Source organism: Xyrauchen texanus, chromosome 27 (genome assembly GCF_025860055.1).
Source record: "Xyrauchen texanus isolate HMW12.3.18 chromosome 27, RBS_HiC_50CHRs, whole genome shotgun sequence".
Classification (NCBI taxonomy): domain Eukaryota; kingdom Metazoa; phylum Chordata; class Actinopteri; order Cypriniformes; family Catostomidae; genus Xyrauchen; species Xyrauchen texanus.
The window spans coordinates 15,891,493-16,025,948 of record NC_068302.1 but is presented as its reverse complement, the minus strand read 5'-3'; the positions used below and the strand labels follow the sequence as shown (position 1 = coordinate 16,025,948).

The following is a 134,456-nucleotide window of genomic DNA, read 5'->3' as shown; positions in this document are numbered from 1 at the left end:
TTAGTGTCTCACACAATCAGCAAAGTGGGCAAATGATTACTGATAAGCTCTGGCTCAGTTGTGTCACCAACTATGATCCAGTGTTGGACGGAAAGTGCATATTAAGTTGCGTATGTGTGCGATTGCTGAACGTGCGTAATTAAACTTTTTCCACTCTTAGATGCAGCCTATAATATCATAATAATATGATAGCTCATTATCAAAAACATCAAAAAAAGCCACATGATAACTTACATTGCATGATGTCACAGCAAAAACATGAGTGGGGAGTATTTTGCCACATTGAATTCATGACCAAATGACCAGTGGCTGAGATCCAGCTCGGGTGAGTGACATGGGAAACCACGCTACATGACGAGCTCATGTAGTAGCCTATGTTGTTGAGCAGTTATCACCTCTAAAGAGATTGACCAGTGAATTTTAACGGATGTATTTTCACATACTGTATACCCTATTACATGTTTGAAACACAAAAAACATAAACACTTTTGCCCTGTGGAAAAGTACTGGGGACGAACTTTGGTTTTATTGAAAGTGAGGAGGACACATACCCTGCATAAACTATGCCCTTGCTAGTCTGGTTTGTGCTGGTTAATGCTAGTTTTTAACTGGTGTAGCTGGTAGACCGGCATAGCCATGCTGTTCACAGGCAAAAATGCTGCACAACCAGCATGGTCTTTCTGGTGATGTTGGTTGACCAAGAGTCTTGCTTCTGAAGCTGGTTAAGCAGACTGGTGACCAACATAATAGCATTACTACTAAATCTAACATATTTGAGTCTCATTTATAGAATGTACATATTTCTTTTGCTTGTCATATTATCCCCGTCCCTAAGAAACCTAAAATCACAGGACTTAATGACTACAGACCTGTAGCCCTGACATCTGTGGTCATGAAGTCATTTGAGAGACTGGTGTTGGCCCACCTGAAGGACATCACTGGACTCTTTCTGGACCCCCTTCAATTTGCTTATCGAGCAAACAGGTCTGTGGATGATGCAGTCAACATGGGTTTGCATCACGTCCTGCAACATCTGGACAGACTGGGAACATACGTAAGGATCCTTTTTGTGGACTTCAGCTCGGATTTCAACACAATCATACCAGATATATTCCGGACTAAGTTAAACCAACTCCCTGTTCCCACCTCTACCTGTCAGTGGATTACCAGCTTTCTGACGGACAGGCAGCAGCTTGTGAGGCAGGGAAAATTAACTTCCACCACCTGTACCATCAGCACTGGTGCCCCCCCCAGGGATGTGTGCTCTCCCCACTACTCTTCTCCCTGTACACCAATGACTGCACCACCAAGGACCCCTCTGTCAAGCTCCTGAAGTTTGCAGACGACACCACTGTCATCGGCCTTATCCGAGATGATGATGAGTCTGCATATAGAAAGGAGGTTGAACGGCTGGCTTTCTGGTGCAGTCAAAACAACCTGGAGCTGAACACGCTCAAAACAGTGGAGATGACTGTGGACTTTAGGAGGAACACCCCAACATTGTCCCCCTCACCATTCTAAACAGCACTGTGGCAGCAGTGGAGTCATTCAGGTTCCTGGGCACTACCATCTCACAGGACCTGAAGTGGGAGATACACATCGACTCCATTGTGAAAAAGGCTCAGCAGAGGTTGTACTTCCTTCGCCAGCTGAGGAAGTTCAACCTGCCACCAGTGCTGCTGAAACAGTTCTACTCAGCAGTCATTGAGTCTGTCCTCTGCACTTCAATAACTGTCTGGTTTGGTGCAGCTATGAAATCAGACATCAGAAGACTACAAAGGACAGTTCGGTCTGCTGAGAGGATTATTGGTTGCCCCCTGCCCCCCCTTCAAGAACTATATATACACTTCCAGAGTGAGGAAAAAGGCTGGTAAAATCACTCTGGACACCACTCACCCTGCCCACTACCTTTTTGAACTGTTGCCTTCTGGCCGGTGCTTCAGAGCTCTGAACACCAGAACCGTCAGACACAGGAACAGTTTTTTCCCTCAGGCCATCCATCTAATGAACAATTAAATTGCACCATTGAGCAATAATGATGTGCAATACACAGTTTAATTTTAATTTTAATTTATATTATCCAACATATCCACTTCTGCCATTACTTACATTGCTCTGTACATAATATACTGTTTTTTGTTCTTTATATAACAGATTGTTTTAGATTTGCACTACGTGTGTGTATGTGGGTATGTATGAAGGTGAGTGTATGCACGTATATGTATAATTATTTATTTTGTGTTCTTTTTTGTTTTTAATTACCTATGTCTTGCTGCTGTTTTTGGTATTGTTTGTATTGTTGTAGACTGGAAGCTCCTGTCACCAAGACAAATTCCTTGTATGTGAAAGCATACTTGGCAATAAAGCTGATTCTGATTCTGATAAAGACAATTTACTGTACATAAGTAATCATAACATAACCTTTGAGATGTTTGACCAATCTAAAAACATGCACTTGTTTTTGCAAATCCCATTGACAGGCAAGTATATATATATATATATATATATATATAGCCATGCAGCCACTATACAGTGTTAACAAAGTGTTAGTCTGCGCAGCTGTGTCTTGTCCTTCACAATGCTGTTTCACTGCCCTTTACACTATTTAATGAGTCCACTTGAACGACTCAATGAGCATTAGCTCTGTCTCTCTCTCTCTCTTCTTCACCCATGCTTTTTTCTACTGACTTAATGTACATTGCCAATTAAACTTCTCCTCTAGGCAACCTCACTACCTCTGGGGCTGTGAACACCTATGAGTAGTGAAACCTCGGTAACAAAATCAAATAAAAATCCCACTAATCCTAATCTATACCAACCCGGGGCCCCATTTTGACATTTTCCCTTAAAACATTATATACAATTGATTTTAAATCATAATTTTGTATTCATCCTATAAGCCGAACATTCAAAATGTTTTAATGAAAGAAAAATTAAGTTTAAGATAATTAATGCATGTGTTCCAGTTTTTCCACAATACAGTGATAAAAAAGCAATATTTACCTACATATATTTTTACAAAACATTATTAATTTATTTTTAATGAACAGGGTGTGCAAAACCTACTACTTCACTCAATAAAATTATTATTATTTTAACCAAACAATTATTTATTGTTGTCCAGTTTGTCATTATAATATGATACATTATTTTTATTATTACTTTGAGGATTTGTTGTATACAATAGCAATTCATTTCTGTCTTATTTACTTTACTTTCACCTGGAGCTTATTTTCTGATGCTGCAGTGTACCGTTCAACATGATGCAAAAGGCTGTATTTTCTGTAGGCTAAGCATCGTAGGCAACTGTAACAGTTACCTTGTCTCGTTTTGCCCTTACCTCTTCTTTGCCCATTTTGTCCCTTTTCGTCTTCCGTACGTTTTACTTTTGTCCCTTGTTTAGCTCCACAGTCCCCTTGTTAGCGTTCATGTTCTCTGTTATTAGTTTCACCTGCACCCGCCCCCTCTGGCTCTCGCGCTCGCTCACAATCACCAGAGTATTAGTTTCACCCGCACTCCTTCCAATCACTAGATTATTAGTCTCACCTGCACTGTTCGTTTTCCCCTATATATACACTGCCTTTTCGCTTCACTCTTGTTGGTTATTGTTTAGTTACCCCTTCGCTTTACCAGCTCTAGTTTTTCGCTAGCCCCCCCCCCTATTTCTTCTACTCGCTTGTTTCGTCATTGTGTATTTCTGATTCCCCGGCTTCGACCTTACGCTTCCTTTTATTACGCTCCTTTGGATTTGCCCCTTTGTTATATTCTGATCTCCTGGCTTCGACCACACGCTCCCCTTGACTACTCTTCTCTGGATTTGCCCCTTTGTACTGTTGCCTGCTTTTGAATAAAGCTGTTTTACCCCGACATTGTGACTGTCTCAACTTGTGTTCGTTACAACAACATTCGTAACAGTATTGTAATGGTAAACATACAAGGCACGGTGGCCCCTCAGCACACTACAGCATAAGAAAAAAACATTGTAGTTTATTTAAGCATTGAAAATTAGCTTGTTGCAGAACAATCTGGAATAATGTTAAACATTGTAACAGTCACCACTTTGCAACCTGAACTTGCCAATGACAATGTCGTTACCCTATAACTGTTAGGGCAATGTACTGTATGTAATCTAACAGATCTTATTTTCAGCAGAAATTGCAATTTATGTTTCAATGCATAAGGTGTCATTTGTATTTGGGGAGTGCTGTGTGTCTAATTTTAGATGCATTCAAAATAGCTGACTTTTCACTGCCTCGATTTGCATTTTTTACACTTGATGGCTCATTTGCTTTCTCTCTGTAGACATAATCCAAAGAAAATGGATCTCTGAAAAGTATGCATTACAGATTATCTAGCCAACTCTACCAACAAGTGTAACATTTTACCCTGAGTTATGACACATTTAGAGGGTTTACGAGGTGGTCACACCTTTGATGGCTAAACTAACGCCATATACTAGTGCAACAGAATGAAAGGCAAAGTAAAAAAAGACGAGGAAGACAGGGCTGATTGTGTTGTCGTGGAGACTGTTGCTAAGTAGCAATATCAGAGAAGCACAGTAATGAAGTGAGACTTTTTGAGGAAACTTAAGACTGTGACTACAGTGCAAGAACTGATTAGATGCATTAGAATGGGGGAATGCATGACAGAACTGATTCCAGACATTTGTGGAGTAGCCTGTGTGTGCTCATGTTGCTCATCTAGACTTGATTGACCAAATTTATTTTTAGCTCACCTCAAGCAGTGAGAGACCCCTGGAGAATGGGAGCATTCAGACAATTAATTATGGCAAAGCGAGGGGGTGGGGGTGGGGGTGGGGGCTTATTAAATAATAAACATAAAATTATCTCAGAGGTCATTTAAAACTATGAATTAATTTGAAATCAGAGATGCTACATTTGCTTTATTTGATCCAGTGATGGATTTGAGCATTTGAAATTTGTAGTAGAATACATAATACATTGTGTTCAGCTGTTATTCAACAAATAGCCATAGTCCTGGCTTATAAGTCATTTATGGTTTGCTTGGGGATTTATGATAAAAAAATATACATAAACGATTCAAATATGTACAGAAGTGTCATGTAGTATATCACAATGCATTAAGATTAACATCAATTATTTAAAGATAGCTAGTGGGTAAGAAAGGGCATTAGGGCAGTGACCACCTTTTAAGCAGGCATGTAATAGTAAAAAAAAATTTAAACAGAGAGACCCTCTTTAGACCCTCATGACTGTGTGTGAATTTATAAAAAAATACAAATAATATATTTTGACTTTTTTATGAAAAGGGCACATTTTGTTCAGGTCAAATAAACAAACCCAAAGAAAACATCTTGATATTTGTGACTCAAATTCATGATATTTGGATTTACTTTTTTCTTGTTACCTTGAAAAATATATGTTTTATTATGAATTATTATCATTATTAATGGAAATTCTGTCATCATTCACCATCATCATTCACCAAGTCTTACAGGTGTTGTTCCAAACCTGTAAGACTTTCTTTCTTACATGCAACACACTAAGGAGATATTAGACAGAATGTTTACCTGAGTCACTATTTACTTTCAGTGAATGTTTTTTTTTTTAAATATATTTATATATATATATTATTGAAAGTGAATGGTGACCGAGACTGTCAGTCCATAACATTCAAAAAGCACATAAAGGCAGTATAAAAGTAATCCATAAGAGTCCAGTGGTTTAATCCATGTCTTCAAGAGTGATATGATAGATGTGGGTGAGAAACAGATCAATGTTTGTAATTTTTTGCTAGACAGCGGGCGTGATATGCAGAGAAGAATGTGAATCACCAAAAACACAAGACGAATGGAAAGTGATCTGTGATCACATCTGAAGATACTGATTTAACCATATGGATTATTTTTATGCTGACTTATGTTTATTTGATTAGCTTTAAAGTGTTGCCATCCATTCACTTGCATTGTATTGACCTACAGAGCTGAGAAAGTCTTCTAAAAATCTTAATTTAAGTTCAGCAGAAGAAAGAAAGTCATACACATCTGGGGTTGCATGAAGGTGAGTAAATAATGAGAATTGTCATTTTTGGGGTGAACTATCCCTTTAAGAGCTCTTGTCAGATCTGGATGAATTTGTCAATAAGAAGAGAGGTTTGGAAACATTCCTAGTAAGTACAGTGAAAATGTGTAAATGTCCCACAAGGACATTATATATAATGCTGAAATATAATGCCTTCTTTTGCTATTTCATAGCTTTTAAAGTCCTGTGTGGATTCTTATTTCAGTGTAGTTACAGTTTTCAGTGTCTTAAGTATTTAGATATATAGTTCTGTACAGCAGTACCGCCACTCTCTAAATGCGGAGTACACAACCTACGTAGGGCACCAACCCTGATCGTGGAACACTCGCTGTGTCTGAAACCGCCCCCTATCCACTATATAGTGCATTATTTAGAGTTTTCGCTTTTTTGTAGGAGTGTCTGAATTCTGAGTGAGCCACACGTTCCCTACTTTTGTTCACTCATTATTACCCACAATGCACTCTAAGTTCAAGTGTACATTTCAAGTACACTCGATGATGGTTAATTTCCAACAATCCACCTCGGGGAAGATGTATAAGCTGGGAGCTTACAGCTTCTTTCACTCCTGAAATGTTTTAGTTCATGCTGAATGTAGTAAATTACTTTTTGACAAATCATTACTGGATTAAAATAACATAATAACATATAGAGAGACAAAACATACAGATACATTTTAAAATGTACTCTTTATTTGATCAAATGTTTACTCTTTATATTAACACACGGTATATATTAAAAATGACAAACAGAATGAATATTATATTAATATATTATTTAATAAGAATAACCAATAAGGCCCAAGTATTTTAAAATGTCATATGTGACGTTTCTGCACCAGCCCCAGAGCTCTGACACTCTCGTCCGAATTCACTCATTTCGCTCACTTACTGCTGAGATGTTGTGCTCTAACTGCTATTCACTATATAGGAGTGAACGATTGCGGACACAGCCACTCTCGTCACGACGAATGCCTTGTGCACATCACACGCGCCCCACGCACCTCGCTGTGCACGTGCAGAAATGCTGTTTGTTCATGCTCCAGTCACGCAAATGGCAGTCATTTACTTTTAACTTGGAACTTTACATGGATTTATACAGTTAATCCGCCTGAAGTAGCTGCTATAGTGTCCAGTACCCCCCGCGAGGGCGTGGAGTAAATGCATAAATACTGCTTATGACATGCGGGACAAAGCACACTGATATATTGCTGCACAGATTTAAAAATGTACACATAAAAACTGATGTCATAAGAGCCCAGTTACAGAATCACCCTGAAAAATCACACAGAAAAGCCTGCGTTAGAATTAGAGCCAAAACTTACCTCAGCGTGCTCCCTGAAGTTAGAGCTGTGACTTTAATCTTGAAATATCAGCTTGTCTTTGTGTTAAAAGAAGGAATCGCATGACAAAACTATAATTTTTTTCACTGTGTGGAGTGATGAAAGTGCTTCATTTTGAAGAGTTTGATGCTGCTGCACTGATGACTTGAGTGACAGTCTCATCATTCAAGTGGAAGCGTTTCATCGCGTTTCAATAATCTCTTAATAAATTACACATTAATTCAAATTAAACCCAGTAATGTAACGACAGTTTGTACACATTGTAAAGAAGTAAAAGTAAAAATTAAAATAATTAGAAATTTACTTGATTGATAGAAAAACAGTCAGTATTTGGTGCGGCCACCAGCTGCATTAAGTACTGCAGTGCATCTCCTCCTCATGGACTGCACCAGATTTGCCAGTTCTTGCTGTGAGACGTTACCCCACTATTCCACCAAGGCACTTGCAAGTTTCTGGAGGGAATGGCCTTAACCCTCACCCTCCGATCCAACAGGTCCCAGACGTACTCAATGGGATTGAGATCCGGGCTCTTCTCTGGCCATGGCAGAACACTGACATTCCTGTCTTGCAGGAAACCATGCACAGAACGAGAAGTATGGCTGGTGGCATTGTCATGCTAGAGGGTCATGTCAGTATGAGCCTGCAGGAAGGGTACCACATGAGGGAGGAGGATGTCCTCCCTGTAACGCACAGTGTTGAGATTGCCTGCAATGGCAAAAAGCTTAGTCCGATGATGCTGTGACACACCACCCCAGACCATGATAGACCCTCCACCTCCAAATCGATCCCACTCCAGAATACAGGCCTCGGAGTAATGCTCATTCCTATAACGATAAACGTGAGTCCAACCATCACCCCTGGTGAGACAAATCCACGACTGTCAGTGAAGAGCACTTTTTGCCGAGGATGATCAGCAGTCCATCCAGTTTTCCTGTAGCGCTGTCTTGGGCATCTCACAGTATGGATATAGCAATTTATTGCCCTGGCAACATCTGCAGTCCTCATGCCTCCATGCAGTATGCCTAAGCGTGCTCCCTGAAGTTAGAGCTGTGACTTTAATCTTGAAATATCAGCTTGCCTTTGTGTTAAAAGAAGGCATTGCAGTTCACCTAAATTAATTTTAACTGTAATCTGATCGATTTGACGTCACTTTATTATTTACAGCAAACGTCCTCGTGTAACTTTCTATCCTCTGACATATTGTTTTGTGTCAAAAACGTTCACAATTTTGACATGGATTTCGGATTGTTAAAGAATGTTTGTGATATGCAATGAAGGACTTCTGATTTTGTTGCAATAGGTTAAATCACTACTCACATACATTTGTTCCAGATAATGAATAAAACAATCAGTGTAGCACACATATTTCCATTTACATATTTTCTAAATCCTCTGCAGAGACATGACAATTCTGTCCTATCAGGCACACCATGAAGATATTGAGACATTGGAGATATTGGAAATGTCTCCTTCAAAGTGAGGTCAGCTCGAAGGCCTTTCACATATGGTGGTACCGCTTTGCACAAACTGCATGCCATCTGGCCCAGTGCTGTCTGTCTTCTGTGGCCTTGCGTAGACAGCATCTAAAAAAAACAAATGCTTGAGACCTGTACCAGCAAAATAAATGAGCCTTTGGTATGAAGTACTCATTTTGTAGTCTGCTGTGCTGTGTTCCCTGCTGTGCAAATGTCTGGATGAATGTGTGAAAGTCTTTATATTACTGAAGGTGATTGGGATGATTAAATAATTGTGCAATTGTGATGTCATTCCAATCTAATGACTGAACATTCTACATTAGTTACTGTTGTACTACTGTAAAAGTCTGTAAATATCTCCAAATTAAATTTACAGAATTCAGGAAAACAACTTATAAAAATGCAAATAGAAATGTTGTCACACTGAAGAGACAACCACTACCACTATGTTTGTATTTAAACAGTATATACAGACATACAATCAGTCAAATGTAATGAAATAAATTAAATCAAAATGGTCTTGTTGATTTAAAGTAAAACTGCCCCCTCTGTTGGTTACAGTGAATACCTCTTAATGACTAATGAAGTTGACATCAACTTCATTAGCTTCTCCAGATCATTATTCTATTATTAAAATGACTTCATTACATTACACCCTTAAAAAAGTAGGTAGAAATAGGTAACTTTCTCAATCAGTGTACAATTTAGATGACATAATTCCATTTAAAGCTTGAAAGTACAAATTGTAGGATAAAGATTTAGCTGAAAACACAACCTTATGGACTCTGAGATAGTCAAAAGTTGACAAAAAGTTAATTTAAGGAATTTTCATACAGTTTGAAACATCAAACATTTCTAGGTTCCAGCTCACCAAAACATGATTCTGTGATGTTGTTGACATGTAAAGTGTGATCTTAAACTACATGAATTATTGAATCAGTAATTCATTATTGGCTTGCTGGTAAATGAGTATGGATAGTGATCACCAAAATAGTTTTTCAAAGATTTAAAATACATAGAAAAAGAAGTAAATCTATCTTTTTTTTTAAAAAAAAAAAATTTACATCAAGAACTGTATACAATGGTTTATATGATATACAGTATGATTGTTATATGATTGCTTTTTGTAATCTTTGCATTCTCATTACAGCAATGAAATAACAAATATTTATTTAATTATTTATGTGTAGCAGGATAGGCTGTCATCATCCTGTAGTATTGAATTGTGACTCCTCTTTTGCTGCATTATGCATTGGTTGACCAATCCATGCCTGCACTTAGTATATTTTAAGCTAACACATGCTATTGGTGTGTGAGTCAATGAGTGGCCCATTTCTAGGGCTGGACCTTACCACCTGAAAGGGATGTGCCATTAGCTAGCTTGCAGATTGGCTAGTGTGCAACCTTTTGTTTATACCTTTAGGTTGCTTGCTAATTTTAGTATGTATGTTTACAGTGGAGTATCTTTCTAGAGTTTTTAATTGTTCGGCTGCTGATCCACAATTACATTGTGCCATCTGTACACCTACCAACAGTGGTTTATGGAGGGGGGAGGGTTTTTTTGGTTGTCCTACATTCTAAGAAAGACATTAAATCCCTATAACAACAATAATCTGAAAAGCACTTTTACCGAACATTTTCCTTCTAGAAAAAAATTAATGCCATCATATTTTCCAATGTCATGCGCACCATATCCAAAGCTTGAATATTCAGGATATAAAATCAGAGAATCAAGTGATATTCTGTTTCCTGATTTGGCATCGTTTCTGTCTCTGTTTTGCCTTTCATTTTCTCCATTATATCTGCACTATCTGGAAAAGAAGGAGAGAAACAGAACTGATGAAAAACTATAGATCACACTTCACTATTGTTAATGTTGTGAACATGTACAGTTTTATTTTATGACTCACAGTGTGCTGTAAAATCCTTGCTCTGGCTTAAAGGCTGATGTGAGTGAAATATGGAAAGAAGGGGAAAGCGCACCAGTGAACAGTTATCCCAGGGAATGAGCGATACACCGATGGGCCTGTACTCTGGAGCGGGATCAATTTGGAAGTGGAGGGTCAGTCATGTCTGGGGCGGTGTGTCACAGCATCATCGGACTGAGCTTTTTATCATAGCAGGCAATCTCAACGCTGTGCGTTACAGAGAAGACAACCTCCTCCCTCATGTGGTACTCTTCCTGCAGGCTCATACTGACGTGACCCTCCAGCATGACAATGCCACCAGCCATACATTTCATTCTGGGTGTTTTTTACTGCAAGACAGGAATGTCAGTGTTCTGCCATGGCCAGAGAAGAGCCCGGATTTCAATACCATTGTGCACATCTGGGACCTGTTGGATCGGAGGGTGAGGGCCAGGGCTATTCCCCCCAGAAACTTGCATGTGTCTTTGTGGAAGAGTGAGGAAATGTCTCACAGCAAGAACTGGCAAATCTGGTGCAGTCCATGAGGAGGAGATGCACTGCAGTACTTAATGCAGCTGGTGGCTACACCAGATACTGACTGTTACTTTTGACCCCCCCATTTCTGTTAGTCACATATCTGTGAAACTTGTCCAGTTTATGTCTTTTTGTTGTTGAATCGTTTTATGTTCATACAAATATTTACACATGTTAAGTTTGCTCAAAATAAAACTTTTCAGAATAAATTTATGTCTTTTTTTGCTGAGTTTAGTTGGGAAAGTGTTGACTATCTTTCTATTCCGTGCTATTTGAAGATAATCATGGACTATTTAGAAATTAATTGACTCATATTATGAAACATTAGCATTTGGAGTTAATATACATATTGTTCATGTGTTCATTGTTCGTGTAACAGTGAATTGTGAACACAAGTTGTTTCAGGTTATTAATTCAATGTGCAATGGTACAATATTATCCTTAAAAATGGAAATAAGTGAATGTGGAGACAGTTGTGTATAAGAACATTTTATTTACATTGTATTTTGTTTATATTTAAGTGAATGTTAATAGTAATGTTAGTGTTTACTTTGTTTCTTTAAGGTTATCAACCTAACAAAATAACAAGTAAGAAAGATTCATCAAAGTCGCTAAGAAAGCAACTTAACAAGCACATTCATGAAGGAAGCTAAATGAACAAACTGATGTGATTATCTGGATTTGTGTACCACTGAATTGAAATGAAACTGAGTATTATTGGACAATCTGAATCTTGGATCTGACTATTGTTAAATCTGTTGTTGAATCTATTGATAGATAAATCAATAAATACAAGTTCTTTAGTCCATTTGGAGTTGTTCCCTGTGTCTTTGTGAATGACTGATGCTCATTTTCGAGTTACAGGCAGATGCTGATGTGTTAAATTCAAAGGATAACTATATCCTTTGCACATAATAATACGAACCAAGGGTATGTCATCTTTTGAACAGGATTATTTGTTTCAATTCAGTTATTATTTTGTCTTGTCTATGTAAATATATATTATGTCCAATAGCTTCATCAGGGCATTATTTAAAGGTAAAATATGTAACAATTTTCATGTAATATTCACCTTTTTTTGTTGCATGTGATTTGGACAAGAGTGACCAGAGTATTTCATTCGGACATTTATTTAAATGTTGTCTTAAGCATATGGCTGAACCCCAAATGATGTATCAGCAAGTCCCCTTTCTGCTGGTCAGCGTGGATTCTGAGGGGGTTACTACACTCGGTGACCTGTATGAGAGTGGAGTGTTGAGATCTTTTGAGAATTTGGGTCATCAATTTGGGATTCCCAGATGTATAGGTATTTAAAGCTGCACCACATGCTCTGTACTGTTTTGGAAGTAAACTTTCAGCACTTCTTAAGAGTTCTCATCATAAAATTATCCACGTGCAGCAATGACAGCTTTGTAGATCCTTGAAAGCTGTCAGTTTGTCCAGATACTCGACATTCAAGCTGTCAGTTTGTCCAGATACTCAGGTGACATTTCACCCCACACTTCCTGTAGCACTTGCCATAAATGTGGCTGTCTTGTCGGGCACTTCTCACACACCTTACAGTCTAGCTGATCCCACAAAAGCTCAACTGGGTTAAGATCCATAACGCTCTTTTCCAATGATATGTTGTCCAATGTCTGTTTTTTTTGCCCACTTTTTGTTTTTCTGTTTCAAAAGTGGCTTTTTCTTTGCAGTTCTTCCCATAAAATCTGCACCCCTGAGTCTTCTCTATACTGTTGTACATGAAACGGGTGTTGAGCGGGTAGAATTCAATGAAGCTGTCAGCTGCTGAGCACATGTGAGGCATCTATTTCTCAAACTAGAGACTCTGATGTACTTATCCTCTTGTTTAGTTGTACATCTGTCCACATCTCTTTCTGTCCTTGTTAGAGCCAGCTGTTCTTAGTCTTTGAAGACTGTAGTGTACACCTTTGTATGAAATCTTTATCTAGCAATTTCAAGCATTGTATAGCCTTCATTCCTCAAAACAATGATTGACTGATGAGTTTCTAGAGAAAGCGGTTTAATTTTTGCCAATTTTGACCTAATATTGACTGTAAGACATGACAGGGCCGGCCCAGGCTCTGTTGGTGCCCTAGGTGAGATTTTCAATTGGCACCCCCCCCAGATCAAAATCACCGAGGGTGTTTCTGAAAATTGTGGTGGTGCTCTGTATAAAGTGGAGATGTGTCATAATTAAAAAAAATGTAACAGATTAAATCATGTTTAAATGCTACTAAAAAACGTAAAGAACAGTTTTTCATGTACAAACCTTTATTGCTTCGTTTATTTTTATTTTTCACGTGATCGGACACTGCTCCTGCAGATTAGGACATACATTGGTGCAGCATTTTGTGTGTTCACAAAATGCAATGATTTTTGTGTTTGCCGGGATTCAAGGAAATCTGCTTGCCAAATTACAGTATTTGTCTTACACATTCAATTGAGCAGGTGTGTGCGAATATTTTGGTACAGGGGCCACATCAGCCATTAAGTAGAACATGGAAGAGAGAAGATAAACATTTCTGCATAGTTTTATATTTTAAACCCAATAGTATGAATGAAGCACAATTTTCAGAAGTGTTTAAAGACTGATTGCTTGAAGTTTTGCTGCCACTTTTCTATCATGTGTTAGTAAAACTGAATAAAGGCTGAATTCAATTATTAATTGTTTATTTTACCATACTTCAATGCAGTAGTAATTTAGTATTCAATTGAACACTATACATCTGGTTTAATTGTAAAATAAAATATTCTGAAATTATAAATTTGGGAAAAAAAGTGGATAAAGTCTATTTATTCTGAAAACATTATCAACCTGTTTACACGCTTATGGGTCATAAATGGTTTGTTTGGCATTCCATTTAGCACACAACTGAATAAAACAGGCTGCATGACACTGATAAATGATTACTGCCAGTGTAACATTCACATAAATTAGTATGACATAAGGCAAACTATTTCCCATTTGTGCAATTATAAATCTCTGATTGGGGTGATGCATCTATTATCTGACACCCTGAGCATTGTAAAAGCTTGTGGATGCATGATAGGTCCCAAAGCCAGATAAATGAAAGAGCTAATAAAAAACATTCACGATAAATCAACCCACAGGCAGTAGTTTGCCCTGACCAGCAATTGAGGGTGTTTACCATGAATGCTTTAGACTACAGTCCTAATCATGGTCTCTTTTAAAAGAAGACACTTAGGAGTTTTTTGATGAAGTTAAAGCAAGCAGCAATATAAAAATATATTCAAAGTAGTAAATAAACATCAGTGGCTGACATGAACAGTAGTTAACTTGTGATTCTTACCTTTATATTGCTGTTTTTTTCTGCTCATTTTCAATTGTGCAGCTTCCTGCCTTGTGCACCTGATAATTTGGTTATTTTTCAATCGTTTTGTCCACATATGATAAGGATCCTATTATAATATAATCGCATAGCGCTAGTGCTCAATATGTGGGTAGAGGGGCGCACAGTCGCCACGAGAGGGCACACTTCCGACAAAAAAAAATACTTCTTGTGCAGCACCTGTCTGTCATTTTGCGCCCTAGGCAACCCTTGCCATGGGGTAAACTCAGTAACAAACACAAAGACAATGTTAAGCTTCATTTAACGCACCTCAAATAGATTTCAGCTGTGTTTGATATAATGGCAAGTGAGATTATAGTACCAAATTAGCAATTTAGCATGATTACTCAAGTATAAGGTGTTGGAGTGATGGCTTCTGGAAATGGGGCCTGTCTAGATTTGATCAAAAATAACTTTTTCAAATAGTGATGGTACATCAGTAATGTCCTGACTATACTTTGTGATAATTATTTCAAACTTTTGGCCACCAGTGTGTGTGTGTATATATATATATATATATATAAATATATAATACAGGGGAGTAGCGGAATACATGTAACAGGATTACATATTCAAAATAAAAAATATTATTAACTGTATTCAACTACAGTTACAATTAAAATCACTGGTAATCAGAATACAGTTCCATTCAAAAAGTATTTTGATTACTGAAGAGATTACTCATTTGTTTCATTTAATGTTTAGACTATTCAGTTGGAAAACATTTTAACATATAAATGATGCAATCAGAGGAGCTTTCAAACAGAAGTGAAACACTTTCTTAAGATGTGTTGCATTCATGCAAGTACATACTGTTGTGAGTGAAACGGTGGATATAATGCCATTGAAGAATTTTCCCTTGGGAGCTTAATAGAGGAGCTACATTACGTTTCTACGGCTTAACAAGAAAACAGTTAGAAACGCTTTGACAGATGAAACATAAATCCACTGAAAACACAGTTACATGCCTTCTCAGTTTTTTATGAGGTTAGGGTATTTTTACAAGAAATGCTAACCAATTTAGCCTTTAGCATCGTATAGAAAGCTACAAACAATATGACAAAAATGCACATTGGAGCATAACTTTTTTTCTCTAGTAAGACCTTTGACATTAAAGCAAAGGTGTACTGCAAAAATCTTATTCTTAATAATTTAAATATTAATTTTCTGTAAAAATATTACAAAAAAAAAAATCCTTAAAGCAAGATAAATGTAAGTGAATTTTCTTACTTTATTTACTTGTTAATAGTGAAAATTTTCCAGTACTAAAGAAATAACCCAAAGTATTTAGATTACGTTACTGACTTTGAGTAATCTAATAGAATATGTTACAAATTAAATTTTATAGCATGTATTTTGTAATCTGTAGCGGAATACTTTTTCAAAGGAACCTTCCCAACCCTGTTGTCAATAAATTGACAATACATGTCAATGAAATAGCAAAGGGATTAAAGCACCACACATTTGCTGGGAGGAGACTAGAAATGGCAGAAGAGAAATACTGGAGATCAGTCTGTGCAGGTTTTCTCAACCAGTTTATGACGCACCACCAAGTTTCTTATGCAATTCTTTTTCCTTCAAGGTATAACATAAGATATTTAAATAACAACCACAAACTGTTAACGCCACCACACAATTACAGTTTTTGCCCGTTGCTTGAACACGTTTTGCAAAACTTGGCTCATTGTTCCAAAACTCTACACACAAGCAAATAAGACACAACACTGGGAAATAAACCATTCACATCTATGTCAAATTGAAATTCTGCTATCAAAACCTAACAATCCTTTGTCAAAATGTCACTCTGATGACAAATGATACCCACTTGCGTCATATGAATACACTTTCAGATCAGCAGCAACACACTAGTCTACTTTATATAAAACACTGCAGTCTTTTGTTTTCACTGTTTTTAATCAGTTCCACAGAGGGCATGTTTTCACAACACCCAAAAAATGAAATACTGAATTCAAAATCATTACAGTAGTATATTTTACAGTACAGTAAATTCAGTTAAATCAAAAATAAAACAAACAATACACTACTGTAAACACAGAAAAACACAATTGTGCGCAAGTGGGCTTATGGATTCTGCCGTCTGTTGGGGTCTGGCCACAAGATCTCATCAACATCGCAAGCAATGTCTTCTCTTGCTAAGCATCGGGGAAAATATCCCCTTGTGTGCCGAATCCATCCCTGTTCCATTGCCTGCACAAGAGGCATACGGGCATGTGGTTTAAGGTCATATACGCGCCATCTCCAAGCGGAAAAAATTCCTCTATAGGATTTAGAAATGGCGAGTAAGTGGGCAAGTACACAACTTCAAATTGATCATGGTTGGTGAACCAGTTCTAGACCAGAGCAGCCCGATGGAAACTAACATTATACCAGACAACAAAAAACCTGGGCTGCTCTGGTCAGTCCTGTACAACTGCATCATGAAGTGCATCTAGAAATGTGATTATGTGTTGTGCATTGTAGGGACCCAGTTTGGCATGATGGTGCAGTAGCCCTCGAAGACTTATGGCAGCACACAATGTGATATTTCCCCCGCGCTGCCCCGGGATGTGCACAATTGCCCTTTGGCCAATTATATTACGTCCCCGTCGTCTGTTTTTGCTGAGGTTGAATCCAGCCTCGTCAATGGAAATACATTCATGTGGCTGGGCAGCTCCATCATATACATATCGTGGATGGCTTTACTCAAATCACACACCTACACTACTACACATACAGAACCGACCCACCCCACCACACAGGTACCTGTGTAGCTTTCGGAATGTATCTATGTGGTACTAATCCAGTGTTACATATTCATCTGTTACTGGACTGCACCCATTTGTATTGTAAATGTAAAGGACTGAAACACTTACCTGTACATATTCATGTCGAAGTTCTTTGACCCTGACACTGTTCCTCTCAAATGGGACCCTGTACAATTGCTTCATGGTCATGTTGTGCTTTACCAAGATGCGTTTGATAGTGGTAATGCTTACTCGATTTATGTTGTTGAATACTTGCCTATCTGCAAGTATTTTTTGCTGTAGCTGGTGGAGACGGATTGCAATGTTTGCTCTGACTAGGTTCACTATGGCAAGTTCCTGCTGTTGGGTGAACAGGTTGGTGTCCACCCCCAGTAGGTCTTCTAGCCATTCTGTAGAAAAATGCTACCACAAATTGTTCTCGTTTGCTTCTTTTTTTTACAGTACTGTGTATACTCTAGATACAGTCTGAGTAGAGTAGAGAGTTGATTCCAGTCGGAATGTCCTTATTATGGATGAAACTGTGAAACGGCTTAGATTAGGGTGGACTCTCTGCCCAGCTTCCCTCATAGTCAGGCCATGGTTTATGACATGGTCCACCAAAGTTGCTCTTATGTCATCCGAAATAATGGTCCTTGCGTGGCCTCTTCGACCACGTCCTCCTCTCTCTCTCTGTCTGTCTTCCTCTTCCTCTGCCTCTAGCTCTCCCTGCCTCCATGCTTGCTAAGTTCTCAAAATGGCTTAACTGAGGCCTTTTTGTAGCTGGCTGATTGGTGTTCAGTTTTGTAAGTAAGTATTTTCAGGAGTGTGTCTTCGTCTTTTCAATTAACCAATGTGTGTTGTATTTTGAATAGATGTGTTTTCCCAATGGTACCCTGAGATTTCATTTTTGAACTAAGTGTCTTATGTATGAAATAGTGTGTAGCGTCTAGGAGCAAGTGTGTTGCAGAAAGGAGCCAGTGTGTTACAGAATTACAACTAAAGTGCAAAGCAGTGCTTTTGTTTAAGGTATGGTTACACTTTGTTTAAGGTATAGTAACAACAACTTCAAGTTATGTTACTTTGGTTTAAGCATGTGTCTATAGTGTCATGTGTCTACAGCGGGCAAAAACTGTAATTTGTCTTGCAATTCCACTCCATTTGTATCAGTTGACTAAGATGTAAAACTAGCTGTTGTCATTACCATGTAAACAGGTACTCATCGATTAATTGATTAATACCAATACTCCGATTTAGTATATATAATATACTGAGGTATATTTCACATGAAAACAGCTTTTGTTTTTCTATGCAAGATACACAAATTTATCTTACCTGAGACTATATGGAGCCAGTCACATATCACTCTTCTGAGAAAAGAGGGACTACAAGTTTGCTGAAATTGAAAATGAAAAACAAGCTTGTGTCTCCTTTCATGACAATACTGGTTCAACAGGATGTATGAAAAGTAAAAAAATAAAAATAAAATTATAATAAAAAAAATAAAACTATCAAAAAAAAGAATCTAGCTTAGTATACATTGTAAAAAAGGTTTTGTAAAAAAAAAAAAAAAAACATTGCTTCATGAAAATTAAATGGTTTTAGTAAAAAAAAAAAATTAATCAATGTGACCATTAAATTACACACACAAGAGGAAAGCACACAGGTGCTGCGCAAGGTCAGGGAGGACAAAGAACTGGTCCCTTACTGGCCCACTCGGACTTCTCGGACCTTATGCTCCTCGCAACAGCGCCACCCTGGCACATTCCTCTGAGGAAGGACCTCCTTTCTCGGGGACGGGGCACCCTCTGGCATCCACGCCCAGACCTCTGGACTCTCCACGTCTGGCCCTTGGATGGGTCCCGGAAGATCTAAAGTGTCCTACCACCTGCTGTCGTAGGCATGATCAAACAAGCCAGAGCTCCCTCTACCAGGCAGCTACACACCCTAAATTGGCGTCTGTTCGCACCTGGCGCTCTTCCCGATCAGAAGACCCGCAAAAATACGCAGTCAGGTCAGTGCACTCATTTCTGCACAGGAGGTTGGAGGGGCTGCTGTCCCCCTCCACCTTGAAGGTGTTGTAGCCTCTATACTGGCCCACCGCGATGCAGTGGTCGTTAAGCCCCTGTGGGAGCAAGACCTGGTCATCAGGTCCCTTAAGAGGCACCCAGAGGCTGAATCCTCCTAGGCCATGCCTCCTATGTTCTCCTCAGGAGAACCCCCTTTGAGCCACTTGACTCTGTCGAGCTGTGTGCCCTCCTCTGAAGATGGCATTCCTGATTCCGTTCGCTTCGATCAAGAGGGTCAGGGACCAGCAAGCACCCTCTGCCAGCAACACTTGCCTGGAGCCCGGTCTGGCAGACGCTCACGACACCCTAAGGCCCCGACTGGGATGTGTGCCCAAGGTTCCTATGGCCCCCGCCCTTCAGGGCCAGACAGTAAACCTGCAAGCGACTGCCCCAGGAGGAGACAGACCCAGCCTTATCTTTGCCATATCCGGTGCGTACTTTGCACACCTATTTTGGACTGCACACAGAGCTCTAGATGATTCCAAGCAGCTCTTTGTCTGCTGTGGTGGACAGCGAAGAGGGACGCTGTCACCAACAGAGGTTTGTTTACGAGGTCATCAACGCCCTTGCACTGGCCTTCTAGACCCAGGCCGTGCCTGCCCCCTTGCAGTTCGAGCACGCTCTATGAGGAGCGTGGCATTGTTGTGGGCACCGGTCACCGGCGCCTCTATAGCAGACAGGGGCAGAGCAGCGGGCTGGACAACACCCAATACCTTTTTGAGATCAATAACCTCCGACGGTTGACTCAACCCTGTTCTGTGTTTCTTCAGGTCTGAGCACGTAGAACTCTGTAACACGGGACAGCTGACTGGGTGTACTGCTTGCACACAGTGCCTTTTCCCCTCTTCTGAGGTGAACCCATGTGCTTTAACCCCCAGGTGAGCCCACAAAAGCTTGTGCTCCCTGGATGTTTTTCCTCCATAGCCCTCTGAATACTAACTACTCTGTACTGGAATAGGTGCTCGACAAGTATCGGTCATCAAGATTACCCCCTGTGTTGTATCTTCCGTGGTACGGTCACCCTGTCGGCGGACCCGCGTTTCCCTTTGGCAGCTCCCTCTGCCCTGGGTCGCTGTGTTTGTAGAGCTCCTCCCTCACCAGGTAGGATCTACCACCGTGCCACTTCCATGTGTGGTTATTAAGCCCATATGACGTATTTTCCACATGTGACATCTTCCCAATGCATGTTATAGCATTAGATGGCCCAAGCCGCTTCTAACAGCCCTATGGTGAACATAGAGAGAGAAAAGTCTACGGCTGGCATGGCCTGCTCCCATGCTTGGCACGTCGCATTGTTTCCCCCCCCAAGAAAAGAGGGAGACCAGGAACCTAAAAAGCATATGACGTTTTTATAGGGCATTGGGGAAGGTTACGTGCAGCCTGGCGCAGTGTCTTGCCGTTATTGGATAGGGAACCCTAGTGTCACTTCACCGACACAAAGTCGAGTGAGTGACAGAAGGGGAATGTCTAGGTTACTGTCATACCCCCGTTTCCTGATGAAGGGAATGAGACGTTGTGTCCCTTTTGCCACAACACCGTACCAACCACTGTAACGGCCGAATCTTATTCTCGGCTCCTCAGCGCAAAACCTGACTAAACAGATAGATCAACCACAATTAACCTTGGTATATTAAAACAAACATTAAAAAGATATTTACTTTGTCTCAAAGAACTTGCAAGAAACTGGGTAGTCATAATTTATTTTAATGATTGGAATATGTACATGTTGAGCAGTTGTTTTTTTGTTAGTTTTTGCAGATAGAGTTAATTAGACACATTTTTACAGGTATAAATCTTATATGTATACATGCCATAAAATCAGTGGACAAGCTGTAATTAAAAGTTTACTTTTTTGAATAATAGTATTAAACGGGCAGATTGTATTCATATCAAGCTTTATTTGCACGATAAATTTACATGTACATTGCCAATTCATAATTTGACACTATATATAAAACAAATTGAATGCTGCAGTTCAAAATCTCAAAATGCTGCCTCCATATCTCTCCCACACCTGGCTCACCACTTGCTGGTGAAATCTCCATTCTCCAAGTCCATACAGTGAATCTGCTCACCTGTTTTTTATGCTTGGGACATGCGATTTGTGTAATGAATAAGCATGCACTGCTCCACACAATCAGTTTCTGTACTAGGATGTGCAGTCAAGTCGATCATGTAACTTCTGCAAATGTATATTATAAGGTGGCTGGTGAATGAGAATGGATACTGGTTGCCAACAAAGTTGTGTTACAGAACTTTTTGATATCAAATACATGAGCAAACACATATGAGAAAACAGAGGAAAAGCATTCCTTTTTCAACACATTTTTAAAATCAAGTATCATTGTAGTGTGCCACTTTTGTATCAGTAGAACTATGCAGAGTTTGAGTTCTTACTGCCTTTTTGTTAGAGAAATTAAAGAAAGACTAAAACGTCTCAGATGACAATTCACCAGACACTACATAAAAACTCAGCTTGATTTCAAAATAATCCTGTGTTTTTAGAATTAATCCTATGGTTTCGGCTTCATTGTCATAGTGATTATACAAGGAGACTCAGAAAGATGAATTATGTCTCATTTGTGGTCACTCGAACATACTTTCCGGATGCACTGTATAGGCTATATATATATAAAACATTTTTGTCCTTAACAGAACTTTAAAAAGATGAAGAAAAAACTATTTTTTTTGCCGTTTAAATATTTTCTCTGTAAAGTTGATCATAAGGAACTCATTTGTACTATAACGGTCATATAGTTTCTTTTTTTGTGTCGGTGTCACTGGTCTTATTCAAAGCTGCATCTTCATTGTGCTGATCATAATTTTCAGAAACTGTGCCTTTTCTTGAAGCATATCCTGAGTCACTTGATGTGACAGAGGTTGTCCTATGAAATTCATCTGAAACATATTCATGAAAATTGACAAAATTACAATTCTCAGAAAAGATAGACTAATTCCACATAAGTAGATGGAAGAACCTCTATGGACTTTAGTTGCAGAATGGTGTAGTAGTGCAGTATGTTGTTTGGCCTACATGTTGTTTAGTTTGTTCACGTGACGTGTTTCGTGGTCAGTTGAATACTCACTTTCATTGGATAATCTTTCATCCCATGCTGCTCTGTATTTCTGTTCATCTTGTCTTTGGTTTTCATTCTCTGTATGGAAATGGTTTATTATTGCAACCATGGACCACAAAATATAACTGAATGCAGATTTTGAAAATATTCATATGCCTTTTAACCTATTCATTGTAAAACTCAGGTGAAAGACTTTTATGTTAAAATATTTGATCTTATAATAGCTTAAAAGGCAGAGACAACTACTGCCATTGATGGGGTAATTTCTACAAAAAGTACAAACACTGTGTCTGTGTGGCATTATTAAACAGAGAATGCCAACCGGCCTGAGGGTGCAACATTGACATTGTCATGACTTTGGGGTGGGATTATATGATTGTCCTACATTCTAAGAAAGACATTAAATCTCTATAACAACAATATTCTGAAAAGCATGTTTCCTGAACGTTTTGTTTCTTAAAAAAAATGAATGCCATCATATTTTCCAATGTCATACACACCATATCCAAAGCTTGAATATTCAGGATATAAAATCAGAGAATCACGTGAGATTCTGTTTCCTGTTTTTGGCATTGTTTCGGTCTCAGTTTTGCCTTCAATTTTCTCCATTATATCTGCACTAACTGGAAAAGGAGAGACACAGAACTGATGAAAAACAATCACACTTCACTATTGTTAATGTTGTGAACATGTACAGTTTTATTTTATGACTCACAGTGTGCTGTAAAATCCTTGCTCTGTCTTTCACTCTCTTTCACGTTTGAATCAGTTTTGTCTGTCATCATGTTCATCACCTTCTCCAGCTCTATGACATGATTGGCTGCTCCACTGTCTTTTTTTATAGAGATTTAGAAATCATTCGATCATGACTTTTGTTTCTGTGGATTTTTGTTTATGTGTGCCATACATTTTTGTTTATACCCATCTTTATATTATTTATGTAAATACATGCAGTTGAGTGCATAAGTTTGCATCCACCCTTTTATTTGATAAGTTTATGCACCCTTTTCAAAATGTATAAAAATATAAGAGATATTTAGTATTGCCTTTCAGAAGCTTAATTTAATTGTACCACACAAGATGAAATAATAACAATTTACACAAATTATCCTGTTCAAAAGTGTACATCCCCTTGGCTCTTAGGGAAGTGTGTTACCTTTTTGAGCATTGATGAATGTTTGCCTCTTTTGTAATAGTTGTGTATGAGTCCTTTAAGTGTCCAAAAAGCTTGATGTTAACGTCATATAGCCACTGTAGAGAAGAACTCAAATGTGCAGAAGATGCTGGGAAATAAAAGGAATGTGGAGCACCTTAAGGATTTTTCTTAAGAACAGTGGAGCTTCTTAAGCTCAATGACAAAGGGATTTATGCAAAACTATCACAAAAGACACAGAGTCATTGATAATTGAGGAAGCAGCACATAATAATATGAACCAAGGTTATGTCATCTTTTGAACAGGATTATTTGTTTAAATTCAGTTATTATTTTGGCTTGTGGAATATATGTATATCCTTTATGTCCAATAGCTTCATCAGGGCAGTATTTAATAAACACAAAATAAAATTATGATCCTCTAATTTGTTTTATTAAAATAAACTTATGAACTCAACTTGATATGTTCTCAAACATATACAGTATACATATATATATATATATATATAGCTACTTTGTACACACATTGCAAGGGGGATAACGTCTAGGTTACCGTTGTAACCTCCGTTCCCTGAGGGAGGGAACGAGAAGTTAGGGGACTTTCTAGAAGGCCTCGGTTACCTCTGAACTTGAGAAAAGGCAAATGAGAATGGGTGCGGCAAAGGAAATCATTTAAAGTAAGGATTCTCCACCCAGCCCTCCACTGGAGGACGGAGTGGTCTGCTTACCAGCTCCGGAGAAAACAATCTACATCTTATGGAGTTTTGTGTTCCTTGCCACAGTCGCCTACAGCTTGCTTACTGGGGTTATTAATACAATTATCATTTAATTATTTTTAAACACTATTAAAAATCGTACTTTATCTAAATTACACAATGACATTCGGAAAACGGGGGGGGGCGAGCGCTTCCTATGGGCGCGCGATGCTGAGAGCTGGGCCCAGGTTGAGGTGGAGCTGCCTGGCGTTTGGAAGCCGCAAGAGGACAGAGAGAGCACGGCCCGTGCTGGAACGGCGGTGGGGCATGATATGGGAAATGGCCTCCATCTGTTTCTTCACCACCGAGAACTGCTGGGTGAAGTCGTCGAAGGTGTCGCTGAAGAAACCGTGCTGAGGGATGGGGGCGTTGAGAAAGCGAGCTTTGTCTACCTCCCTTATCTCGACCATGTTCAGCCATAGGTGACGTTTCTGGACCACGAGGGTGGCCATCGCCTGCCCGAGTGTCCGTGCTGTGACCTTCGTGGCCCGGAGGGTGAGGTCAGTCACAGAGAGCAGTTCCTGCAACACGTCAGGACTGCAAGTGCAGATCTTTGAGTTCCTTGGCCTGGTGAACCTGCAGGAGGGCCATGGCATACAGGGCGGAGGAGTTTATATGTCTGGGGGAGGGACATGCAAATTCTGTCTGCCAAGTTCTCATTGGCCTTTTCTCTCGTTCCTTCAAGAAAGTCCCCTAGTGTCGCTTCACTCGACGCAACGAAGTGAGCAGCAGTCGGGGAAATATGTATTGGTCATATAGACACTTTAATGTAAAACTTGTCTCAAAAAAAGGTTTAATAAAATAACATACTACAACTCTTCTCACCCTGTCAAGTTTGGTGATGACATAACAGTGGTGGGGCTCTTTATGCAGTAGTGAGAGACCTTTAACTGTGGTGTAGTAGAGACAACAATATATATTTTAATGCTAGTAAGACCAAAGAGATATTGTAATTGTTAACAACAGCAGCCACACCTGCATTAGCACACCCATCCTCACAAACAACGTTTGTCTGTTGCTTTTTTTAAAGGACACAAAACAACTTTATAAATTCACTGTGTGTGTGCCAATATAGTTACTTTAAACAGTCAGAATGATCAGTTCAGTGATCAGTATAATGGTAATGTGCAATGAAGTACAACTGAAAATAAAGCCTCATGAAGTAATATTATAAAAACGTATTTGTTGCTATGGAACTGAAAACAAAGGAGATCAGTATGTGCCAACAAGCCAAGAGACCATTCAATGAAATCCATTTTGGGTGTTGATATATCAAGTAAATAATTAAGACTCCAGCTTGCTGTACACACAAACACTATTTTCAGTCAGAATTTTCATATAACGTCATCACACAATTAATTAGTATTGTTATCAAACTAAATCAGTTTCACATATTCTTGCCACTTGTTCTTGTCAATAACACTTGACTAAACTAACCCATTTATATTGCTATGTAAACAGGTATTAACAGAATTATAGGAAATATCATATTTTGTAGAAGAATATTTCACATTTGAAATTGGCCATTATATTTGTAAAGTACTACAACTTACCTGACTTTTTATGGAACAAGCCACAAATCAATTCTTCAGAGATGAGAGGTGCTTTCTGCTTTCATACTGAATGCAGGAAAAAGTGTGAAGGAAAATACAGTGAGCGGGAAATGTGCCTCATCTCACATGACATATACTGGTTAAACGGGATATACTGTATGAACAGCAAAAACATTCATACAAGTTATTCACTTTTTACATTGTATCTTATAGCCTTCCTTGTGTTTTGAAGCATGAAAAATGTTTAAGGATAAAGATTCCCTTTTGGAGTTTGACAAAGATGTTTATTTAAAAGGATTTAAAGGTATTTTTCACCCAAAAATTTAATTGGAGGAGAGTTTGCTATTTTAAAAATAAGGCATAGTACTGTGCCTCTGTTGTATAATCTGTATAATTAAGTTAACTTAATCCTCCCATTGCGTTCGGGTTGTCAATTTGTTTTTATAAACTTGTTTAAAAGATTTACCCATTTAAAAAAAAAAAATTGTACCAGCATTAGTTGTGGCTTTACACATGATACATATGTTTTGTACATCTATTAATTACTTTAGATTTTTACTTATAATCACTTCATTTCACTTACATTTTGCCTCTCACTGGGACACGGACACACACAAAAAATTATTCATGTAGTATATTGGAGTTGTACGGTTGTTAAAAGAATGTTTAATTGAAAAATAATTGGCTGACAACCACATTTTATTGACTAGTTGTGAGTAATAAGAAATTCATCCAAATTACTAGTAAATCTCACATTAGGGGTTAATATAAATTGTATATTATTTGATATTTACATAATATTTCACAGAAACGTTGATAAAAAAAAAAAAAGTCTTCACATGCATCACACTGGGTTTGCTGTAGTTAATGTATATTTTGAAATGTCAAAGAATTGCAACATTTGATTATTTCAAAAAAAAAAAAAAAAATATCATTTTAATTAACTTTTGTATTGGTCAGTTAACATGCCAAAAAAATTAACCATTACCTTGAACTTGCATATGGAGAGTTACAGCTGCTTGAGTCTTTCTCCTGTCTCATGACATATGAAGGGAAAAACACATGTTTGTGAGCACTCTCACAAGTGATATTAGTACAGCTATGATTCGACCATCTAATCACAGCCATAGTTATATTCAGAACAGCTAAGGGTCCACTAATTACTAATTGATGCCAAGGAAACAATGATAGCCTGTATGAAAATCAGCAAACATGGACAAATGGAGTGACAAGGCCACACCCACATTAATCCGTTCAAGTTTGAAACGGAAACAAACATTTTCCAAAATATGCACCTATGGAGAGCGTTTACAAAAGTTTCCATTTTCGTGGTGGAAAACGCGGTTCATTTTTGGATGAGGTGCGAGAATAGTAAACGATGAATTTTTAAACAAAAACTGATAAGTGCGGGCGTGACCTATATGTCAGCACTTTTGGAACACTAGGAACTATGTAGTATGTACATGATGTAATATTGACATTGTTTGGCTTACACTCCAGTTCCTCTGTGTTCAGTTCGTGTAAGTGATGCATTTCCTCTTAAGTAGAATCCTCACACATATCATTGGATATTCCCTCATCCCATCCTGCTCTGTTGTTCTGTCTCTCCAGCTTTTGGTCCTCAGTATTCTGTTTGACAAAAGCAACAACAGCCACTAAAGCAATGCAACTATGAGAATATTACGATGTAAAATGTATGATCTGTTCTAACTATAATTTAATATTTACAAATATAATAAACATTATTGTTTAAAGGAATAGTTCTCAAAAATTCTCTCATCATTTACTCACTGTTCCATCCCAGATGTGTATGATTTTCTTTCTTCTGTTGAACACGAATAAAATTTGGAAGAATATTTCAGCTCTGTAGGTCCATACAATTCAAGTTTAAAGTACAGGAATGAGGCGAGAGAAGATCCATGTGCAGGCTTTTAATAAATTACTCAAATAAATAAACAAAGAGCCCCCCCATCTAAGGAGCGGCTCCTACCGCTCCATAACACAAAACAAATTGTTCATGGTGGAGCCGGTGGAGGATCTGGAGACAGGAGTAGACCAGGGGACCAGGGTGGAGCCGGTGGCCAGGGAAGTGGCTCCAGGAAGGGAGCAAGGTCTGGCATCCAGGGAGGCGGAGACTCAGGGGGTGGAGCTGGTGGCCAGGGAAGTGGCTCCAGGAAGGGAACGAGGTCAAGCATCCAGGGAGATGAAGACACAGATCAACACTCTGGATGGTGGATGCTGGACAGGGGTCAGACTGGATGTGTCTGGCCACTGGATTGAGCAACAGACTGGTTGACTGCCTCAGGAAAATGGACAGGCTCAATGAATACAGGGAACTGGACAGGCTCGTGGACAGCCTCGGGGAAATGGACAGGCTTGTGGACAGCTTCGGGGAACTGGACAGGCTTGTGGACAGCTTCGGGGAACTGGACAGGCTTGTCGACAGCTTCGGGGAACTGGACAGGCTTGTGGACAGCTTCGGGGAACTGGACAGGCTTGTCGACAGCTTCGGGGAACTGGACAGGCTTGTCGACAGCCTCTGTGGCCGGGAGCGTTGGCAGCGACTGGTAGACAGGGGAGGGACGGAGGAGGCTTCAGGCGCTGGCTCCGGGACGGAGGAGGCTTCAGGCGCTGGCTCTTTGACCGTGGCAGGTGTGAGTGCTGGCTCGTTGACCATGGTAGGTATGAGTGCGGACAGCGGCATGGGATTACTGCCATACCTCACAGTGTAGGCCTAAGGGGAGAATTTGAGCCTCAAAGCATAGTCCATTAATTTAACCAAAGAAAGATCTCATCTGCCTCCTGGCAGACCTTTCACAGTGTCGTTGAGTCCAAACCGATAGCTGTCCTTGAGTTCAATATCTCCCCAACTGACAATTTGGGTGAGACCACAGAACTGCTTGGTATATTGATCGACATTCCCCTCTCCTTGTTTGAAAAGCCGATAGATCCATAGTATTGGTCAGTTGTGCAGTATGTTTAAAGGAAAGACGCAAGAGAAGGAGTATCCATGTGCATGCTAAAGAACTCAATGAAATAAACAAAGGAACAAACCATTACATCCATGAAAGTAAAACATCTGACAAAGACAGAGAGAACACAAGGGCAATATATACACAAGAACTAACAAGGTTAACAAGACACAGCTGGGATAAATCAAGGGGAACACAGAGAACAGAGACACAACAAGGAAAACGCAGAACTTCAAACTGAAATTCTAGATCCTTCTAGTGACCTCTAGTGGCCGCTAGGGAGAATGTCCCAAGTGTTACAGCATGTCAACAAGGTCCAACATTTTGAAGCTTAAAAGCACATAAAGACAGCATAAAAGTAAGCCAAAGAGTCAAGTGGTTAAATATATATCTTCAAAAGTGATACAGTAGGTGTGGGTGATTTCATTTTTGGGTAATTTTTTTACTTTTATTTTTGGCGATTCACATACATGCTCCATATCGCCATCTACTGGGCAGGTGGGAGAATTACAATAAAAAATGTATCCGTTTCTCACCCACACCTATGATAACACTTTTGAAGATATGGATTTAACCACTTGATTAATTTAATGCTTTTTTGTGCTTCAGAGTTTTGGAACCTGTTGACTTGCATTGTATTGACAGAGCTGATATATTCAAAAAATCTTTGTTTGTGTTCAGCAGAAGAAATAAATTCATACTCATCAGGAGTGGAATGGGACTAAAAAGTGGCCCTGTACTTTTTTTAGGCCCAAAGCGGCACACCAAAACTGGCTCATTGATTTAATTTTATGGCTCCATTACAAATTGTTGTGTTAAAAAAAAATATAAAAAAAAAAAAAAAAAAAATATATATATATATATATATATATATATATATATATATATATATATATATATATATATATATATATATATAATTCTATTGACTGCTATTTGACAATGACAGTGGTGCTAAACCAGTGCTAAATTGCCATAACTTTAAAACATATAAAACCACAGTAAATGTGATGACTGGATATTTTTAGAGAAAGTACTAAAAAAGCACTTTATAGCTCATACAAATAACATGTCCAAAAATGTTTTTGCCAACATACAGATGTTAGGTTAAAATCAGGGGTGGAAAGAGTACTGAAAAATAACACTGAAGTAAGAGTACTGTGACTTCTTAAACCATGTAGTCTGAGTAGAGTAAAAGTACCTGTCCTAAAAACTACTCAAGTAAGTGTAAAAGAGTTGCTAATTTAAAAGTACTCATGAGTAGTGAGTATTGAGTACTGAGTTGCAAAATGCCCTTTTATAATAAAATATCTATGCTGCAATTTAAAAATGTAGCACACATCCCATAATTTACATTCCCTTTTATGGCTTTTTGCCAGAAATAATTTTTTATTTTATTTTATACTGTAGGTTTGTGATTGACAACTTTTAAAATACATCACTTATCTATGATACTGTAAACACTACATTAATCTTATGGAGAGAAAAAAAAACAAATAAAGGGTGACATGATTACAGAAATGAAAAGATAAAAAAGTTATTTTCAATACAATGATCCCCATTTTATATCATAATATATTAAACAATTACATAACAAATATTATTAAAAAGGTCACTTTTTTATTCAATTTTTAAAACTACTCATGTTTTTCAGCCAAAAGTAGTGAGTGATTTTCTCGTTTCCTTGTTATTGTTGATTAATAGCCTTTATATGACTGTGGCAGCGGGGGCGTGGTCAAGCGCCCGTCCGGGAGAGAAAAGCGGTAAGGGCGCTTACACCTGAGCTAAATTAAGCCTAACACCTGTGTCTAATTGCAGTAGCGTGAGGAGAGCGGATAAAAGCAGCAGCCACAGAGCATGAGAGAGAGAGCCCGACACCAACACCCAGAAGCAAAGTGTTATGTCATTTGTTGAAACTGTGGAGAGAAATATTAAAGAACTCTTACCTTTGAAACTGACGCTGTTTCCGACCCTTCCTTAGTGGAAAACCTTTACAATGACATAAAGGCTACTAGACAGTACTCAATTCGGTTACATGTACATTTTGATGCAAGTTCGCATTTTGTCCAACTGTTTACGTTCACTTTAGACTAAACCGACTGCGTTTACATTAATGCCTCACCTAGATGGGCACTGGTGGAATAATGAAGTGTATTTGACCATAAAGCGCGTACCCGCATTAGCGCACAAAAATGTGCCACCTGTCAATCAAACAGCACACAGATACAGACGTCAGGAAATCAAAAAATCTTTTATATTTAATCTAGATCAACCAACCAGTGGTTGGCTTGAATCGCGATTGATGTATTGAACACTCCAGTTTTAGTTGTAGAACATAGGCTAAGTATTGAAAATTACTCAAAAGTTCAACATCGATATCGAGGACATCTCTATTGATAATATTGCCTTAATCTCTCACATCAACCCAATAATCTCAGTGATAGGTTGTTAATTTACAGGCTACATTATAGACATGCAGAATCTAGCAAGCAGAAATATGAAATTTATCTGAATATGTTTCTTCAAATTAGAGGCAGGATTAATGCTGATATTTGGCTTGAGCAAGTTAAACTCACATGACACGATCAAACAATTGGCCTATTTCAATGCGAAAACCCCTTTTAGTTGCGGCTGTGATGTTCAGGTTTAAACTGTGCTTGAGGCGAGAGTTGGCGCCGATTTGCAGCTGCCGTTCAAGTTTTTTACATGTGATTTGATATTACGGGAGTCACGAGACTCTCCCTCGCCAATTATGCTGATAGATAAAAAGAAAATCAGGAAAGGGAAGTAGCGAACACAGATATGGAAAGCCATAATGTTCAAAATTCACGTGTTTTGTATTGCTGTATTAAGCTTTGAAATGCAGTTTTAACGGCGTTAGGCGTTACATAAACTGCGTACGCCGTGACGTGTTAAGGTAACACATGTTATTTTAGCGCCTCACATAACTTAATTAGCCCATTAATTTGCTCATGTACATAACTCCTCCTCTATCGCATTTGAGGAATCTACGGCAAGTTGGAGTATTCAAATCATTAACAGCAACGAGAACCTTTGTTTCACATTGCTAACCAAGACCCTATTTACTAACTTTAATTCACAAATTGGTATTCACTTACAGCAGCGTGTGTGTGTGTGTGTGTGTGTGTGTGTGTGTGTGTGTGTGTGTGTGTGTGTGTGTTGGGGAGTGCTCAGCAACACTGGCTCTGAATCTGAGCCATTTACTGTAGAAACAGGGATGTATCATTGCACCCACCCTATTTGCCATCTTCATTGCAGCCATACTCCACCTCACTGGCCAAGAGTTGCCACAGGGGATCCCAATCCTTTATAGGACTGACGGCAGGCTCTTCAACCTTAACAGGTTCAAAGCTAAGAGCAAAATTAGGAATACCATCATCAGCGAGCTGCAATACGCAGATGATAATGCCATTGTAGCACACTCCCCTGAAGACCTCCAGGGCATTCTAAATGCCTTTGCCAAGGCATATAGAGCCCTGGGGTTGGCCTTGAACATCATGAAAACTCAGATTCTGTATCAACCACCACCCAACCAGCCATCGCTCCAGCCCATCATCAAAGTAGATAACACCACTCTGGAAAGCGTGGACCACTTCTCCTACCTTGGAAGCCTTCTCTCTTCTAAAGCCGATATAGTCTCTGAGGTTAACCATCGCCTGAGCTGTGCCAGTGCCAAACTCAAGACAAGAGTCTTTGATGACCAAGACCCGAGGCTCAAACCAAGCTCCTGGTTTACAGAGCTGTGATTCTCTCAACTCTGCTGTATGGCGCGGAATCCTGGACCACCTACAGAAGACACCTGAGAGCCCTGGAAATATTCCATCAAAGAGCCTTAAGAAAAATCTTGAGAATCAACTGGGAAGACGGACGCACAAACTCCAGTATTCTGGAGGAAACTAATATGCCCAGGATCACTACCATCATAATGCAGCACCAACTCCGATGGACAGGCCATGTCATCCGCATGCCCAACAACCGTCTCCCTAACAGATCCTGTACTCCCAGCTAAAAGAAGGACAACGAGCCCCCGGTGGGCCAAAGAAATGCTTCAAGGACAATATTAAGACCAGCTTGAAGAAGTTTAACATCACGTCCGGCGACTGGGAGGACCTCGCGTTGAACAGGGACTACTGGAGAAAAGCAGTGCAGGAAGGTGCAGCACACCACGAAACTGAACTCCGCCATGCCGCGGAGGCAAAGCGGCAACATCGCAAGGACAAACAGAGAAAGGCTCCACCACCACACACCACCTCAATCTTCCAATGCCCACATTGCAGCAGAATCTGTGGATCACGGATTGGCCTTTACAGCCACCTGAGGATCCACAAATAAGATGACCCGACTGAGAGGACAGTCATACTCGTTTAGACTGACCACCGAAGAAGAAGTTGCAAATATTACAGAAGTAGGCATATTTATTAACTGTTTACAGACATATTTGCTGTTGGCCAGTTTGTCAACTTTCCTTGTTATTATGCAAATGTATTATTACATGAGATATTGTCAGATTCACATTGAAATCTTTAGATAGATTGTTTATTTAAAAGTTGAATCTGCTGCTCTATGGACAGTCCTGGACATCGACCATTGCTGATTTGTAGTGGATACATAGGTTGATGTCTTCTTGTAATTGTTCTGTAACATAGATGGCAGATATTATATGAAGGTATTTTTGAAGCAAAACAACTGAGCGCATGAGATTAGCCACACATGTGCATCATTAAATTTGAAGTCTCAGAGAAAAATGTGTTGCAAACTTGTCGATTTTTTTCTCTCAAAGACAATTTGACACAAAGACGGAAGGGCATCTTAATAAGATGCGTCTTTGAAAAGACGTTCAATGTCAGTGTTTTTCCTCTTTTAGAGAATTATATATATACTCTTTTATAGGGCTGTCGAAGCACTCAGGGGTGTAGTCTGCACTCGCGTGCAGAAGAAGAGAAAAGCTGCTGAAATGCGCCGTAACTCTTTAGAGATGAGTGGAACAGCAGTGAGTTTTACTCAGCTCGCTGAAACATCCGCTTCGGCTCTGGAAAAATCTGTCTGAACAGATGCACGCTTCCCTCCTTTTATACCCCTATGTCCGGGGGAGTGGCATGCAAATTCTGTTCGCCAATTCTCATTGGCCTTTTCTCAAAGATAAGAGGTAACTGAGGCTCTCAAGAGAGATCCCTAGTGTCACTACATCTACAAAATGTGGAGTGAGTGACAGAAGGGAAACTTACTCTTATGAATATTCATAGTGTTACTGTTGTTTGACTTATAAAAAGGAAATTCCATGCTGTTTATATGCTTAAGTTGCATCTTTCAGTTAGTTGATTCCTTGCACACGTGATTACTCATCTTCAAAGGATTATTGTGATGTGTGGCCTGACTGGCATCCTCGTCCTCTTTATCAGGGGGATTACAACTTCTGTTTAATCCATATCTTAATTATGCAACACACTTAGAACAACAGTTCTAAAAGCAGTTTTACCCCCTTGTGTGAGGTTAAGGGCTCCCTCACCACCTTTTTTAAAAAAACTGCATTTTAGTCAAAACAATCTTCCGTTATTATTTTGTTTCACACAAATTATATTGCTCCATTGATAATCAATAAGAAAAAAGATCAATAATTTTAAGGAACTACTTTATGGAGTTAAATATCTCAAAAGAGGGATGTTGTTCAATTCCGTTCTTAGAGGGCCCCATTAAGGCCAAATCTCAAAAACATTTCTCATATCAGAGAAAACAGAGGCAAACAAATATTACGATATTGGCTTTAGATACAGTTCTGTAATTTACATGATTTCATCACCTATAGAATATTTGCAGTATGCACGTTACTGTAAACCTTAAATAGAGGTGAAGATTAACAGATTTCGCTCTAACTGTTCCTTAGTGGCACGTTATTATCAGTTCTCTTACGAGAGGTTCTCTCGTATTGCGTAAGCTAGCTTACGCTACGGGAAAGATTCATCTTTTCTGAGATATTGAAGCCAAAAAATTATCCTTAATTTTTGTATCCATTGTCAACGCAGTGCGGCAGCTGCAGACCTTGAGCGGGCTAGCTAGCGAGCTCATAGGTTGCTCTGCGGCAACTGCTGCAGCCTATAGACGAGCTTGGGTGAACTCGCATCCAATGAGAGGTGTCCGCGCGCTCACTGCATCAAAGCCCGCCAAAATGGGCGTGACTTGAGTGCATATAAGCGTAATTCGTAGGCTGGAACCCTGATTTTCATCTCTTCAGCGAAGCTCTTCGCATCGCTGACCTGGAAGCCGCGTCGCCGTTCGAGGGGCATCAAGCAAGCGTCGACAGCGCTAGAAGAAGCCAGCCGTCTCAGCCACCTTCAGCCATCCTGCGAGCTACGCCATCCGACGACGTATCCTTTTATTCAGCAAGCTAGTTCTCACGAGCTATTCACAAAAGAGTACGAGTGTCTTTTTCAAGATGCCTCGCTCCACTTGCGCCTCATGTCGCGCCCTTCTCAGCACAGGAGACCGCCACATCATCTGCACTCTCTGCCTGGGACTGGGGCACGCAGAGCTTGCCCTCACTGAGGGCGGATCACGATTCTCGCGAGGAGCTACCGATGTCGACCCTGCGGGCTCGACTCGAGCGCTCAAAGCAGAAACCGCCACGCCGCCTTACCTTCAGCCGCGCAGGAAGAAGCGCTGCTCACAAAGGCTGCCGGAAACTGTGGTTGAAGTGACTGCCTCGCCGGAGCCTCTCCCTCGAGCATCGCTTTCACCTTCCCGCCCCGGGACGCGCAGTTGCCGCCGGCGGCGCACTGCTGCCATCTCGGATGACGAGCGTAGGATAAGGGCCGCTTTTCCATCATGGCTTCAGACAGCAGGAGTGGTCAGGCTCCCAAGCCTCCTCCTCGGCCCAGGAATCCAGCAGGACCAGCGCCGGGTCGAAGGGAGTTAACACGCCTCCTCACACAGGCTGTCGACCGCCTTGGGCTCGAGTGGTCACCGCCCCCTGAGCAGGCACCCAACAGACTCGACGGCTGCTTTCTTCAAAGCCATCGCTGCTCTACACCCGCGGCCCGGGAAGCTCCCTTCCTGCCGGAATTACACACGGACCTTGCAAAGTGCGTGGAGCGCTCCTTTTCAGCCAGGTCCCGTTCCCACATCTCCACCTCTCTCGGCGTCGGTGGGCGGCGCCACTGAGAGAGGCTACTCCTCCATCCCCGGTCGAGGACTCGGTAGCAGCACACCTTTGTCCGCCCTCCGCGAGATGGCGTTCCAAGCCTGTGCTCCCGTATAAGGCCTGCAGAGCGACTTCCGCCCTATGTTGGCCGCGCCTATTCCGCCGCCGGCCAAGCGCATCTGCTCTGCACTCAATGGCCGTTTACAGATCCTACAAGCAGACCTTCTTCGGAGTGGGATGAGAAAGGCAGGCACCCAGAGGCTGTTACTGATCTACTGGCGCGACAGACCTCGCCCTTTGCACTACCAAAGCTGCAGCCCAAGCTCTAGGGAAGTGCATGGCCTCGCTGACTGTGACCGAGAGACATTTGTGGCTAACACTAGCCGACATGGGAGAAGCAGAGCTCCCACGTTCCTCAACGCACCGCTCTCTCCGACCGGTCTCTTCGGCTCCGCGGTGAGTGGCATTGTTGACCGCTTCTCAGAAGTCCAGAAAGCCACCCAAGCCATGAACCTCTTCCTGCGGCGTCGCGCTAAGCTCCTCTGCAGGCCGCTCACGTGATCAGCCTCCTGCACGAGCCTCTTCACAGCGCCCAGTTCAACAAACTCCAGACTTCTCAGCGTCGACAGGGCGGCCGCCCTCGATCGGCTCAGACAGCCGCCGCAGACCGCCGCCCCGCGGGCCTCGATCTAAGGTAGCGCTGAAACCTGAGCAGCGAAGTCTTCCTAACTGTGTTGAACAAGCGGCGGCTCAGTCCGCGCGGCCGGACCACCGTCAAAGCTTCGCCCCCTGTCAGTCCCCTTCTCTCAGGCTACTGCAGTGGTGAATTTAGCAGCCAACAAGCCGGTGACACTGCCCACTTGCCTGCACTCAAACGCCGTTTTCACGACGACCCAAATAAATCTTGTAAAGAGCAAACATGTCTTATGTGTAGAAAATGTGCCCACAACCCAGTGTTCACCCCTACACACAAGCATCACACATCCCGTGCCCCTATCAGAGCACGCTCTCATAAAGCGGTTACGAACCGCTCGAGCGCTAGAGTCAATAAATGCGCCCACGAATACGTGCGCGCGCCCATTCTCTGCCCGCTCTGTTACACGGCCAGCAAACATTCCTCTGTGTGTAAGTCCCGTGCCCATGACTATGCTTGCGCATCACGTAACAGATGTGACTCTTTCCCCATTCATTCCAATCGGGAAGTCACTCACAAAACAGCCTGTTCATGCTGTCTGCAAGCATTCATGCATAAACACACTAAACGCGCTCACACATTTTGTTCAGCGCTCTGTGTGCGGCAGTCAGAGCGAATTGGCCATTCACCCTCTAGCGTTACGCTTCAAAGCGTGGGAAGCTATTCCAGGGATATCCAAGTGGGTGTTAAGCACAATACAACAGGGCTACAGTTCGATCGCCGCCATCCAACGCATGCTTCGTTCAGAAATAGCAAGCCTTCTGTGCAAAAGGGCCATAGAGAAAGTGCCACCCTCTCTGAGCGAGTCGGGGCTTTACAGCCGTTATTTTCTTGTTCCCAAGAAAGACGGCGGCCTCAGACCCATATTAGATCTCAGGGTTTTGAACAAGGTGCTTGCAAAAAGACCGTTCAAAATGCTTACAATCAGGAAACTCCTCTCGCATGTGCGCCAGGGGGACTGGTTTATTTCTCTCGATCTGAAAGATGCATACTTTCAGATTCAGATAAATCCCCGTCACTGGCCATTCTTGAGATTCGCCCGACGGCCAGGTTTATCAATACACCGTCCTTCCGTTCGGCCTGTCCTTAGCACCCCGTACTTTCACGAAGTGCATGGATGCGGCGCTCGCACCCCTGCGGAGTCAGGGTTTGCGAATTTTGAACTATTTGGACGACTGGCTGATTATGGCACAGTCACATATGGAGCTTCTGTCTCACAGAGCAGTTCTCCTCAGCCATCTGAACAGTTTGGGTCTTGCAGTCAATTGGACCAAGAGCTCACTACAGCCCAGTCAGACAATTTCCTTCCTTGGAATAGAACTAGACTCCGTGGCAATGACGGCTCGCTTATCTACACAGCGCGCGCGAGCCATGTTCAGAGACTAACCGCATCTTTTCAGATGAACAGTCTCACGCCTCTGAAGAAATTCCAGAGAGTGCTAGGTTACATGGCCTCAGCCGCAGCAGTACTTCAGCTGGGTTTACTGCACATGCGTCCGCTTCAGCATTGGCTAAACACCCGCGCGTCTCGCCGGGCTTGGGCCACAGGCCGCCAGCCCATCAAGGTGACTCAGACCTGTATTTCAGCTCTGCAGCCCTGGACAGTGGCCGAATGGTATCAGCGGGGAGTGACAATGGGAGCTGTATCTCGCCGAAAAGTCATTTTGACAGACGTGTCCAACACGGGTTGGGGCGTGGTCTGCGAGGGCTCTCCGGTTTTCGGCCTATGGTCAGTTCAGGAAAAGCTCCTTCACATAAATTGTCTGGAAATGATAGGGGTCGAGTACGCGCTCGTGCGCTTTCTCCTGGTCATTCAGGGTCACCACGTCCTGGTCCGTTCGGACAACAGATCTGTGGTATCCTACCTAAACCGTCAGGGCGGTGTCAGATCCAGGAACCTATTCCATCTGACGAAACGCATACTGAGTTGGTCCCAGTGCCACCTGCGCTCACTGAGGGCGACGCGCGTGCCAGGCCACCTGAGCGGCGGCCGGACAGACTGACCAGAGACAATATTCCCCCAGGGGAATGGTCCCTGCACGCTCAAACAGTCCAGACGTTATGGCACCTATTCGGCAGAGCAGAGATAGACCTCTTTGCGTCCAAAGAGAACTCTCACTGCCCAATATTTTTCTCGAAGCGAGGCGCAGCTGGCCCAGGACTGGCCCAGACGCCCGCTTTACGCCTTCCATCCCGTCTCGCTATTGCCACAGGTAATGCAGAGGATCAGGGAAACGCGTCGCTCGGTGCTCCTCATAGCCCCACGTTGGGAGAATCAGACATGGTTCCCGGAGCTTACGCAGCTGTCACTGACAGCGCCGTGGCCCATCCCAGTGAGAGCAGATCTCCTCTCTCAAGCTCGCGGCACAATCTGGCATCCCCACCCAGAGCGCTGGGCGCTTTATGCGTGGGTGATCAACGACTACCCGTCGCTCTGCCAGAAGGAGTAATAAACACCATCATACACGCTAGAGCCCCTTCCATGAGAAGACTCTATGCGTCAAAATGGTCTGTGTTCTCAAAATGGTGCACCGACAGAGACCTGGAAACGCGGACATGTGGGGTGTCGTCGCTGCTCGTATTTCTACAAGAGCTGCTGGATAAGGGCAGATCCCCATCCACGCTCAAAGTGTATGTGGCGGCCATTGCGGCGTTCGCTGAACCCCTGCACGGCCAGTCATGGGGTAAAAACGAGTTGGTCATCCGCTTCCTCAGGGGAGCTAGAAGGATGAACCCCCCGCGCCCCCCATCGGTTCCTATCTGGGATCTTTCTATAGTTCTCGAAACTATGAAAGCCCCCCCTTTCGAACCACTTCAATCCGTGGATTTGAAATACCTTTCACTCAAAACCGTTTTTCTGACTGCCCTGTCATCAGTCAAGCGTGTGGGAGACCTTCACGCGCTGTCTGTCAGCGCTGCATGTCTTGAGTTTGGACCAAGTGACTCCAAGGTCATTTTAAAGCCTAGACACGGCTATGTTCCCAAGGTGATCGGTACTCCTTTCAGAGCACAGGTCATTTCCCTATCGGCGCTGCCAGCATCCGATAGCTGAACGCGACGCCAATCTCCTTTGCCCGGTCAGAGCACTGAGATTGTATACTGCGCGCTCCGACGCTTTCAGACGCTCTGAGCAGCTTTTCGTTTCGTTCGAGGGCGCACCAAAGGTCTCGCCGCCTCGAAACAGACACTATCTAGATGGATAGTGGACGCTATTGCTGCTGCATACGCGTCAAAAGACCTGCCATGCCCGTTGGGCATTAGGGCTCACTCCACTAGAGGCATGGCATCCTCGTGGGCATGGTCCAGCGGGATTTCCATTCACGACATATGTGTGGTAGCGGGATGGACTTCCCCCTCCACCTTTGTCAGATTTTACAATATGGAAGTGCCCGCTCTGCAGGCAAAACTACTAGCGGTTTAATACGCTACAGCTCCCCTGGTGAGCTGCACTGATGGGACACATTCCACACAGACCGGCACCGTCGTTCCCTTCCCATTATGTGCTTATGTATTACACAATCAATGACCCGCATTCTTGCCGGCCAAATATTATTTCCCCACTCATAAGGGCTTCCCCGGGTCCCCCCTTAATTCCCTGGGGCTCATACAGTGGATGCTTGGCGCGACGGCGTTGACAATGGGTTCCGTGAGCGTAAGCTAGCTTACATAATACGAGAGAACCTCTCGTAAGAGAACGTGATCGGTTACCTAACGTAACCTCGGTTCTCTCTAGATGAGGGAACGAGTATTGCGTAGCCGGCCGTGCTCGCGCTACGAGCGACTTTTCGCTTCAGTCAATGAAAACCAGGGTTCCAGCCTACGAACTACGCTTATATGCACTCAAGTCACGCCCATTTTGGCGGGCTTTGATGCAGTGAGCGCGCGGACGCCTCTCATTGGATGCGAGTTCGCCCAAGCTTGTCTATAGGCTGCAGCAGTTGCCGCAGAGCAACCTATGAGCTCGCTAGCTAGCCCGCTCAAGGTCTGCAGCTGCCGCACTGCGTTGACAATGGATACAAAAATTAAGGATAATTTTTTGGCTTCAGTATCTCAGAAAAGATGAATCTTTCCCGTAGCGTAAGCTAGCTTACGCAATACTCGTTCCCTCATCTAGAGAGAACCGAGGTTACGTTAGGTAACCGATACGTTTTCTTCACCACATTCTTCAGTTATGTAGATTATAACTTGATCCTTTGGTGTGTAATATAAGTGCTAAATATTAACACATTAACACATATCAGTTGTTTTCAGTTTCAGATGCCATTGTAGAAATGTAGCATTCACAGTCAGCCATGATTACTTTAATCAATGAGTGAAAGTGTCAAATAACAGGACAGTTACTGAGATTAAGTGAGCATTATTCAGCTGGTCATGTGATTCTAACATGGCCGCCCCCATGTGTGGACCCTCTCCATGTAGAATAAAACAGGTTTTATAAGGTTACTGATATGACTGGAGTCTTCATCCCATGGGAGTGGTCATGATTTTCTACATATATTGCAAAATTACAATTCATGTCTTTAGGAGTAAAACATTTTAATTAGGAAAAATTACTGAGTGCACTTTTAATAGTTTTTCCCGTTTTAGTCAAACAGTTTTCATTTTATAAGTAGTGTTACAATTACCCCCGACCTCACAACCATAGTAAAATGATATATAGTAGCTACAGTGTTAGCATTTTTTATGCATATTTTAGCCACCAACTTAAAGAGAAGCAGGTATGAGTTTAAATTCAAAAGCAAACAAAATATTGAACTTCCAAAAAATAAAAACCGTATATCTCAAAATAATTTTAGATGAAATATTCTCGCAATTTAACTATAAAGTGTTAATTAAAGACGTGAAGTCTTGTCTTTCATCACAGACACAATCTTGTGAACAAGATCATCCTTGTATGTCAAAACATGCTGAATGCTACTTTATCATCCTTCACAAGGTGGCGTACTGAATCAATTCCCCCCTCACACTGTCCCGGTCCGTCGTACCAAAACAAATCCTCCATCCTTCCGGCTCCCACAACATGTTTGTGTGTGATCAAGTCAAGCGAAAGTGTTCACAAAAAGACCGCACGCTTTTACCAGAAAAACTATCTGGACCAGAGGCAAAATAATAAAGAACGATGTCCCGGTGAGAACCGTACAGGATAAAGCAACCAAAAGAGTCTCCACCGGACAAGCCCAACACTTATTGCGATCAACAGGACGCTCGCGTCAGACCCAACAGACGGACAGCAGCGAGGTTTGCTTGAGCTCACATCCCAAACAGAATACGCACATGTGGGACAGACAGGCATCTATTTGAAGTTCTTGACAAGGTGCGTTAATGAAATGTTGCACTTTTCAATGTATGTGTGTTTTCCTAGCTTTTGTGTTTAATCTTTATACTAGTTAATTAAATTTATTATAAAGCAGGCCAGTCAACCGAGCTGAGCTAACAAATAAACTCAAAAGACAAGCTGTTTACATTTCTGGTCTTTACAAAATACACCATGGTAACCACAGTTTTCGCAAACATACTATAGGCTACCGCAAAATTAACACAGTTGTTACTTACTGAAAAGTTTTCATTAGGAATATTTGGTATTGTGGTATTCACCAACACTGTCAACAAACAGTACATAAAACAAAAATAAATAAGCTGAAGCAATATGAAAGAGACTGTGAGACTTTATACAGCGTGTGAAGGATTTTTCAGTTGGAACAATAACTATATTAACTTATTTTGGCTGCAACCTTTGCCATAATGGCAGTTCAGTGTTTGCTTTCTTGCCATTATTTCTCCATTATCTGGAGATATATATATATATATATATATATATATATATATATATATATATATATATATATATATATATATATATATATATAAGCTTTTAGTATTTGGGACTTTGTATTTCTCATACAGCATTAATGTAAATGACTTATGCTAGCTGGCTTGACAAAGCCAAAATACTAATACAAATAATAATTTTTTTTTTAATCTCTAAATGAAGACCAACATTTCTGACTGACTCCTAGAAATTTCAAGCACATCCACCAAACTCAGCACAGACCTTCAGACTGTTCTGGAGTTATGTGCCATGTCTTTTCTAACTGATCAGACCTAAAGTTTTCACACTGTGGATGAGCAAATATAGTAAAAATCTCATAGACTTGCATTGACAGAATGTTCAAACGTGCCAACAGAATGTACATTTATTCATACAGTGCCATATTTGATTTTGAATGGGAATGACAACGAAGCTGTGAGGGATAGACTTATCTCTTCAATGGCATACATGGTATAATGTGGTAAAAAGCTTCTAATCTAGATCACATCTGATTTTCCACAACTCGTGCTGTCTGGAGTTTTTTTGTCTACTGAATGTTTTTTAGAATGTTGTTTTTTCAATTCTTTGTCCGCAGAACGATCCAAAAATACTTTAAACAACTGTACATCCCGTTGAAGAGGTACGTCTGTCCCTCACATCCTCATTGTCATTCCTGTAAAAAAATCAAAGGTGGCGCTGCTGTGAATAAGGTTTGTTCAAACTGTAAAAAATGTAAATGTAAACAAATGAACATAAGGCCTTCGGCCTGATCGGCTTTAAAGGGTAATGAAACCACCAAAAATAGTTTTTTAGATGTAAAGTTAACGTATATGTAGAGGTTGCACATCATTGAAAACAATAAAAGCACTCATTATGTTTATTGCCAAGGTGAAAGTGGTTATATTTGCATTTTATTGAGGCATTTTGTTCTTTCATTTTAAAAATGAATGTTGAAACAACGTCAAAAAATATGAAGTATATGTGTAAACTCTGATTCTGAGTGTTTCCCATATAATTCATTAGAAGGAATGCTTTTCATCCAATCACAGCACTGCCTTTTGTATGAGTTCGACAGCCTTGCATTACAGCAGAGAATTCAAACTCACTCAAAAATATAACAGCGGTTCCAGGCAGGTGAAAGACTTCAGCAGCAATCGCAGAACTGAAATGAGAGGGGCTTTTACACAAAACACCGTGGTGAGATTGAAATCACTCGTCAGAATGGACCTAGTCCATAACCGCACTAAAGCATGTTTGGCTGTCTGCAGTTCTGCTACTCACGCTCCAAACATGAAGGGAGAGGCTGTTCTGTTTAGATGGCATGCATATCCATCGCATCTTCTCTGTGCTTCTGATCATGGACAGGAGAACACGATGGCTTGTTCAAGAGCAGAAGACAAAATGTGTATCTTTTACATAGTGCGAAAGTTTCCGAGATTTATGCCGACATGGTTTACCTGTGTTGTCATCAAGACAGTGGAGTTGATGTTCTGGATAACTTGGTCAGACAAAGTTAGTAAGCAATTTTTTCACACTGTAAGAATAAATACCTATACATTTATGTAAAGTCTCAAAGCAGTGTTTGGTAATGTCTACCCTTAGTGCTGTTCTCACTTCATTCTCAAAAGTTTGATCAAAATACCCAAATCTTTTTGCAGATTTGCAAACTGTTCTATCATCTGCACTTGTCACACTTTTGCCCCATGATCGATTTAAATGGTAAATGGTCTGCACTTATATAGTGCCTTTTTAACCTTAACGGTATTCAAAGCGCTTTACACTGTAAAACTCATTCACCCATTCTCGCACACATTCACAATGACGGCAGAGCTGCCATGCAAGGCACTAGTCTGCCATTGGGAGCAATTTGGGGTTCAGTGTCTTGCCCAAGGACACTTCGGCATGTGGAGTTGTGTGGGCCGGGAATCTAACCGCCAACCCTGCGATTGGTGGTCAATCCGCTCTAACACCTGAGCCACATCCCGTTCATCCCCACTCATATTGTGATGTTCAGCCATCTCTGTTTTCATTTGTGTGTTTTGGAAGTGAGAGTTGTAGCTCTTGAATCCCTCAGGTCAGCTTTGTTCTTTCTTAAAACATTTGCATACAGTACATTAGGTGGTCGTTAAAGGAAGTGGTATCATGTCTGTGTCAGAGCGGATGATAGAGGTGAATTCAGTTGAATCTTAATTTAATTCAACTCATATACTGGCTCTTTCTCTTTCCACCACTTTTTGCTGTTTTAGGCCTTGTGGTGCTCAGAAAAGTCCACTTTCATGTAGCCTTTACTATACTGGCTGATAAGGTTAAATATTCTGAACCGGTTAGCTGTGTATTCAAGTTTAGGTGATGCAGGTAATAGACTTCACTAGGGAGGCTTCCTGTGTGTCTGCTGAAGCTCATTCATTGCTTTTGTTCTTGAGGCAGAGCATGGAATGTATCTTCCTTCTGCAAAACTGGCTGGACCAGTGTGTCAATGGTGCACACACACACACACAGAATGAAAAATAAAAAGAAACAAACAGACAGGAAATACAGTGGTGTAAAAAAAGCTTTAGGGCAATCAGCTGGCCCTTGCTTCTTGACAGATTAGTTGAAAGATTTGCTGTTGTAAAACTATACTTCATATGCAGGAAAAAGTGTAACAGACTTAGAGCGTCATTCGTCTGTGCAGGCTACCTGTTATTTTTCATTTTGGCAAGGATTTTGAATGTGTAGGCCACACTAATATTCTATTTAAGATTTAAGCAGCTTAGCTGTTTTTTTCTTATTAGGCCTATATTTTGGCTCAGATGACTCAGGACTTTTCTTTGCAAAATTAGCTGGAAACATGGTGACATATGGTGTGTTATGTTGTCCCTATTAGAACCTTTTTGCATTTAAGAATTGATATGTTATTGCAGTGGTTATAAAACATTTCAAGTAGGGCTGCACAATTAATCGAATAAATAATCAAGATTACAATTACAGCTGCCACAATTAACTAATCATGAAAAGTGTCAATTAAAGCAGTCCATGTAGCGTACTCATGTTACATCAAAATGTAATATTTTCTTTTTCTTTTTAACATATGTTTTTGCAGTGGTTATTGCTTGCATCTGTGAATGATTTATAAAAAATTGGAATAACAGCTTTGTTTTTTTATGCTTCTGAGAAGGCCAATGCAAAGTTGACCATTTAGGTAACTTGTCTCGATTTACTGATGAATAAAAGAAATAAAGTAATTCTGGAACACATTTCTCAGCTTGTTTATGTCTTAAAAATAAGGCACGCAGTTGATCCACCCCAAATACGTTTTTTAAATGTAAGTTCTATTAGTCAAAATTAATTTCAATTACAATATCAAGGGAAATAATCGTCATATAGGGATGTTGCGATTACCCGATTTCAACCGCGATTAAAATGGTCACGTTTATTAAACCGTAAGAATTTGGAAACTACGGTTAAAAAAACCTCCTCCTCTTTTTTTTTTTTTTTTTTTTTAATTTATTTTTTTTACTGAAAATGAGTCCTTCAGTTTGGGTCTAACTACTTGCGTGTGTCCTGCCCTCTGCCTGTCTGATCTGTGAGGCTGTTACTATGGTAATGGAGTTCACAAGGTGATTGTCTAAGTAAGGCGGGGCGCGTGCAGAACGTGAACTTTCAGTGCACCTGAAACTCTCAAAATGAAAACAAGGCGGAAACAATGCGATCTCCCGGAGCTGTATCTGCTGAAGAAGCTAATTAAATCAGCTATTTGGGAGTATTTTGGCTATCTAAAAAATGACACCGTAGTTGTTGAAGACGGGTATCCAGTATGCAAAATGTTACTTACCTTTTAGTAAAGTCAAACACTGAATTCAAACTGTAAATCTGAAGAGTTGTGTATTTTAAGTTTAAAAGCTTTATATTGTGAATGCGATGCTTCCAAATAGTTTTTCCTACTTGAATACGATTTCAGTGAGTGTAAATGTGCTGTGAATATCCGGCTGATCGTTAGATTACTGAATAAAGAAAGAAGGTTCTGCTAGCCTGACACCGTTTGATTTTATAAATATGTTTTAAGTTATAGTTGTTTTTGTTTATTTATTTTATTCTATTTTTATTTATTGAAAGGGTATACATACTTTTTTGTTGAAAAGGTACAGTATGTTTTGGTGTCAGAGGGCAGAGAGAGAAAATTACACCAGCTTTAAATCTTGCCTTTTAGATGCTATTTAAATTTGTATTTATTTTACAGAGAAACACAATTACATTGCCTATTTTGTAAATTTTGACATTTAGACTGGTATTGCTATCTACAACAATAGTTGTATAAGAAAATATATTTAAGTCAATATTCAGCTTAAATCTTTGTAAGGGGGGTTAAGATGGGCAAGGAGGAGGCGAGAACCGGCTTGTCAATATAAATGCTATTTAATTAAACTCAAAAACCGAAACACACAAACATACACACACACATGATGGACATTCCCGTAATTCTCTCTCTCCCTCTCTCAAACCATCGCCACCGGCCGCCTTTATCCCTCGTGTGCCTCATCAGTCCGATTGGGGACCGGGTGCGCGATATTCCGACCCGGCCCTGCCCCCCTCCGCTCCACACTCCTCCCGGCATTATCTCAGGTTGGGGTGCCACCGGCATGACGTTCATCCCCCCTATCCCTGGGGCGGGGTGTATCTTGCATCCTGTGTGGTCATCCCCGCCTTCCTCGCCCTGGGAGGAGACAGGAGGGGAAGACAACAACAACAACAACAAAAAAAATAAATAGGCGAGGGAAAAGGCCAACAATGTGCGACAGAGAGAGGAGAGAGAGAAAAAGCTCACTTACCGGTTCTCTGATGTACCGTCGCGTGGTCCTTGAACACTCCTCCACACTCAGGTGGACGACAGCCGCTCCAACCCCGGGCGAACCGGAGTCAAACCTTCGACGCCCAGCGGGCAGAACGCCCCTTCGCTTTTCTGTCAGCAAATGGGGACACTCCTCCGCCCCTGGCAGCGGCCCTACCGCTCCGGGCGGTCGGGGAGTTTCTTCCCTCCTCCCCTCGCGGACGGCGGTCTCCCTCGACGACTCCACGTCTCTAGGGACGGCAGGGCATTCCTCCGGCAGCGGCTCCCTCGTTCCAGGCGGTCGGGGTATCCAGTCCCCACTTGCCCCGCGGACGGCAGCCGTTCCCCGCATCCGGGTGGTCGGGCTACTCAGTCACCCGGCAGATGGCAGCGGCGCTCCCCTGGGTGGACGGCAGTGTCGATGACTCTGCAACGGGCATCCCTTCTCCCTCCCGGGCTTTCGGCACCAATGTAAGGGGGTTAAGATGGGCAAGGAGGAGGCGAGAACCGGCTTGTCAATATAAATGCTATTTACTTAAACTCAAAAACCAAAACACACAAACATACACACACACACGACGGACATGCCCGTAATTCTCTCTCTCTCGAACCATCGTCACCAGCCGCCTTTATCCCTCACGCGCACATCAGGCCGATTGGGGAATGGGCACGTGATATTCCGACCCTGCCCTGCCCCCCCTCTGCTCCACACTCCATAAATCATAATATAATGCAAACTTAAACCAAAAGCACAAACATAAACTAACACACACACGACGGACATGCCCGTAATTTTCTCTCTCTCTCGAACCATCGTCACTGGCCGCCTTTATCCTTCGCGCGATATTCCGACCCGCGCCCCCTCCGCTCCACAATCTTGTTGCGCATTTCTGAGTGCTTGAGAGAAACATGAAAACATGTGTTGTTTTTTAGCCTTAAACAACACAAGGTCTCGTGTGAACATGCCGAGCCATGCTTTTCTCATAACGTGCATGACTTCATGGTTTTCAATGAAAAATGCATTTTGGCTTGTTTCTGACCAAAGCCTATTGTTCTCCTTAAGAAAATGTGGAATTTGAAGTACAAGTAACATGGGCTACTTTTATTTTACTTTTGCGCCCTTTTTTAAGCTTTAAAGTGTCGCAATTAACTGTAATTGTATTGAAAAGACTGACATGGGTACTCATGAATTATTCTGCTATTGTTTTCCACATAAGAAAGTAAGTCAGATAAGTTTGGAATGATCTGAGGATTATTAACAGATGAAAGAATTGATCCTAGTTATTTTAGACGCTTGTGTATTCGTTTTAATGCATAGGGATCTCTAAGCAGTGTATTTGTTTTAATGCATAGGGATCTCTAAGCAGCATATATTTTATTGTTCTGTTGGCATGATGGCACAATTGCCACAGATGCACCTAAAAAGTATTGATATCAATATATTTAGACGATCACTTTCCTTTTTAATGAAAACATGACTCATTGTAATGAACAACGTATGCGTTTGTCACTACACTGAATATATTATGAAAGATGATTATATGATGAACGACAGTACGACAAACACCAGTGAATGTATTCTGTATACGTTTACATGTTGCACGGTAAGTGTTTCATTTCACAGTTATAAATGTGAAAGCACCATGTATTCACTTTATTTGGTACTGTCATGCGTTACTCAGCATTTGTAAAGCAGGAATGTTTCACCATTGGAAAATGCACCAACTATGTAACAAGATACACACTGTTGTGTCGCATCTTGGTTTAAACAATGATAATAATACCTATTACATAAATAGACAAGTCAATTATGGTTATTATCTACCACGCTGTCTCAGACTGCAGTATCCGTGGTGTTTGTGGAGGTGGTTCATTTTCTTCAAATTCGGGATCAGACTCTGGCTCAAACATGTATGTATGGATGAATTCCTCCAGTTGTCATTTTTTTAACCATCCTAAGTTTTCAAAACAACCCCACACTCGTGTAAATGGCAGGGGCGTTTACACTTTTCCACATGCAAAGATGTTACCCAATCACAGCAGTGGGCATTTACACTGAAGTCATTAATCAGAGGCACAAAAACTGGATAGAAAATGACCAATAATTCCTAAATTATTTTGAACGTTGTCTTGCATTCATTTCACGTGTTATTGTAGTTTAACTAAAATTACACAGATCAATCCTTATGGCACTTTATTTCACATGATTTTAAGTTATGTAAGCTGACCTGTCCAATAAGAAGAAAGCCAATTTAGGGTCAGTTATGATCCCCCAAAAACCGAACGCAGGTCCCTCCAAAAATCAAAAGACCTGCCAATGTTCACTCTAGTTTTCACATTCCCGCTTAGCCAGACGGGATTCAGTAGATAATTTTTTTTTGGCTTACTTAGAGTTTGTGTTTGAGTCGGTGTTGTGCTGGATTCCATCTCTAAGATAACGTTGTTGCAGACTGTTTGTTGTTGCTGTTGATATAGCGGAAGAGAAGCACTGAGGAAAGGCTCTTAGGAGCATGCATAAACGTCACATCCTTTGGATTTTCCCATCAATACCGACCCACTCCCTTCACATAAAAATCAGTCTACAGGCTTTAATAGGCAACCTAGGAAGTCCGGGAGGGCTAATTTTTTAAGTTGCATTACAAGCAGTTCACAAAAAGGTGAATATTACATTAAAATTGTTACATACGGCACCTTTGAGTCATATCTTTGTGGTACACTGTAAAAAAAATCCTGTTGTTTTTACAAAAAAAATAAAAATGCCATCTGTGGTTGCCAGAATATTTATGTAAAAAATACAGTAAAATGTAAACAACTTTACAGAACAGCCTGTACATTTTACTGTTTAAAATGGTTGTAATTTACATGACCACGTTGGTCTTCTGAAAATGTAAAAATCTGCTTTTTACTTTATAAGGTATTTGTTAATCACCTACAGAAGGGCACATGATGACATGAAGTTCATCAATAGAGGCTCTTCCAGGAGTAATGACCAATAAACATATAGAGACACTCACACAAACACTAAACACCATCAGGGTAACACATATGAGATTTAAATAATACAGTAAACATTAACTAAATTACATCAAATATAAAACAGAACAACCTAAAGTACGTAACTGATATTAAAAATAAGATTAAACATAACTATTCCCATAAAATATAATGAAATGTAATGGGTCACACAGGGAATTCTGGGAATGCCCGATTACATTTTTTTACTGTAATTTTAACAATAATTTACCATAAAAAGTACAAGTACACTCTTGTTAAACAATGTACATTTTTACCATTAATTGTACAGGAAAATCGTACTTTTTACATCTAAAAGCTACTGTATTGTCTTTTAAAATATCTAAACAAAAATTACTGTATATTTTACAGTTCATATTCGTTAATCAATTAACTTTTTATTTCTGTAGCATTTTTACAGTATTTTTACAATTAAAATTACAGACATTTTTTACCGTGTACCTAAGAACAATCATTTCCCATTGATAACAGCATAACTGACTAGCCAGTGTGTCTGTGAACCTAATTACTCTTTTTCTGCCACTCCTTTTTCAAGAACACGTTTTGAATCCACAGCATGAGTCACTCCTCTGCTTTGATTTTTTTTCCACAACTTCTTGTTCAAATGATATTACTGTTGTTAATTGAATGTCTATTGGACACCTAGAGTGATGTGTCAGAGGATGGTTCTCTTGTTTACTATTCCACTGCTGAAAATCTGATCTCAGATTTGATTTAGTGATTTTTACTGCCCTTTTGTTTTATAATTTTTTATGTTCCTATAGTTATTTGAGGTGCTGTCAGTTTTTCCTGGTTTGGAATTTATTTATAGTCAGGCCAAAATGTTGAAAAGCAGGTACAAGATGATAGGATTATTATTATTGTTTTACACAGCTTGCGAGTTGAGTGTTGAATGAAGTTTAATTGATAGCAATGAAATATTTTTTTACTGGCTGATGTTGCCACTCATCTAAAAAGTCATTGGTTTAAATAGCTGTTGATATGCTTAGTGGCAACAAATTGAATGTTGATAGTAATTTCTTCTGTTAAAGAACGCATGAAATCACATGATGAGTCAACAGAAAGTCTGTTCCGTATAGTAGAGTGAATCTAAATGCATTCAATGGGAGATGTGGAGATACACACACACACACACACACACACACACACACACACACACACACACACACACACACACACACACACACACACACATACGCACACTCACTGGTGGCCAAAAGTTTGGAATAATGTAGAGATTTTGCTCTTATGGAAAGAAATTGTTACTTTTATTCACTAAAGTGGCATTCAGCTGATCATAATGTATAGTCAGGACATAAATAACTTGAAAAATTACTATAAAAAAAAATAAAAGTTCCGCACTTCTTAAACTACTTCAAAGTGTTCTCATCAAAAAATCCTCCTATGCAGCAATGACGGCTTTGTAGATCTTTAGTATTCAAGCTGTCAGTTTGTCCAGATACTCAGGTGACATTTCACCCCACACTTCCTGTAGCACTTGCCATAAATGTGGCTGTCTTGTCGGGCAATTCTCACTCACCTTACATTCTAGCTGATCCCACAAAAGCTCAATGGGGTTAAGATCCATAACACTGTTTTCCAATTATCTGTTGACCAATATCTGTTTATTTGCCCACTCGAACCTTTTCTTTTTGTTTTTCTGTTTTAAAAATTGTCTTTCACTTTGCAAGTCTGCCCATAAGATCTGCACCCCTAAGTCTTCTCTTTACTGTTGTACATGAAACTGGTGTTGAGCAGGTAGAATTCAAACTAGAGACTCTGATGTACTTATCCTCTTGTCTAGTTGTACATCCAGGGCTTCAGACTGCGACTAAAATGGTCCAAATGTGACCAAAAATAATTTATTGCGACTATAATTTAAAATCATTCGGGTTATGTGCATTCATATGCAGTTTAGTCAGATATCATGTTGTGAGTTATTGAATACATCTATAGAGCGTGCACCAGTGTGTCATGCAATGAATTTCACCTGTTCTGTTTCTGACGAGCTCGCTGAACCGCATGCAACAACAAACTCAGCGCGAGAGAGTCATAACCAAATTACTCTTTTGAACTGGATCTTTTTCATGAATCACCCGAAAAGAACTGAGGATTTTAACTTGGGTGCTCGGGTTTGCAGTTTGAATCTGATTCACTTTCTCAGCGAATCAGCATTAAGTGAGTTCACAACTGTAAGTGCAGACATTTCAAAATGAGAGTCCCCTGTGTATTTCAGGCTTCTTTGTAGTGATGCACCGGCGGTGGACTTTCTGGTGCCCCCCTAGGGAGTTGGTGCATTGGTGCCCTTCGCAGACTGCGTAGGTATTGCTTTGAAGTATTTCCACACCGCTGACATCGGCCTTTGCTTGGTAGCGCCGTGATAATGGCTAGATCGATCGAGAGTGAAACCTGAGCAATGGGGGGCAGGGAGGCATATATGTTCGGCTCGTATTTTCAGCCTTTTTTCTCTTTCGGCCAAAACAAAACATTTCATTTTCGGCCGAAGATTTTCGGTGGCCAAAATTTCGTTGCATCCTTACTTCTTTATAATTAAAAGTCCTGTATTATGTATGAGAACAAGCTTATGACAATTAGGGGTGCAAGCATTCATTGATGCTTAAGAAGACAACAAACTACTATATGCATACTATATTTTATGTAATTATCTTTTATCTCTTATATTTGTTTAAATTATGAAAGTGGTGTGAACATTTCTGAGACAAAAGGGAATGTTAACTTTTCTTCTCAACTATATACTGTATACATTTTATTAATCCTCCTATTAATGGGTTATCTGCCATCTAAATCAAGCAATTCTGTGATTTTGGTGACAAAAAAACAGCCATTTTGCTCCTTAATGTTTCAGTTTAATATTTTTTTTCAGTCTGAAGCCCTGACATCTGTCCTTCCACATCTCTTTCTTTCCCTGTTAGAGCCAGTTTTCCTTTGTCTTTGAAGAGTGTAGTGTACACCTTTGTATGAAATATTACGTTTTTGTTTTTTTTTGGCAATTTCAAGCATTGTATAGCCTTCATTACACAAAACAACAATTGACTGATGAGTTTCTAAAGAAAGATGTTTCTTTTTGCCATTTTTTTACCTAATATTGACCTTATGACATGCCTGTCTATTGCATACTGCAACTAAAAAACAAACACAAAGACGATGTTAAATTTCATTTAACGATCCAAATAGTTTTCAACTGTGTTTGATATAATGGCAAGTGAATTTCTAGTACCAAATTAGCAATTTAGCATGATTACTCAAGGATAAGGTGTTGGAGTGATGGCTGCTGGAAATGGGGCATTCTTTTTTGAAAAATTAAATTTTTAAAATAGTGATGGTGCTGTTTTTTTACATCAGTAATGATCTGACTATACTCCCAAACATTCCTTTTGCAAATAGAATGGACTAACAAAGAGCCCTGCAACAGATGGCTTGGTACTCATAGAGACCCTCACTGAACATCGGGTCAGTCTGGGATTAAACGAAGAGACAGAAGTAATTGAGACAGCCTAAATAAATAAAAGAACTGTGGCAAATTCTCCAAGAAGCTTGGAACTGCCAACAACCAAGAAAAACTGTGTCCAGGTATAAGTAGGAGAATTGGTGTTGTTTTGAAGGCAAAAGTGTTCACACCAAATATTGATTTAGCTCCTTTTCTGTTAACTGGACCTTTTATGACATTAATTGATAATGAAAGCTATTTGTCATTATTGTTTTAAGAAATCCTTACTTTGAAAGTTTTTCCACAAGTGCCTGAAACGTACAAAAAACTGTACACACCGATCAGCCACAACATTAAACCCACCTGCCTAATATTGGGTAGGTCCTCGTGCCTCAAACACCGCTAACCCACATCTCCGAATAGCATTCTTCTCACCACAATTGTACAGAGTGGTTATCTGAGTTACTGTTGACTTTGTCAGTTCAAACCAGTCTGGCCATTCTCTGTTGATCTCGCTCATCAACATGGCATTTCTTTCTACAGAACTGCTTTTCAGTGGATATTTTTTGCTTTGGCATCATTCAGAGTAAATTCTATTGTTGTGCGTGAAAATCACAGGAGATCAGCAGTTACAGAAATAATCGAACCAGCCCATCTGGCAACAACAATCATGCCTCTGTCCAAATTACTGGGATAAAACATTTTCCCAATTCTGATGGTTAATGTGAACATTAACTGAGCTCCTGACCCGTATCTGTATGATTGTTTTGTTAAACATTGTTGCAGACCAGGTACACCCCTTCATGGTATTGCTATACCCTGATGGCAGTGCCCTTTTTCAGCAGGATAATGTGCCCTGCCACACTGCATACATTGTTCGGGAATGGTTTGAGGAACATGATGAAGAGTTCAAGGTGTTTCCCTGGCCTCCAAATTCCTCAGATCTCAATCCGATTGAGCTTCTCTGGGATGTGCTGGACCAACAAGTCCGATCCATGGCAGCACAACCTTACAGGACTTGAAGGATCTTCTGCTAATATCTTGGTTCCAGATACCACAGGTCACCTTCAGGGGTCTTGTAGAATCCATGCCTCGGTGGGTTGGCGCTGCTTTGGCGGCACACGGAGGACAAACAGCATATTAGGCAGGTGGTCATAATGTTTTGGTTCATCAGTGTATAGGCCAAACCATCTGTGGCTCTAGTGCTCAAGTCTGGTGCATGTCTGAGATGTCTAAATTAATTATTATAATTTTTTATAAATAATTATGAATCATTCCAAAATAATTGGATTGAATCAGGACCAAATTTGAGATTTTACAATGCATCGCAAACGTTAGATAAAGAATCGTAATCATTGTCAGAAAAAAGTTTACACCCCTAGTTACGAACCACTGAAACAAACTCAAAAACACCTTTGTTGTGGCCCAATTTTTTTCATAAAGCATCACACAAGTTCATTCTTTGATTTTATATGAAGTACACCACGGCCTTAACAGTGCTTCTCAAATTGTTGCCGCAGAGGTATCGTAATGGGGGCACAGAAATCTTTCTTTCATGAGAGAAATAACTTTCACTCATTCAAATTTGCCACGGTGACAATAAACACAAGAACCAATATATCATATCTATTATGGAGCTTTAATTTGCTTTTAGAACTTGACAGTCACAATCACGATTCTTCTCATCCCTCAATTTCAATGACGAAAAAATCATACTGGTTTGAAGTGATGATGGTGAGTAAATTATTGCACATTAAAAATTTTGGGGTGAGCTATTACAATTTACCATTGCTCATGCAAGCATTATCACTTTTCTTTTTATTTTATTCTATTTGTTGATGTTTTACCAAGGAAATCAGTTTTCATTTTATTTTTTCAATTTGTGTTAATTACTATAATACAGTGATGAAAACCATCCTGTCCAGACACAATGATATATTTGTTTAATGTTTTAAAATATTTTATGATTCTAATAATGGGCTTCTTGTTCAAGTTCATGTTGTGTTCTGGTCGTTTTGACCTGAAGAGGATATTCTTTTGCCTGTAAATTTTAGTTAATGTTATCCTATTGGATTAATACTTACCTTGTTCCCGGTCAAAATTGACCAGCCTATAAAAATTATTTATAAATCTCTCATTTTTCTATATTATCACCAAATATTGGATTAGATCTTTTTGCCAAATTTTCTTTCAATTAGCACAGGTATTGAATTTCTTTTGGAACTTATTGTATTTTCTGTACTATTTATCACACTAGTGTGTTTAATGTTTAACCAGGAAGTTTGTTTTGATGTGCTTTTATTTTGTACAAAATGGCACAAAGTCACATTTGTGGTGTTACTGGTCAAAAATTACCGGCCATTGAAAATGAATGGGGGAAATAAAAAATGTTCATGTTCATATGCGCACGTGTGCTTGAAATATAAAGGCTTCAGACCTGTGCATGCGCAAACACACACACACAAGTGCACTAGCACACACATGCACTCAAACACACACACATGCTCACGTACACGCATAACACTTGAGTATTACATGCTTTCTTTTTCACAGAGATTAACTTTATCCTACCCTCAACTGCATCCAACATCCATTCATCCATCCAACATTACCAAACACACACACACACGCACAAACGCACACAAGCTCACGTACAAGCACAAATGTGCATGTGTGCTTGCCAACATAAAGGTGTTGGATCTGTGCACATGCACACACACACATACACACACACATGCGTGAACACTTACATACTCATGTTCACGCACAAATTCTGAGAATTACATGCATGCTTACATGTTTACGTTCATATATGTGCATGTGTGCTTGCAAACAAAGGCCTCGGATCTGTGTGCGTGCACCTACACATGCGCGCGCACGCACACATGCTCAAATATACATGCAAATTCTTTGAGTGTTACATGCTTTCTTACATGTTGTTGTTCACATATGTGCATGTGTCCTTGCAAACATAAAGGTGTCGGATCTGTGCACGTGCACACACACACACACACACACGCACATACACATGCGCGCACACATATGCTCACGTACACGCACAAATTATTTGAGTATTACATGCTTTCTTTTTCACATAGATTAACTTTATCAACCCTGAACTGCATCCAACATCCATTCATTCATCCAAAATGAACACACACAGACCAGAACTGTCTTTGCCACACAGTGAACCCTCTCCAATAGAATCAATAGAATTGTGGTGTTCAGAGATGACCAGCCATTGAAAAATAATGGAGAATATAATAAAAAGTCTTAAACTTTTATTTTGAAATGCTTTCATTTTCTAAAAAGGGGCACAAAGTAACATTTGTGGTGTTCCCTGTCAAATCTGACCATCGTTACAAAGAAAAATGGCATAAGCCCATATACACATTAGCACTGTAATATAAAGAACATTTCATGGAACAGAAATACCAATACTGTTCATATTTCTGTTATATTTTGTAATCAATAACAAACCAAATCAATAAACACCTGGTGTTTCTGTGTCCTCTTGCACATGACTGACAATAGCTTGTTTTTCTGTGCCTTGCAAATGTGTGCTCTGCATTTGAAACACACAATTCTTAATGAAAGAAAATCTTTAAAGATAGTCTATTGGAGACGGGTCACTAAGGGGGGGTGGGGGGGGTGGGAGTAGGATAAAGTTCATCTCTGTGAAAAAGCGCATAATACTCATGTGTGGGTTTGTATGGGTGTGCATGTCCGAGGCCTTTATGTTTGCAGGCACATATGTGAACATGAACATGCTCCTGAACATTAACTTTTTCTCATATTTTTTTATCTCCCCATTAATTTTCAATGTCTGGTCGTTTTTCACTGGGAACTCAAGTGTGACTTTGTGCAATTTCAAAACAAACTTCCTGGTGAAACATTAACGCTCACAAGTGTGATAAATAGTACAGAATGTTTTCATGTTTTATTTAATATTGCCAAAATTATCCACAAATATTATTATTAGTTTTTTTTTTCTTTTTACTCAAAAACAGAGGTGCATAAGCTCAGGTCATTGAGGCCTATGATCAATAAGTTCCAAAAAGAAATGCAATGCCTGTGCTAATTGAAAGAAAACAAGTTGGCAAAAAGATCTAATAATATAGCATTATGAGAAATTTATAAACAATTTTAATAGGCTGGTCCTATTTGACCGGGAACACCAAATTAGTTAAAACAAAATTTGAAACACACAAGGGTTAATACAAAATATTAAAGGTTGAGGTAAAATATGGCCAGACATTTCTTTTATAGTTTTATTTGGTTTATTATTTTTGTAAGATTCGTCCATTTTTGCTGTCTTTGATTTTTTTCTGCCTAGATTCTTACATCTGCATCTCACGCTCTTGGACATTGTGTGAAATAAAGGTTAACTATAATGCAAGGCTGTTCAACATTATTTTAATGTTTTTAGGTCAATGGCTGTGTTGTGTTTGTGTGTAAACATCTCTGTGGAATGTCAGAACTACTGTACTTCCCTAAACACTCTGGGTTTGAATCTGTAGAAATTAAACATTCCAGCTTTGCAAAGGCATTTCCTGTCAACAAGCAGCTGCCAGTCCACAAACTCTGACCAGGATCCTCCTACTTTCCTTCCTTTGGAGTCTTTCTTCCTCGTTTTCTTGCTGATTATCTGTTAGCCGTGCCACTCCTTCCATGTCACTACTTCTGTCCCCCTTGCGCAACCACACAACTAAAATTTTACTAACGAAGCCAGTCGTGCTGGTAAATGCTGGAAAACTGCAGACAAAGCACAATTTAATAACTGTACAGGGAAGCATGGCATACCTATGTGTATTAACACAGGTATATATATGAACGTGATATGAAACACATGTTATTTGTGTCCAAGACTGACATGTGTATTGCATAAGCACATGTGGCTCACTGGATCCTCCTAATGTTTGATGTGTATGTGCCTTTAGTAGCAGAAACGAGCAGGATTTTTACACACAGACCTATACTCAGTCTGCTCTCTTAATTCAGCAAATTGATCCCTCCCTCCTTGGCAATGTCCAATCATCCTGATTTAATGCAGCCATACACACACACACAGACTCTGATTAATGGCATGTCAGTGAAGTGCTCGTTATGCTCTTGAGAACTCTGTATCTGCCAAGGCAAAGTCCACAGCAGTGGAGAGGAAGTGGGTAAGAGAGCAATGTGCTTTTGCTTTGGGTTTGTAGACACACCCCACCACAAGGGGGTTTAAAAAAAAAAGAAATTCTTGCCAAAAATATTCTTAAAATCTTGGGCAAAAAACTTGTTACTGTATAATCCGATAATATTATCTTTGACATGGAAAAAAAAATGCATGTAGAATGATCCAGGTTTAATTGTATAATGTAAACCCTGGAAAATGATGGATTACATATTGAAGCAAGAATGTAATTTAATCACTAATAGAAAAATAGAGCCCAATGTATCCAGAATATTTGTAAATAATGTATATAAAATAAAATGTACAGAACTCATCAGCAATAATGATTTTTTTCTGCCGGTCAGGTTGTCCTAGTCGTTAACATTTTTGGTTGCTCTGCCAACATTTTAACTTGCTCGAACCTCTAACGTTATTTGTGGATTGCACAACTGGCCATAGTGGCTTTTGAAATGCTGATTACAGATGATACTTCTGATAAAACTAAGATATCATTCTAATTTGACAAGGAATCAGTTCTCTGGTCTCTAAAAATTAGTCCTCTAGGGAAGAGCACTTTATATAATCTGCAGCAGTGCTTAATGCATCATATCATTAAACAAGATGAATATCAAAACATAAATCACACTCACTCAAATGATGACATGATTTCCCACCCATCATTTTATTAGCTCATATCCATATATGTGGTTACAGACAAATTATATAGAATGGTGAAATCGCCCACAGAAACTTTTAACTTCTCCATCTCACCTACATTTGTCTCCAGTGCATCTTTACTTGCAGCATACAGGCGACGTGAGCTTCACTGTCTTCACTCTCATTGGTAGTCACTTCCGAATGTCGCTCGTCATTTGCCTTAAGTTGGCATTTTCTCAAGTTGTCTTGATGCTAAATGAAATTCCATTAATTTAATTGGTTGTCTCTGTGTATTTTTTTCTTGCCTTAGGTGGTGTGATGGCTGCCCAGGTGGAGGTTGATGCTGGGCGGTCAAGCGTGGTTGGGGGTAGGCTTCACCTCAGCCCTCTCATTGACTCTAGCAACAAGAGCTTGTTGGAGGGATCCGGTGGACCCCAGGGGCCCCTCATCATTTCCTCAGAATCTAGCAAGCCTGTCCCTGGTCCCAAGCCCAGATTAACCCCAAAACCTTTTGCTGTGGAGAAAATTCCTACTATACGACCCATTCTAGCTCCTAAACCACAGCCAAAACCTAGATCTGAATCCACTCGGCCATCCTCCTACAAGCCAGACCCACCCAGTACATCTAAACCGCAGCCGCCAGGTAAACCATTCACAAATAAAAATCGGCCTGCATCCACTGCCTTTAAAACGAGCCCTAAGCCCAGTACAGGGCAAACAAACAAACCAGTGGCACAGTCCATCAAACCAGCATCTATCATTGCCTCCAAAGCTTCCAACAAATCTACAACATCCCAAACTAAGGATGTACCACGAAGAACAAGTTTTGGAGTCACCCCAGGTAGACCCAGGATTGATGTTCATGCCTCCACTCCAGGTGTGGAATGGCCTTTTGCTTCACGGAATAAACAACTTGGAACTTCAATCACTCGTGCTAAATCAACAGGCTTCCTAGCAGAGGTTGGACTGAATTATGAGGATAGTAAAGCGTATACTGGTGCCAAGGACGACTCTTCTCCTACTGTTTTTCTACCTCAATCTAAAGGTTTAAAACCCAGACCAGTGTCAGCTGTGTTTCTCCCAAATCCCTCTCAGTCTGCGCCTCAGGTGGAAACCCCTTCACCTGCCCCTCGTTGGGCAGAAAGGCGACCACTTTGCTCTGACCTTACCTCAAAGTTTGAGTCAATTGGGCTGTTCTTACACCGGCGACCTGCTAAAGAGGACAGCAAAGAGAACACTCCAGAAACACCAAAGGGTTTTGGTGCTGTGACTCAAAGGGAAAAAGAAAATTGTGCTGAAAAGATAGAAGGGCTGAATAAGCCCCCTGAGCCTGAGAAAATTAGACAAAAGATTGAGTCAAAAAATGAGGACTCTAAACATGAGGATAAAGGAGGAGGCAGTATAAAGAGGTGCTTCAGCCTGCTCTTGGACTCCTCTTCCTCCCCCTTGTCAGTGGCACATGTGGATACTGAAGTGACTGAGCCTCGTTCACCGTTGCTGACTGAAGAAATGCCTACTACACCATCACCGCCCCAGAAGCCACAATATAAGCCACACAACCTAGTACCTTACCGTACTAAAAGGTAAGGAACGACCATGTTCAAAATAAATTTTCAAATGTAACTTTGTAACGCTTACACATAGCACTCTCCATGGACCTTTTTCAAACCAACATCAAGATTTTTGGTTCAAATTTTTATAAAAGTGTATTAGGGCTGCAACTATCTATTATTTTGATAATCGATTGGTGGTGGCGTAGTGGCTAAAGCACAGGGCTGTTAATCAGAAGGTCAGAGGTTCTAACCCCACGGCCACCACCATTGTGTCCTTGAGTAAGACACTTAACTCCAGGTTGCTCCGGGGGGATTGTCCCTGTAATAAGTGCACTGTAAGTCGCTTTGGATAAAAGCGTCTGCCAAATGCATAAATGTAAATGTAATCATTAGATCTTAACTGACTATTCAGCTTGTGCCTAGACTTAAAAGTTTATATTAAACGTGTTTACTCCCAATAAAGTTAGAAAATCATCTTTAAAAATATCTCTAAATGACATTCACTGAATTCCAACAAAAAAATAAAAATGTATTAAGTGTAATTCTGTAAATATTCACTGCAAAAAACCTATTGCAATCAAGAGTTTTTGTCTTGTTTTCTATTGTTTTCCACATATTCTCTAAAAGAAAGTCTAAATATATTATATGTTGCTTCTCAGGTAAATGTATCTTGTTTTAAGTAGGCTCTTTTTAGATATTTTAAAATATTTAAATATTAAATATTGTATTCAACATTCTCCAATAACAATTTTTTCTTCTGCAGTATAGCTCCTAATGTAAATGTATGTTGTTTTAAAGGAGTTTTAGATATTTATATTGGAAAACAAGCCAAAAAAGACTGATCGGAAACTTTGTTGCAGTGTATAATGGGCTAAGACTACACTCTCTCACCTTTATTTCCACTTCGATCCATCTTTTACTCACAAAAACAAACTATCTTCTTTAAGAGCTGCGTATCGCTGATTTACTTCACAATAAGATTCATATGTGACAAAATAGGCTACAGTATATTATGATTCAATACATGTATGTCGCAGTCCATCACGTTAATTAATCTAGCTACAGCAAACGCGCACGAGGGACAGGCATGCAGTTTCAATCTCTCCCCCTTCATGCGACTCATCGATGTATCGCTGACTGCACAGAGAAATGCCATTTGTTTATGAAGCACTTCCTTATTATTTTAACTTTAATAAAGGATGCATTAAAGATATAATGCCAGGTTTGCTTTTTAGATGCTTTGACATGCAGGTTTTGCTTAAATGGAATGCCAGATCCGGCTCTGCTTTATTTCATGATGACAGTGCTTCTGTATTTCCTTATTTAACATTTTTCCATTATAATTCCATTATATTTTGTGATCTACATCACCTGAAGCTCTTTGGAAAGTTTAGAGTGCATCTGAACATGTGCTTTCTTCCTCTCCTCAGTCAGGCGCGAGCTGCACTGCTCCTCTCGCGCACCATCATTAGAGTTTCAAATGATCTCATGTTACGTTAAATGAGAACGACTATTCGTCAACGGAAAATTTTGTTGACAATTTTTTTATGTCGACGTTAGCGATAACAACGCTTCAGCCCTAAAGTGTATATCTCAGGTCCTGTGTATAAATAGTCCTTTGGAATGACAGATGAATGTATTTATTATTATTATAATTTCATATTTAATCTTCTCAAAGCTGTATGCATAGCATTTTGTTAATTCTTTTAAAGATCTGTAGAGTGTTAATTCTGCAAAAAGTGCTATAAATGGTTCCAATGAAAGTGCCAAAGTATATTTAGAATGAGAAAAAAAAACTATACAGAGTCTACAATGTTTATAAAAATGTCCTTTGGGTATGCCAATGTACTGGCCCAAAATTAAGCAGTACAATAATCACATTTTCAAACACTTTCCAACTTTCTGTTTGTACAAGAGACTGTTTCTCAAAACAAAAGCCTCGCCAAGCAAAGGGTCAACTCGCTGTTGTTCCTCAGCTTGCTTAAAGGGATAGTTCACCCAGAAATTACAATTCTCTGAGTTTACTCACCGTCATGTCATCTGAGATGAGTATGACTTTCTTTCTTCAGCAAAACACTTTTGAAGATTTGTTTGAAAAGATCCAGGCTCATTAGGCCCTTAGAATGGGAGAGGATGGTGATTTAGTTATTTGAAGGTCCAAAAAGCACAGATAGTCAGCGTAAAAGTCTTCCATCATGTCTCCAGCGATGACATTCATGTCTTCTAAAGCGAATTGATCACTTTGTGTGTGAACAAAATGATATTTAAGCACTTTTTATCTATAAAAGATCACTTAAAGTCAGGTGTTTACCTTCTTGTGGTTGCTATAATGTGGTTCTCACTCTTGGTGGGACACATGGCGAGATGTGCTTGGATGCCGTGGAGAATAGCGTCAGCCTCCACACGCGCCACCTCTCCGCGGTAACACGCTCAACAAGCCATGTGATAAGATGCACTGATTGACGGTCTCAGACGCGGAGGCAACTGATTTTCATCCTCCTCCACCTGGATTGAGGCGAGTCACTACGAAACCACGAAAATTGGATTTCATTGGGAAATGGACATTCCAAATATGGGAGAAAATTGGAGAAAAAAAAGGGTTTTGCAGAAGAAAGTCATACACATCTCAGGTGGAATGAGGCTGGGTAAATTATCAGAGAATTACAATTTTGGTTGAACTATCGCTTTAAAGCACTCAGCTAGAGGCTCACCAAGCTGAAACAGGGTTGTTATGTCTAGGCTAGCTGCTTTGCTTGAGCTCAATGACCATGCCACGCTATCTTCTGAACCAAATCCGCTAGTATAGGGAAATCAGTTTCCAGCTATATTGGAAATTGCAGGCTTGTAGCAACACAAACCTTCATCAGAAAGGGTTGTTTATATGAGAGTTTCTCACTGTTAATTACAAAATTGTAATGGCTTTCATGTTTAGTCATTGTGCACATACAGTCATTCTGACATGACTTGAAGGCAGCTTATTGTTTTTAGTTCAATTTATTTGTGTACAGATTCGAAGCAGAGCATGACAGCCTTATTTCCAGTGAGTCCAAAGGTTCCGAGGAGGTTGAGGAAGATCTCAGCAAAAAGGTATGGGAATATTAAACACTGCCAGTTATGATTCTGCTGGACTGCTGGAAACTGCATGTGTCTTTAAAAATTGCAGTGAGGCACACCTTGTGTAACAAAGGGTTTCAAATTACAAAAGTGCATCTAAATGTTAGATTCTAATCAACATTTTATAATTTTTTTATTATTTTTTTTTAAATGTCAGCACCGTATACACAATAACATTTGTTATCATACGTCTTTTTCAAGTTGATGGACCACCAGGTGATTGAACTAATTTTAATTGATTATACAAATTCTCCTATAACATTTTTGACTGACGAACCAGTGTAACAGATTAAATAAGATTTATTCATGTTCAGAAGATCTTTATGGTATGAGTTATGTTTTTATGTGTTCCTGCCCTAATACAATTATGCTTATGATGGTCACCACATATGTTTGATAAAGTAACACAATGCATTGTTGAAATTAAATGTAAAATCCTTTTCAAAAGTTACAATAATGTTTTAAACAATAACTACCCTACTGCGGTCAAAGGCCACAATTTGCAGATTCTTTAAAAAAAAAGAAAGAGAAAGATTTTACTTTGAGGGAGAGAGGAAAAACAAATGAGGTTCAAAAAGGCACTGATGTCATTGGATGGGTGCAGTCCAAAGGCGTGTAACCTGAGTTGTAACGTTAGTCATATTGTGATTATGAAACATGCACGCTTCGAAGGGAGGGGGAAAGGTCATTTTGTGAGTAAAGAGGATGCTTTGATTATGGCCCCACCTTGCTTTGAGATTTGACAAAGAGTATAGAGATCCCATTTCACTGCTCTCAATCACACACATCAAACTCATTTGCTTCTGTCTTGATTTTTTTTAATTTACACTCATACTTTTTCCATTTATTAACCCTTTTCCAATACAGTCATATGCACAGAGTTGTCATCTGTCATCTCACATGAACATCTCACACTTCCCACTTTTTTTGTTATCTCTCTGTTTATACCCTTCTCGGTTAAATAACTCTGATAAACAGTTTGCAAGATTTTATAATCTGCTTGTTTATTCAAATTAGACTGTCTATGCTTGATTTGCCCTTCATTTTCATTTTGCACATTTTTTCTTTGTTTGCATTCACACTGGTCTGCTCACTGGAGCAGACAGTGCCCACTATTCCTTTATTCCCTCTCAAGGTCTATGTCTTAATCAACCATGACATATTAACCTCTTCTGTACACAGACGCCCCACTGTAATGATGGCTCATGTCTGTGCAAAGAAAATGTTACCTCTGAATGCCATACCTGTCAGTGAAAGCTATAATTACGCCATACATTTTCAAAGGCTGTTTCTTTAAGGAGCACAATTGTAGACAGAGCACACCTTGTTGATCAATATAAGTATTGGGTTCTTGCCTACTTATGAAACTTTTCAGGAAAGTTTTTATATAGGTTCATCTGTAATCTGATTTGTTAGTGTATGTAAAAATACACTATTTTATCTTTTAGTTCGAAGGACAGGTCAACAAACAGGAGGACTGGAAGACATCATCCGTGGTTGTTAACAACTTGCCCACCCACTCCACTTTTGATGGAGTGCAAACGGTACGAGCTGCTATGTTTGAACATGTGGTGGAGAGGCATAGTGTTCAAGTGATGGAGGATAGTGCCTCTCAAGGCCAAGGAACACAGCAGGAATGTACAGTTAAGCCCAGACGGAACCACTCTTTGGATATTCAGGACAACTCATTTAAACCTCTTGAAGATTTGGATTCTGGTAGTTTGGTCAAAGCAACCTATAGAGGGCAATTTTCTCCTTCCAGTCCTGTACGTGTGGAGCATGTCTTTGACACTGTGGCTTTGTTTGGAGAAAGCCGTGCTGTTAGTGAAGTTTTACCAACTGCACAGCTTGAGGACCGAGCTCTCACTCTTCGTTCACAGCGGTCAGCTCCTCAAGGGGAAGTGAATAGATCTCCTCCAGAAATTAGTAAATTGATAAAGGATGAAGAGAGTACATCTGCTGCCTCTCCGATGGAGCCACACATTCCTTGTTACCTCAGAGTGGGGGCTTTACAGAAATGGACTGTCACAGAGGTTGACCAAGAGAAGGAAGCTGAGAGGGAGCAACTGAGTGAAATGGTGCGAAAGACGGAAGAAGAGATACAAAAGCAGATGGAATTGCACATGTCTGCAGCAGCAGCATTAGAGCAAGAGGAAGAAGAGAGCGAAGCAGAATTGAAGAAACAGATAGAAGCACAAAGAGTGAGGGAGAGGGAACTAGAGGACATTGCAGCACCCAAGCGGCCTAAGATGCTAGACTCCGAAGAGCAAATGAACAAACCTAGAGCCACATACTTTGCTCTGACTGGTCAGATTCTAGAGCCTGTGCACCAAAGTGAGAGATTGGATGCGGATGTGATTTTTGGGCAAGGTGAACAAGGAATCATGGGTGGAGAGGACAGAAGAATAAAGGAGTTGCCATTTGATGAATTCTCTGTTAGAACAGGGCAGTTGAGTCCTCAAGATCCAATAGCTCCATTCAAAAGAAATCCTTCATTAGATGCTGCCATGCAGGGAGATTTGCAAGAAGAACAACATATAAATGACACTGGACAGAGGATAGATCACAGATTGCAAGAAAGGGAACAACAGAAAGCAATCAGGGAGGAGATGGAAATGGAGAGACAAAGACTAGAGGATGAAAAGATTAAAGAATTGGAAAGGCAGCATGAAATAAAGAAACAGCAAAACTTAGAGATCAAGAAACAAAAGGAAATTGAGAGAGAGAAGAGAAAAGAAATGGAGATACTGAAAAAGAGACAGAAGCAGTTGGAAAGACAAGGAGACCAAGAGAGAGAGAGACAGAGAGAGCTGGAGAGACAAAGAGAAATTGAAAGACAGAAGCAAAGAGAAAAGGAACAACAGAAACAAATTGAATTTGAGAGAATTAATGCTGCTGAAAAAGAGCTTAAGCAGCAGATAGCGTTTGAGAGGCAACAACAAAAAGAGTTTGAGCGAGAGAAAGAGAGAATGCTTGACCAGGAGAGGCTTAGGCTTAGGGAATTTGAAAAACAGAAAGAGATGGAGAAAGAAAGAGAGAGACAGCTGGAGTTGGAGAGACAGAGAGAAGTTGAGAGACAAAATCAGAGAGAACTGGAAAGACAAAGAGAAAAGGAGTTAGAAAGACAGAGGAAATTGGAGAGGCAACAAGAGCTGGCGAAACAGAAAGAGCTGGAGAAGGAAAGACATAGACTGTTGGAAAGGCAGAGAGAACTGGACAGGCAAAGGGAGCTTGAGATGCAGCGAGATCTGGAGAGACAACAGGAGATTGAAAGACAGAGGGAGTTGGATAAGCAAAAAGAACTTGAAAGACAGAAACAAAGAGAGCTGGAGATTGAAAGATGGAATCATCAGAAAGCAGAGAAGAGGGAGAACAGGAGAGAGCAGGAGGAACTTGAGAGTATAAAGGAGCTTGAGAGACGTCAACTTCTTGATTTTGAGCTGCACAGACAGCGAGAAAGACAACTCCAGCAAGAGCAAGTGAAACAGAGAGGAAAGGATAAAAAGGAACAGGAGGAGGAGAGACATCAGCAGCCTGAACAACAAAGAGGAGCAGAACAACAGCAAATGGAGGCAGAGCAAGAGAAGAGAACACCTACGTCTCCTCTTCGGCCCAAAGTTTTAGATCTGGACTCTGTTTCTCTGGGTGTTTGGACTGGTCGAGACAGCCAGAAGAATAGTCCCACAGCCCGATGGAAACAGCCCTCACTTCGTATTGATGAGCCTTACAAACCAGCCATCTTAGACATTGACTCGTTCATGAGTCAGACACAGCCCGATACCTTCCCTGTAACAGGCTTTGGAGGTTTAGAGTCAGGAGGTGTTGGCTTGATGCAAGTTTGTCCACATGCCATACAGCAGAATCTTCTCCAGCCCCATCCAGCGCCTCAAGCTCAGTCTCCTCCTCAGTACCAATTCCACCTTCAGTCCCAGACTTTTTTCCAGCCCTCTCCAGGAGAACGAGTGAGAACTGAACTCCCGCCACCTCTGCAACCTCAAACTCTGCACCAAGCCCAGCATCACTCACTGCCTCTTGCTACAAGAAGATCTAAACCACAAACTCACTCATTGATTGAGAGTTCCGATTTGGCCTTTGGGACTCGGCAGCCCAGCTCAGCTTCGCCTCATACTCAAACTGATGTTTGGAGACAGACTCAAGTAGAGTTGTCTGTAGATGAGCCTCTTTGGGTGTCAGCCATGGAGGCATCCAGAAGGCCCATTAACACCAGACCCTCCAACTTTGACCAACAGCTCTTGCAGCAAGAACAAAGAGGAACCATTTTGACTCCAACCTCTACCTCATCTCTCATCTTTACTCCTGTGCAGCATCCCTCTCTTGCGCCGCCTATGGTTCCCATTAAAAATCCAATGCTGGTTGTACCACCAAGTCTTGGACCTTCTGTAGCCCCTATCCTGACCCCAGAAAGATACTGGACCTCATCACCTTTCAGTGGAGAGTCCAGTGGGGGGTTGTTCACTTCTCCTGGAAAACCATTAGCTAAGAAAGAGTCTTCAGTACCCAGTTGTCAAGTAGCTACCTCCTCTGTCACTGATCCTATATGTAGCCCAAACTGGGAGCTGGCATCCCAGGGACAGAGAGAGAACCGTGCACCACACAGGGACAAAGGACAACAGGTGAGGAAAGACTCCCTCTTGCATACATATTTACACTCACACATTCTACCACTGGAGGGTTTGTTGCTTTTGACTGTGGCTCCTACTATCTGATTTTGTAGACACTGCGTTCAAGGAGTATGTGTCGAAGGTCTGCCCCCACAGAAAGTTCTGCTGATGCCCCACTTGTCCACGTGAGAACCCGCAGAAGTCGCAGTGCACACAGAGATAGAGGTGGAGAGAGCTTGGTGAGTAAAAGCATGATCAGACTTACTGGCCATAACAGGCATTTCTTTTGTACTCTCTCTCTCTCTCTCTCTCTCTCTCTGTTTATCAGTTTTAAGGTGCTTTATTGGCATGACAAACATTTTTACATTTGTATTACCAAATCATTTACAGCTGAGCTGCATTCAAATAAAACAGCACATCATATAAGAAAAAAAAGATGCATAATTTACCTTTATTTTAAGGTAAAAATAAATAATGTTTAAAAAGACAAGATGGAGACACAGACTCGGCTCAGTTCACTCACTATTTTTCATTCTGTGGCAGTCTGAAGGGTGCCACTGCTATCACACAGCACTCCTTATGTTAATAAAATAAGAAGGGCAGTTTTTCATTGTTTGTTAAATGAAAATGTTTTATTTTGTGATAAAATATTGTCGGTGTAATTTGCACATTCTGCTATAAAATCCATCTCTGTCTCGATATATGTCTCGATATATTTGTAGAATCTCTTGATTTATACCTCAATATCAAAAATCAGTTGAATCAGTTCAGAGAGTTTATTCAACGATTTTATTTTTTTTTGTCATCACTTACATTTTTCACAGTTTCTGTGTTTTGCTTACTTTAAAATGTTTAGTAGAATACATGTAGGCAAATATTAATATGAATTACTCCAGCAATTGAACATTTTGCATCTAACTTGGCAACAATGGCTGTTTAATTCAAATGTTTAATTGTCATTTCAGTGCAAATCTATATATTAGTATCTATATTGAATATCAACAGAAGACTAAAGAATATAGGGAATTCACAATATATTTTAGCTATATCAAACAGCCCTGGTTTGCACTAGGGGTATAATGATAAAACCAAACTGTACGGTTCACCACACACGATTCAGGATGCATTGGCACCGCAGTTCACCTCAAGTTTAATGATGCATCTGAAGCACAAGATTTTGTTAAGAAAATAAAGTGTAAAATATGCACAGTTACAACCTCCGCTAATGCACCTGAATGGATTTGCAAATGGATATGCTCCACCTGTGTTTCACATTGGACAACTTGATGACATCACTGTTCTGCAGGCATTGTGTGAAGTAGAAAATGGCAAGTGAAAAATTGGAAAGTGAGAAATCGAGCCACTGATAGTGAAGCTCCCTACGTTATTTAGGTCTCTTGTCTGGAAAAATTTTCTTTTTGCAGTCAATTACAACAGCAATGGTCAAAAAACCTTATCAAAACAGGCACTGTTTGCAGACATCACTCAACACGAGTGCCGTATACTGGTAATACATCGGCATATCATCATTTACGCTGAAATCACTGGGAAGAGAGCCGCGTTGACCTTATAAAACCTGGCAAACATGCGTGGAGAAGCCCAGGTAGCGGCAGTGCAGATGTCTGCCAACGAAACTCCTCTAAAAACAGGTCATGAAATTAGATGGCCCTAGTGGAATGACAAGTTAGCCCCCAGGACAATGGTTGCTTGCTGCCTTGTAAGCCAGTATAATAGTTTCCACTGTCCAATTTGACAACATCTGCTTTGACACTGGAGCACCTTTCTTCCCACCACCATAGCAGACAAATAACTGGTCTGACTGTCTAAACTGAGCAGTAGTGTCCACATAACACTTCAAGGCACGAACAGGACACAAAAGTTGAGCACTTGAATCAGACCCTGAAGAAGTCTGAAAAGAGGCCAGTTCAATGTGCTGGTTAATGAACTGCGGAAGAAGGACTTTTGGAAGAAAAGAAGGATTGGGTCGTAGGACCACCCCCGGAGTCATCCGGCAACAAACGCAAGCACAATTCGCTAACAGACAGTGCGTGCAACTCACTGACTCGTTTCGCAGAAGCAATAGCCAACAAAAAGGCAGTCTTCAAGGTTAACCATTTCATGTCAATGCTTTGCAAGGGCTCAAATTGGGATGAGCAAAGGAATGCAAGCACGAGTGGCAAATCCCACACGGGAAAGTGAGGATTCCGAGCAGGCTTAAGACGGCGTGCACCCTTCAGGAAACTGCAGACAAGACTGTGAGATCCAAGAGAAGATCCACCAATTGGAACATGATATGCAGAAATCACAGCGACATACACATTCAATGTGGAAGCCGCTTTGCCCTCCTCCAGTAAATGTTGAAGAAAGCTTAAGATGCTCGGAATGTCACACGTTGCAGGATCGATCCCCTGCTTCTCACACCATGCAGAAAAATGCTTCCAACGGGCAGCATAAATCTGTCGTGTGGAAGAAGCCCTAGCATTGGAGATTGTGTGAATAACCGCAGGATTAGAATGTTCCAGAGAAGGATTTAACCCAATGGCCAGACGCAAAGCTGCAGGCGAGGTGGATCCAGGTGCCAGACGCTGGACTCCAGCTGGGAGAGGAGGTCCTGGCAACAAAGGAAACCATGGTCTGACTGGCCATCGCGGTGCCACGAGTAGCAATCTGTTCTTGCAAATGGAAATTCCTGTGTAATGCCTCCCTTAACAGAGGGATAGGTGGGAACGCATATAGTAGGCAGTTCGGCCATTCGTGAGACAGTGCATCCTGGCCCAAGGGGCTGGACACTTCTGTCCTTGCGAACCATAGACGACAGTGAGTAATCGTCTCCAAAGCAAAAAGATCCACCTTTGCTCTTCCAAATCGTAGCCAGATCTCCTGCACAACATCTGGATGAAGTCTCCATTCTCCTGGATGTACTCGATTTCCTGGAAAGAGCATCCGATGCCTGGTTGCATGCTCCTGAAATATGAGCTGCCCTCAGTGAAGCGAGTCGCGGCTGGCACCATGTCACGATCTCGTAGAGACCTGTGGGATTTCGTACCACCCTGGTGGTTTATATGGAACACTGTTGAGGTATTGTCGGACCGAATGAGAACATGGCGGCCTGCCAGGTCTGGCATGAAATATTTTAAAGTCATGAACACTGCACATAGTTCCAGCAGGTTGATATGTACTGTGGCCTGGGTCTGTATCCAGCACCCGCAAATACCCCTCTGGTTCCATGTTGCCTCCCCACCCTGTGAGGGAAGCATCGGTCGTGACCAACTCCCGTCGAGAGGGAACAGCACCCAGGGGCACTCCTGTCTTCAACAAATCTACCTGCCTCCACCACCTCAACGCCCGTAAGCAACGGTGAGAAATTACAATCAGTCAATGGCGATGTTTGGTGGGATCTAGTTGCAAACTGTTGTTCCACAACTGAAGTGGTCTGAGGTGGAGTAAACCCACTGTAGCAGCAGTTAACATCCCTATTAGTCATAGGACTACCTTACCAGTAGGCTGGAATTCATGGTTATTCCTATGAACTTAGTGGTCTGTGTTGGACTCAGACAGCTCTTTTTCTTGTTCACAGAAAAACTCAACTTCTGCACATGTCTCAAAAGCAGTCTGGAGTCTTACTGTGTTTTTACTACAAATACCATAGTTAAACTAGGCTTACTTTAAAACAATGATTTTTATTCAGGGACATTTTTTTTGTAGTGTTTGTTACCAAATAAAATATTCTTACTAGTAATATTTTTTTTTCCCCAGTACATTGCAAATACCGAACTATACCGAAACCATGATAGAAAACTGAACCGTGATAAATTTGAACTGTTACACCCCTAGTTTGCACATGGACCAGCATTCATCTTACATAAGAGTCAAGATTTATTCACCTTGTTCTCATGGAAATTTAACAAAAACAAAGGATGGAGATATTTCTTCTTGGGTTCTGATGATGTCACTACCAGCTTTTAGTGGCCAGATGTTGGAGGAGTTCCCTTACAATGTGAAAAACAGCCGTCATATGACCCTTTCAGGCATGCAGAGCTTGGCTAATGATGTTGAAATAGACTTGTTAAAGATAGAATATATAGAAATAGTTAAATAGGCTGAGGGTTTTAAACTAAATGTTTGTTTAACTGTTGGCTATGGAGGCTAAAGCAAGCTTGTGTTTTTATGTGTGTATTTGAGTGGGTGGTGTAGGAATGCAGTCTAATGGCAGAAGGAGTGCCTCAATGTTACTGTGTAATGGCAGAGCTATTCTAACACTTTCTCCCAAAATTGTAACAAGAAGCAGTGAATAAAACTGTGTAACTCTTAAGGAAAAACAGACATGATCATGTAGCAAATGTGTGGTGTAGGATAATATGAGAACATGTGTGGGTGGAACTAGTTGTCACTGTATATATTTCAGCATATTGTAAGATGGTTTATAATAGCTTTGTTGATTTTGTTGATGGATTCATCTGCTTTTTTATACATTTCTGGGTGATGTAAAGATTATATGTACAGGATGCAATGAGAGGAAAGTGTTTCCACTGAGACACTTTACTTATTCCTTAAGGCAATCTTCTTTGTGAAGTCCCCCTGTGTGTATAAATGCAGTGCCATCTGCTGTATGAATGGAGTTATTACACATTTGACTGGGAAATACAGGTTTAACTGTAGTTATATATTCTGGCAGCTGAGAATACCGTTTCCTTTGACAAACATAAACATAAAACAGTTGTTATCTCACAGCATAAGTGTTTTTTTTTTTGAACAAATTAGAGTAGGTAGAAAACCTACTCTAATTTGTGTATCATTTTATTATGTTGAATACATTCTCATTTGTTATGTGTTTCCATATTTTAGTGCTAGAGATTATTGTTGTGAACCTGTTGTGTGTGTGTCAGCATGTGGTCTCAAAGAGGAAGCTGTCTCTTGCCTTTTGACACTCTCTCTCTCGCTCTCTCTCTCTCTCTCTCTATGTCTCTCTCTCTCTCTCTCTCTCTCTCTCTCTCTTCTCTCAATATTGGTCATCATATAGGAAGAGTAATTTTTTCATTACTGTATGCTCTCGGGCACAGGAACACAGATACAAAGAGAGAGAAAGGGCGAGAAAAAAAAGCAGAATGAGCTGAGTATTAAGAACATTCCAATACTTTTTTTAAAGTGAAGAGTTTTTACATGAAAGGCATTCTGTTGAACAGACCAGGTTTTGTTTCATAGAAAGATGGCTTATCACCTTTGTCCTTCCTGCTGTTGGTGGCCGTGGGTAAGCATACTTTATTTATTACTGTCGAGGTAGTAATGCTAACACTTCACAAACTACACCATGTAATACTAACTGCCAGGATGCATAGACAGATGCAAACAGATGGAGGTCTTTTGAAGATTAGACTTCTGATTGAGCCAACTAACCTAGTCTGTTACACTTACAAGTGGTCAGCCAGGTTTGAGACAACATACATTGCTTTTGTTACAGGCCAAGTGAAAATAAAAAAGTCTGATTTTATATGCAGCTTCATGCTTTGCAGATTGTCTTGATGGCATAGGTGTATTGCAGTCTTTTAACAAAGGGGTTTGTGAAGTGGTTTCTTCCTCTGTGTGAAGCGGGTATTGTTCTGTTCAGTTTTATTGTCTTCACATGACCAAGGTGAGGGCTGTGCAGATGCTTCCTGTTGTCAGACCAATTAAATAGACTTTGTTTTTACTGTTTTCTTTTAATTTCCTGGAAATTATTCTGATCATTCATTCTTTATCGGGTTGTGTCTGACTCAACTGTGCAGGAGGACAGATGGCTCCAAAGATTAACAACAAATCTAGTACATTTTTGTTTTCATCTTCTCTATCTTCCTTGAATGAATCAGACATGGATTTGGATTGGGTTTGTACAGTTTGAAAATCAAACTTATGATTTGTTAAATGTACTACTATTGTGGCAGAAATACACCTTCTGGCTGCAAAAAAGCATCTTTCTCTATTGACAACCAATCTAGCGGTGGCCATGTATTCTGAAACATTACACTGGTTAGCCACAACATTATGACCACTCACAGGTGAAGAGAATAATGTATATCATCTCCTAACAAGGCCACATGTCAAGGTCTGGGTAGATTAGATGGTAAGCGAACAATCAGTTCTCGTGGTCAACATGTTGAATGCAGGAGAAATTGGCAGGAGTAAAGACCTGGGTGAATTTGACAAGGGCCAAATTGTTATGGCCAGACAACTGGGTCAGATCATGTCTGAAATGGCAAGGCTTGTGGGGTGATCCTGGTCAGCAGTAGTGACTACCTACTAACTGTGGTCCGGAGACGGACAAACTACAAACCGGCAACAGGGAGTTGGGCACCCAAGGCTCATCGATGTGCGAGGGCAACAAAGGCTGTCCCATCTGGTTCGAACCGACAGAAGGTCTACTGTGGCACAAATCACAGAAATTGTCATGATGATACGGGAGCAATGTATCACAACACAGTGCATCTCACCCTACTGCGCATGGGGCTGTGTAGTCGCAGACCGGTCAGAATGGCCATGATGACCCCTGTCCACCATCTAAAGCGCCTACAATGGGCACGCGAGCATCGAAACTTAACCTTGGAGCAGTGGAAGAAGGTCACCTGGTCCAATGAGCCATGTTTTATTTTACATCACGTGGATAGCCGTGTACGTGTGCACCGTTTACCTGAGGAAGTGATGGCACTGTGGGAAGATGACAAGCTGGTAGAGGGAGTGTGATGCTCTGGGCAATATTCTGCTGGGAAACCCTGGGTCTGGCCATTCATGTGGATTTTAACATGCTAACTACCTAAACATTGTTGCAGACCAGATACACTCCCTCATGGCAATGGTGTTCCCTGATGGCATTGGCCTCTTTCACAGGATAATATGCCCTGCCACACTGCTTACCTTGTTTGGGAATGGTTTGAGGAACATGATGAAGAGTTAAAGGTGTTGTCCTGGCCTCCAAATTCCTCAGATCTCAGTCTGATTGAGCATATGTGGGATGTGCTGGTCCAAGAAGTCCATTTCATTGCATCTCCACCTCGCAACTTAAATGACTTGAAGGATCTGCTGCTAATGTCTTGGTACCAGATACCACAGGACACCTTCAGGGGTCTTGTAGAGTCCATGCCTCAGCGGTTCAGCGCCACTTTGGTGGCACGCTGGGGACCAATAGCATATTAGGCAGGTGGTCTTAATGTTTTAGCTCATCTGTGTAAATCACATGCACCAGCCGAGCAACTACCGTTGTGATGAATGGGAATGTTAACGGATAACTTTTTCCAGGTATAATAGAGATGCTTGGTTGTCCAGACAATGGAAGATAGGCAGTGTTTGAAACTTGCTTGAATGCAGTCATTACGGTTAATTTGCTGTTCTGTTTGGTGCTGTTAGTGGTGCAGAACTTAAACATTTCACCTTTTAAAATAATTAAATAAATCTTGTGCAAAGAAATCTGTTGCTTTTAAATGTTTAGCTTTCCTTATGCTGTGTCAGAGGACCAAGTTAGCATTATGACTTCATAGATACTTACTATATCTTTGGTCATCATTTTGCTTACCACTATAGATAAATCATGCATACAGCCTGACATATGAAAGGCCAAACGGTTTATTGTAATTGTATTACTACAACTTGTGCCGAAGTCTGTGTGGAGGTGCAAAGTGTTAAGTATTATCAGTCAGTATAACCCTTCCTGTTTGGGGTTTTAAGAGGAACTTCAAACAATATAGCTTCTTGTTCTGTTTAACTTTTGAATTGCTTTTTGGTTTCTTGATACAACCAAATGAATAGGATGTAACAGGTCTAGTAATCCCTTCCACTGTATTTCATATCAATTTTGAGAGTATGATGTTGCAATATGAATATTGGAACAGGCTAACCCCACATCAAACAAATCTACAATATTTGATGGAACTGAAATGGTGTCATGTAATTTTAGGTTTGATATACCTCCACAGACCCACACAAAGCACAGATGACACACGAGTGTCATAACAGGACCATATTTATTTGAAACCCTACTACAGCTGGAAAAATGAGTATTTTATATATATAAAATTAGTATTTGACTTCTAAGCTTTACTTCTGTAAATGCATTTACAGAATTCATTGTTTTTATTGTTCATTAATCAAGTATTGATGTGTGAGAATTTCCTGAAGACTTTAAAGCCAGCAACAGAGCTCATTAACATTAGCTCTACACAACTGGAACAGTATTTATAGCTTCCTCTGTGGAGATTTCCTGTTATGGTCATTATGGATTTGGACTCTTTAACTTTCTGCTGTTTATTCTAGTAAAAATGGTCTTCTATGGACTCCACCTTAATAGACTGATATTATGACCACATAATTTCAACAATGGTGACCGTAAGGAGTTGCATTTGTTAGATATCTTTCTCATTTTATGTTCTGTGCTTTACCACTAGTTTTGGTCGGCCTCTCTGTTTAGCCAGTCTTACACTACAAGACCGAAGCTTGTCAGCCTTTCATGTTTTAAATCTGCCTACCAGTCTTCAGGTGTGCAGCACTTTCCAGACTAGTGAGGGAGTAGCAATGAGCAACTGCAAATGATACACCAAACAGGTAAAGCATATGGAAGCAGGAGACAAAATAAAAAATGTAATTAAATCAAACTTCTGCCCAGTCTCCGCATCCATATGCTTTGGCCTTTTTTATTTTTTTTCTACATTCTGTGCAACTCAGATAAAAAATTACCGCAACCACCTCCATGTTGTATATTTATGTTCAGAATCATCGGTCATGCTGCCATGTGCATGAGTTTGTGTAAGGACAGAATTTAGGGGGTTGTCTTATAGTCAAGGATATATTTGTATATATGTTCTATTCTGTGATTTGTTGTATACAGTGTGCACCAACAGGAAAGAAAAAAACCCTTCCGCCTTGAATTGAGCTTTTTCTTTTTGTTGCAAATCTGATTGATCATGCAAGGATTGTTCTAGTGATTAATTTGAAAATAGGCTTGTAGTTCCATTATATTTTCAAAACTATAACACCATGAGAGATGAATTCTGTCTTATCAAAAAATATACTTGCCGTGTAAACTGAGTGATGTCAGATTCCAGTTCTCTGGCTGGCTTTACCATCAGGCAGATTGCAATGACATGACTCAAAACCAGCCTTATGACATTATGACTCACTAGAATACCAGGCTGATATGATGTGACTTCATAAAAGATCGTAATTTTACCACTCAGCACCATGGCTAATGCATGCTCTTAATTGACATCTGTAAGCTTTTTTGCAATTCTTTGTCTCTAATCTGATATTTTGTGATGAGATATGTGTTTGTGATGTTTGTCACAAAGGAAGAAAAGTAGTTTTCATTTATAACTGTTCCCCTGTCAGTGGTTCTTAGCTGGTTTTACATCAAGTTTTTATATTGGACATAAAATATTAAAAATGGTTTTGTTTTTTTGGTTTAAAAAATAAACATGTAATTAAACATTGATATGTCTTTTTATATTATTATTATTATTATTGTTTTTTATCCCCTTTTCTCACAATTTTGAATTTCTACTACTTGGTAGGTCCTCGTGATGGCGCGGTTACTCACCTCAATCTGGGTGCCTCTGCTTCTGAGACCGGCAATTCGTGCATCTTTCACATGACTTGTTGTGCATGACATGAGACTCCGCATGTGGAGGCTCATGCTACTCTCCGCGATCCACGTACAACTTACCACGTGCCCCAGTGAGAGCGAGAACCACTAATCGCAACCACGTGTAGGTTACCCCATGTGACTCTACCCTCCCTAGCAACCGCGCAAATTGGGTTGCTTAGGAGACCTGTCTGGAGTCACTCAGCACACCCCTGAATTCGAACTTGCAACTCCAGGGGTGGTAGTCGGCGGCAATACTTGCTGAACTACCCAGGTCCCCTATTTTTTCTATTATTAATAATGTAACGTTGGTTTGAAAATAATTAAAGTAATATTCCAAGTTCAATACAAGCTCAATTGACAGCATTTGTGGCATAATTTAGATTAACACAAACATTTATTTTGACACATCCATCCTTTTCTAAAAAAAAGAAAAATCAAGGTTAGTGAGGAACTTACAATGGATGTGAATGGGGCCAATTTTTGGAGGGTGTAAATGCAGAAATGTGACCCTTATAATTTTATAAAAGTGCTTACAATGAATTCTTCTGCTAAAACTCTTATTATTTGAGCTGTAGACTTATTTAAATTGTCATTTTGACAGTCTTTTTGGGTTTGTTGCCAACAAAGTTGTAAAATTGGCTATAACTTTGCATAGTAAAGGTTAGTAAGCAATTATTTTCACATTAAAATCATGTTAAAATGCATATTGTTTATGTCTTGTGGCTATACTTTTGAAACTGAGTATTTTAATGTTTATGAATTTGCCCCATTATCTTCTCATGGTTTTTGAGAATGAGGGCATGCCATGCAACCTGCCCATGTTGTCTATCTTCTACCAAGTGACAACATTTTCTCCAAAATGTAGTTGTTTGATTGGATGCACAGCCTTAGATGTTAACCAGCTGTTAATCAGCTTATCTATTTATTATATTAATTCCATTTTATGATTTGCATTTAGCATTATTTTTCCCTGCTTTACATGACCCTATCAGATCAGACCTTTGACACATTTTTGATTATGACCACCAGTTGGGAAACACTGTTTTAGGGTATTCGTAATGTATGGGAACAGAAAATTATGTTAGTTTGCCTTCTTTTTTTTTTTTTCTACATAAACAGCAGTGTAACACACTCTCAGTCCACTAGGGGATGCTGATATACACCTAAGAAAGTTCCTCCTTTCCCCCCATTTGAAGTAATATTTACTTGAGCATTATCAAAATGTATCCTAATATATTCACGATTAGAATGTAGTATTAAGTACATTTATTGTTGCACTTAATGGTGAGTGGATATGGGGGGGATATCCAGGCCAGGAAACCATAGCAGGGTTTGGTTGATCTTTTGTGATGTTTGCATGACAGAGGTGCCCATTTGCAAAACAAACTTATTCATGGTAGAATGTGCTGTGACAGCCCCTTACAAACCCTTAGGAAGATATGCGAAGTTTGAGCTTTATTCATCTTTTGCTTTACTGATGCCTACAGTATTTTAAGCATTTTGATTTACTATTTCTAATGTGCCATATAAATAAACTTGCCTTGAGTGATTTACTCTGTATAACATGCAGGTATCCAGACCCACATATGACATTTTCCATTCACCTATTCTTTCTTTTGTATCCTGTCATCAAGCCAATCTTCTGCTCTCAGCAAAATGAGCTGCTGACAATATTGCATAACCAATGCACCTCTCTCCATCTGTCTCTCTCTCTCTCTCTGTAAACTGGAGTAATGCATATATGTTTCTCTCTCATTTCACTGGCTTCCCTCACCCCTCCTCCTCTCTCTCTGCTCTCATTCTCTCCACTGTGCTTTCTCCTTGAGCACAAGTCCTCTAACACAAGGGATCGGTGGCAGGAAAGCTGACGCATTTGTGTTCTACCTGCCAGTACCTGCAGGGACGCATAAAAGGACACAGCTGAACCAGAGAAAGAGACATTTGGACTTCCCAGATGACATTTACAAAACCAACTGGATACTTTTGGCTTGTAACTTCAGTGTTTTAAAGACAATTTCATCCTGGACCTCCTTGTACTGAATGTCCTAGCAATGACGAAATAAGGAAGAACGTGCTTTAGACTCAATAATTCGTTTGACTTTAAGTTTGTTTGTGGACAATGTTTTCTGAATTGAAAGCTGGACGGTGTTGTGGATTTGCATGGCGAGAAGCTTTTTGGGATGTGTAAGAGCTGCAGTTGTGTTGAAGTAGCTCTCGCTGCTTGACAGGTTTGAGACGTGACTGGGAAAGTGTGTGAGTGTGCGTGTGGTTGACAGCTCTGGCTGGTTTTTGTTTGAATGTGTGAATCTGCTAACAGTTCCATTCAAAGAGCCCTCAAAAATGTTTATGTAGAAGTGGTGCACTGCTAATCAAAGACCTTTTGAGCGATGCAACTGTAAATGGCATGCTAGTTCTCTTTTAAATGTGAATGAAATTACTGTTTGTTGACTCAATTTGAGGATGTTCAGATGCTTAGCTATCCACTTAAAATGTAACTATCGGACAACAAGACTAAACTTGACTTTAAAAAGCCTATTGAGTCAGCTTCTGACATCACACCCCTCTATTTTGCATTTCAATTTGTAATTGCATGAGCATGTGGCATCGCAGGGCTGCTGTGGACAATGCTGTGACCTGCATTTACTACTATGATATCTCTGGTCTCGGAAAACTGCAGTGCAGAACAATGAATTAATGGGTTCGCCCCATCTAACTGCTTTATCACTGAGTGCATATGTCTGACTGTTTGTACATTACTATATATCTTTCACTCAATGGGTTTAAGACGTTGCAAATGGACTGCAAACTCAAGTCAAGCATGCTGGAAAGTTGAATTGCAATTGACTGTATGGTGGCGGTTTGCTTTGTACTGTACTGCAGAGAGTGGACCACAAACTTTTCTGCCCTCACTCTGGAAACACAGTGTACCAGAATAGCACTTTAGTCACTCAACAGGGCAAGAGGGTAAGGTCCTCCATACCATAAAGTGGATGGCTTCCTGAAATGGGTTAAGACTGCTCTGCATGGTTTTACCTGACAATGGAGTTTAAAGCGAGATAAACATTTGAAACATTACTTTTTGGTGAATTCTGATTTAAAATTAGGTGTTAAGGCATTAAGCTTGGAGACCTTGGTTTCCTTATTTGAGAGTCTCATTTTGTATGTTACTTTAACCACACCTTGTCTCCAGCTGAACATACCCCATTGAACTCATCTAGACTTAAGGACTTCATAAGGACCCAATTCTCACCTGACCACACACCATTCTTGAGATACAAATGACTTTAGAGACTTTGACATGTCCTCCATTTGACTGTTTTTTGGATGTCACTGGATCCATACTGTGTCTACAGAAGCTTATAGCTTCATAACAATGCAATTCTCACCTTCCATCATGGCGAATTAACGGATCTTAGACACTTCAGCTTCTCTATTTGAATGTCTAATTTTTGTCTTTTGATCTACATCTGGTCTCCAACTAAACAAACACCATTGAAAAAGCTCTTGACATTGAGCTTCCTAACAACGCAATTCTCACCTGACCACATGCCATTTTTAAGACTCAACTGAACTTTGAGACTTTTGGATATCACTGAATCTGCGCTGTGTTCACAATAAAACAAAACCCATTTATTTAGCTCACTTTGACGTTGCCCTCCACAGGGACACATATCTCACCAGACCATAAGCCAAACTTGAGATTACTTGCTCTTCTTAAACTGGGAAGTAATGGAGTACATTGGTGACAAGTTGTCGGTGGCCCACTCTCAGGTATCAGGCTGGGTGGGAAATGTGCGCCGTTCCCTCCAAGGTGCCCTCAACCTGGTCTCCAGTAGTGTGGAAAGAAGAACTGGAGGAGGTGGAGAGGACGCAGGTGGCTTTAAGAGGGCCGCCTCCCTACGTAGCCTGGCCAGTCGTAGTCGAGAATCCTTTCGCAGATTTAGCCTGCGCAGCCAACAGCGAATGTCCATGCGCAGAAGGACCTCCTCACTGGCTTCACCAAGCACTCCCTCCTCTGTAAGAGAAACTATGCTCTTTTATCTACCACTTTAACCAACATCATAATTTCTCAAAAAGCCAGTATTACCTCAGATGCACATCACCACACATACTGATTTCTCATGCTGTGTAATGTAGTTCTCAACCATGGTGTAGGTGGTCACTTTCCATTCCAATTTCCAAAAAAAACTGCTTTAAGTCTACCTATTGTCATTGTAAACTCTGTACTTGAGCTCTAAACTGAGCTTGCCTTTATAGTTTGTAGCACAAGGGATGTGCAAAACTACATATTTTCAAAAATGACAAGTTGGCTAATCTGTCTGTCTTGGTAATATGGGTGCTAAGCACAGCCTTCATTACTGTAACTGACAGATATTCAACAAATAAATAGGTTAAATAATTATAAACTTTTATTGCACAAAAATATTATAGTCCTTAGAAAACAAAAGTAGACTTAGCAGACTATTTGAAGTCCCCCTTTTTGAAGTGCTTTGACGGCTGTAGCGGCAGTGCTTTAAAAGGGTTTAATTTAGAGGCATAACATCTTGGAGAAGGTTTAAGCATACTAACATCTCACAGCTGCTGTAACTGTTAGACTGTCAGTATGCTAAAAAGCCCTCTTAGAGGAATTGGGTTTCTAAATTCATTTCTTTTAAAGGACCACGCAACAATAAATCTAAAGTTGTCGACCTCACTAACAGACTAGTTGGTTTTCTGATGACTGGTCAGCCATCCTGTGTGTGTACTTTGTTTGTGACACTTTTTTTTACAAAAGAAAACCTCCTTTATGTTATACTGTCTAGATCTCTCTCTCTCTCTCTCACATCTAGAGCGCCAGCAATCACAAGCTTTTATACAACCTGATTCTATTTGTATGCGGTGCGTATGCGGTGCGTATACGGTACAGGAGCAGCACGCGCTATAGTGCTTTCACATATGCTGCGTTTGCAGTGCGCTACTGATCCGCAGTTTCTGTGTGCCACAAAATCAAAAATGTGAAAGTAATTTTTATTTGAAATCCAAACGTTAACTTTGACATTGTTTAAGACATTGAAACAGTATGAAAATTATCATCATCATCAACAATAATCATTGTGATTCTTTGTTTTACATGTAGTTCAAGTTGTTGACAGAAGAAAAGCTATCGCGCTATATCTGTTGCTAAGAAGGAGAAGAATGAGACGCATTTGGGTTCACTCTGTCTTTTTTTTTAGGGTAAAAAATTCATATATGATGGCATTTTGCAACTTTTGGGACTATAATCATACTTTTTTGTTTTTCTTGACCCTGTAATTTAGTAACTGTAGAACACATTAACTGAAATGATGCGTATATGATGAAATTATTACAGTTTCTTGTCAATCTATGTCTATTTTAATGTGAACAATGCGCTGCCACTTTAATTCAGTGTGGTGCAGCACAGCAAAAATAGACTCGGTGGGGAAACTATCGCTGCACTGCTGTATACGCAAATGAAACGGATCGACGGACTGCATCCGCGTGCAGTGTAAAAGCTCTAACCTGTTAACATGGGTATGGAAACAAATACGCACCACATACGGACTGCAAACGGAGTATGTGTGAAACGGGCGTCACTCTTTATGTATTTGTATTTGTGTTTGTTGGCAGTCTTTTACAGTGATAGAAGAGAAGCACCTCTAAATAGGGCTGGGAGAAAATTGTATCACGGTATAATGTTTCATATCATTCGGTATCGATAATTATTGATACATTTTAATAACCTTTTTTAAACAAACACCAGTTGAAAAAAAACATATCTTCTTTCTTATATCTTATATGAAGATTAAATACACAAGTGTTAAAGAAACTATTGAATTTAATAAATAAAATGTTACAAATATTGTTTGGAGGATTTCTCATACGGCATTGTTGCCGAGGACCTCTCCATCATGGACTGCTTGTGGGTTGTATGTTGAGGTGAGGTAGATGTTGGTTGTGGCGGACGACATGCTGCATATTCCAAAGGGTGGAAGCGGTTAAAGTGATGACATAATTAGTTGCTTGTGTTTCCGTACTTGGCCGGGATGTTTTTTTTTTTCCAAAGCTTACACACAATGGTGTTCTGATGTTGGCTTACACACAACGGTGTTCTGATGTTTGTCAGACGTAAAGAAACCAAAAAACTGCCACACTGTCGAGCTGACATGTCTTTTTTTTGTATTCATAATGTCCTCATCGCCAGCAGGCACGGCACTCATTTTCGCATGTGTTCTTGTGATCGGACTTCAAATGGCGATAGCACAACCGAACCCCACAGCAACGCAATGCAACTTGTTATTGGTGGTTTGATTGTCACTCGTAGCATGCTCCTTTATCAAGCCATATGATAGGCTGATTATGATCCAGGGATGGTGCATGCTTGAGGGTTGTTCATGCAACCAAACTTCATGTCTATTTACATTTAAATGCATTTAAATTAAACTATCAAGCGTTTTATATATAAAAAAATATATATATTGTTATCGATAAACGTGTACCGTCTGTAAATACCGACACCGTTTTATCGCCCAGCCCTACCTCTATCAGACCAGATGCACTGTGAGCTCAGAAGGGCATTCTGCTAAAGTTAAGTCAGCACAATACACATGAAGTTTGGGACCTTTAGCATGGGTACTGTTTCATGCACAGTGAAGCCTTGTACAGTATATGAGGATAGTTTAATTTAGCATGACCCTTCCTGGCAGGGTCATAAACTAACTAGGTTTAGAGGCAAAATCGTCACCAAAAGTGACAAGAATGTGGTGAATTCCTCTTTTCTTTGTTGTTTTAAATGCATTATATTTTGTTAGACTATTCCAGGGCTATTCAACTTCATCAACAATTGGGCCAGATGGAAAAAAATCTTCAGTGTACGCAGGACAAGCAAGAATGTTTTGTTATCGAAAAGCTTCTATTTACATGTATATAATACAGGTAACTTGTGACAAAAAAGAAATAAGATCAACTAAATGTTTAAATGTGCTTTCAAAATTGGTCCATAACAGAGAGAGAAAATAAGACTGATATAAAATGTTTGTTATAGATGCAATCATTTAAAAGTTTGATTTTTCAAATCGAATTTCTTGACCATCTTAACGAATATAACATTTCTGTTTCTCTGAAGTAATGCGAGATCATTGTCCATTATTTTAGGTCTTTAGTCGTCTCTTCTGTCAAAAGGACCAATCATGATTATTTGTAGCGCAACCTTTAAAAGTGTCTAAAAAAACCTGGTGCTCCTGCTCCTTGATGTTGAATTGATTTTACAAGTAACAGCCATAATTCCTCAGACTGACAATGTATTTAAATTAGTGCTGTCAGTCGATACAATTTTTTAATGTAATAAAGTCTAAGTGGGAGTTTGACTAATTTAAAAGAACTAGTCCCCCATAGGTTTAATTTTCATTGCAAAGGGCATTACATATATTATAATCTCACTCTCCACAATATTAATCTGCCAGTAGACTGTGGCTATGACATGTTCGATTTTCACGTCAGGGCATCAATGCCAGCGTCAAGCGCCACATTGCACATGAAAGCGCTTGCAGATAAAAACGTCTCATTCTGCTTTTTGATGATAGTTAAGATGGTATGCTTCTATGGTAATTAAAATGCACTTTACTTAGGCTGAAAAATACTTGATTTCAATCACAAGTCCCATCTAGGCTTGTTTTCTACATCAATTAGCATGAAGAGGTCCTTTCTCCATTCTATCACTGACACAGAAATGCTGTTTGTGTGTGTGTTGTAAAGGCAAATCAAGTAATTTGTTTTGTATAGTGCTTTTCACAACATCATTTCAAAGCAGCTTTATAGAAAAAAACTAATATATATATATATATACATATATGTATACAGTACTGTGTCTTCAAAAATAATGCCATAAATAGTTTTCATTTATCACTTAATGTCATACAAAGTCCTGTTAACATAAAAAATCTAAATCAATATTCGGTGTGACCACCTTTGCCTTTAAAATAGCACCAGTTATCCTAGGAACACCTGGACACAGTTCTTCTTAGTTGTTGGCAGATAAGATGTTTCAAGATTCTTGAAGAATTTGCCACAGTTCTTCTGTCTATTTCGGCTGTCTCAATTGCTTCTGTCTCTTTGTGTTGATGTTCTGTGGGGGGGGCTTTGTAGGGGCTATGACTTCTGTTGCAGGGCTCCCTGTTCTTCTATTCTAATTTTTTCTATTTATAAATAACCATCTTAAGACAAATGCTTTTGTGAAACATGTATATATATATATATATCTATATATATATATGTATATAAAATTGTTTTGTGAAGTGTGCGTCAGTGTAACGACTCCGGGCTGACACTTTACAAAGGTTTCACCCTTCCAACCAGTGTTAATGCTGGCTTATGCTTTATTAATGGTAAATTAGTTAATTGCTATTAAGAAAAATGTACTCATTAAAACGTTTTTATTAATCATGTGTTAATTCTGACAACTCTCATTTAAATTGATTAAACTTCGACTTTAATTGGAGACATGATGCATGATTTTATATTGTTAGAATAAAGTTCTTAATTAAAGGTATAAGTACCCTTGAAAATCAATTCTAGAGTGCACATATTGCCCCTAAAAAGTCAATTTCGGAGACTTTTACATTCTGTTCTCAGCAAACAGTTTCGTGTGAATAAAGAACATGAGCATCAAAGTTCATTGTTATTGTTTAGGTATGTGTAAGCCAAGGGCAAGGGGAGTTGTCCTAACAAAACAGTGAGTAATCTCAAAAGCAAGGAGCCATTGTTTGCCAAAGACGGTGAGTGTGAAAGCAGGGAATTCTGGTGGGCAGGTTTTCAACAAGATGATATACCCTCTAATAGTTGAATTTCAGTCAAGTCACATCTCATTATACTGATTCACTCAGCCCTGTCTGTCAAGAGCTTTTCCTCAATCACAGTGTGTGCACGCGTGTGTGTGTGTGCACACACTGTGATTGAGGAAAAGTGTGTGCACGCGTGTGTGTGTGTGTGCGCGTGTGTGTGAAAGAAAGAACTGTACTGTAAATCTGTCCATAGTTTTTGTGTCACAGGGATCGGTCAAAAACAGGTATCTAATCATTGTAATTGAATTAACTTACCATAATGGGAGTTTTCCTGTGTCCTTCGCCCATTAGCACCCTGTGGCACACACAGGCAGAGTGCTCCATTTCCCCTTTAGCTGTACTATATAATAGTACACATGAATGAGCTTAGATATGAATGCTTTGCCTGGTATAGGGCTATATGAACTTTGTAAGAATGCCTCAAGGTTTACAGTCTCAGACCTGTGTGTGTTTGAAGGTAACTATGTACAATAGCAGCACTTTAAACATAATTACAGAGGCTGTACTCAGTGAATATGAATATGATGATTGTTTTCTGATTAAATCCAAACAAAACATAACCCTGTAGTTCATGGCTAATAATAGAATAATATATCTTAAGTGTATTAGGTTAACCTACATGCTGAAAGATGCTCTTTCTACAGCATTGCAGTCTAGACCTTATGTCACCTACAAGTCATGTCTCAACTATCGTATTTGTGTTCATGACTGCTTCCACAATGTTGTAATTACCAGTGGAAAACTCTGGGTTTGCTCTTAGCCCCGGTTTTCGGGTTGGAGTGGGGTCAATTGAAGAATCATTATTGTATTGGGAGATATACATTGTAATTCTCAATGTTGACTACAATTTTGGTTGCACACATGTTGTTTACTGCTGACAAAGAATAGCAAAAAGATTGCCTGAAAAAATGCTCAATGAGCCATTTTATGAGACCACATGCTTGTGCTGCACTTTACATGTGTAAATCATCAATAAATACCGGTATGCACCCTTTGCTTTCCATTTTGGAAAACCTGCACCAAAAACGCTTCCTATCATTGTCAGGAAGTGAGAAGGACAAAAAGAAATATGAAATTGCACATTTTATTCAAACTAAAATATTTATATGATAAGATTCATTATGTTTCATTATGTCATAATTACAATTGACCCTTCACTAAGCTCCACTCCCCTTGGTTACCGTTGCTTGCTCTGACAAGCTTTGCAGAACTTCCCTTACACAATAGTATATCATATTGAGCATATTGACTTGACTATATTGATTGTATTGTATATTTCTGTCACAGCACCGTTTTTGTTTGTGTCACATAAATATGGTGTCTACTTTGATGAAAGTCTATTCTGCCAGAGGATTCTGAGCTTTGCCTCTGTTTTTCTATGTAGGAGGCTGTGATATGTATGTATTCATTTAGAGAGGCCAAGTTGTGGGTGTCTCACAGGAGTTGACATACTTTCAACTCAGCTTTTTCAGCTTTAAAGGATTAGTTCTCTCCAAAATGAAAATTCTGTCATTTACTCACCCTCATGTTGTTTCAACCAAAATGTCTTCCTTGGAACACGAAAGGAGATGGCAGGCAGAGATCTTAGTCTCAGAAATGTTGGTTGACCACTCCCTTTAAACAAATTTTACATGGCCCCTTCATAACATAAGACAATCATCTCAGAATATTTGATGTTCTTTTAAGTAAATGTAGCCACACCTATGGAAGAATGTATTTGTAAGGATGCCAGAATATGAACATCTGGGAATACATGCCTATAAAAACATACATGCATTGTTAGAATTAAAGAAAGGCTCAATAATTGCTTGTGTAGACACCAAGTAGGGATTTCTGTTTCAGTAGTCTAAACTGAGACAACATCTTTTACACCCTGTCATGGGATAAACATCAGTGGGCTGGTGTTAAAATGATGACTACCTTTTCTCATCTTTTTTCCCCTATCCGTTCATTGTTTCTTTGCTTCCCCTGATGCAGTCTTCCTGTTCACGTTGCAAGTTTTTTGAGTTTTGCTCGTTCTCTCTCTCTCTCTCTCCCTCTCTCTCTTTGAGTATATGAGAGTTTTAGATTAGAGTGTTCTTATCCAGTTTAAATGAATATATTGTTCCATTAAGAGTAGGGCTGGGCGATATGCAAAAAATATTTTTGCGATAATTGGCTTAAAGATTGTGGCATCCGATTACATCGTCAATCCCCCTGCTAGAGTCGGTGAATTTTCGCTTTAAAAATGTACTTAATTTATTGAAATATGAAAAACATAAAAGGCATTTCTAATTTCAAATAGCACTTTAAACTATATGAAAAAGCAATAAAATTAAATAAAGTGATAAAAAAATCTTATTTAACCATCTTCCCAAATCCAAACATTTACCGTCTCCAATGGCTCCTATTGCCATCATGCAAGCATCCATTAACACCGATGGAGAATTACTAATGGTGTACAAATTAAGAACTAAAGACAATTCTAAATGTAAAGACAATAATAATCCAAATAAATATCCAAAATAAAAAGAATTAAACTCACAGCACCTTTCGAGATAATCAAAGAAAATTTTCAGCATTCTCATAGACAACATTTTTCTTTCAATTAGTTTTCAGATGATTGAAACGGAGAAAAAAAGAGTGCAAACGCTTTACAAGAGCTTGTTCCACGAGACAGGGTCGTGTTGCACGCCTCTGAACAAACAGCGTATCAGACACAAGCATTGATGGCTTTTGTTTGTTCTTAAAAATATAATAAAGTGTGTTTCTTCAAGCGTTTTTCTTTGTGACTAACAACATTTCTTGTCATGTGTCACTCCGAGACGGGTCGCCCACCTGTTGTGGGTAGATGAGCAAAATTACCCGCTCATGAAATACATTTGGACGAGGAACTTGCAAACTGGATTCAACCTTGTCACATTTGGAAGGTGGCAGGTGCTAGTTTCACACCTTTGCCACTGTTTAATATATTTGGTGACTTCCCAGATCCATGGTTTTGCCATTTCCCGAAATTGTCGAGCATCATCAGTTCACAATCGGCATTGGGATCTTTGTCCTATCTGATTATATTGTCCTATCGCCCAGCCCTAATCAAGATCCTACACCCCCTTATATTGTCAATGTGGCCCTGTAAGTGATTACAAATAATGTAAGTCTTAAACACCACTCCCTCCGAGTGAGTGTGCTTGTGTTTATTTATGTGTGGTTGGCAGGCACAGAATATCAGTTTCTTTCCAAGATTGTGCAATCAGGGAGTACAGGTGTGTCTTCATTCTAAATGGATTACTGTTAATATTAAGCATCATTTATGAGACTTGGAAGAGCTGACTATTGCAAATAAACCTGACTTTCCTGTATTAAGGAAAAAAACATGTATAACCAAACCACACTTCTTTAATAGTCTTTGAGGTAAGATGAATTTGCACTGAAATGCATGGTAAAAGCTGCTGTTTGTGACATTCCTCATGGCTTTTCTGGTCATGTGATAATCATAAACAGTGTAATACCAGCCTGTGCTTTGGTTTTGGATTAGTTATTCAGAACATTGTTTTTTTTTTTTTTTACTTGACACAGGATAAGGAGAAACTTTTTCCATAATATACCTCTTTTGTCTTGTTACTTGACAAAATTGTCAGTATAAAAATAGTGAGATAAATCTGACGAAATGTCTCTTGGCGACCCTCAAGGGTAAAAAAAATTATCAATAAAGTAAATTACAAGAAAGCCTTTTGCACATACTATATATATATATATATATATATATATATATATATATATATATATATATATTACCACCTGTAGGGCCCTATGGTTTCTGTGATTCACAAAACATGGACGAAATAACTGAATCCAGTCATACAATTATTTTGATAATAAAGTTAAATTAAATGACCCCTCTGTGTTTTTGCTTAAATATTACACCTGTCTGGCACATAAAATGTCCTGCAAATGTTCTGAAAAAATGTGCCTTGAAGAGAGTGGAAACCCTGATGTATACAATACTATAAAAGTCTTGGGCACATAAGATGCTTCACAAAAGCATTTGTCTTAAGATGGTTATTTATATCTTCAGCTTTAGTGTGTCAATAGGAAATATATCTATTAGATTCTCAAACATAATTTTTGCAAATAGAAAAGTTTAGAATAGAAGAACAGGGAGCCCAGCAACAGAAGTCATGGCCCCCACAAAGCCATGTCATTATTTTTGAAGACATCCTCACTATGGACATTGTTGGGTTTGGGTAAGGGTTATTCTGTATTTTATAAATTACCTTTATTTTGGAAAAAAGTAGAAGTCTTTGGTATGTTTTCAATTATATAGCTAGATAAACGTGTGTTTGTTTGTGGTGTATGTAACTACAGTTTGGGGATGAATGTTTCCAGAAATGAGCTAAATCTTACAAAACCTCCCTTTGTGGACATTTGGAGATGTCCTCATTGAGAAAAGTTTACATAAATATATATAATTTTTATTTTACCTACAAATGCTTAAGGTTTTCTCTTAAGGTTTGTAGGTTAGTCTGTATAAATTATAATTATATATTCTATTGTTAGAAAGTATCTAGATAGATATAAAGAAGTAAACATAAGCACATTCTGTTGTTACTCTTCCTGTCAGGAAAGGCAGAGCTGATGAATGACATCCTGTACTGTTTTCTCTAATGCAAACAACCTCACATGCTCCATATCTCTCTATCTCTCTCTCTACACACACACACACACACACACACACTCACTCAGTCTTAAAGCTCAGGTTGATGCTCATCATCTTAAACTCAGTCAAACACATTGGGACAGTCTGATAAACTCATCACAATCGGTTCTTTTTGCGATCAGGGAGCCGGTGACTCTTTGTTTGTGTGTGTGTTAGATACACTGTACCCTCTGTAGTCTCCTCATTAAAAGAGACACGGTTGAATGGACACCAGTTCAACCAGTATATTTCTATGAGGTCATCACAATACTTTAATGGGATCTTGTTCTCTTTCTCTCCAAAAACATCTTACTTCGATTTTCAAAATTTGTGTCACTGCACCTGTTAGATTAAGCCTCACATAACAGTGACAACTTTTATCCAAAGCGACTTAGTGCATTCAAGGTATACATTGTATCAGTTTTTAAAGGCCGGTTCCTTTGTTGGATCATACAGTAGCATGATATTCAGGGCTGATTTTGTATTTTCATCTAAAAAACTAAACAGTCATATTAGCTAAACATTCAACAACACGCATTTGTGAGACCGATAAGACATCACTCAATTCTTACCCTCAATCTTACCCTAAAACTAAGTAGTAGACACTTTATATTAGGTGTATTTAACTACTGTGTACTAACATTAAAATACATTCAATACAATGTATTTATAGTGTAGCTACATGTTGTTCTGCAAAATTCTCACAAGATTCACATTTGCTGCCACTGAGGTTGAGGTGTATGTTTAGTTATGGTTTAGGGTAAGGGTTTTGGATAGGTGAGTAATAACTCACATATGCGAGTAAGTTTTTGAAGCCTGAAAAGGAAATCATATACCCTTATTTTATTATATGACCAATTTTTTTTATAAATGAAGCACACATGAGTTTGTTTCGTAATTAATCGTCATATTCGTGAAACACCTAAAACAGGCAATTAATCGTCATAATCGCAGTTATTTGTTTGACAATTAATTGTCAGCCAAATTTCACAATCGTGACTCCTAATTTTCATTATTAGATTCCTAACTTGTGAATTGTTTTGTTAAAATGAAAAAAAAAAATAATAATAATTCAAACAGTGACAACAGCTTGTATCATTATTAAAAATGCAATTTCATGACATCATATAAATTGATAGAATGTAAAATGTTTACATTTTTTAAAAAGCTAAAATGTGATTCAAATCATAAAGCAAAATAAATAAAAAAATATATACTATATTGCGTGAATATATATGAAGAGGCCCCCTCTCTCAGCTTGCTTAATATATTGTTTAAATGTCGTCAAAAGTCTGGCGAGTAAAAACTACAATTTACTAGCCAATGACGATTATTTCTCCAACATGATCGTAGAGGTTGTAAATACAGATGTAATTAAATGCAGGTACTTTAAATTTAAGTACATTGTAACAACGTGTAGGCACATAACATTGTAACAAATGCTTAAGTACATAGTAGTTAAAGACACCTAATATAATGTGGGCCCAAAGTTAGATGATGTCAAGACTGTAAGGTGTGCCGTGGAAAATGATCAAATTCCACAAAATAAATAAATGCATGAAAAAAATGACATTATTTCTGTGATTCAAACTTCTCACCTTTTGGAGATATTCGCCGTTTTCAAACCATAATCGGTCACTTTTGTGATTGTGAAATAATTCATGTGCAAAAGTGAGTGATAATAATACGCATTAAGAGTCATCACATGACTCGCGTCAGCGCTGCAGAATACATTGAAGTCTATGAAGTGACGTCACACCATAGTGTTTTTCACACACACATTTTTACTTCAATAATATCTTTGAGATACTAAGCAACAAGAAATATTTAAAAACTGTCCAAATTTGTGGAGACATTGAATGTTTCATAATTAATTTTGATTAAATATGACCTTATCGTTTACGAATATCAGAGACCCCAGTTATTGAACTAATTTAAATTCACCAAGAAAACACTTAGACCTAAACATAAACGAGTCCTTTTATTACTTTCTGCTATCAAAGCAACTGCAAGGTTTTTTTCTCTCTTCCAAATACATGTTTTCAATGTTTATTCTGCACACCTCCTGCTTTTTTATGTGGCAAAATCACCCGTCTGTGACACTTTCAGCAACTCTTGTCATGTGGAGGGCAATGCGGCGCTTGACGCTGGCGTAGAACGGAGTGTTCAGCAACTCAACTCATGTGAAATTCCCTTTACAATGATGAAAGAACATTATTTAAACTCAAATGTTCTATTATTGCGGTCTTTTCTGATAAAAGCTATGCTTTTATATAGGCTACTGTAGGAAAACGATGCTGTAGATCTGCTTTGTGTTTATAATTCTTAATATAATAATGAAGTCAGTAAATTTGTAGTCATGCAAGTTTTAATAAAGGAGAAGGTAAGGACGTTATTGAAACTCAATATTATTAGACTATTATTGTTGTCTTTTTGGATGAAAAATAATCCTCAGACTGAAGGAAGACTATATATCTGCTTTGTTCTTTTAATGCTTAAACATTATAAAGTCTCTTGGTAGATTTCAGTCATGAACACCTCAAAATGATTCACTGACTCATTCATAGCACATAATACTCTCATTTGTCGCCACCTAGTGACATTTCTAGAAGGGGTCACTGAACTAATCAGTTAAGAAAATTTAACAAATTTGTGATACAGAAGCAAGCCTCACCAACATACTGTTTATTTTGCAGCTAATTCTGCACAACCGTAAACTTGAATCACTAAAGAGCTGGAATTGGTGCTTTTAACTTATTCTATCCCCAGAACAAATGTTTGTGAACCAGTGATTGCCTTACCCTTTATTGCCCCTCATGAGTTGGCATCTCTGTAATTTCTTATGGAATTGCAAGAACAAATATACAAATTAGAAAACAAGCAATTTTTTTGTTTTTTTCATTACCCATTTTGTGCTCTTGCCACCTGTGACCTCACACAGCGTAGCCTTTTTTTTTTGCATAGCCGAATTTCAAATATTACAAGTAAACACGCTACTAAGACGGACAGAAAACATTACAAATATTAATTATGGTTTGCAAAGCGGTGAGTTTGTAGTTGAAATGCGGTGAGTGTTAATGTCTCTGCTGTACTCTTCTCAATAACATACACTGATCAGCCACAACATTAAAACCACATTTCTTAGAATGGTTTTCGGCTCCCCTGGACAGATTTTGTCTCTTTTTACTCTCTGATTGTCCAGCCCTGAGTGCTGTAATGTCAAACCCAAAGGGAGTGGCAGAGTTTTTATGAATAGGCTGTTATGCGGCTGTTTGAGCTCCACCTGGTGGTTGATCACAGTGCTGCAGTATGATTAAACTGCCTCAATTGATTTTTAAGCATCACATTAGTTTTAAATCTGTCCCTCCCTTTGTTCATCCACAGGAGCTGGTAAAGAAGTGTGCTAGTGGACATGAGGAGAATAAAGACACAGACAATTTGGTGCAAGAGACAGATAGCCAGTATGGCACATGGGAGACAGGACTTCGCACAGATGACAGGTAAACACGCATAAACACACACCCCTATCAAAACATAATATAACCAGATTAATATTTTAATCTGAAAAAGTCAGATACTCTCTGACCTGATTATTGCAGCACAAGGCCTTTTAATCTTAAACAAATGTTTCAGGTTCAACCCTTTTGTCGTTCCGAACGACAAAAGAGATTTTTTTAATTCATTTTCAATGAAAAATGACTTTTTGATATTCGTAAAAATCATATTTTTAAGTTTTCTTAAATGATGCATGAATCGCATAGATTACTTTTGGGTGCCTGCTTAAGTTTTAAAGTGAGCCACTGTTAATTGACATTATATTGAAAAGAGATATCTCCTTTTGTGTTCTGCAGAAGAAAGAATGTCTTATAAGTATGAGGGTGAGTAAATTATGACATCGTTTACATTTTTGGCTGAACTATTCCTTTAAAGGGGTCATGACATGCCCTTTTTTATTATTTTAATATGTTCCTTAAGATTCACATATACTATTAGTACTTTTTTTATTTATATTTTTTATAAATATTTATCTAACAAACTTTTTCCACCCTCATTCTGGCCCTCTGTCAGAACACTCGGTTTTGATGCTGCTTCTAATTTAAGACTTGACAGTAAACATACACTCTTTGGCTCGCTGCTCTTACCTGCTTAAAGGTAAATCAGTGGTTGATGTGTTGTTGTGGAGGCGGTCCGACGCAATTGTCTACCACAGAGTGACATCACAATGTGGAGGAAGTAGAGAATGGGTTGTTTTGGCAGCTTGGTGCACCGATCAGGACATTTGAGGCCGATGTCGATCTCTGTTTTTTTTTATCTCTGATCGACTGATACCGATACAGATTTATTAAAAAGTGCCCTTTGTCACACTTTTGCAAGTTATATACTGCAGTTATATGTTCATTCCCTACACAGTAAAATTACGGTAACACTTTACAAAAAGGTTTACATGAGAGCATCACACACAGCAGAGATACGTTCAAAAATAAGAAAAATATATCTATTACAAGCTCTAAAACTGCTCCAGTTTAGAAATCATTAACATCTATGATTTGTTTACTGTCTTTGGCGTTTTGCTTTAACACAAATTACTAATTATTAAGCAAATGCGTGAAGACGTGGTGCCGTTATGGTTCAAATGTAATTGCTGTGATTAGTGGTAGTGTGACCAACATTAACCTGATTTAAATTGGGATCCTCACAGAATAGCACTGAGATGAGTGACTGAGGAGATAATGAGAGCACCTGGAGAGTGTATATGTTTGATTGACACCACGAGTGATCATATTGAAGGGAGTGAAGCTGAAAGTGCTCATGATTGTTCAACACAATGTCTGATTGTCACGACTCACTTTACATCACATATACTCAGATATGTATAGGCATGTTTATTTGCTGTTTAATTACTTTTATACCCGTTTACAGTCTCTTTGTCCTCTTTGTGCTCACTGTGCAGCGAGTCAAAATTACTACCATAATGACTCTAGAAAATGGGCAACTTAATATTAATTCACATGTAATTCTTACAGTAACAGTGTATGTGTGATTCCTTGCGTGCTGCAAAAAAAGATTGGCCGATCTCAGACTTAAGACGAAGATCGGATGATTTACTGTAGATTGGTGAAAATTGTATTCCTCATATCATGACCCCTTAAAGCAGGGGTGCCCAATACGTCGATCGCAATCTACCAGTTGATCGCATAGGCAATGCTGGTAGATCGCACGAAATGTAAATGTGCTTTCATAAAATTGTAATAAAAAAATATATATAATGTCTTTCCTTATTTTAGTTTCTGTCTGACTTGCACTTGACAAGTACATTTTGACCAGGCGAGATTGTTGTTTATTCAGTTGCCATGACAACTAGTTTCGGGCCTTCCAAGCGCTTCTGAGAACAGAGCGTGAAATTGCGAAGCTAGCAGTGTTTGAGACTAGCTACCAGTAGCTAATGTCCTGATTATGCAATCTGAACGATATCAACATTGAACATTATTACATATATATATATATATAAACTGTGTTTTTTTTAGTTGGTAGATCTTATTGAGTTGGCCATTTAAAAGTAGATCATCATGCAAAAAAGTGTGGGCACCCCTGCCTTAAAGTCATTAAAGGCCATAAATTGTTTAAAAAATGCTGTGCAACTCACATTTCTAAGTAAAATGAAAGCAGTTCACCTTCATGTTACTTCTCAAAGTTAATTGCAATTACATTACAACTGATTCGAACTGTTCTAGCCCTAATATGTATAACCTTAGCAAGAAATTATATGCTTAAACTAGGATCTAAAAGTGCAGTGAAACAGTTATACAGTATATTGCTATACCATTCTTTATGTCTAAACCCACACATATGTACATGAACAAATCCAAAACTGTGCTCTGCTACTATTTGCAACTCAACACCAAGATCAATAGCATCTATTGAGTCTGTAAAAGAGCTCTGTCTCCTGCTATAATGACCTCATGGATCTAGACACAGAGATGCATCTTCATTTTAGAATAGACTTGGGTTCTCAGAGACTAATGCAAGAGAGATTCAGATGCAATGAGAGTGGAGCTGATATGAATGGATTATTCATGAACTGAGGATGATTTTTTAACTGTATTTTGTTGCTTATACATATGTACTCTCAAATGACCTTTGTATGGGTTGGGGTAGGCTTTAAGTAAGCAGTGAATGCACAATAAATTGTCCCCAAATTGTTTTTGGGCACTGCAACCAAACTTGTGTATAAGTGGTAAAACAAAATATCAAACCAAGTGTCATTTTATTTCGAATTAAGAATTACAAGTACACTTTTCAAGCAAACATTTCTCAAAAACCATTTTGTTAGGTTTTAAATTATACAATATAAAACAAAAGATACAATGTTCAAAATTAAGATTAAGTATTTGGCCACTGTCTGGTCGTCCGACTTGTAAGATTTCGGGGCTAGTTAAGTTTAGTTCTTTCTCCATATATATTCTCACTTTTACAGTGCTAATCGTATTTTCTTCACAAATTGAGAATAAACACCATATAATTGTTAAACGACCCTTTATTATTACTCCCCCTCAGCCTCACTCCAGCCACACCTCCATCAGAGGGCAACCTCACCCCATCTCCACGGAAACCCACTCCACTTCACACATCAAAACAACCCCTTCTGATTGACGCACCCGATGGCTCGACAGCCTGTCCTCACGAGCAGATGGACCTAGCCCCTTTCCCAGAGGTTAGTCCTGACCAAGCCCTCAAACCTTAAAACAATATCTGCTTTCTGTAGTTTATCTAATCGATTTATAATCCATAAAAAGGTGACAGGTTGGGTGGATTGTAAAGATTAAACAGATACCCTAATTATAAGGTAAACACTTAAGCTATTTGATGGATGAGTCTCTTTCTTTCTGTGTAGATGCCCACTACACTATTAGACTCTAGTGCACTACGGTACCGGGTTCAGTTAAGCAAGAAGTCCCGCAGAGCCCAGCCCTCTCGAGCCGCCCGTCACAGTGCCCTCTTATCACAAGTACCTGAGGAAAGTGGAGTAGGAACTGATAAGTGGCACTACAGGGACTCAACAGGTACTTACACACATCTTAGCAGCTAACAGCCTGTGTTTATAGATTGCTACAAGGAATTCTTGCCCTATTAGGTTAACCAAAGATAATTGTCTCTCAACTGTAGTTCAAGTCAATACAATGTAATCCTCAACACTCATTTATTTCTCTTGTTCTCTACCTCCCTCTATCTCCAGTGGAGAAGGCTGATTCTTTTAAGCAAGAGGAGGAATCGGACTCTGAGGAGCAGGCCAAGGGAATCGAGGACCGTACCTCCTCTATATCCTCTCAGCCTCAGAGAGTGGCTCTCTTTCCTGGCATGGACCCTTCTGTCTTGAAGGTGAGTGAGCTTTTCAGAGCAGTAATTGCAATAGTACTAACTAGAGGTTGACAGATTTGTTAATTTTGCACCATTAACAGCTAATGGAACTATAGGATATGTGAGACTGATGATCGGCTGTTGATGAATTATACTACTAATCATATTGGTTATATGACATTGTTGCACAGCTATTTGTGTAATTTATTCTGATCGGCCAATAACAATTTTCAGCTGTCAAATATTTCTGAATAATGACCATTGACCATCAAGAATGGGAATCCTAAGGAATTTAACGATTCCGGTTCCAATTCCTCTTAACGACTCCGGTTCCTTAACACTTGCAGTGACAATTCTTTTAGTACATTTGAGAAAAATGTAGGCATTTAATGACCTTTGCAGTCTGTTTCAAATGATGATATCATTTCAAGTTTCTACAGAGCTGACATAACAAATCAGAAATTAGCGTTGCACCTGATATGGAATTCCTGGGCCGAGATAACTGATAATTCAAAGCCCATTGTGGCTGATACGATAACCAGTTTTTAATTAATTTATTTTTGTATACATTTTTAATAATTTAACCTGGAACTGCTATCTAATGCATTAAATATATGTCTTTTAAAAGCTTGGAAGTTGGACCTGCTGCTATTTATGGTAACAGAAAGATGGTTTAATGCATTAAACCAAGATGAGGCTATAAACTGCATGTGATGAACATTAAACAACAAAACATATAATGCAAACCCTAATCTCATAGTTTAATATTTATGCAAGCAGCCAGTCTATGAGTGCAGTGGTTTGTGTGTGTTATTGATGTGTGCATATGCACGTCTTATTCATAGATGCTTGTTACAATGCTCATCTGTGACAGTTCTGCTGTATTACTTATTAAATATGAACACAACAATCATAATGGGAATAGGTAACATCATACAGATCGAAGAGTCATGTGTCATAACATTACAAATTTCTCAACTCGTATATTACAACAAGCACATTCGTATTCGTTTCACTCACAAACTAGTGTTTTTAGCCATCTCCAGTCACTCTGTGAGAATTATTTCAATATAAATGTGTTAGGTTGTGTTTGGACATGTTTTAATCACAGTGCCCTGCTGTGTAAGTAACTGTTATTTCCCACATTCTGCTTATGTTTCATGTAATATGTAATATGTGAAAATGATTGCCCCCAAGGCACATGATGTACATACAGGTTTTTGCTGCATTTTCATTTATTGCCTCATGAACAGAATATGGAAATGGCATGTCGTTACTTAGTGTATATTTCATTCATGCATTTATTCTTTTTTTAAAATCCACTTACAGTATTACAACAAAACTTGTTTATCTTTTACTACACATTGTCATATAAACAAGCATTTAGTAACACATTTCCAGAGACATTTGTGTCATGTATTCTGATGTTGTGCTTCAGGTATGTGAGACTTCAACAGATTTATTTCATTTAGAGTTGCACATTCATAACTTGTGCATCAGTATAAGAATAATAAAGAAAGATTTTTTTGATTCACTAAAAAGAACCGGCTCATAAGAGTCAATTCTTTGGGAATCAGACTATACAGGAAGTGTCGTATGCTTCGTGCTGCAGATTCAAAAGAAACGGCTCATTAGTCTATGCTGGAAGCACTGTTTGTTTCGCTATGTATAAATGAAAAAGATCCAGCTCATAAGAGTCATTAGTTTGAGAATCAAAATACGCTGGTAGGGTTTTACACCATAGATTCTGTAGAGGGATGCGCTGATGCTGAATTGCGCTGCATGAAACACTATCAGAGTATTTTAGAGCAGTGTTCGGTCCGCATCGGCAGAAAGTTTTATTAATAGGATCCAGTAACGGAACATTGTCCATACTGTAGCAGTGCTTTGTAATTTCCACTCTATAATGGGGTCTTAACACCCTGTCAGGGTTTATGACAAAATATAGGGTTTATTTTGCAATAATGACTGGGAGTAGATTATCCCACTTTTTACGTGACTTAACTACCAAATAAGTGATTTAATAGGACATCAAATCATAATTTACATGGAGGAGAAAGAAATCTCAAGAGTCTCTAAAAACAGCAGAATCACAGCTTCTGTTTGCCAAATAGACCATTTGTTTACTCATTATCCTGCTTATTAAACAACTACTTACCAAATAAATAAGGAAATGGACATAAAATATTGATTTGAGTTCAAATGATTTTAAAAGATCACAGAGTGATACGAGAAGTAGGAAAGATGACCCGGATGACTTTTGAAATATAACTTTTTCCCCTGATGTGCAGTCGTTAATCAGAAATATCAGAGAGCTGGATATGACGATTGATGCAGGAAGTATTCCAGAGAGCCATGTAATAATTTGTAAAATTGACTGGCTGACTGTTCATTATACCTTCCATATTTATACCTTACATATTTTCTTTGTAGGGTTTAACTGTAATATATAAGGCAAACAGAATATCAATCATCTACAACATGTTTTTGATCTGCCCGGAGCACAGACATAAAAAAAAAAATCTATTTCCGTCTATATAGTGTAAATGGATGGGGGGTTTTTTCTTCGTTTTTGGTGCAATAAACCACATTTGGACTCTTGAGTCTATGTCTGGGCTGACCCATCATATGCATGTACTGTAGGGCTTTGGAAATTGTATAACACATTCAATATCCATCCATCCATCCATCCATCGTCAACCGCTTATCCTGTGTACAGGGTCGCGGGGGGCTGGAGCCTATCCCAGCTAACATTCAATATATTTTTTTTAAATTGTCCAATTAATCTGAAATCATCTTTTTTTTCCCCCACCTTTGTTATCAGCTTGGTGTAAATCAATTATTGGTCAACCTTTAGTTTCAAAAGTCTTAAAACTATGATTTCCCATCATTTTTCATAGTTTCAGATCTTACAGACTGAAAAATGTTTACTTTTCAAAGTGAATTATTTTTCTAAAGTAGTTTGATGTGTGATCTGAGTATTACATGTTGTTTCAGGCCCAGCTAAGGAAAAGAGGAGAGTCAGACAATCAGACAGACAGCCCCTCACCCTCTCAGTCCTCACTTGCACCCAAATCTCCATTCTTGCCTCGAGCTGCTCGTGTGCTGCCCCCTGCTGGTGGCAAGGAGAATCAGTGAGTGCCTTAACTTCAGTAGAGCTCAAATTGCTGCCTTGTCCAGTGTGTATTTTTTGGTTGTGCATGTTGTGACTTTATGACTGTTTTTTTTTTTTTTGCATCTGAATTCCTTTCTTTACCTCCTCTCTCAGAGAAGAGTCCTCACCTCAGTGGCTGCAAGAACTAAAGACTAAGAAACGTTTTAGTCAGTATGAAACTGATAGTAAAGCCTGAGCAAGCAGGTAAATCTCAGTCTCGCGTGTCTGTATGAAAGCTAATTTATAATTAGGGGTTGTTACAATACCAACATTTCATTTGTCAATCTAATTACTAGAGATGTTTCACACCTCTCCATATCAAGTTCCATATCACAGCAAAAAGTCATATGATATTGACAAAAATATTGTTCTGACAGTTTGCATGTTTTATTACCTTTTATTGTGTTGTTACGAATTTGATTTTAAAGGGCTTATTAAAGCTACTAAAGTTATCCAGCCAAGAGCAGTTAGCAGTATTCTCTTTTTCTTGTCATTATCGTTGATTGACTAATATTAATGATATAGTTGGCCGCAGGTCTTTTTGGCTGCATTTATACTGCAAGCCATAATGCACTGATTGCACCTGTTGACTTTCACTTAAAACATAACATTATTGGAATGCACTGTTTACGTTAAAGGAAAAGTTCACCCTAAAATTTAAATTCTATTTACTAATCCTCTTGTCGTTCCAAACCAATATGACTTTCTTCTGCAGAAATGCACTGATTTTCATACAATAGCCACTGACAGTCTCACTTTAAAACATAAAAAATTTTGAATCAGTACTCACTACTTCCAATATTGTAGAAAGACTTCTATTGTTACAGCTTGTACATTTTACTATATATCGAAGAACTGGTGCTATTGACATCTCTAATTATGTTTCTCACTTGTATAATGATACTGCTTATCAAATACTTTTATAACAACTACTGCCCCCCCCCCCCTCCACCATTTCAGGATGCCTTATAACTGCAGTATCTGTAGCACGTGACAGAAGCCTTAACCTTTGACCTGGAGTTGACGGGAATCTGCTGCTGATGACTGAGCATCATTGTTTTAGTTTTTTTGTTTCTTTGTCGATCTTACTCCTCTGGCCTGAGTTGTGTACATGTGCATGGTGCCTTTCTATAAGATTTCTGGCTAACAAAAAGGGCAAAGCAGAGATCTCTGTGTGGAAGTGTGTTTGTGTGTATGTGTTGGATTATTAAATCTTAAGCCCTTTTTCATACGAGAGAATTATTTTGCATAGAGCCACTTTAACCTCTAGTGAGCAAGAGATCAGAATTTTGGTGGAAGTGACGGTTGTAATGTGGACAACACACACACACGGCAATGTTGTCTAAATCAGTAATCTTGTCTTGTTTTCCAGTAAAAATATCTAAACATCATATAAACAAGTTACATTTCTCATGAGAAGCAAAATTGTATAGGAAGTTGCGACTTGATTTCAGATAATATATCTTGAATTAAGTGCATGTTTCTTTCCCAATTTGATTTTTTTTTTTAGTGAGACTATGCTTAAAAAAAAAAAATCAAACACAGTTTTTCTCAAGTGAGTGTATCTTTTCTTAAAGATGTTTAGATATTTTTACTGGAAAACAAGACAAAAAAAAAAAAAATAGATAAGGAAATAATTTTCTTTGCAGTTCACCTACCGTAACCTGAAGTGCTTCATATAACTTTTTTATGTGCCGGTCATTGTTTGGTTCAGTTGATACTTATAGGCATCAGTTGCACTGCATTTTCATAGTCATCATGATTTATTTCTCGACTGTTATAGTCAACAAATCTTGCTGTAAAACTGTATAGAAAGTGTATTTAGTTATGAAAATCATTAATGCAATCACAAAAAGTTATATTTGTATTAATGCTGGTTTGAAAGAGTCTTTGTCAGTGGAACATTTTTAAAAATCAACATGAGCGATCCACACAAGTCTTGGACGCAGATTGTTCTTCATTTAAGAAGAACCGAAGTAATTGGATGTCTGTTTCACAATTTGTTTAGCTTTTGGTATTCCATTAATAACTTCATGATTAAAAAAATTTCCAGCACATGTACAATCAATCATTTCCTTTAGTTCACTTCATATTCTTATTTTTCATCCCAAGACTTTTCTTGCTTTAATTATGGGCCAAAAATGAATGGTGAAAAATTGCACAATCAAAATGATTCTGTCATTTTGTACTGACCAATTCTCCTCTTCCCTACAATGCTTGTAATAATGAATGAACAATGAATACAAAGGGAAAATGTTTCATTTGTGTCCCTCACACTTAGTCAAACACACAGTGTATCTTGAAGCTTGTTCTGTTATTGTTTACTAGTTCAGGGGAATTTTGAAAATGTCAAAGTACTATAAGCACTGTTCAAATGACACTGCACATTTGTTGTCGCCATATTAAAAAATGCAGGCCCATGGTGCCACTTCCACCTAAAGTTCCTTCAACAAGCACTTTTCACCTGTTAACAAACAGCTGTGCTGTCCAATAGTCAGTTTTTTTTAATGCACGAGTCCTCACCTGTGATGTCAATGTTGTGATGTTGGTATGTGAGTAATGTGTCCTATGGTTGTTTTGTTTTTTTCTAATATCAGCTTCTTTTCTGTCTGCCTAAAAATGTTATAGTCTGTTTAAGGGTAATTTGTCCATTTTATTTTAAATTTGACTGTAAAGATGTTTATTGCACTGTGTTGTAAACCAGTGTCCAAGACTGTAAATTCATAATAAAATTTACTATAAATTGACAATTCTTTCCCTTTTTTGTTATTTTGAGCAAAAAGTAAACATTTTAGAATGTAAAGCTGATGTGATTTCTGCTACACTAGCACCACCGAATGGCATTGCAAATAAAAACAATTTTTTAAAAACCGCTTTCTGAATTTGCTCCTTGTCCGCAGTTGTTCAAACTGTCAGACTGTACCACCCCCAACTTACGCCATTGCTTGAGTAACGTTCTTGGGGCTGGTCACTCAAAACATATCTTCCTGAGGTCGACTGCTAATGTCAGTAAAGTTTTTCTTTTTTCTTTTTTTTTTTTTGCACCAAAATGTAATTATTCAGGAATATATTATAATTTTCCACCCTGTCTTTGACCCTCTGTCTGAAACGCTTGGTTTTGACCTCAGAGTCTCCTTTACACTTCAACGTAAATGTCCACTGTTCTGATTGGCTAACATCATGCAGCCCCTCAAACACAGCCACATTTGAAACTCAATCGGAAGAAAATGAACAAAGCTTGAGTCATTTTGTGACTGGTTCAGAAGCAATCCATGCTGATATGAGCCGAAAGCAGAAGTGTAATGGACCAGGATTTGGTTGCAACATCTGTGCGGAAAGTCTCACTGAAGTTGAGACGTAAAGTTCACACTAAGGGCTTAGTAACTATGTCGGTGCTTAATTTGGTTGCACCTAAGGTAGGTCGTAAACTCTGTAAAATAACGCCTAGTCCCATAATATGACGTTTACTTGTATTGATCCAAAAAACAGCCTTCAAATTTGTAAACGGAAGTGATAAAAGCCATGTAGTTCAGTTTGATTTTGTTGACTCCCATAAATGTTAGCTGTAATAAATTATTATATCCCCATTGAAATATGCTACGTAATGAAACAAGATTTCCTTAATGGTATATTTAGCCTATGTAAATAACAATATTTAATTACTGTATCTACAATTAATAAGGGGCAATAAATAAATACTATTACAACAGGCTGGAAATAATAGACATTTATTCTTTTTTAATATCTTATTTCGTATATGTTAAAACTTGACATGGGGCGGCATACACAGGAAAGGTCACATTAGATGCTGAAGAATTACTTTTTTTTTTACAATGTTTTCTCCTGTAAATGTAAATGAGTGTAATGCAACATCATCATATAGGCTAGGAAAGGACTAAAGCTTGTCAACAAAACATGAGGTTCATTAAATGAGCCTGCTTTTTTATTTCATCTGTTACTCCTGGTCAGAGGCTTCTGTAAATATTTAGTTTATGTTCTACTAAGTTTAATGGTGCAACACTCACATATTTAGTAGTGCGTAAATTGTGACTTCGTGCCCATTTACGCAACATCTAAGCTTAGTTTAAACTTATTTAACCGGCCCCAGAAGAACGGAAGCTTTTTTTAACATTTGCACTTGTACTGCTCTTAAAATGCGCCACACATAGTCAGAAATGCATCAAAACGATCAAAGACATCCATCTAGTCAATGTTTACATAGGGCTGGGAAGGATACTTTTAAAAATATTCCACTACAGTTTGCAGAATACATGCTGTAAAATGATATTTGTAACAGATTTAGTTAGCCTACTCAAGATTAGTCACATAATCTAAATACTTTGGTTTACTTCTTCTGCATTGGCAGATTTGTTTGACTTGTTTTGTCTATACATAATTAAATAAAGAAAATACACTTCACTGTAAAAATACATTCTCTGAAAAAACAAAGCCTAAATATCTTATGCAGTTTTGCTACCTGTGTAAATTTATCTTGTTTTAAGGATTTTTAGATATTCATCAGTGAAACAATATTTAAATTATCATTTAGAATAAAATTTTTGCATTACATATTTGCTGTAATTCCAAAGGTCTTAATAGAGAAAAAAAGGTTATACTCTAACATAGATTTTCTTTATCCAATTCATTATAAAAATCTAATTGTGCATCATAATAGGGTATGTTAAGGCAAAACAAAGCATTTTAGCTTAGCATAAAGCTACATTTTTATATGACAATTTATACAAGATTAACTATTTTTGCTCCAAACTTCAAAACTCCACCGAGAGTACACAAGGATATCTTTTCTGATCGTATGTGGATTCTGTTCATAAAATGAGACAAAAAATATATATAGTTTGTTGCTTTTATACAATGTTAAAGGCTACATTGGTTAGCATTTCTTGTAAAAAAAATACCTTAACCACATAAAAAACAATGACAAGGTATGTAATTGTGTATTTATTGGAACTATGTTTCATCTGTCAAAGCGTTTCTAACAGTTTTTTTGTTAAGCTGTAGAAACACGATAAAGCCACTCTATTAAAGCTCCCAAGGGAAGTTCCTCAATGACGCCATATCCACCTTTAACTCACAACAGTGTGAAAGTGCTCGTATGAATGAAACTAATCATAAGAACGTTTTTCACCACTCTTCAAAAGCTCTTTGTATTACATAATTTATATACGGCAAAGAAATACAAGAAAAGATAATCTCCTCGTAATCAAAATACTTTTTCAAAGTAACTGTATTCTAATAACCAACTATTTCAATTGTAACTAGTGGAATACAGTTACATATATGTATTATTTTAAATAAAAAAATGTATAGCTTTACATGTATAAAAACAGTTTAACAGCATGACACAATGGGGGTCACATTTTAAGAGTTTTAACTTGACATCGATGCATGATCACTTTCAAAGAAGTTTGACTATTACATGTTTATGTAGAAAGACATTTAGGAAGTTTCCTGCATAAGTCCACTTTGGTGTAGATAAAGCTCTCATGACAGATGAGGCCCATCTCTCCTCTTCACATGTCTGACTGAGTGCCAATGGGCAGGGCCAAGGGTGCAACTTGGTAAAAGTGGGCGTTGATGACTTCCTGTAGAGTCAGTCTTTTGTTGATGTATTTGTTCTTGTGATGTCACAAAATCGACAAATTCCAAATGAGCCATTATTTTGCAATTTGGTTTAAATAAATGCTCTTTTCTATTGAGGATGTTTTGAGTTCTGAAACTTACTGTTTTTTTTATTTTTTTATAGTAGAATGACCTCTTACTGTAAACACTATGTCAAAAGATCAAGGCAGATTTTATTCCTTAGTTCCTCATGGCCCCTTTAACAATCTCAAAATAAAAATGAAGTACACTAGGCAGCTACTGTATCTATATATTTTCAGGATCAATTAAGTGTTGTAGAGGTGTATATAGGCCTATATAACTGAGTGATAAGCTAGTGATTTGATGGTGCAATATCATATATTACGCCCTGCACAGTATAATAATCATACTGTACAACAATAATTGCATACTATGTTGTTAGTATATCTTTGTGGTTGTGATTTGTTTTATATTACTTTAAAATCTTTCAAGTCACTAGTGTTTGTTGCTGTTACAAAGAATGAGGTCACAAACTTGTGTTGTGACGGAAACCAGTCTAACTTGTTTTCAGACTGGTGAAAAAATAAACAATAAGCTTTGCTGAACATGTACATAAAAATGTTGCATCACATATGATATTCTTGATCCCCTTTGACAAAGTACTGTCCCTATAGCGATAAAGTGTCTAGTGTAGTGATGCTTATGTGTGGGTATCCGGCTCAGATAATTTGGATCGTCATGATCGACCATGGGTTTAAATAAATAAAAAAATTACAAATACAAGCTGAGAAACATTTAGAGTCACTCATAACGCAAAATCAGATATTTATTTATCTGCAGTAGCAAATTGAATACCTGACACAATTGTAAGGGGTGTAAAAGCTTAGCATTCAAAAGTGAAGATTAGGGAAAGAAAGGGACATGTCAGAATCTGGGAATGCTGGCCGTTTAGATAGAGGGGAGGAAGGCCCCTCTTTGGTGCCATTGCATGTCACGAATGCGTCTCACCGACTGGATCTGAGGCAGCACGGCCCCAAACTCAGAACACTCCTTATACTCTCCTTTCTCAAACAAGTACTGGTAGCCTCTGTATCCAGGGTACTGATAGCCAACCCAGCTATTATGTAGATAAGAAATAAATCAAAACAGTTACTAAACAGGAGGACAATGACTGCTTTAAAGATAAGAGGGATAGAATAAGAAATTATCCTAAATGTGAGTTAAATGTATCAAAATTAGATTAAAAGTGTGGATGTCAGTGATTCTGAAGGATTTACTCACGTGCCACTCTGCACACAAACTGAGGAGACTTTCTCATGGTATCCATGTGCGTGGAAGCTTGGAACATCATCGTCTATTATCTCAATCTTCTTCCCAGCGAAGCTTGGGTTCTCGTACAGCACAATCTTGTGTTCCTGGCTGTCCTGCAAAGTGTAGAACAATATACTGAAGAATCCCCATTTGGGACAACTAAAATACTGTATACAGTTGGTTACAAAAGTCTGTCACCTTTGTTTTAATTATTATTTAAACCTGGAAATAAATAGTTTTTTTTCCCCAGATTTTAAAAACATTTAAAGAAAGAAAACTTATGACAAAGAAATATTTAACATGTTGCACTTTTTCTAGTTCACTAATCAAACATGCAAATTTGTGACATTGGCCATGCTAAATAATTTGTACAAAAGGTCAGATATCATTGCATCCAATGAAGCACACAAGATGCTCTTTGGAACATTCTACAACCAAGCTGGAATAACATGGATTCCCAGGTTTAACTTGTGGAATCAATGCTTGTGTGCATGTCGCACTTACCAAATACATAGAAATTCTAAAATTCCTGTTATATATATATATATATATATATATATATATATATATATATATATATATATTCAATTCAACTTTGCACTCATATTTTTACACTGATAATAGACTTAAATTATGATTTTTGCAGGTTGTTCAGTTTGCTTAATTAAAATGAACTGAAAGAACATGATTCTAGAACATTTTGACATAACTTCATTTAATTGTATTCTATCCAATTTGAAAAATTTAAGTTTACTTAATCAATTTGAGTTGGGATTACGTAAATTATTTTTGTAGCATTGATGAAACTGGACAGGGGATTTCCATTTCCCAGCATGCTTTTTACGGGACTGGATGGGTTGATCAAATGTTGAAAATAAGTCTTATTTTATGCATTTTTGAGCAAGATTAGAATAGGAGGACATTTGTTAAATCTTAATTTTCTGTTATATTAGTATTTAAAAAGAGTTTTGGGCACTACCATTGATAGATTGGTGCTTGTGCTTAGGTTGAGGATGGATTTTCATGTTCAAGGGATGTTTGATTTGCGTTCTGCTTACCTCAGTTGCAAATTCACTATCCTTACACTTGCTCACCTGGCATATACTAATGATTAATACAATAAATTAAGTTGGACCAACATAAGAAAATTAATTAACTAATAAAGTTGTTAAACTACTATAGTACATTGATTTGACCTAATTTAACTTAATTATGTTGGCTCAATGAAAATGACTTAAGATGAATGAACAAAATTAAATTACTTGTAAAAACTTTCGCAAATTCAATTGCATTGACTGCATTTTTTAGTGTATCATTTGTAAAATAATGCAACAAAATATATATGGCCTGAGACTTTTAGATCCCACTGTATATACAGTTCAAAGACATTTTAAAACACTGTAGTAAGTTGTTAGTTACTGTACCACTTTGATGGGGCGGAAGGCGAATATGCAGTCACTGCGTCTGCTGTTGGTCCAGGCATCCCAGCGAGGATACTCACCCTTCTCAAATACAAACTGTTCCCCCTTACAGTCGGGCAGCTCATATCCCACCCACCTACACAAAAAACTTCACGTGTCAGTGACGTCTTTTGACGTTTGGACTCATTTCATCATCCTTTTCTATCTTACTGTAATTCCCTTTCTATCTCTCTCACATACATTTATATTAGCCCTCATGTTCTATTTTGTGTCTGAAACCCTTTTTATAAGCTTAAAAAAATAATTACCATAGACGTATCTGGTTGAAACTTATGACTTAATAAATCTCAACCCAGTCTCATGAAATTGCGTAGGCCTACTTATTTTACGAGTTGGCTATTTCGCATGATTTCATACCAGTTATTGTTGGTATAAATTATAAATTAGTATAATTACCTGCAAATGCCCAGATGTCTAATGCGTAAGCATGAGTTTGAGGCGTTAAGGATATGCTTATTAATATTATGTCCTTACCCAAACCCCTTATCTAAACCTAACCGATCAGTAGAGTGTATAAACATGATATGAAGCTGTGTATGACAGAAGCAAGTCATTGTCACAATTAGATGGAAACAATATCCAGAGAAGTCATTGGCTGTAGTGAAAGTCATAGGATATCATACAAATTAGCCAAATTTAGAAAAGTTGAATGAATCCTTACGATTTTGTCGTGTTGGACTATAAGCAACTTTATAAAATGACTTGTGTTTAAGGTTTCAGAGACTCCAGGCATGATCAGTGTCGAGTAAGTTACTCAAAATAAATAACTCACTAATAATCACTTCTCTAAAATTGTATCATATTACTTAACTTATTACTCAATCTAAAGAGTTATCACACAACTTACTTTTAAGTTACTTTCTAAATCACTTTTCCAAGAGTGTTTGGTTTCCCGCTCAAATTTAAAATATCTATAGTTCCTCCTCATTCATTGCCGCACAGACTTCAGCTTTCACAGAAACGTTAACAGATATGAATTAATACTTTAAATATATTACACAGTAGGCCTACACATCAGGGTTTCTGTTAACCGGTAATTACACGTTTTTACCGTAAACATATCCTAATGCCTACCAATTCAAACATTATCGGACACAAAGTCTGGTGAAAATATTAGCAACCCCTTTTATTTATGCCACAAGTGTACAGTGTGACACCATGCATTGATAACAGCGCTTCGCTGCCACAGAGGTTTCATCTTTTCCGAAGCTTGCAGAGTACTAAGCCACGACTATCCAGTGTTGCCAACTATTTTCAATGGAAAGTAGCTAAAGCCTGCTCGAAAAGTAGCTAAATGTCGCCAGATGACGTCATGCGTCATTAGCATATTAATGACGTCATCGCGTCGTATTTGCATTCTGCCTAATTTGTCGGTATTGTAGCCTACTTCAGTTTATAATAACGGTTATCTCCCCTAAACCGTGCTCATACTGTTTTTATATAAGTATATAGCCGAATGTCCAGTAAAACGGTTCTCAATTACATATTTTCTGTTAGACAACGGAACGGAACGGAACTTAGCTAACGTTACATGTTTATGAGTTTGAAGAAGGTTTATTGTTGTGTTTGGATAAGTAAAATGTATAGAGTCTGTAAATATACGATCTGAAGTCGGAGAGTTCAGAAACCGAACCGGAATGAACTAAAACTCTGATTAGTAGTGAATATAAGCGCATGCCAAGAAAAAACGGTCAAATTAAATGTTTTGAATTAAAACAAAGGAGAAGGCAGCTGCTATGTGATCACTGATTGGTTCCTGCTAACACAGCGTGCACATGCGCAGCTCATTCATGTCTATGTCCGCTGGCGTGCAGTCAACGGAATGTGCTGCTCCTCTCAGCCGCTCACTGAACAGAGCAGACGCAGCGGGAAGTAAGACCTCACGCTTGCAGTACTGGCGATATTTGGAATTTGGAAAGTTGCTAAGGTTTGTCCAAAAAGTCGCTAGATTTGCCGCTAGTCGCTTTTTTGAAAAAATGTCGCTAAAGGGGTCTGAAAAGTCATTAAAAATAGCGACAAAGTCGCTAAGTTGGCAACAATGCGACTATCTCGCACACTAACATAAGCAGACCGCGTTATTCCTGTCATGCGCACTTGCAGTGAAGCTTCTCAATTCAGAATCGCATTAAAACCTTGCGCTGCCATCTTCTGGAGAGAAGCGTATGTGCATCTCAAGTTTTACAGAAACACTTGACTTTTGACTTCACTTTGGCAGTAAAACTCTTTTGTGGTACGAAACATCGGAAAGAAATTGTTGTAAAAATAAAGAGCCATGGAAATTAGCCAAGGTGAGAAATGATGTGACATGACCTAAAGTTTTGTTATTTTTAAAAATGTTCATAAGCAGTTTTGTTTAGTTTTGACACATTGTTGATTTTTTTTTTTTTTATAATTGGGCTAATTCCATGACGGGCGTTTTTATTTTATTTTTTTGTTTTTTTTAATGAAAAACCAGTTATAATGAACAAACGTTAATTTTCATTTGTTTTGAATGTGTCATAAATTAGCTTGTCCATCGTGTTTACTGCGCAAAATAAACACTGAAATGAGATGACAGAATTTTTTTCAATTTGTCCAGCAAACTTTTTCATTCCCAGACACATTGGCCGGGACCAAAATGTCTTAGCGGAAACTCTGGTGCATATTACTTTAGCACAAGTAAGGTACTCAAAGTAATTAATTTAATTGAAAGTCAGTAACTGTAATCTGATTATAAGAATTTAACATGTAATGTGTTACATTACTTTTTGACTAAAAATAATTAGATTACAGTACTAATTACTTTGTAATCAGATACATCCAACACTGGGAATAATTCTTATATTTTTTATATTTTATTTAGTTTTTTATTTTATCTTTCAATGATGTGTTTTTGCAGAAGTCAAATTGACCCCAAACAGATCACCGTTATGGAAAGTGCATGCCATCTTTTGTGATACAAAAGACAAATAAAGCATAATATCTGGCTCATGGGTGTTGATTAGGCCAGAGGAACAACTAACACAAATTTAACAGAAAAGTATGAATATTTCGAAAACACTTGGACACATACAGCATTGGGATCTCTGGAATCCCAAACATAAATATTCTATTCTATTCTATTCTATTCTGTTCTATTCTATTCTATTGTATTCTATTCCTCTTCAACACACACAGACAAACACACTCACGGTCCACACAGCACCAGTATTGAGCCCACTTTCTCCATGCTCGCCTCCTGGAGGTTGTTACAGGGCCCAGTCAGCTCATGACAGCGGCCTTGAAAGTTTTCCTGTTCATAGATCACCAACTGTGGGATAAAACAGGAGATGGAGAGAGTAGAAAAGAGGATAAGCAGGAATAACAGAAAAGTAACACACACTATCACTAAAATGTGCTTGTACCTTGAAGGCACTGGTAGCTGGTTGCTTTTGCTTGGTTGCAGGGTTCTGGTGATCAGTTGCCATATTGAACCAGAATGGGTGTGATGAGCTTTGTACAGATTGAAAATATTAATGTCAATTAAATGGTACAGTGTAAATAAAGGACATAGCAAATGCATTGAATAGTCTACATCAGGGGCCAGCAACCTATTTGACACAGAGTGCCATTTTTTTATTTTCCTGGTCAATGGCTGTGCAGAGGATTTCACACCTGCAAAATCCTAAAACTATATTTCCAGTTTTGTTTTTGTCTTTTGGATAGACTCGTGATGCACAAATGGCTTGCAGATGCTGCACGAGTCTGTTGGGTATACTGCAGTCTCGTAACATTTTAACTTTTTGTTTAGCATCCCATTCAGCTCATGAAAACATGCTGAATTGATCATGATGAATTATTACAATAAGATGTATATTGGGATGCAGCTGCGGAATAGTCTACTCCTCTCTCACCATTGCTGGAATGCCAGTGATTACCCCATTGGCACGCGTGCCATAGGTTGCCGACCCCTGGTCTACATACATAAGATTGATGTTACATAAAGATATACACATAGCAGAAAAAACAATAACAATAGCAAAGCATGCATAAAGAGATAATATATGTTATGTAAGAGATATATCATGAATATGATATATGTTTGTCTTACCAGATCCGGGGTGTGCCAGTCACTGTGTGGTGGCATCAGGGGCTCAATATATATTGCCAGCTCAGAGGCGGAACTGTGCCAAAACATTTCTATGTCCAGAACACATTCATAGTCACATCCTAATAGGCTGGCTGGCTGGCACTGGGAGGGGTGAAGAAAGAGCGTATACACACACACACACACACACACTCGCGCACACACCCCATTATCATCATCATCCTCACATCCCTTTTCTTTTGATGCCCCACAAAGTTATTTCATTAGTTGTCAGTTTCGTACAGCCATGCTTTGTTCCATATCCCATGATTCAGCACAACCTGTGCCAAGAGTCCAGGACCTACAACAAGTATGACACACTGTGGTACTAAAAGAGAGAAAGCATCTATTCAGAAATATTGCAGAACAAATGTGTTTATAATATCCTGTGAGGATTCAATTTTAGATGTTATGTTGTACTTGGTTTGTGTAATAAAAAGTTGATTATTTATATATATATATATATATATATATATATATATATATATATATATATATATATATATATATATATAAAACCTATAGAAAACATCCTGGTTAGTCACTGCATGTGTCTGTCACAAAATCAGCTGCATAAGACTCTTCTTGTTTCATGCAATATTACATGAGTTTTTTAAACAATTGTTTATCGTTTGAGGAACACACTCACCAGGAGTGTCAACTTACTTTTCAGATGTGCGTTATACTACATTGATCAAAATATCTTATGAATTGATTGATATGAACATTGATGTTTCTATAACTGTTCTATTTCTATAACAATTCAACCTCTCAAGCCAAAAAAAAAATTATAAAAATTTTTGGAAAACCCATTACTCAGATATAATGACTGCATTTACCCCTTGTGCGACCTTAGGGACTTTTTTTTATTTTTCATTTTAGATTTTTCAATCATTTTGGCTGTGTAAATGCCAACAGCATACATTTTACCAAAGGTGTGTATTTTGGGGGAAATTTTTTATATTTAAACCTCAGTTCCTTCAATACATCTATAAAACACTGTCACTGTGTACACAGAATAGTTACACTCAGGACCTTAAGGACAAAATTGTTCCCATTGAAACCCATTTAAACTGCAATATTTTATCCCGGTGCTATTAAAGCATCATGAATTCTATGACAATATGCTTTCCTTCCGGAGTCTTGGCTTAATGTTTAATGTTTAGTATATGGTGCAAATGCATACTTTTTTTCACATTTTCTGATTTCTGTATTATAAAGCACTGCAGGCCAATTGAATAAATTATGCAGCTAAAATTGTGTGGGTGTATTGTTATGGATGTCAGAGGGTGTTTTGTATGCGTGTATTGAAAAATGTGTGTGTATGTAAAAAAACAACAGTGTCATTATGTAAACGAACTGGAATTTAAAAGGTTAAAATCCTGAAGATGAATTCATATTTGGTAGTTATGATCAGGACTGATGTTGGCCAGTGAAAGTGGAAAATAATACTAGTATATAATATTTTTATGGCAGTTTTGTGACGCAGACATGTCCTCCAAGGAGTTTTTTTTATCTGACACTGCACAAAAAATAATAATGCAAAAAAATCAATATTGTTGCTAATCATTGACATATCCCAGACTGTGATATTCCAAAAAGAAAGGGAAAAATAGCATTTTGTATATAGAAAATAATGAAAATTTTGGTGGTTTTTATTAATAAAAAATGCATTATATAAACAAACTGTCAAACTGAATACTTCATAGTTATGATCAGGACTGATGTCGGTTAAAAAATGGACTGATTGAAAGTGGAAAATAATGATTTATTAATATATAATATTATTATGGCAGTTTTTTTTTACGCTGACATTTTTGTCCTCGAAAGACCTTTGAGTAACTTTTTTTTATTTACGCTCAATGGTTAACAAAAATGTCTGAAACAAAATAAAGTTTAGACCCTTAATGAGAAAGATTTACATTACTGTAATAAGTGAAATTTTATATTTTATTTTTTGCGCTTCCATAAACCGTATTTTTATAATTATTTCACATCTATAAGTTTATTATCACAGGATATTTCTTAGTTTTTTTTTTACAAGACATTGATGTATTTATGATAACTATATTAATACAAATGACAAAATATCACATTGATATTCTGTGTGACAGTGGTGAAATATCAGTATTCAATATGCATGTACACATACATATTATACATTCAATTTCTTACTCAAGGTGGCGCTGATGTTTCAGTGATTGACCTGATTTACATTTGACATTGCTTTTTGACGAAGAAGCAACATAGAATAAACTAAAGCAAGTGTAACACATGAACCGTATGATATGACTATTGTTATTTTGGTGTTACTGAAATTATGCAAGTTGTGCCTCTATTTAGACTCAAAACGTTTCTGAGAAAATACATGTGTACCTTGTGTGTAGTTTATGTGTAGATTATGTGTTATGTGTAACTCAATATGTGTTTGACAGCCAGTTGCGTCTCATGAAATTTCAGTGTGGAAAATAAAACATCAAAATATCAGAATGCATTCTATTCTATTATTTAATAATTGTCTTGAACATGTTTTGAAAATTGGACACTATCTGGGAATTTTGTAGATCTATTTGTGATAGATATATATATGTGCCAGGTCTCTAAAGTCCCGAGTAGGCTATGTACAGTGTCAGGGAGTAATGCAATACATGTAACAGGATTAAATATTTAATATACAAAATATAAGTAACCATATTCCACTACAGTTACAATTTAAAATATAGTTGCAAGCAGCAACCAAGGTGCTTGGGCCCATTTCCTCCTGGCGGCTTTAGTAAAACAATGCATCAAAAAATGTTAAGCGATTTGTATAAATGAAAGACTGTTGTAAGGGCCACACTACCTGTTGCCAGTTGGTGGTACTACGTATATACCACAGTATATACATCAATGTGATCAGCCCTCAAGTCAAAATATACGGGTACATTTTTATGTAAATCACACGATGCACGCAGAAGATATGAAAAATTGCTTCCAATTTTTTTGTTAATTTATCGCATCACCATGGAGACACCGTTTGAGACATAAAAAATCTGTTCACAATTCAGCATCTTCAATATTTTGGCATGAAGTTTGGTGGCATTCAGATGAATTCCCTATGAGGAGTATTTCAAACTCCAGAGCATGCCATTTTCAAACAATCCAAAATGGCCGACTTCCTGTTGGGCAGAGCTAATGTCTTTTACATGAAAGTTGTCTGGCTTGATGAGATCTCCATACAGTATGTACAAAGTTTAGTGACTGGTAGCTGAAAAGGGTTGTGCTACAGAGTCCCCTGAACATGGCCATGTTCTATTTGGCACTACGGAGCCCCCTCTACATGCCCATGAATGAACCTTTGCCCAGCCCTAATGGTGACGATTCTGATGTGTGTGCAAAAGATCATAAAACTTCAAGCATGCCAAGTACCTCAAAAACAAATTAATATACATAAAAAGGGAATAATAGTGTTTAATGCATTGCCATGGCAACAGTAGATAAGATATCGGAAATTCCTTCTTAAATTTAAATCTGTACTGTCTTGACATTATTATAAAAAAATGTGAATCAGTTCAGATAAAAATAAGAGTGTTATTCCAAAGTCTGTAAAAAGTTCCACCCTTCTTGCTGGCAGTTGGTGGTCCTATGATCGTGCCCCACAATAGTCATAGCCATGTGATCAGCCCCAAATGTCAAACATAAATCTCAATTTTTATCTAAATCGCACAATGTACACCGAAGATATGAGCACTTCCTCTTTTTCATTTTTCACCATTCATTTATCGCCACGCCATGGTAACAGCGTTTGAAATATCAAAAATCAGTTCGCAATTTAGCATCTTCAATGTCTTGGCATGATGTTGCCCACGTTTGGTGCCTGTCACGTAAATCCCCTAGGAGGAATTCAAATTCCAGACCATGCTTTTTTCAAACAATGCAACATGGCAGACTTCCTGTTCGGCAGAGCTATGAGTATGAGGGTGAAAGTTGTCCAGCTTGATGAGATCTAAATGTGTACATAGTTTGGTGACTGTAGGTGAAAAGGCATGTGCTACAGAGCCTCCCAAAAATCTAAATTTCAAGTGTGTGCAAATTTTCAGGAGTTTTTGAGCATGTTAAGGGACCCAAAAGCCCCTGAAACCTTGAAAAGAATAATGTTAACAGTAATCCTTAGGAAAACAATAGGGCCTCCACACTTACAGTGCTTGGGCTCTAATAATTGGTAATTAGAATACAGTTACATTCAAAAATTATTTTGATTAGGCCTACTAAGGAGATTACTTTGCATTGTATAATCATTTGTTTCATTTAATATTTAGTCCTTTCAGGTGGAAACATTTATATATATAAATGATGTGATCCAAAGTGCATTTGAACAGCGGTGAAACACTTTCTTACGATGTGTTACATTCATACGAGCAGACAGAGAAGTAAGTTTGAAGTTTGGAGCAGAAGAAATAGAAATGTACCTTGTGTAAATTGTCAGCTTTATGCTAAGCTAAAATGCTATTTCTAGCCATTTTACATGCACATGTTACCAGACACGATCATATTTTTTTTATCAAGAAAATTCCTTTTAGATCATAATTTCTTTTTTTCTAGTAAGACCTTTGATATAAGGGCACAAATCATATTCTTGATAATAATTTTTGCATTGTTGTCCTGTAAAAATATTTAAAAATCATTAAAACAAGATCAATTTGATTGATCTTGTTTTAGAAACAACACTGCATAAGATATTTAGGTTTCTCAGTGAATGCATTTTTAACATGTGTATTTTGTCTTACTGTACTGGTTAGCTAAAACAAGTAAAAAAATCTACCAGTGCTGAAGAAGTAATCCAAAGTATTTCGAATACATTACTGACCTTGAGTAATCTAATGGAATATGTTACAAATTACATTTTGCAGCATGTATTCTGTAATCTGTAGTGGAATACATTTCAAAAGTACCCCTCCCAACCCTGGCTATGTTTGCTATGTAATACACTAATGGGTTAATGCTAATCCTTAAAATATGTTAAGAAAATAATTATTTTTTAAATTGATAATAAATAAATAAATAGGCTTAAACAAACCACTCTAACTTGAATCCAATTTAAAGTCCAAGTTATCCAAGTGGATATACCGCCATCTAGTGCCGATGAGTACCTTTCACTAGCTGCACATTTGTACACTCGCATAAACTCGATATTGATTCAAACGTGTAATAAACCACAAATATCGGCCATACATGTATCTGCAGCCTTGGCATCCAATAGGACAAACCAGTAAGGTCGCGGGAGTGGGGGAGGATTCTTGTGTTTATTTTCGTCCCGCCACAGATGGTTTGAGTGGCAGTACTCAATGAAGAGACACGCAGAAACAGTTGGGGAGGAAGCCACAGACTTTCCAACATCAAAGAGCGCTGTTTTCAGAGTGATTTATTTTAAAATACTTCTTTCCACAGAGAGTTGAAAGTGTAAGTTCGAAGTTCGCGTGTTATTCTCAGTTTTAACGTTAATGTCGCGTCGCTTGGGTCAGTCTTAGGGGACGTTCACACCGAACTAGCCGCTCTGTTCTGTCTTGAGACACCTGTGCTCGTTTTAGCAAAGTACGTGTTCCGTGTAAACGGCCCCTTTGGTCTACATAGTCGTCAAATGCCTATGTACATTTGGAAAGGATTATAGCTGATGCGAACAACTTAAAAAACGAGTACAGCTATTGCTGCTTAAACACTGGGAAAACGATTTGAGGGGGAAACGTCACATGCCTCATAAGCTCTCATAATGTTCATGCATATGGGTATTTGTGCTGTGCTGGTCTTTAGCGTCAGACCAGGCGACTTTTTCCCTAACTTCAAATATGACTATATGGATGAGGACTTGGCTACCTTCGACTATTACAAAGGAACGGATGAATTTGATGAGAGGAACAGGACGGAGGAGTGCGACGAGTGTGCGCCGGAGCTGTGTCCGCTCACGCAGGGCTGCAGAGCGGGGCTTGTGAAAGACCGCTGCGGCTGCTGCTCTGAATGCGCAAATCTAGAGGGACAAACCTGTGATCTCGGACAGAGAAGCGTCTACTATGGACTGTGTGGAGACGGTTTGGAGTGCAAGGTTGACAGGTCGGATGGAGTCGAAGAAGAGGAGAAAGATCCTCAGTGTGTATGTGCGTCTCAGAAAGCTCTGTGTGGGTCAGATGGAGAGACTTACAGGAATCTCTGCAAGTTCAAAGAAGAGGCTTTCCTAAAACCTGGACTTAATGTGAGTGATGGGCCGTGCAAGACAGGTATGAAAAAAACACCCAATACACAAATGAGTTTCAAAAAGCTTTCTTTCTTTCTTTCTTTCTTTCGTCTGTCTGTCTTTAATTCTTTTCTGTCTGTCTTTCAGTCTTTTTTTATGTGTTTCTTTCTTTCTTTCTTTTCTGTTTGTCTTTCTATAAGCAGCATGAGCTCATTATACAATTAGTCTTCATCAGCTAAGAGACTTCTTTCCAGTTGGAAAGAAAGAAAGAAAGCAAGTGATATCTGAGGAATGTTTTCCCTCTGGCTGTCTGCACTTGGGAATTTCGGATCTGGGCCCTATAATTTTTCCAGTGGTTTAAAAAACTCTTAAAGTCAGACTGACAAAGGAAGTGGATTCTGAATATGACCTTGGCCTCTTTCCCTCTGTTTGTTTCTGTCTGTCTCTGGTTAAGTCCCCATCATCAAGGTGCCTCCTCATAATCTGGTTAACGTCACAGGCAGCAGTATAGCATTTCTCTGCGAGGTTTTTGCATTTCCCATGGCACTAGTGGAATGGAGGAAAGATGGAAAAGAGGTCATCTTACCTGGCGATGATCCCCACATATCTGTTCAGGTAAAGTACTACCAAAAGTGAAAGCTTTGTTTTGAATGGAAACTCCGTGATTCATGTCTAATGATCTACAGGTTTCCAAGAGTTAGGACGTGGTGGACATCCTGGGTTATATGTCTTAATGAACATGTCAAGGACTATAAATGTTATACAATATATTGATCTTTGCCTGTCTTAACAGATAGGAAAAATGTTGTCTTTTGGGATCCACCTTTGCCTTTCCATTTTTACTGTTTTTCCTGTAGTCACGAGGTGGCCCTCAGAAGTATGAGCTCTCCAGCTGGCTGCAGATTGAAGAGGCAAGTCAGATGGATTCTGGCACATACAGGTGCATCGCAAGAAATGAGCTCGGCCACGTCTCAGCCACTGCAATTTTAGGGGTGCTGCCACCAGGTAAAAGATATTAGTATGTGCAGTAAAATATCACAATAATTATTGTGCTTATTCATTTTTTACAGTTAAAATGCTTCTTTTTAGACATTTATTTTACCAATACAAATGACATTATCAGCATAAAAAAAATTAGTGAAAATTCAAATGCATTTCAGAATTTCTTAGTGCAGGTATTTGGTATCACCCTTTTGGATTTAATGACAACATGAACACTGGTAATTTATCCCAGAATGATCTGAGAATGTTCCAACAAGGATACTGTGTGCTACAAAATAAGCAAGGAAATCTGACCTGACGGAGTTAACATGATCAAAATCACAAATTACTTCTTTTTTTTTTTATTATTATTTTCAAAATCCTAATACTTTCTGTTTTCAACCTGCTCTCAGAATCACGTTACTATACCTACATTATTGTAAAATTAGTTTTACATGGCTTATATGCATCACACAAGTTTCCAAGTGAAATTAACACTATAGAGGCGCTACAGCAACAATGACTTTTATTCCTTTACAAACAAACCACAATTAAAACAGCAGATTATTGTTTTATCAAAACACTTACTATAGCGCATGACTTGAAAGGTGATACATTTTAACATTTGTATTACCTACAGTAACCAACTACATTTACAAAGTTGTTCAAGCAAAATTAAATTGCAGGGTAGCTCAACTAATAGAGTGTTGCACTTGCAATCCAAAGTCCTTGCGACATCTAAACCGAAAAGGTAGAAGCACCTTAACATGACGTGGTTGCTTCATCAATTGTGTTTTCATCTCACATTTGTTTTTTATGAATGGTTAGGTTTAGGTGTAAGTTTTAATGTTGAGAGGTAAGTAGGTTTTGTTGATTTAAAATTCAATAAAGCATTAACAACTCGCTTTTAGCGCCACTCAGTGGACATTTCACCTTGGAACTGCTGCAATATGTGTGAGGATCCAAATAATATAATTGTGCAAAAATGTCAACAGTAATGCAATTTTCATTAGCTCAGGATGGTTTATTTCCAGGTTTACTGTAAATACATTTTTGAATCACACACACACACTACACTTCTGATGACTCAGCCTTTACAAACCCCATTTTATGTATAATCTGTCTTTCTTTCTGTCTTAGATGAGATGGTTGCCTATTTGGAACAAAACATGAATGCAATGATGAGCTATGAACAATTACAGGACTATGACAGTGATTATTACTAAACTTCAGATCCAAAAATAGCCCCAAGACAAACAACATTTTTTTTTTACTGATTGAGACTTTGCAATTTAACACTTGGCAAACTCAGTCAACAACTGCATACAAGCCATGGCAGTGGTGGGGATGAGGCCTGAGTGAATTCTGTGAAAATCACAGAATGAGACGAATGGAGTAGGGAGTTGGGCATGAATGTCTCTTTTGTTTCATCCCCCTGTGGCCAGTTGGATAATAAAACACTCAAAGTGAGAAAGACATGAAGACTGAAGAGAAAACTTTGAGAGTGTTCCAAGTCTTCTGAAAAGCATTATGCTTTGTGCACAATCCTATCAGCACTGTTTGGTACTTTCTGTTGTCTCTTTTGTGTTGGGGTTTTGTCCAAGTGGCAACTCAGATTAATTTCAAAATACTTCTTTATTCTATTTGAAGAGGAATGTGTATCAGCCTCTGAGTTTATGTATGTTTCCACATGTGGCATCCATCTTTTACCAGGTTTCCCTTTGAATGTGTGTGTGTCGGATTTGGGTTAGCCAGTTGAGCCCACAGCTGGCTTTAATATATCTTTATGATCTCCTGTCTTTGGACATAAATGCAGGCTATTCTGTACATGTGCTCACAAGTTGCACTGAGAGGTCTTCTTTTGATGAAAATACAACAAACACCATCAAGCTGCTTATTGATATATAAAGCTCTCTAATTTGAACTCGTCTCAGAGGAGACCTGTATTTAGCGGGGAGGCTGAGAATAATAATTCAATTCTCTCTTCAGGCCTGCCCTCTCATGATGTTCTTAGGTGTCTTTAACTCAGTAACAGCTATGTAATTTTAGGTTAGGTTTTGATACCTCGTTATTTGAAGTGTGTAAAAGATTAAAATTCTGACATACAATGTGGCTCTTGCAATGTTGATTCCAACATAAAAACCTCTAATTAGAGAACTGTTGAAACTTGTAATGATGCTTTTACATTCATGTACTTTACTGTAATTTTACTGTAAAAGTGAATAAAATAAATCTGTAAAGACTGATGTAGAGTCATTTTCTTTTAAAAACAGTGTATGTGTAGGCTAATAAACCAAATGAAAAACCAAAGTGTAACTCCCTTTTAACTGAATATCTTGATAGCAGTCTCCTTGGAGATCATGATTTCAAGCTCGATTAAACCACTAGAGTCTGATGGATTAGGTTTATGTTGACTTTATATCTTTTTTGGAGCTTTTGAATTTCTGGTCATCATTCACTTGCACTGTATGGACCTACAGAGCTGAGATATTCTTCTATAAAATCTCTGTTTGTGGTTAGCAGAAGAAGGAAGGTCATACATATCTCATATGGCATGATGGGGAGTAACTGATGAGAGAATTTTCATTTTTGGCTGAACTACACCCTATAGTATACCCCTAGCACCCCCTGTGGTCTGAGAGTCCATTTTCTTGACTTCCATACAGCAGTCAACTGTTAAAGCAATTACCCCGGAGTCAGGACTAAATCATTCCAAACTGTGAGCACCCTGGGACACGATGGTTTCCTCTCTACATAAACAACCAAACACTCTGCAAACGCAGGAGAGCCAGAGCCTGAAACAGACCTCTACCGATGTATCAAATATTACTAGAAATGTTGAATATTTTGGGGACATACTCTACAATTTCAGACTATTCCTTTGTTAAAATCATGGATTCTAGGACAAAACTTAGTACTTCACCAAAATGCGGCTAAGCCATTGAGAATTTTTATGGGGCATCCCATTACAGTGCCCGGGACAGTTACAGGTGGCTAAGTATTTTAACTCTTGATGCCTTTTATTTTTGTAGACTGTTCCCATCTAGACAGTCCACATGTAATTGTTTCCAGTGAAAGTCCAGAGCCAGAAGCGAGGGGCTTCCCATCTTTGCCCAAGCATCCGCTAATATCCTGTATCAAGAAAAGGCATTACTGGCACAGGATTGAGACCAAAAACAGACTGAGGTAAAGGCCTGACTTATTGTAGACTGAAAGACGTGTGTTCATATACAAATTAAAAAAGACAGCAGTGTTGAGAAATGCAGTGGTATAGCAAAAAATTAAAATTATATATATATATATATATATAGTATGAAGGCATGCAGAAGAATTCATATAGGTGTCTGGCCTTAATTCTTGCTGAATGAAAGATAATAGTTTCTGATTAAAAAAACAAACACAAAAGTATTGTCATTAATTGTTCCATTTTGGTCTCCATCAAATAGCAAATCACCACAGGCACTCATGTTTCCCTGTAGAATTCGCTGCATAGCTAAATCTAAACCACGATAGACACTTAGAAATACCTCTTTGCTCTCCAAATGCATTTAAATAAAGGAAAGCAGTTCCAGACTCTGTTTACTTGAACAAGTCATTTCCATGCTTTTGTTTCCCTTCCAATCTTGAGGAAAATGAGATCCATCTGACAAAGATCATAAATCTTATGGCTGAATTTATTGTAATATATAAAATGAAATGAGAGGACAACACTAACAGTTCATGTTCATGACTTAGGAAGAGTGATAAACAAAAATATAGCTGCAAGCAGCAATGATGGGCCAAAGCACCATGGGTCCATTTCCACCCGGTGGCTTTTGGAAAAAAGTGCAAGGTGGGCACATGCATTTGGCATTTGACATTATTCTAAACAATTTTAAAGCAAGTTGGACAAACATAAGAGGACTATTTTAAAGTCTGCTGTAAAACCCACACTTCCTGCTGCCAGGTGGTGGTGCTATGACCATGACCCAAAATAGTCACATCCAAGTGATTAGCCCCCAAGTATAAACATACATCTCAATTTTGATCTAAATCACCCTTTGCACAAAGAAGATATGAATACTTCCTGTTTCCCATTTTCGCCATTCATTTAATGCCTCGCCACGGTAAGACTGTTTGATATATCATAACTCTGTTCACAATTTAACATCTTCAATGTCTTGGCATAATGTTGTCTTAATGTGGTGACAGTCTCATGAATCCCCTAGGAGGAGTATTTTAATGTTCAATCCGAAATGGCTGTATGGAATTAGAGATGAGCAAGTTCTGTGCATAACCGATCACCGGTGATCACGGACAGGTGCATGCCGGTTAGAAATCTGTGATATCTTGACCACGTATGTCAAAATACTCCCGCAAGAGTGAATATACATATATATTTCATTAATCCAGACATAAACAATGATAATTTTGCCAAACAAAGACAACACAAGCGCTAAAAACACATACAATAACAGTTCATCGGTGCCACTGAGTTATACCGTGACTGCACAGTCATACAATCATGACGTCAAAATCCACTCTGGCGTATGTGTTTTACAACATCCAGTACATACTGGATCTAATCCAGTACATCACTACAGGATGCAGCGAGGACCTCTTGGAGCTTGGCTGTTCTCTGACCAATGGAGCTTGGATGGCGTATGTGTTTTACAACATCCAGTACATACTGGATCTAATCCAGTACATCACAGGATGCAGCAAGGACCTCTTGGAGCTTGGCTGTTCTCTGACCAATGGAGCTTGGATGTCCCCTGTTGGACTTTTCTGGTATTGTGTCTGAGCACTTTGCCACTCAACATAACATTTGGAACAGAACTATGATTTTCTAGTATTTTTACATTTCAGTTGATATTTTTATCATTTTTTTCTTTTTAAAAAAATGAAAAGTTTGTGCTGTACATTTTCAATCCAAAAAACTTAGACTTCTATAGCTTTTTTTCACTTTAAAAACTGTTTTCACTTGCACAATAAATTGCAATGGCAGCAGTATTTAAAATATAAAATATCCCTTTATAATTTTACATCAGCAGTGTCTTGAGATTATTCTAATTTTGTTTTACGCAATTCATGTAAACACAAGAGGGCTATTTCAAAGTCTGTTAAAAGTGCCATATTAATAATTAATTTATTAATTTATTGCTTCACCTTGACAACAAACTGATATAAAAATATCAGTTTGCAATTTAGCATCTACAGTGTCTTGGCATGATGTTATTCAAATTTGGTGCCAGTCACATGAATCCCCTAGGAGTATTTAAAAGTTCCGTCTGCAATTTTCATAAAATCCAAATTGTCCGACTTCCTGTTGGGCGGAGCTAATGACTGTGGAATGAATGTTGTTCTGCTTTATGAGAACTATATATGTACCAATTTTGGTGACTGTAGGTTAAAATGGGAGTGCTACAGAGCCCCTTTTACATGACAATTTGCAAGGGGGTGCTACAGAGCCCCCCACCCCCTGCAACTTTGCCCAGCCCTAATGGCCGACGACTCTGATGTATGAAAAATGTCAAGTGTTTTCATGCATGTTAAATACCCCAAAAGTACCAAAAACCATGAAAAATAAGAAAAATAATAATCCTTAGAAGAACAATAGGTCCTCCGCACTTTCAGTGCTTGGGCCCTAATAAAGAAAATTCCTTAGAAAAGCAATAGGGCCTTGCACTTGCAGTGCTTGGACCCTAATAAGGAACAGAGAAGACTGCAAAAAAAAAATAAAAAAATAAAATTTCAGATGAATTCATGAACAAAATGTACTGAGTTGTAGAGGTCTGCAACCCAACTCGGGCCAGATTGGGGTCCGTTTTTCCAAGTAGAAATTCGGGTTCGGATTTGTAATGAAAAAATCCGAGGGTGATTAGAGGGTGATTAAAAAATTAGAGGGTGATCTTTTTCTGAGAGCGCATGACTTGTTCACATTCATAATAAACAGGCTTACCAATCACACCAACGTGATTTTGCACATGTCGGTTTTCCCATTGTTTTCCCTTGTAATCACATGTTGGATACATTTACACCATGCCTCGCTTTTTCTTCAGCGTCTCGTGCAGGACCGGCACATTTGAAACACCCATGTCAAGTTGAAAATAACTTCAACACCTGCGCTCTGTTTCATCATTTGAGCTGTGTCTAGATTGTTTTTAGCACAGTTGTCACAAAGATTCAACAATCTGAACAAGTTCAGGCTGCATAGAAGATTTTTTGCACCAAGTGAAGTTTCAGCAAATAAACTGTAAGGCAATGCTTTTTCCCCTTCTGCTTTAGTGTACTAAGGGGCTGCTCTGCCTTTTTAAAACTGTGTATATTTACATTTTCAGAATTGTTACGAATGTTGCCTAGATGCTTACATAAAATACAGCCTTTTGCAACAGTACTTGCTAGGAGATGAAAGCAATTTTCGGTACGGGTCTGTTTCAGGTTTCATTTTAAGGCCCGTGCAGACCTCTACTGAGTTGCCATTTTCAGAAGTCATTAGAGATTAAGGCTTGCATCTTAGAGTTGAGATAGTTGACTCATCAGACATAATTCCAGTAGCCTAATGACTGAATCATCTAAAATATCTAATCCATGGGCCTCTATTTCTCTGCCTCTGTCTGTCTCACTCATATACATATGTATAGTAAGCACACAGTATACATAACTGCTATGGCTGCCTTTGACTCACTATCTATAACCTAGTTTCCATCCACTTTTCTTTGTTATCGACATAGTGAAAATGCATAAAAAATTTTTATGTGCGTTTCCATCAACTATATCGGTAAACTTTTGATCAGCAACTCTTTTTGTTGTAAAAAACCCTTGGCTGGAAATGTATTTTATGTAAAAATTGCTATTTATATTTCAAACAAATGTTGTTTTAAAGGTTTCTGAAGTACCAAATTAGCACATTACAATGATTTCATAAGCCTTAGGTAACGTTAGTTAACATTGTTTTCTTATAGTAGGCTTCAACTAGGATGTCTGAAAATGGGGCTTTGCCATCACAGGTAAAAAACTGAAATTTGAAACATAAATGTAACCCCTTTAAAATTAACAGGGTATTGAAGATAAAATTAAATGGGTGGGAATAATGTAGTAGCGTTCTTGCCTTCTAGAGGGTGATCTTTTTCTGAGCGCGCATGACTTGTTCACATTCAGTTGTTGCCCGGTGAGAGGTAGTCGTGGGAAGATGTAATCAGCAGGCAATCGGTCAGGCTGTGAATGGACAGGAGATGGCAGAGGGAAGTGATGGATCAGGAAGTGAGCTAGGAGGAATGGAATAAGGTGGCGGGAATGATGAAGGGTGGATTAAATGTGCAGAAGATTAACGGTAAACAAAAGCGTAAAAAACAAAGGCAGCGAAATGCAAGTTCTCTTTCGGAAGAAACTGATAATGAGCAAAATGTAGTAGCAACAGGAGAATGAAATGATGAATACAAAATAGTCATTAAACTGCTTCAAGAAGGCACCTCATTTGGTGAGTGGAACCCACTTCAGCTAACTAAAGCATTAAACAAACTGATGGGTGAGGTTGACTGCAAGAATTCTGCATAATGAATCAGTATTGATTCTTTGCAAAGACAGTAATCAACAAGGAAAGGCTATCAAATTAAACAAGATCAAAGGAAGATGGTATGAGGAGTAATTTCGGGGTATGCCGATAGATCAGATTAAAGAAAATATAATGGGAGGGAAAGTGGTAGTAGCAAGATGCCTGAAAACCACTCATAATGGCGAGAGAATTGACAGCCTGTCAATTATGTTGAAATTCGATGAGGAAAGAATATATGAGCTATGAGGTCAGGCCTTATATTCCCCCACCATTAAGATACTTTAAATGCCAGAAGTATGGCCACGCAGCAACAGTGTAAAGGCAAACAAATATGTGGAAGATGTAGTGGCAAACATCAGGGTTGGGAGGGGTACTTTTGAAATGTATTCCACTACAGATTACAGAATATATGCTGTAAAATGTCATTTGGAACATATTCCGTTAGATTACTCAAGGTCAGTAACACATTCTAAATACATTGGATTATTTCTTCAGCACTGGTACATTTTTTCACTCGTTTTGACAATAAAAACTCTGCCAGTACAGTAAGACATAATACGCATGTTAAAAAATAAATTCTCTAAGAAACCTAAATATCTTATGCAGTGTTGTTTCTAATAAAAGAATCATTTTACAGGACAATAATAAAATAAATATTATCAAGAATAACATTTTTGCCCTAATATCAAATGTCTTACTACTAAAAAAGGAATTAAGATCCAACGTGAATTTTCATGATAAAAAATATGATCGTGACTGGTAACGTGCATTTAAAACGGCTAGAAATAGCATTTTAGCTTAGTGTAAAACTGACAATTTACACAAGGTTTATTTATTTTTCTTCTGCTCCAAACTTGCTTCAAACTTAATTCTCTGTCTGCTCATATGAATGTAACACATCGTAAGAAAGTGTTTCACCGCTGTTTAAATGCACTTTGGATCGCATCATTTATGTTTCAATATTTTCTATCTGAAAGGACTAAATATTAAATGAAACAAATTACAATAATATCAAAAGTAATCTTTTCAGTAATCAAAATACTTTTTTGAAAGTAACTATTCTAATTACCAATTATTTAAATTGTAACTGTAGTGGAATACATTAACATATATTTTGTATTTTAAATACGTAATCCTGTTACATTTTACGCTTCTACGCAATAAGAAAGGCTATTAGTTATAATCTGACCAACATGATGTAGCGTTTGGTCATGCTACACCGATACTTGCTGGAAAAAAATTTGCAACTGGAAAAGCTACTCTGTTTTAAAAGCAGCTGAGCTACTGTCAAACTTCTGAAAAATGTAGTTAAGTTAGTAGCATTGCTACATGTAGTTAGCAACTGCCCAACACTGTACATGACAATCATTACCAGGAAAAGATGACATTTGTTACAGTATGTTAGCGCATATGGAAGACAGCGCACTCCTTGCAGTATTAAAGCTGTTTAATAAAGTTTAGGACACAAGCAAAATTCCAGTGGCATGGAAACAGTCAATCATATTGACAATTTTGAAACCTGGGAAATACCCATCAGACCCCTCAAACTATAGACCTGTAGCATTTACATCACAATTAGGGAAAACTATGGAGCGAATTGTATCAGAGAGAGAGTAACATATTTTCTAGAAAGTAGAGACTATCCAGACCAAATCCAGACCAAATCCAGTCTCAGTGTGTCTAGAGCCCAAATACGTAAGGCAGCGGTCGTGACCATCAGAAGCGGAGAGATAACAACCGCAACCAGGAACTGCACATAACTGGAAATGCATCTTTAAAAAGACGCTTTCCATCAGTGCCCACTCTTTTAGGGAATATGCACTCTTTTAGGGAGAAATATAATCTTTAAGTGCACAACGTGCGCTGTCAAAGCGCCCAGGGGCATTCTCCGCACTTATCTGTACGAGAGGGGGAGAAACCGCTGTGATGCGTCATGAAATCCAACAGCCACAGAGTTCGCTTGCTTTCTACAGAGCCGAATGGATTGGGAGTGGAATACATCAACACCGCTTGTCTCCGAAGAAAAAATCTGAAAGAGTGGTTGTGAGCCAGATCCTTTTATAAGTTTAAAGTAACAATTTAAGTTTAAAGTAACTTAAAAGTGTTTAAAGAGTGTTTATAGTCAGAGAGAAAAGAAACCATTTCTTTTTCGCCATTTTGTTCAGACAAATCTGGTGAGATTTTCCCTTCTGAGTTCATCATTAAAGCATGTAGTGTGCCTAATTAACATGCTGTAACTAATAATAAGATATATAAATATGGATTGATGTAAGAATATTGAACTATGTACATCGTGAGACAGATATGAGAGTAATTTTGCTACAAAAAAACAAACAATTGGAGTTAAGTTAAAATCTTCATTGAAGTGATAAGAGTTTTCTGCCAATTAACATGCATCTGAGACATGGTTATTTGTTACAGTGTTGATCATTACAGCAAAATATTATTAATTGATATAGGAAAATATATAATCTATTGATAAAATGAAATGATGGCTATTTAAGCACTGCAATGACTGCTTAAATCATACATAGGCGATGTGTATTTAGTTATATTTTGTAGATGAGATTTATTTTGAGTTGTTAAATGTGTGTTTTTTTTTATGAGTGTGTATGAATGTTGATTCTGGATCAGGCGAGCCAGCAAGATTCATGTGACATCACAACACGCCACCTAGTGGAATGGAGCGTTTCATCTGGATTACAAGGAGCGCTTTGTGAACAGATAAAAGATCCAAGAGATTCAATCAACAATTTGAATAATTTCAGTGATCACAAGATTTAAAAATACTCAGGTAGTACAGTATTTTTCCCTCATTGGAATGTAAAGGACTGCACATTTTGTTTGTCTTTTCTTTTTTCTAGAAAAAAGAGCTCTTTAAACTTTGGTGTTTTTCTTTCTTTTATCCAAATGCAGGCCTGATTATATGTTTTGTATTCTTCCATTCTGCAGATTAATTTATTTATAATATAATTTATAATAATTAATATATTATTATTAATTTATTAATACAACTTTACACTTTTTGCTGTCTAAAATCCTTTTAGAAAAGATTATTATTCTGAATACACCACACTGTGTAGCATTTATAATGATTAAAATAGTTTTTTAAAAAGTTATTAAAAAAATTGAACAGTATATTTGATAGTATTTTTGATCATTTAAATGTGGCAGGGTGGAGGGTGGGGCCGGGTCGTGATTATACACACCAGGTCCCTTATCAGGCTAATCAAGCCTCAGAAAGGGATAAAGGACGATGGCAGACGGTGGTGCGACGAGAGAGAGATAGTTTACAGACATGTCTGTCATGTGTGTGTTTGTCTTTTGGTTTAAGTTATTCATTAAAATATTATTTATATTGCCAAGCCGGTTCTCGCCTCCTCCTTCCCATTGAACTCCCATTGAGCATCAATTTCTTAAAAAACAGAAATGTCTCAGTGATCACAAACTTTTGAACCGTAGTCTATGCAGCAGATATAGTCAAGTACGACATATTATGCAGTAGACTTTTAAAGGCTCTAGAGGGCAGTGAAAAGACATTTACATTTTTTTTAATACTGGTGCATAAAGGCAAGCATCTATGTTGCCCAAAGACTTTAGGGCTATGGATATTAACAAACCTCTTATGTTGGGTATTAAACTCCAGTTCAAATACTGTTTATAGACACGAATGATAGGCCCTACCTTAAATTGTGCAGCTTGTTGAACAGAGGTGTGATATTTCTTTGCTGTAAAAGAACCAGACTCACAACTTATTGCTTGGGGAATGAAAAATACATGTGAAACAAATCCCATAGACTTTACATTAAAGAAGGGACCCAAACCATATCTAGACACGGGCTCTTTTGACTCTCCAGTAAGCATAATAAGCCTACCATATACCCAGAACACCATAGCAACCTGCTAAGAACAACACAAAATTCTTTAGCACAATACAGTACAACTCATTGGCAAACACCTACAACACCCTAAGAATTGGAGCAACGACCTTTGCACGACCTTTGTAAGAGCCATTCACAATTTTGTATTTCATAAAAAAAAATAAGGGGAAAAACGAAATATTAAAGATGCATTCAGTAAGATTTTGCTCATGTCATCTAAGACTTACACTGACACCCAGTGGCCTGGATGCAGCAACATGTGAATAGTTTTAAATTACAGATGCTTATGTGAAAATTCACAATTCACAGTCAGCCATTATTAATTTAATCCATGAATGAATGTGTCCAATAAAAGGTTGGTATCTGAGATTAAGCGAGAAGTATTCGGCTGGTCATGTGATTCTAACATGGCTGCCCCCCATGTGCTGACCCTCTCCATGTAGAATAAAACAGCTGTTATAAGGCTACTGATATGACTGGAGTCTTCATCCCATGTGTGTGGCTATGATTTTATACATATGTTTCAAAATTACAGCACAGCTTTTTTAAAGAGGAAACAATTGCTGAGTGCACCTTTAAATGATTGAAAGGAGATTTGTTATGGGATTGGTCAGACATCTGTGCTGCATTACTGTATTGCAGGCCAAAAGGCAGAAGCTTATATGAGTGAACAAGAGCTACTGGCTTATGGTC

At 38.7% G+C, this 134,456-nt stretch overlaps 4 protein-coding genes across 6 annotated transcripts; 2 read left to right on the top strand and 2 right to left on the bottom strand.

The window, feature by feature from the left end:
- Positions 1-21,358: 21,358 nt before the first annotated feature.
- On the bottom strand, positions 21,359-26,099 carry zgc:194007 (uncharacterized protein LOC565039 homolog). Of its 3 annotated transcripts, none has more exons than XM_052093977.1 (6): positions 26,019-26,085; positions 23,714-23,840; positions 23,273-23,389; positions 23,058-23,180; positions 22,567-22,635; positions 21,359-22,378 (listed from the first exon to the last, which is right to left on the bottom strand). In XM_052093977.1, the coding sequence occupies exons 3-6, from the start codon at positions 23,346-23,348 to the stop codon at positions 22,230-22,232; spliced, it is 417 nt and encodes a 138-aa protein (XP_051949937.1). In that variant the 5' UTR covers positions 23,349-23,389; positions 23,714-23,840; positions 26,019-26,085; the 3' UTR covers positions 21,359-22,229. The 3 variants fall into 3 exon arrangements, with proteins under 3 accessions (XP_051949937.1, XP_051949939.1, XP_051949938.1); XM_052093979.1 differs by lacking the exon at positions 23,714-23,840 and adding an exon at positions 25,291-25,355 and having other exon boundaries at positions 26,019-26,084; XM_052093978.1 differs by lacking the exon at positions 23,714-23,840 and having other exon boundaries at positions 26,019-26,099.
- A 15,777-nt stretch (positions 26,100-41,876) lies between these two features.
- Positions 41,877-105,414, top strand: LOC127620948 (titin homolog). Its single transcript, XM_052094322.1, has 12 exons — positions 41,877-42,154; positions 60,060-61,332; positions 64,311-64,389; positions 65,865-69,050; positions 69,152-69,277; positions 95,539-95,654; positions 98,710-98,866; positions 99,047-99,215; positions 99,389-99,531; positions 102,508-102,644; positions 102,779-102,868; positions 103,625-105,414. The coding sequence occupies exons 2-11, from the start codon at positions 60,068-60,070 to the stop codon at positions 102,858-102,860; spliced, it is 5,460 nt and encodes a 1,819-aa protein (XP_051950282.1). The 5' UTR covers positions 41,877-42,154; positions 60,060-60,067; the 3' UTR covers positions 102,861-102,868; positions 103,625-105,414.
- A 3,659-nt stretch (positions 105,415-109,073) lies between these two features.
- On the bottom strand, positions 109,074-115,195 carry LOC127620563 (beta-crystallin B2-like). Its single transcript, XM_052093715.1, has 6 exons — positions 115,127-115,195; positions 114,441-114,528; positions 114,228-114,346; positions 111,001-111,133; positions 109,547-109,689; positions 109,074-109,382 (listed from the first exon to the last, which is right to left on the bottom strand). Exons 2-6 carry the CDS (start codon positions 114,501-114,503, stop codon positions 109,214-109,216), a joined length of 627 nt encoding a protein of 208 aa, XP_051949675.1. The 5' UTR covers positions 114,504-114,528; positions 115,127-115,195; the 3' UTR covers positions 109,074-109,213.
- A 5,150-nt stretch (positions 115,196-120,345) lies between these two features.
- On the top strand, positions 120,346-124,587 carry LOC127621308 (kazal-type serine protease inhibitor domain-containing protein 1-like). The gene is made up of 4 exons (XM_052094851.1): positions 120,346-121,410; positions 121,822-121,982; positions 122,225-122,372; positions 123,489-124,587. Exons 1-4 carry the CDS (start codon positions 120,909-120,911, stop codon positions 123,572-123,574), a joined length of 897 nt encoding a protein of 298 aa, XP_051950811.1. The 5' UTR covers positions 120,346-120,908; the 3' UTR covers positions 123,575-124,587.
- Positions 124,588-134,456: the final 9,869 nt, after the last annotated feature.

Excerpts from the sequence above, each read along its gene's own strand:
- zgc:194007 (XM_052093978.1), bottom strand. The coding sequence starts at position 23,348 with ATGAACATGATGACAGACAAAACTGATTCAAACGTGAAAGAGAGTGAA. Across the intron at positions 22,636-23,057 it reads ATATTCAAGCTTTGGATATG|AGAATGAAAACCAAAGACAA; the intron begins GTGTGTATGACA and ends ATTTCCATACAG. Across the intron at positions 22,379-22,566 it reads TGAAAGATTATCCAATGAAA|ATGAATTTCATAGGACAACC; the intron begins GTGAGTATTCAA and ends AATATGTTTCAG.
- LOC127620948 (XM_052094322.1), top strand. The coding sequence starts at position 60,068 with ATGGCTGCCCAGGTGGAGGTTGATGCTGGGCGGTCAAGCGTGGTTGGG. Across the intron at positions 69,278-95,538 it reads ATAGAGGTGGAGAGAGCTTG|GAGCTGGTAAAGAAGTGTGC; the intron begins GTGAGTAAAAGC and ends GTTCATCCACAG. Across the intron at positions 99,532-102,507 it reads TGGACCCTTCTGTCTTGAAG|GCCCAGCTAAGGAAAAGAGG; the intron begins GTGAGTGAGCTT and ends ATGTTGTTTCAG.
- LOC127621308 (XM_052094851.1), top strand. The coding sequence starts at position 120,909 with ATGTTCATGCATATGGGTATTTGTGCTGTGCTGGTCTTTAGCGTCAGA. Across the intron at positions 121,983-122,224 it reads ATCCCCACATATCTGTTCAG|TCACGAGGTGGCCCTCAGAA; the intron begins GTAAAGTACTAC and ends TTTTTCCTGTAG. Across the intron at positions 122,373-123,488 it reads TTTAGGGGTGCTGCCACCAG|ATGAGATGGTTGCCTATTTG; the intron begins GTAAAAGATATT and ends TTTCTGTCTTAG.
- LOC127620563 (XM_052093715.1), bottom strand. The coding sequence starts at position 114,503 with ATGGCAACTGATCACCAGAACCCTGCAACCAAGCAAAAGCAACCAGCT. Across the intron at positions 114,347-114,440 it reads CAGCTACCAGTGCCTTCAAG|TTGGTGATCTATGAACAGGA; the intron begins GTACAAGCACAT and ends TTTATCCCACAG. Across the intron at positions 109,383-109,546 it reads GTTTGTGTGCAGAGTGGCAC|CTGGGTTGGCTATCAGTACC; the intron begins GTGAGTAAATCC and ends TCTACATAATAG.